This window comes from Ammospiza caudacuta, chromosome 5 (genome assembly GCF_027887145.1).
Source record: "Ammospiza caudacuta isolate bAmmCau1 chromosome 5, bAmmCau1.pri, whole genome shotgun sequence".
NCBI lineage: Eukaryota > Metazoa > Chordata > Aves > Passeriformes > Passerellidae > Ammospiza > Ammospiza caudacuta.
The window spans coordinates 56,893,493-57,037,671 of NC_080597.1; the positions used below are offsets into that span (position 1 = coordinate 56,893,493).

General features: G+C 37.0%; 1 protein-coding gene across 3 annotated transcripts; it reads right to left on the bottom strand.

Moving 5' to 3' along the window:
* Positions 1–14,275: 14,275 nt before the first annotated feature.
* POT1 (protection of telomeres 1) lies at positions 14,276–75,296 on the bottom strand. Of its 3 annotated transcripts, none has more exons than XM_058805158.1 (21): positions 74,895–75,296; positions 74,190–74,275; positions 70,658–70,791; positions 65,668–65,740; positions 64,212–64,303; positions 60,326–60,436; positions 58,434–58,481; positions 57,162–57,276; positions 50,151–50,281; positions 41,121–41,411; positions 36,943–37,098; positions 30,769–30,929; positions 28,363–28,448; positions 27,174–27,218; positions 26,575–26,731; positions 25,343–25,548; positions 23,954–24,089; positions 20,918–21,012; positions 19,343–19,434; positions 17,104–17,209; positions 14,276–16,107 (listed from the first exon to the last, which is right to left on the bottom strand). In XM_058805158.1, the coding sequence occupies exons 3-21, from the start codon at positions 70,778–70,780 to the stop codon at positions 15,995–15,997; spliced, it is 2,337 nt and encodes a 778-aa protein (XP_058661141.1). In that variant the 5' UTR covers positions 70,781–70,791; positions 74,190–74,275; positions 74,895–75,296; the 3' UTR covers positions 14,276–15,994. The 3 variants fall into 3 exon arrangements, with proteins under 3 accessions (XP_058661141.1, XP_058661142.1, XP_058661143.1); XM_058805159.1 differs by having other exon boundaries at positions 75,111–75,293; XM_058805160.1 differs by lacking the exons at positions 57,162–57,276; positions 58,434–58,481; positions 60,326–60,436; ... (3 more) ...; positions 74,190–74,275; positions 74,895–75,296 and adding an exon at positions 48,134–48,221 and having other exon boundaries at positions 14,279–16,107; positions 50,151–50,263.
* Positions 75,297–144,179: the final 68,883 nt, after the last annotated feature.

Below are 144,179 nucleotides of genomic sequence, written 5' to 3' on the forward strand. Positions count from 1 at the left end.
ACAGCACCCGGGGGGCTCTGGGAGCGAAATTCCCTCCATCCCAGCCAGAGCCATCCCATCACAGGTTACATGTCCACTCTCACTTCCATGAGAACTACCAGGCAGGGTACAGGGTACAGAGCACTTCAGATCTCCACCTGTCACTGCTGGCATCTACCATTCTCAGTCTTTCCTTTGTAAAGATGGAATAGGAATTCAGATCACACTCATTACCAAACTATTCCTGGAATTTGAGAAATAAACCTGGCAGAATTAGCAACATGGGATTCTGGATGCACTGTCCTGTGTTTCCTTTTCCTTTTTTCATCCAGCAAATATTTTAAAACCTGCAATTGCATTCTGGTTGTTGTTGGCACTTTTTAGTTCGGCTTCACTTCATGCTCTGGAGTCTAATTTTTCAGCCACAATAAAAGGAATAACCTTACTGAGACTGATTATGATGCCCTAGCTTCTTTCAAATTACACCCTAGCCCACAGTTGAAATCAGTGTGCAAACATATAAATATACACATAGCTTGCAGTGCTGGTCTTTCAAAAAAAACCCATTAGCAAAGACAAAATATTGAGAATGGTTATTGGTATAAGAAGCCAGACTCATATTATAATACAAAGCAAGACTTTTAAAGTCAGATTGAATAGATGGATATCCATTTCATTTAGATATAGAATTAATACACCATAGTCTGAAGAAAAAAAGAGAGTAAAATCTCATAAAGATTGTTATCTTCTTTTTCATTATAAGACCCAATTTTAAAATCTATTGAAATATGCTGAGACTTACAAGGAGCAGCTGTGGTCACTTAATTGGTTCAGTTTGGAGAAGAGAAGGCTGAGGGTGCCTAATCACAGTCTACAGCTCCCTCAGGGGGGCAGAGCTGTAGATCTCCTCTCTTTGGGGACCAGCAACAAGATGTGAGGGAATAAAGGAAGAAGTTCAGATTTAACGTTAGGAAAATGTCTCTCATCTGACAAAAGCTGAGGAAGAGCATAAGAAACAGCACTGATGAATAATGTCCTTTGATCTGGGTTAGTGGTTTGGGGGTATGCTGTGCCAGAGAGTTCATATTTCTAATTAGTCAGGAATAGCCTGGAAGTAGGAACTGCTAAGCAATTAACTGTGGGTGTAGAACTCATCAGGAATTAAGCACAGGGAACCTTTTGGTGAAATCCCACTCCTGAAACTGAAAGCAAAATGCACCTATGGATTTCAGCAGCATCGGCAATGTAGTGACTGCACCACTGACCAGTCCAGCAGCCAGTTTATCCTTGATCTGTTTGCTTTTCTCATCCCTGATGCATCCAGTGTGGCTATCACCTCCTATTTCATGCTAGAAAGGCTGTGTAACCAGCAGCTTTTTCAATCCACAAGAGCAAACACTGAGAGTCTCAACTGATGCCCTAAAATCATGGCACAATGGATTAGTGACTCCCAGTGGGGTGGCAGGGCTCCAGTGGGCAGCACCAACCTTGTCAGCAAAGCAATCTTCATTGCTTGTGGCCTTTGGGACTGAAAAGAGTTAAAGCCAGAAGGAATGGGGTGAACTTTGGAATGATGTCACTCCTTGTGCATTGCCAAATAAATAATTCCCTGTGCCACTAAGGACCCAGTGTGGGGAGTAAAAGGAATGGTGAGCTTGTGCCATGACTGCATTCAGCTAAAGTTTGGTGTCTTCTGGTTGCTTTGTTGATGGCAGCATCCAGAGAATTCCTAAATGTTTAAAGGAGAAATGAAGTATGTTATGGATTTTTCACAGTCTTTACACAGGGAAGAGTTATGTGCAACATTAAGCTTAAATTGATTTTCAGTGTTTGAGCACTGGCCTGGACAATGGATCTAATTAGTATCTACAGTTATTTAAATAGCAGAATTGAATGCCTGGGTTGCAACAGCTCTCTTCTTGGTTTAGAATTATGTTTTGTTAAGGAAACTCTTCTTGTGGTTCTGAGGTGAATTTAATTGGGAACTGTAAACATCAAATAAAACTTGCCTTTGCTATTTAAGCTGTGATAGTTTTGTCTGAGTACTCAGCTTAGAAATAAACAATGAAAACAGAAGCCAAGCCACAGAAAAACCCAGCTGCTGTAAAGCACATCTCGTGGGAACCATAAATCTCTATTTATAAAGAGCTTAAATTTGCCATGATCCTTTGTCAATACATTTGGTCTTTTGAGGCCTTTTCCACCAGCTTTGTGCAAAGCAGGCACAAAACTGGCCAGAGTGGTACCTGTGGATCATCAGAATATTCAAATCCATTATAGTTTAAATCAGAACTCCTTTCTTTAGCTTGTGATAAATATAAAGCATCTTGTGTATTCTAAAGAAGGTAATTTGGGGCAGCACAACTGCTAAAATGGGTCCTGGGAGGGTTCTGGGTCTCTACTTTCATGTTCACCCAAGAAAACAGTCCCACAGTAGCAGGGACATGTTAAATTTACTCAGAGAAGAAAGATACCTGCCTCACACTGTGTTGCAATCCTGAGCTACTTGTTACATTTAGACAAAAAAAACTGTGTGGCTATTACATTCTCATTTCTTTTCAGAGTGAGAAAACCAGACAGATTTATAACCAAATGTGTATGACAGACTCCTCAGCTAATCCTTCAGCTTTTGAATGCCCTCAGCCTCCATGGAGGTCATGTGCAATACAGGAGCGGCAGCACCTTGCAAGTACATGAAGGAAAGGCTGTTCAGGGGCTGCAAGTTCAACAGAATCAATGACAGCTCTGGTGCAGGGCTCACACCAGGGATATCACACATTTTCCTTACCTTTCCTCACCTCAGATTGCATCCTGGATGAGTCATAGATAGAGTGTGGGGTATTTTTCTCTGCACAAACCATTATGGAATTTTAATAGCAGCCAAGTGTAATGTTAACCCCTGTGATCTGAATGATGTTCCTCTAATTTGCAATCTCTTAATTAAGGTCTGACATGGCTCAGCTATTATTTACACTTATAGTTGTTGGCCATCTGGGCTTCACTAATAAATAAGCACTTTAGTGGCTGAACTACTTAATAACCCTTCAGTGAAAGAAGATGAAAATTAAGGAAATTCTTTCATTATGAAAATATGCTGTGCCATCTAATTGTTCAAAAGCAGATGTCACTCAAATTCAATTAAGCTGTTTAATGACCTGCATGCTTATTACTAACTTGATGGAAGGTTTGACACAGTTAAAGTAAATACAAATGGCTGGTATGACTTTATCTTGTCATGTTTCTGCATTTTGCTACTTTCCCAAAATATCCATGTCAATCTGTTTTTTTTTTTCCTTATAATATAAGATAAGTGTGCATTGTGTGGTCTGAAATAAGAACTTAAGAAAATTGTTAACAGACATTTTTCTTATTCTCACTTATTCTCAGAATGTGTAGTATTTTTCTCACAAAAAATATCTCAAATTATTCAAATGTGAGGCAGTTGTGAATGTTGTTGGTTAGATAGCCAGAAAACATCTTAGTTTAGTGATTTAGCCTCTTTTGGTAATGACAGATTGGAAGAGATATTAAGGCTGCTTTTTCTCTGTAAACAATGTCTTATAATATGCCAAGCTTTACAGCACATTAATGAAATCCATATATAAGTTCATCCTTGTTTATTAAGAAACAGACATGCTATATTCACTGATTATTAAAATATTATTCAGCACTTCATATTTTATAATGTGCTTTTCTCTCTTTCTTGTTTCCCTCATCCTTGTGACTTTTAAAATCAGCTAATTATTGCTTGGTTCTTATTACTTAAAAAATTAAGTATGGATGATCTTTATTGCAAACTTCAATCCTTATTACAGACCTCCTGCCACACAGCTTTCATGGCATTATGAGGTGGCAATTTCAGTATTTCCTGACAGAATCATGGAGTTGTGTGCATGAGGTGTGGCTCATCCTGGCTCTGCAGTGGAGGGATAGACTTGAAGAAGTTCCAGAGGTGCTTCCCACAGCCATGTGTTCATGCCAGCTGCTGCTGTGCTGCAAAGCTTCTCCCCACAGGAGTCACTGCCCAAGTCCTTTCCTTGGCTTTGCCGTGGGCAGCAGGGTCAGCTGCACCTGCCCAAAGCAAACAGGAAATGTTCAGTGCTGCATGGGACTGGGAGAAGGGCCAGAATGGCCTTTTAAACATCTGGTTTTTGGACTAGATCTTGTGCAAGTGTCTATTTATTAAAAGCAAATTGAGTTTTTCAGATATGTTGGTAATTCCGAAACAATGACTTAAACCCAAGAAGGAATCCTGAAGTGAATCTTAATGCAGATGCTCTGGATGGACTGGAGCTTCCTGCAAAGGAGTGGAAGAGAAGCCTGTCCTTCACACACTGATCTCAGATCCAGGATCTGATGTCCAGACTCCATGATGGGAAGCAGATGACCTGGGAGCCCTGGGGGCCCAGAGCCATCCACATGGTCACAGCCCTGGAGCAAAGGAGGCTGAAAAACAAGGCTCTTCAGCATCTGCTCTGCTAGGCAGCTGGCAAGCCTCCAGCTCAATATAGTCTATGTTCCAGCAGAAGGCTTTGGACAGGATGCATTTCTGCAAAATGCTTGCATTTGGACTTTTTTTCATTTTATAAAACAATTTTAAAACTGCTTTTACCACATCCCAGCCTAGATTTTTGCTGTTTTAACAACCTGCAGTAGAACTTATGCCCATTTCTTCTCTTCCTGTAGGAATATGGTGCTGCCTGCAAAGCACTGCTCCACCCTCTAATTCTTAAATGTGTCCCTGTGTTTCAGAAAACAGCCAAAGGTACTATTTGAGTAAGAGTTTTGCCACGTGTATTTTGAGGTCACTGCAACCGTTGTGCATTACCGCGCCTGAGTGGGTCGCAGCTGGTGAGAGAGAGACAGTGAATCTTGTATCTTGATCAGAAGGCATATTTATTAAGATATTATATATAATACATTAAGACTATACTAAATAGAATATAGAGGTTTTGCAGAGCTGCTAGCTAAGCTAAGAATAGATAGAAAAGAATCTACAACAAAGTTGTGTCCAGGGACTCAGTCCCCTGGCTTGCACTGATGATTGGCCCTTAATTATAAACATAGAAAATGAGCCAATCAAGGTGAATCCTATTGCGTTCCACAGCAGCTGATAACAATTGTTTACCTTCCCTTCTGAGGCCTCTGCCTTCCAGAAGACACAGAAATCTGAAAAAAAGGATTTCTGTGGAGAAATGTCTGCGACAGTTGTGTCTTTTTAATTGGCTGTTAACATTTTGGATTGGAACCCACTCCATTTGTGCTTCTCCACATGCAGAAGTCCTTGATCTGTGTTAGGAAGTAGATGTGTTTATTTACCTATCAATGTACTAATAGCAATATTGGAAAGTAAGGACTTTATAGTTCAGACACAGCTAAAACTTGTGACATAGAAAAAGTTTTAAGTTGTTTTGGAAAAAAAGAGTTTTTTTAAATTTTAATTTGGAAACATGAAAACAAATCCAATTTGACAACCAAGTACCAGAGATTTGCTAGAAACTTTTGAATAGTTAAAAAATGCAACACAATAAAGAGCAACAAAACCAGGGATTTCAAAAATATGTGTCATTCTCCTCATTTCTGCGGCTATGGTCATCATCTGCAATTACAAGTTCTGTTGGAAGGTGAATTGCAAGCATGTAAAATGTGCTATCTCTTTTCCTCCAACTCTTGTGCTTTCTCTGTTCTGCATAGTTTAAACTTCTAGGATGTTTAGCCAGTAAAATTTACTGAATTAAGCTAGGACACACATCTTCCTTAAGAAAGTTCCTTTCCTTTCCTTGGTTAAGTTCTCCTCATAGGTACTTGTCTGGGTGAAGTCTCACTTATGGGGACTCATCTGGGCAAAATCTTATCTGTCTCCTTCAGAATTAAATGTATCATGGGCTTTTTCCTAAGGCAGGGCTAGCCACAGCTCATAAAAATGATGATCTCTGCACCAAGTGCTATGATTATTCAGCAGAGGACTGAGTCTTTCACTTGGGGTATTTCATAGGAAAATGTGAACTTGTCCTGCTGGTGCTCAGAGCTGACTGAAATCCAGGTTGGAACGGTTAGCTTAGGACTGTTGGAACAGTCCTAAGCAAGGTCTGATCTTCATTTCCTGTGGCTCAGAGTAAGGGTGGTGTAGAGCTTGTGGCCCTCTGTACAATACTCTCTTTTTTCAGTCTGAAAAGAAGGGCTGATATTATCTAAGGATGTTGTATTAAAAAGGTAGTCTGAAATTACCAGAGACAATTCTGAAACTTGAACAGATCTTCAGATGCCCTCCAATACAACAGCTTAAAAAAAAATTAAGTACAAATACTTTGTGATACACTACCCAAGGACTGCCTTGTCTACTTGGTCCTTTTAGCTGTGGCTACATGTCACTAAATGCTCATCAGCAAATCCAGTTTAAAAAGTCACATTCACCATTTCTGTCACTTATTGCCACTCCTTCTTAGCTCTGATAACCCAACTTTTCATGTGACTCTTCTCACAGCTGCACTTGTGGAATAATTCAGATTAAGTGATCACTTTATAGCATTTCTTTTTAAGGATTTCATTTATTTTAGGCCAGGATATTTAAAATACATATGGAGAGCTGCCATGCTCAAATCCAGAGGAGATGATAAACTTTTGGAGAGGGGGTGTAGGAGAACACAGCTGGGTACAAATGTAAATCTGCAAGTGGATTTGCTGCCAGTACAACAGCAGCTTGTGTGGAGAGAAAGCTGCTTCCCTTCAACTCGCTATAATTTAAAAATTGAAAATTCTCAGTTCAGCTCTTTAAGCATTTTTTGATGGTGAAATTCTCAAAATTCAGAAAGGATTTCCAGAACAGGAGAGTCAGGAACAGCTGCCAGGCCTTCAATGACTCTGGAAGCATGAAACAAGCCAATATATTTTGGTGAGGAATGAACACAGGTTTATTAAAGATAAAACCTCTTTCTCTGAATGTTCTCAGGCCAACCCTGCTTAAATAAGAGTAGGTAAGGGGAAAAAAAGTCAAGTTTTTCCATTCAGATGCCCTCCATTCATCTGTTTCATTTATGAACTGCATCTCACCATGAGCACACTCAGCTTACAACAGAGACTGTCTCCATGGGCCTGTCTGGGAGGGACACAACACATTTGATTCCCAAGTTTGGCAGTGGTTCCTGCCTGGATTGGCTTAAAAATTATGTATTAGTCAGATATTTTGTGTCCATTGAGACAAAAAAGGAAACACTTAGATGTACTTCTAATTGGATAATATGTTTGCTCAGGCTGAGCTTTGGATTTTGCAGAAGTGGACACATGGCTAGCCAAATTAATGAGCCTGTGGCAAACCTCATGCAAAAACATAAATGTCATCATTTTATTGGACAGCAGTCCAGGATTCAGGAAAGACTTACTGTGCTTGATCTATGCTTGTCTCTTCTCTAGAGCAAATTTTGGGTCATCATCCTCAATTTGTGTATATTTAAGTGGATTCCCCTTTAAAAGCATCCTGATGCTGCCAGAACAATAAGAGTAAACATGAAAAGCTTAAACATCCTCCAGATATATGCCAAAGAGATTAGAATTACAAAACAGAGGATGAGTAAAATGCTCAGGCTAGAGGGCCTGTCATGAAGATCTTATTTACAAGGAAAGCACTTATTTTCCAGTATCTGCAGATAATAATAATACCCAGAATAAGAGAAATCTGTGAAGTATCTCTCAGTTCCTTCTTTTACACATTGATAAACAAAACAACATTTCTTTCAATGAGCACATACATCTTTGGCTACAGGATTTCTAGTACAATTAGAAGAGGAGATGTGATATCATTTGCTCAATTTTTTGAAGCCCTTTCCATCTACTTGCATGTACTAGATGAATGAATAGATAATAGTGCCACTGCCTGAAGAACAGCTGGGTAGAAGTTGCAACAGATTGTCTAATTTCTAAGGGGTTGATTTAACCTTAAAAATATGGCTGTGGTTCTGCACTATACAAAACAGATGGGTTGTTTGTACAATTAGGCCTTAAGTGTTAAGTTCTCTCCTTGATTAAAATGCCCAAGACCTCTATTACCAACTATCAGTTAAGATGTGTGCGTCCAGTACAGGGAAGGATTTAACCCTGAGTGTTAAACAGTGTCTTTGTCACACAGCTGGGACAGAAGGGTAGCCAGCACACTGCACATTTCTGCCCCATGTTATTCTTGCTCTTAATTTGGGAAATCAAACCATTTATGGGTCATAACCAAATTTATTTTTATCAAAATCCCACATCTCATCAAGGGCCTGACTCTGCTCCACCAGTGAACATGCCAGAATTTTTGGATTAAAAACTTTCCAAGTGATTTGTTATGTTGGATTAAAAACTTTCCAAGTGATTTGTTATGTTTTCAATTCTCACACTCTTGTCTTTAAGACCAGGACATCTCAGGCAGCAATGGCCAGACATTAATGTCTTAGTGCAAGCATCTGCTCCTGAGCCTGCAAAGCTGGAGGCTGTACTGGGCACAGATGCACAGCTGTCCATACGTGTTTTGAAACTGTTCAGACACAATTATTGTAAACTTTGATTTAATCTGCTGCTTCTATTTTGAACTTGTCAGTGCTTTCTTTTAGATCTAGACCGACTGTTTCATTTTTTAATATCTAACCTTTAAAAATTAATTTCAGGACCAACAGAAGAGTACTGATGTATTTTTTGAAAATTGACGGTGTTTTACACCAAGGAGGTGCCAGTTCTTTTGGGATCCCAGTAAGAAAGGCACTGACACTCAGAGCTGACCAGATGATTTATTAAGTATGGAAACTGTAGAGGGGTGACAGCAATCTGAGTCCCATTTGAAGCTGAGAAGTGCAGCTGTTTCAGAGTCAGAGGAGCCCATCCTTTTGGGTCACAGCCCCACACGGCATTGCTGGGGCTGGGTTTGCCAGCTCAGGTTCACTGGCACTCCCAGGTACAGACTCATCCATCACTGACAGCTGGCAGGGCTGGAACCTAAACTCAGCTTGGAAGAGTCCCAGGGACAGGGCACTCCTGTTTGGGATACAGAATAAATGGGGTCAACTGATAAGGTGATTAAAAGATGCTTTATTACAAAATCAGTCTCATGGAAAGGTGAGACCGTAAGGTTGTTACATCCAAAACCATCACATCAGAAGCTATACATCAGAAGCCATTTTAATTCTATTTACAATGCATTTTATAAATTTCTTATCCAATCAGCTACTTCCACAGAGCTCACTAGCATCTTCATAAACCAATTGTTAATTGCTACATTTTACACGATTCTGCTGCAATGTGTCTCTTTTTATGCAATCATGTAACTCTACAGAAACTTATTGCTCTATCTTCTACTTTTTACCAATTCTATAACAAGTTCTATTGTTACACTTTGTTTTCTACTATCTTGCTTAACATATTTGTTCACTTATGTGAGGCATGTTTCTACTTGCTTGGAACTTATTTCTGCTTAAACTACAAATCTTTACTCTTTGTCCCTGTTTCACTTTTCTGTTCTAAAGCATCAAGCCTCCTCCAAGGCCTTAGGTCAAACACTGTATCCACCTCTATCTCTGAGCTTGTACATTCAAGGCCTTGGGAGCTCTCTGTGCCTGCATTTCCCACACACTCCAATACTCCTAGCTCAATAAAGGTATAGTTCCCAAAGAGGTGCATACAAATAACTATGGTTGAATACATATTGAACACATGAAAATTGGTTACCTGTGAATTTTGTATGTATACTTTAATCAGTTATGCTACAGTATAAAATAGCTGTATGGTATCTATAAAAAAAAAAATCTCTTTTCAATACAGCGCCTCCTCTGGGGCCTCTCGTCTATTTAAGCAATTTGTTATGCTTTTCATGAGCTTAAGTTTTTATTTGGTATTTGGTTTAAGTTTCAGATGAAAATTCTTTACCAAAGCTGAATTACCAAAAGCAGAATATATCACTGTCCCATTTTTCCATGTGTCAGTTCAATTACAATTGATTTCCAGTTCTGATTTGCTGTGTTGCACGTGCTCTTGACAGGAGAATTTGGTACAGCTCTGTGCTTTCCTGACACATATTAGCCAATGACCTCGATATTTGAGATGAGGCTTGAGTACCTTTGCCATAGCCTCTAAGAAAAGAGTTCAGGATTCCCTGCCCCATCACATCACATCAGCTACCTCTTCACCCAGATTGAAAAGTAGGCCAGACATTCACATCTTTCTAGACCTTACAGCAGAGCTAAATGAGCTTTGAAAATTACTGCTATTTTTAAACTGCCTTGAAAAGCTTGCTGTGAAAAGGTACACTTAGAAGGTATCATTGTGGAATACCATCTTTGCCAGAAAGAGTGATCTGAGTAGGTCTGGCACTTGGTGAATGACAAATACTGTAATTTTGCCAATTCTTTTTCCATACAGTTTTTAAAGGATAGAACCAATTTCCAGAAACTGGACCCAGAGGAATAAAACTCATTTAGAAATATAATTGTGAATTAGTCTAGTTAATCACTTCCAACAGACTGGAATAATATTCAAAATGATATTTATTATCAAATCATATAGAGCAGAGCAGTCAACAGATTAGGATTTGCAAGGTACAATATCTGATCTATAGAACTGCCACTTTAGATATTTAAGGTTCACTCCTCATTCCTCATTGTTCCTTCATGTGTAACTTCTGACCTTTCCTAACCTTTCAAACAAAGCTTTTTAAGTTTTCTTTTCTGCTTCTATTTCCTGCAAGAAGGACCCAAGCCACAGCACGTTGCTAAACAAATGCATTGACTGATCTGTAGGGAAAAAGCAATTCTTCACCCTTACTTTTAAAGTAAACCACTTTGGTTTATTCTCAACAAAACAGCAAGTAATGGAAGCAGCTGTTTTCCTTTAAGTCAAATGCAGTTTTCTGGGCAGTGAGACCTTACACATTTGTCATAGTTTAGGAATGGCAGTTCCCAGTTCAGTGCCTCCTCCAAGACTCTCCAAACCATGTCCTGCTCTCTCTCACTCCCTCATTTTCTCCTCTCCGTCCCCTGTAGCAGAATGGGGAAGAGAACTGGAGACACAAAAGGCAAAGGTCACAATTTGAGATAAGAACAATTCACTGGAAACAGCAATTGAACAAGAAAATGAACAGTAACAGCAACAATACTAATGACAGAGGGTACAAGAAAAGAAATTATGCACATGGAAAGAAATCCCTGATAGTAGACCAGAGGGCCTGCACTGCCATGCTTACTCCACTGCAAGGAATCTCTTCTCCTCAGAAGAGAGTCCCTTTCCCCCACCCCTGGCAGTGATGTGAAGTGGTACAGAATAAACTCTGCATCCCAGCCACACCCACTCCTGGCTACAGCAAAAAATTACCCCTGTCTGACCAGAGCCAGGGCACCATGACACTGCAGGTACCAGGGCACCTCTGTGTGACAGGGCAGCACAGGGCAGCATGCCTAGGTGGCCTGTGACAGCTCTGCATCCCTGGCTTATGTCAAACACAATCACTCCCATGTTTCCATTCTTACTAATGGGATTTTACTCCTTTAGCATAGTAAGTATGTCAGGAAAAGCGCATCCTCCAGGATGGAGTAGCAAATGAATGTCAGTGACAGCATTTAAGACAGCTGGGTGGTGAAAGCCCCCTACCCATCCCCTGTTAAAAATAAAGAGCCCCTTTGGCCAATACACACCCTGTCAGTGACTGATCATATTTGTCACTTCAAACACTGCTCAGAGGGGCTTGGAGTTGCTTAAGGCATCATTTGTAGACAGAAGAAGAAAAGAAATAAAATCTGTAATTAAATCTGTTCCAGCAGCAGATTTCAGTTTCAGTTTTGCTGCTCTTTTAACCAAAAAATTCAGGCAGCATTTATAAACTGCCATTACCCAGAGAATTCCTTTCAGTGAAGTAACACCTCCATAATTGAAAACTATCTGATAGCTGGCCTTTGAGATTACAGCTGAATGCGGACTCAATTCTAAAGGTGTAGCTTGTACAAAACCGTATTTTTTTGTGTCAGTTTAGCAGTGTCAGTCCACAGGCTGTGCACACACACAGAGTAGAAGGTACAGAACAAAGTTATGCTTAAAGCTTTGTGCAACAGAACAGTTGATATAAAAACCCAAAACCAAAACCTTTTTCTTTGATGGCAGGTCTTTCCCCATTCAGCATATATCCTTGTAAAAAATTCAAATTAAAACAAGTATCTACAAAATGTAAATTGATTCCCAGACCTTCACTCTGCTCTGCTTTGTAGACAAACAGTCCCAAACAACAGTTTCATGGAGATACCTCTGTAGGCATGTATCAGAGTTGCACCAGAAAACAAGGAAAAACACATTGCAGCACATTGTTCTGGGGTGAAGTCCACCCATAGCTTTACCACAAATATGAATTCATTAATTGTAGTACAATGCTGCTCTACATTTTTAAGCACTTTGGAGCTGGTATTCCATCATCACATGCATGTTTTCCCAAACCACAGTTCTTAACTGGGAATTTCATGTATAGGAAATGCTGTGAACAGGAGCTGCAGCAAACTGTCTCATCAAGATTCTCTATCACTTCTTGGTTTTACTACTATCCTCTGGAAATTTGTCTGTTTCCTCCAAAAAAAAATCAGAATCCTCTGACTTTTTGTTTCTAATTCCTAACATTCACTGCATACTTAAAATAATGTTTGAAGTAAATTCTTATTTGGATTCTTTTTCTCTCCTCCACTGAGTAACATTTTTTGCAGTGGTCCCATTTCACCTCAAGAACCTGAACATAAATTTACTTAGTTTTTTTCACAACGCCATTTAAATATTTGGCCTTGCCCTATACTGACCTAGTACCCCAGTTCCTGCCAGTTTTACATCTTAATGCAATGGCTTGGCCAAAAAGTGACCTAATCTGTATAAATTCTTGTGATCTAACATACTGGTATTGAAAAGCTAAGCACTCATCCCTGTTAAGACAATAAACTCTCTTCCTTCTGTTGCAAACCTCAGCTTGTATCCTCTGGGCTCCACTGCCCTTCTTACAGTCCCACTTCCTGCAGCTCAGCAGGGGAAGGATTAGCATCAAGCTAAGCATTTCAAAGCCTGGTCTGTCAATCTCTGGGTAACTGCAAAAGCTGATGAGAAAGTTCAATCACTGCTGAACAGCAGGTCACCTACCAGAAATCCCTCCTTGCTTCTGCAATATGTTACTTATTTACATTCTGTCTTTACAGCTGGAGTTTCCAGAGTATGACATGTCCAAGAGCTTAACTCAATTTGGAAAGACTTCCAAAGTCCGTAAGTTTTAAATTCCCTTAAAACACAGAATTCAAGGAGCCAAATTACACAGGCACCCCTAAAAACACTATTACAAATCTATTTTGTTTTCTTTTTTTCCCTGACATTTTTTCTTTTTAATTACAATTTTATCACTTTTTTTGCACTCATCCATAATTGGAACAATTAATAGGTTCATGTTCCTTTATTGGTCTAGTTCTATTATTTTCCCTCACAGCTACTCCTTTTACATTCAGATATTCTTCCCCCTTGATGATGTTGGCTGTGTGTGATGTACTTCACATTCCATGCCTATTTTCCCTTTCTAGTAGGAAGGAGATATTTTGATTCAGTTTTCCTATATGCTGGAATGTATGTGGAGGAAGAAAGATGTGAAACAAGCAAGACATGCCTGGAGTTTTCACTGGTTCTCAGTATACCAGTATTAACTCAATCTACTGTTGGTTCAGATTTTGAGTGTATTAAAATATATATTTCAGTAATATAAAAACTATTAGAGTAGACATTTGAAATTTTATTAATATTTTAAAAACTGAAATCACACACCTGGTCAAGAAACTCACCGACGGAAATAAGACTTTTACTAGTAAATAAGAAAATTGTAAATAATGGCTAAAACTCATTGCTGCCCGATATGCTCACCTTCCAGAAATCAGAGCCTGCAGGTGCTGCACGTCCAGGACACAACAATCTCAGGATTTCACCCACCAGTCACACACTCACAGCTCTCAGCACTGACCAGCACAGGTAACTAAGGTCCAAATCTCCAAATCTTTTCAGTGACTTCCATTGCTCCATACAAAGGCCACCAATGAGAGCCATTTTTAAATGTCTGTCCAGTAATTCCTTTCTATACAGTGATCCTTAATGTGAACAAATGTAGTTATTACTTTATTTCTACACATTATATTTAGAAACAGAAACATGTACATTTTAATCCAACAAACCATTCATGTTGGATGAAGGCTACTGATGACAAAGTTTTCATAGTTATGAAATTGAAATAAAAGTCAAATACAAGAAAAACGTCATTATTTGGAAAAATCTTTATTAAACATTTTAATACAATATTCAATAGTAAAAAAATACTGTAATGAATTTGTAGAGTTTTTAGGCAGGGATCTCAGACAAGGCATGTGGTGAAATTGATTTATTTTACACTAAAGTTCAAAACATCTTTTTATTTATTCCTTTATGAAGACATGTTTAGAAAAAATGTACAATATCAATATCTTTCACAGTTGTTAACAAAAATCTAAAAACAGAAATTCATGTTTTCACACCCCATATAAATAAAGGCAAAGAAGATTCCCTTCAATTTAACTCCTAACTTGTGAAAACATTTGGGTATGGCCAGTGTCCAAAGTTTTATAATATTCATTTGTTGTAATTATTTTCTGTTTATGCAATTATGCAAAAATTCAAGAAAACATTCCTAAGTCAGCAGACTGATAAACTGCCGTATCAATTCCAAAATATTTTTATTTTTTAGAAATTTTTAAAGGAAATATGCACTCACCACTTTTAGTATTGGTTTTCCCTATATACAGATCAATAAAGACCAATATACTGGCTTATGACATATAAACCCAGTGTAATTTTTACAGAACAAGAAAATTACCAGAGGATATATGATGGAATTTTAAGACAAATTGCATAATCTATTAAACAGCCCTCAAAAATGAAAAAAATAAAATGTCATCTACTATCAAAATAATGATCTACTTACAAATGTTGCATCTTGCTTCTGAAATTCTTTAAAAACAGCTGCTGTAAATACTAAGTAATTTTGCTCTGATGGAAAGCATTTGATTTGACAGGGATTTCTACATTAATTATCCTTAGAGAATCATGTCCTGAACTTGTCCTAGAGACTTCTGAATGCAAAGTAAAACCACCACATAGTTTTCTATTCCAGCAGAATTTTCAATCCATGATAGCACCAGATCAGTTCTGTATCTCCAAATTTAGGCACACAATCTGATTATGTAAGATGGAAAGGCAGATCAAGCCTTTGAAAACACAGATCCAGCTAACAAACATGCTGACAACTTTGATACCCAACAAGGCCACCCCAGAATCATTACCATCTACCAAATATCAATACTCATTTTGCAATTTTACACTACCTTACCTTCGTGATTGACTTTAATTTTAGTGATAATCACTCCATGGCCATGTTCACAACCCCATCAGAATCTACAGTAACTGGTACATGCAGCAGTTACCTGAGTGTTACTAACAGGAGGAGTTTGTCCAAATGTACACATCAGTACAAAATCAAAGGATTCTCTAAAAACCAACCTCCCTGTCAAACTGAGAACAGTAATACTGGCTTGCACAAAGTAGTCCTGAGTTTACTGAAGAGCTCTGTATCTCTGCCTCTGGTGATGCAATTTAATACAAAAATGAACACACAGCATCATCCTGACTACATTTTTTGGAGTAAAACTCACAAATTTAGAGTAATCTCATCATTGCCTTTTTGAAGGATAGATGGAAAATAGATTGCTTCCATCAACCTCAGCAAGCAGTGTCCAGTGAAAAGCTTAACACCTCCACTTGCCCTTAGATCACAAAGTCGTGTGCCAGGAAAATGGCAAACATATCAAAGTATAATTCCCATTCCCATTCATATATAAACAAAAAATTCACAAAAACAAGTTGAATTCCTAAGAACGGAACAAAGATAATTTTTTTTAATACAGTCTCTGATCCCAGCCCCCCACAGAAACTGAGTCTTACTGGATTATTTCCAATCTGCAACGTATGACTATACAACATCTTCAGCAACTGTGGTGTCAAAAATTTGGTAACAAACTTGATTTTTCATTGCGTCTCTGACATTATAGGATTTGATGAAGCATTCCAGCCACGGCAAGTCACCTACCAACAAAATCCAAATTACTGTTCAATATTCACTTCTTATTTTTATAGAAGGCAAGTATAACTTGAGTGAAATACTAACTAAGATATCCAAATGTATACAATAGTTAATATAAAGAAAAATTGTTAACTTTGAAATTCCAATTGGTATATTTTAAGTTTCCCAAAAGACCTGAAATGGTGTTCAGTGACAGTCTTCCAAGACTTGTCCTCCCTGCACCAGCACTCCACAAAACACTTGGACCCAGTAGTCATGCCACAGTATAGAATACATATATGTAAAGACTTTCCAACAATTAAATTTCACCTCCATGTGTCTCAATGAGAAAATCCCTCACAATCTTTATTACAGAACAACTATTTTAAGTATGGCAAAGACTCCAGGGTGATTGTAGCGGTCACTGACAGCCATGTACTTGGAGCATGCTCTGGAGGATGGAGCTGCATCACACACCCATTTACCTTGGACATGTGTAATTTAGGCAGAGCTACTTTCTGCCACAACACATGCACTGCACAAAAATCTCTGTAAATGGATTTGGATTAAGCATTGCTCAATTTCCATGGATATTTCCCATTGCAAGGGATGCTTTAAGTCAGCATCAAAAGCAGGATATCACCCAAAGAATGTGCTTTGGGAAAATGGAATTTCCATTTTCCCTAACATGCTGCGACATTCAGTACGAGGGTGTTCTGGTTAACTTCCATATGAATACAGATGGCATGTTAGTGGCTGCACAGGCATGGCTGTATTCACACACCACTGCATGCTACATGAGAATTTAATGACCCATTTATTTTCTTTCTCAAAGGTAGAGTTAATATGAAAGACGTGCTTCAGAACAAATTAACATGAACCCTGCTTTCAGGCTCCAGCATTTTCCTGTATTGAGTTTTGCCTGTGCCTAAATTGAATTCTGTGAATTTTCATATGCAATAGCAGATTGAAAGACTGCTTTCCTTCCCACCCCCCTTTTAAAATAACAGCAAACTTACCTAATTTTCTTCCTGGAGGACAGAGCGCATTCATGGTCATCTGCATCTTTTGCTGAAGAAAATTACTAGTTAAGATTTCAGAGGCAGGAATTTGGAAAAACTTCTCCTGAAAGAGAACAGAAGAATATGAGGTATTGAAAGACCTGTAAAAAATCATTAGCTAGAACCTTGATTGCATGTTCTTTAAGGAATTTAAAATCAGGTAACACAACAGAAGAATAGTATTATTTCAAAAATCTGTTTAGATCAGAAAAAACCCAAGCTGTCTGAAAAAAATTAATGTTCTTTTTTTCAGTACCCCTGAGTATTTAGGGACTACAGCCACCCGGAAAGCACATATGTCAGTCTCTATATGTAACTGGCAGATATTCCTCATGATCCTCCACAACCAGACAGTATCAGACAATGTTAGGGCCAGAGAGGATGGCCAGTTCCCCTCAACAGTCCCTCATATCCTGAGTGGAACAAAATCACTTGAAAAAAAGGGGCACTGCAACCTGGCTTTATATTTGTGGAATTCTCTTAGTGTGAGTTTCATTTGCTGGCAGTTTTAGGAACTATGGAAAAAAGGCTTATACTGTGGGGTAAACTTCTAAATGGAGACAGAAAATAATAAATAGAACTTAAAAATGTTAAATAAACATTTTCTGTGTATGTTTAAACTACATACATTAAGCATGACTGAAAAAACTCTAAGTTTATTCTTTTCAAGTTTGTTACCTGATTTGGGATCTCTAAAGGTTCATACTCTCATAACTTCTCATAGTGAGCTAAGGTTTTTAGTAGTAATTTCTCACTATTGTTAAAAGATACAAATACAGAATAATCTGCCTCTGTATAATTTTTGTGTGACATGTTTAATGGCGATGATCAGAAGCTAGTGGATAATCTAGCAGCAAAGATGACACAGATAACTTTATCTTCTCTTCTCTCTCTTCAGTCTTCTTCTGACTATAGAACTTTTTCATTTTTTTCCTTCACTGACTTTTCCTGTAAGGAGGGGAGGAAAGAAAAGCACTGTGTTCCTATGGAAGCACAACTGGAAGCTAATGTAAAGCTGCACTTCAAAGCAGCCCAGCCCCCTCTCAAGTGGTGCTGAAGCACTGGAGTTTAGGCTTGGAAACTCTTGCCTTGTCTTTGAAGTACCACCAGCAGGAATGCGAGCAGCTGGCACTTCAGAAACTGTAGGTATTTTCCTGCAGCTAAACTGTAGTACTGAGCACTATCTGCTAAGAAAGTGAGCCACCCTGAAATAAAAAATTTTGGAATTCTGCATCAAGAGATGGTTTAAATCTTTTCCCCCAACTTCAATTTGCAAGAATTGAAGGAAATAAAAAGGAAAAAGGACAGTAGAAGGAAAAGATGACTGGCTGAAATGGGGACTGTAGTCTTTGATCTCCTTCTGTTAAAACACCATGCATTTTAAAAAAGAACACATTTTTTCCTGATATTATTTTTATTTATAGTATTAAAATTAAGCAAGGGGGAGTATGCTCTTTAAAGTTCCAGTCAAAGTAATTTAATATAATGGTGGAACATGTGCAGATATATACACATTAAACAACACCACTGTGCAGAAAAAAGTCCCACTAAATTCTTTTTCTGTCCTATTTCGTCACCCCCACATTGCCATGACAGGAAAACCATCCAGTCTTCAGTGTCTCAGGTAGCAGGAATGGGCCTAAGTTGCTTCAGAGAAAACTTAAGATAGGTTAATTCTAAGATTAGTAAAATAATTGAATAAACTACTTCTGAAATCCAAGACAAATATCTGTACAGATATAGCTGCCTAGGGGAAGAGAGCATCCTTACCTCATGATCATGTGAAACAAAAAAATCAAGGATTACTTAATGGAGAGATTCTATTGAGAGTTAAAAAAGAGGCAATGAGATTTTAAACTGACGCAGAAGTTAGCTACATAAATCCTGAAACATTCCTACCATTCACACAGCATTCAGGCTGCATAAGTTAACATTGCCAGTAAAAGAGGAATCCAGCCACAGGAATATACAAAAGTTTATGGAAATACAAAATAATCTATCTTCAAGCTTCAGTTTTGTCTTTATGCTTTAACATTCTATACTCTGTACAGTATTAGCTTGTAATATTGTAATTATTCCCACAAAACACTGCAGGTAACATAGAATGAGTATCTGTGCATATACATTTGCCATTTAAAAAAAAAATAAAATCCAAACTCTCATCATCTGTAGTCTACCTTTACCTAGATTTACTTACATCATCAAAAAGGTATGCATTTAGTGATCCTGTTTCATCAACCAGTGTAAACTTCATAATAAAAACATACTGGAGCAGTTCAATACCTAAAACTGAAGAAAAAAAATTGTTATTTCTCTTAGAGGATATGCAAGGCAAACTGTAACAGCTCGAGCTGACAATATCCCTTTTTTAATAGTACCTGACTTTAAATACTGTCATTAGAAGTATAAATTAACAGACCAAAACATAGAGGCTCTGCTGTCTGACAGCAAAATGTCATTTGTCTCTTGGGGCCACACTGTAATTTTCCTAGAAACACTTTAATAGATGAGCCTATAAAAACACAAAGATTTTTAAGTCCTTATTCCCATGCTAGTGAATAAAAAAGCTAATATTTGCTTAGATCTTAGATCCAACCTTAGTAGGATCCTCCTTTCCTGTGTTCTTTTATCCAAGGAAGATTAAAGGAGAGGTGTTCCTAATTTGGTGGTAATAAGAATTTCACCTGAAAATGATCTTCTGAGGAAACCAGTTTATTTGATATGATGTAAAAAAAAAAAGAGCTACCAGGCTTGTTCAAAAAAAACTTTGCTGGCAGTTCTGAAAGTATTCTTGCTCTGCATCAGTTTTTTCTGGGTACACCTACTTGAACTGGTGGTCATTTTATGTTCAACTGATCTGACTGACTTGCAGGTTAATAATTTAGCCTCAAAACACAGCTGATAGAAGAAAAACGTACATAAAATAGTGTAACTGTCAGGAAGCATTAATTAATATTGTTTTCATTTTGAGAATTAAATCTCAAGCTCTGTCTCAGAGATATTACTTAAATATTACTTCACAATTATTTAACAGGATATAATTATGAAAGTTTATTTAAGAAAATCACTGTATTGCTCAAATAGTTTTATTCTTTTAGAAAGTGTTTATCAACTTATATACTGCTAGATATTCCAACTTAATATGTTAGAACATGAATTTATAAATATGCAAATATTTCTTTTTCTTAATGCGTTGTGAAGTTCTAAACTCCATTTCCATCATTTTAACACGCTGACTGCATATAGCAACACAAGGAACACATGAAGCACAGAATACACATAATTGTTGTGGAATAATTCCTTTCATTTGAGTATTATTTCTTGCAGACTCTTTGGAACATGACGTTTACACAGTCTAACTTGCATGAGTCATTAAGTAAGACTGTGTTTAGTTCAGGTCAGAAAAACAGTATCTACAAAAGGAAAAGCAAGATTAACTTCAAAGACTACAAGAAGGTAGAGTTTAAAGGTAACATCTACAATCAAAAATTCCTGACTTCTGCACTAACCTAAGTGTTACTACTGTTACCAATGGCAGAAGAAACTAGTCAACATTAAAATCTTTTAATTCATACTGCAATAGTTCCAAAAGTAACTATGTTATTTCAACTGGTATAAGGGGAATGAATTTTACAGCTCAATATTCAACATGACCATAATTGCATACTTTCTGTACAAAACTGCAACCCAGAACTGCAAATCAAACCATTTGACATCAACACTTCAGAATCAAGGCACAAAAGTATTTCAGGGCAGTATCATGTCAGCTAACCTTGTGCTATTTCAGTTGGCTCCCATGATGGCTGCTGTTCTGATGAAATGGAACTTAGATTCTTCATAGGCTTTGGAGTTGAACACTGCTTGCACCTAGCATTTAAAACAAGATATTGAGACTAACCAAACATTGATGTATTTGTAATAGAAAACACCCAAAACTCTGCACAAAAAAGCCAAAACACTGATTTTCTTACACTGTGGAAGTACAGAAGTATTTCTATTGCTGCTTGAAGTAACTATTTTACCAGACACCTCAGCTTTAGAGCACAACAAAACTCTCAATGCTGTTTTTGAACTATCCATGAGGAGAAATAGATCTGGAAGACTACTTCAGTGATTAGACAGGAATTGAACTGTACATCAAGGCTGAGAGAGCTGGGGTTGTTCAGCCTGGAAAACAGAGGACTCTGGGCAGACCCTACTGCAGCCTCTCCATATATAAAAGGAGTTTATGAGAAAGACAGAGACTTTTAACCTGGGCTGTAGTGAAGAACAAGGAGCAACATTTTTAAACTGAAAGAGGGTAGATGTAGATTGTGCAGAAAGAAGAACCACTTCACAAAGAAGGAGCTGAGGCACTGGAACAGGCTGTCCAGTGTGACGGTGTTCACAGGGGTCTGAGGATGAGGGAAGAGACGAGGATCTGACTTCCATGTTTCAGAAGGCTTGATTTATTATTTTATGATATATATTACATTAAAACTATACTAGAAGAATAGAAGAAAGGATTTCATCAGAAGACTAGCTAAGAATAGAATAGGAAAGAATGATAACAAAAGCTTCTGTCTCAGACATAGAGTCCAAGCCAGCTGACTGTGATTGGCCATTAATCAAAAACAACAACATGGGCCAATCACAGATCCACCTGTTGCATTCCACAGCAGCAGATAATCAATGCTTACGTGTTGTTCCTGAGGTCTCTCAGCTTCTCAGGAGGAAAAATCCTAAGGAAAGGATTTTTTATAAAAAATGTCTGCGACAGTCCAGAAAATCTGTGGATTCCCTATATCTAGAAATGTCCAAGATGAGACTGGATGGAGCTGAGCAACCTGGCGTAGTGCAAGGTGTCCGTGCCCAAGGCAGGGGGTTGGATTGATGAGAGGTTCCTTTCAACCCAAACCATTCTATGATTCTAAGATCACAACACTGCTAAACATATGCTCATGTGCCACTACTTCTCACTTTGTAAAAATAGTAATGAATCTGAACTTTAGCACACTCTAAACCCATTACAGAGTTACAGGAAAAATTTGGCTTTGCCTATGTTGAGAATATTAACTAAGAGTTGCTAAAACAATCTATTTTATTCCTGGTGTATTTACATCAATTATTATAAAATTACACGTGACATAAAAAGCTAATGCTGCAAGTGGGTGGAAATACTGAAGAACTGTTTTCAAAGATGCTCCCATTTACCTCAAGGAATGAAATCACAGAACAAAACTATTTGTCCCAAATTAAGCTTCCGTATTAGTATATTACAGTTAGAGCTTGAAATATACATTTATTGTATTTTAGAACTATATGCAAAGCATGTCATAAAAATCAATAAAACTACTTCTGCTTAAGTGATATAAAGTCAAGTCACTTTTTTCTTTAAAAAATCCACTCAAACTCCAATAAACTAACTTAACTGTGAATTTTGCTTTTTATGTTCAGTGTGTCTGGGCTTATTTTTATATATAAATGAATATACATGCAAATGCACACACATATAATTCATTCCACCATACAAAATCTTTTCTAGACTTTGCTAAGTATATGCCACTGATACAAACATGCATGAAACATAGTTCTGAAATGTCAGCATATTTGTGAGGTACCTTCGTAAATATCTTATAAACCATTTACTTTTATAGTCCAACCATTTGCAAAGAGAACAAGGTCTGAAGGTGAGTTGTGTATAGCTGGGGAATTATATGAATATAGATTATGAAAGTACAAGCAGAAATACTTTGTATTAGTGAGGATCTTGTCCCAGTAGGAGTATCCATATACTGCCTTTATTTAAAAAAAAGCAATATCTGTAAAGGTCAAAACTATATATGACAGAGAGAAACAATTATCTGTATTTATTTTATGGATAGCCCCTTATGGGAAACTTTAAGGTTCACAGGAAACATGGAATATTTCTGCACAGAAATGTTTTTACTGCCTGCAGACCTAGCATAGTGCCCCACTGCCTGAACTGCTGAGAGAGAGGACTCTGTAGTTTACACAGAGGAGACTGGTATTTCTGAGCTCAGTAGCTGCCTGCTGCTGGGCACTGGGGGAACACACTGCTGACAGCTCTCACTGAGCAGGAACATGGCATTGCATGGCAGATCACACAGACCAGACCTAGGTGTGGGTACTGTACTCCACAGCTTTGGAACTGTGGAATTCAGAAACCTGTTCAAGTCATCTCTACAGTAAATGACAGCCACCAACAGGTAAGGCACTTTGCAGTGCTGTGGATCACAGCAAGTTACAAATGGTAAGGAAATGCTGTCCAAAATTCCTTATTGCTTCCAAACCTCAAGCTTTCCCAACACTAAGAGAGAGAATGGGTTGTAGATGGACAGGCTATTTAAATATTATCTGTTATATTGCATATATATATGTATATATATGTATATATACACATATACATAACCCCTCAGCATACAGTTTTAAAAACAACATATCTTTTGACTTCAGTCTAAGAGAGACCAGAAAATGGAAGATCTGGACTAGAAAGGTATTTAGGTACTTTGCACTCCATGTGTGTTTCCATTTCTACAGCACACTGCCCTGCCCACGCACCACAGACAAGACTGAAACTGGAGTGCTGTGCAAGATTTATAGATCAAGAGCTCAACTGCTGTCAGTCCTTTGATACAGGTATCAGATAAGGCATTTCATCCCTGATGTCAGTACTGTGGATCATGCTATGTATTTTACAGAGAATCTTTGGGTGAATTATCTCTTCAAGCACTGCAGTCTGAATTACTGAACAAAATGCTATCTATTACTTGAACTAGTGAAATATCAACAAATACTTTTAACCTACCCATAATATTTTACATTCCCTTTTAGGAGAAAAGGAGCTGAAAGATCTAGTAATTCAAGATCATCTTCTGTAGATCTCACAGGAATAACACATTTGAATCTTTTTGTAAGCTTCCAGATTTCTTTTAGTGTTCCACCTATTAAAAACCAAAAAAAACATGGTTTCTTAAACAGTAGTCAGAAATAAATTGAACAACTTACTCAGCTGATTTCAGGGCCTTCAATAATAATTGATATCCACTACCAAAAACTCAAAAAAAGAGTCCAATACCTTCTCACTTTTACTCAACAGCAGACTCAATTAAGAAACAAAGACATCTATCAAAGCAGATGTCTTAATATCTTCCTCATAGCTAACACTGTAACCAAAAGGTTGTACTTAGTTAATATAACTTTCATATAATTACTCCTATGATTTTACTAGCCATTTCCTCAGAAAAAAATCAAAGCAACCACACTGACCTTTTATATGCACATATCCATACACAGACTTACTTAGTTGCTGACACTTTAATATCTGAAAATAGATTTACGAAGTTGTATTGCTCAGCTGTTCTAGGAAAATAGAGAAGAAATAGATTTTTTTTTCTCAGAAAGAAAAGGTTATATTGAAGTTAGTTGGGAACATGTCAGAAATAAAGCAGCTACCAGAACTAATTTATTAAAGAAAAAAGCAGAAAACAGAAGGGGTTTTGTCATTGACCCTCACACAAAGGACCTGACTTACATTTGCTTATTCACATCACTACTTGAGCACAATTGCAGGCTTTGTTTTGAACTCTGAATGGTGCTATATGCAATTTATTATTTTTATTATATAAAAATTCCTCAATAGCATTCTTGTTAAATTGCTTTGTTTAAAAGTCAGTGGCTATTTCTCTTTCCTGAGGAAATCTGATAAAAACCACACCAAACCAAAAAAAAAACTCTCAGAGAAGCTCGATTAATCTGAAACAACACTGACATCCAGAGGCTGACAAATTTAATTGGAGGCTTGTATTACCAGAAGCCTTTCAAAACTTTCTACATCAATACTAAAAATAGGCTTGTTTAGAAGACTTGGCAAGTTTTTAAATCAGAACTGAAAAACAAGCACAGATAGCCAAAAAAAACCACCCCATATTCAGATGTTAATTTTAGCATAATCAACAATAAACAGTGTTGGCACAGTTTTAAAACAGACAGAAGCAGCTTATAAGACCTTTACCAACTGCAATCTCCTGCTTGCACAACAGTAACTTATAGTTCCAGCTCAGTTTTTCTTTTCTTTGAAGATACCTTTAGGATCATCTTTACTTACACTGAATACAACTTCAACACATCTTTATTTTATACATACACAGAGTAGACACAGCACTGTAAGAATTGGTGTATTTGCAATTTACCTTACCTTCTACCATTATCAAGGTGTCTTCAGGATGTTGAAGCATTTCATCATGCTTCACAAAATGGATGGCTATTTCCCTCTGTTTCTGCTCTTGTGTAGTCCACGTTACAGATTCATACCAGGATGTATTGTGCAATTCTGGGTTTGGGGCAGTACCAGCAGAGCCGTGTAAAATGAAGTCAAAGTCATCTCTATCTGGAACTTCTTGCCTAAAACCATTTCCAAATTGAGTAAGTATGTCCTAACAGCTTCTCCTTAGCCAATCTACTAACAGGGATGACAGTACTCCAAATAAATTTTAAAATATAGTCACGAGAGTCAAAGGACATACAGGAAAAATTTCCTCATTGTTTTACCAGTTTAAACATTAAGAGCTGTATAGTATATTATGACTTTCCATGTTAATAAATATGCTAAGTAATATGCTAACTTACCTAGGAGCAGAGGCAGCCTAGTGGCTACATCCCACACAAATGAAAATCCATGGAAAACCAAATCTATCAGCTTTATGTGATTTCAGTTGGGCCTTAAAAGGGCCACAAACAACATACCACACCATTAGAGTGTAAAGACTATATAAACTTATATAATTTCAAGTTTTATGTTTTAGTCTGTTTGACTTTGCATAAACTAAGGGAGAAAAAAAACAGGACAGGACCAGAATAGCTTCACCTAAGTACTATCAAGGGAAAATCTGCAGCTCTGCACCACACAGTTTCTATTCTGTCCTGCTGGAGTGCACCATTCGTGCATTTCCACCTGTCATACACAGAGAAGCAATAATGCAAGCCATCCAAATTACACAAGTTGTGTGATTTTCCTGATATTTTTGGATCCAGAAAAGATGCCTTGTCTGGAAGACACGCTTTAGTCAAAGGTATTTCATTAATTCATTTGGAAACTATTCTACCTCTTTGCATATCCTATTTTAAAACTGCAATAATGAAACACTTAAGATACTTCTATACAACTGTGGTATGGAAAAAACTGTACTGCTGCATTTGCAAATAAAGAAAAATTGTTGTTTTGAAAGCACTCAAAGGATTCTGTAAATGGAACTCATCTGATGATTTAAAATTTCCTACTTATTATCAGTGAGTTTCAAATCTTTGCACAAAATGATATAAATTTACATTCAGCTTATCTTACACAAAAGTTGAAAACACATTGGAAATCTAGGCATCCCAAAACACATAGAGCAATTCCTAGTTACTAATACTGTGCAAAATACTTACAAAGAGTTGCATTTGGAACAATGAAGTTTAACAGACTGATGGAGCTTTTGGGGTTTGTAAGTTCTCAGCTTTGCTCTAATGCGATACTGCTGAGGAGCTGTGCTGCTTGTTATGGTTTTCAGTTCTGTGTTACTCAAATCCTGATGATCTGTTAATACTGCAAAACAATACACAGAGAGATGAAAAAACACCACACATAGTGTTAATCACCATAATATCTGTAATACTGGAAATGGCAATTGCAGATATGCACTTCTCTTTATTTCCAACTTTTCTTTCCTTCCCAGCTGCAGGCTCAGTTTTATCAACAGAACTTGTTATTACAGTCAGTAGAATAAACCCCATCAGGCTGTGAGAGCATGGTGTACTTCAGGGTACAGAAACACAACAGGTACAAAAACCAAATTTAAGTAGAATATTCAAATATGCTCTATTCCTTTAAAAACAAATAAACCCAGTATAACATACAAGCATTTATGCTCTTGGAATTTTTACTCTTAGAATAGCTCTTCCTATAATAACCTTTAAGATAATGTTTCAAAACTACTTTTGTTCTTCAGCAAAATTAAAATTCACCTTATATTCAAAATGCTACCTACCTGTAACAGATAACTGCTGACATCTTTGTAAGTGCAATTCAAGATCTAAAATAAAGAAGAATTGCCTAATTATTTTCCTTCCTTCTTTCCTTTTTTGTCATACAAAAATGGACATATGGACACATACAAACAGGTAGGTACATAGATAGACAGGTAGATACACACAAAACCAAAAGCTGAACAAATGAAAATCCCAATAATGTATGAAAACAATACAACCACAAACAAACAAAAAAAAGGCAGCAAAAGTAAGCAGGACACATACACTGCATATCAAGAGTTAATGTATTAGAGGGGAAGTTAGCATATACATTAAATAGCAATGCTTATCAAAGTGAACACTTTTCAGAAGTATACTGTGAATGATCTGCTGACATAAATTGTATTAATCCCCTGTGATCCTTCTGGACAAGAACATAAATACATTATTCTAAGACCATTACAGACTGCCTGGTCCCTCCTCTGAACAACCTCTATTACACACAGTGAGTGCAGTAAAAAGGCATACAATTTTTTCTAAATTTTCATTTATGGACTGGACATGAGGCATTTATTTATTAACTTTTGTATCCTTTTAGAAATGTCTTATGTTTTTATGTTAATAATAGCTGAGAAACACAGATTTTTAAAAGCTCAAAGCAAAGATACAGCCTATGTCAAACCAGCTTTAGAGTTCAATTCAATTTTTAGTTATTCTTTTCCTGGGCTAAAATACCATTCAGAAAATAATATGGGGTCTGTAGAACCGTCTATAAGATATCACTGTTCCATGGAAGCACACCTTACACTTCTGCCACTGCCACAACTTTCCATCCAACAGCTTAAGAAGGGCTCCTCAACAGGCAGCTCTTTAGTAGCATTTTCAGTGCCTGTCTCTGCAGAATTTCCCTTTAGAGGGAAGCACTTACATAACTCTACTTTGTGATCTAATATAGTATGATTAAGAACACCATGTTTAAGAATTTATTCACTAACTCCTACAAAAGTATCTTTCCATGTAATATGAAATGCTTGTGCTGGAAGACAAGAAAGAGTAACGTTAATTTCCAGTCTAATAAACTGAAGGAATTCTCTAGGGCTTTGAATGTGAAAGTAGCATTACACACATAGAGAAGCAGCAACTGTGACCTTATCTTGACCATAGATATATATCAGAAGAAAGAGCAAATCAGCTTTCAGTTGCTCTTACCTGTAACATTGCCAAAAGTGCTGTCTATGTCCATTGAACAGCTTTCCATATTCTGACTGTCTGTCAGAGTAACAGATTCTAGGAATCTAACGATAAATGGCAAAACATTTTACAATCTAGAGGAATTTTTATATATCAACGCACACATATATATATGGGATTACATAGACACTTATATGAAACCTATTTATATACACAGGTATAATGCTCAGACATAAATGTTCCAGCAGAGACATAAAACTCAACTGAACCAGAATTTTCAGAAGATGATATTAATGATGCAGACAAAACACTTTCCAAATCACTTCTGGAACACTAAACACAAAATTGTGCCAAAAGAAATATGTACTACTAGAAACAGAATTCCTGGTAATGGAATATGGACTTGGTTACTTAGCCTTTCCTAAGGAAGAAAAAAAGTTTGTAATGTTTAGAAGCTGGGGCAGATCACTCAGTACGACTACAAGGATTTTATGCAGGCAGAAAATTAGAAGTGCCAAAATCTGACTAGAACTTAATATGGCTACTGCTGTATGAGCCAACAAAAATAGCTTCTCCAAATATATCATCAACAAAAGAAGGGCTAAGGAGAATCTCCATCCTATATTGGATGTGGGGGGAAACAGTGACAAAGGAAAAGGCCAATGTACTTCATGCCTTCCTTACCTTCATCTTAATAATAAGACCAATTATTCTCTAAGTATCCAGATTCCTGAGCTGGGAGACAGGGAAGGAGAGCAGAATGAAGTCTCCATAATCTAAGAGGAAATGGTCACTGATCTGCTACACCACTTACACAGGTTTAGGGGGCTGGGATCCACCCATGGATACTGAGGGAGCTGGCTCAAGTGCTCAAAAAGCCACTTTCTATTATTTATCAGCACTCCTGGGTAAGTGAGGAGGTCCCAGTAGAATGCAGATGGTTATCTACAAGAAGGGTAAGAGGGGCTATCCAGGGAACTACAGGCCTGTCAGCCTGAGCTCAGTGCTGGAGGTCAAGGAGCAGATGACCCTGTGTGCCATCATGCAGCACATGAAGGACACCCAGGGGATCAGACACAGCCAGCAAGGGTTTATGAGACACGTCCTGCTTGACCGACTTCATCTCCTTTTATGACAAACTGACCTGCTTAGTGGATGAGGACACAGCTCTGCATGTAGTTTACCTGGACCTTAGTAAAGCCTTTGACACTGTTTCCCACAGTATTCTCCTGCAGAAACTGGCTGTCATGGCTGGGACAGGTGCACATTTGCTGGTTAAAAACTGGCTGGATGGCTAGGCCCAGAGAGTGGTGGAGAATGGAGTTACCTCCAGCTGGTGGCAACTCACAAATGGTGTTCCCCAGGCCTCAGTACCAGTGCAAGCTCTGATTAGTATCTATAGCAATGATGAGGACAAGGTGACTGAGGGCACAGCACTGTCAGTGAGTTTGCAGGTGACCCCAAGTCGAGCAGAAGTAGATCTGTTGGACTGTGGGTAAGCTCTGCAGAGCACTCTGGACAGGCTGGACTGATGGCCAAGGCCAAGTGTATGAGGTTGAACAAAGTGAAATACACTTGGGTCACAACAACCCCAGGCAGAGCTACAGGCTGGGACAGAGTGGCTGCAAAGAGGCTCAGCCAAAAAGGACATGGTGAAGGGGTTGGAGTAAAAGTCCTGTGAGGAGCAGCTGAGGGAGCTGGGATGGTTTAGCTTGGAGGAGAGGAAGCTCAGGGGGGACCTTAACACTGATCTCTACAACAAGGGGACAGGAAGCTGTGTTGAGGTAGGGTCAGCCTCTTATCCCAGGTGACAGAAGGAGAGCAAATGGCTTCAAGTTGTGCCTGGGGAGGCTTACATTAAATATCAAGAAAAATTTCTTCACAGAAAGTGCTGTTAAGCACTGGAAAAAGCAGCTCAGGCAAGAGTCATCATCCCTGAAGGTGTTTTAAAGTCATGCAGATGTGGCATGTAAGAGACATGGTTAAGAGACATGTACAAGTGGGGCACTTGGACAAGGCTTACATTTGGACTTGATGATCTTAAAGATGTTTTTCAGCCTAAATGATTCTGATTCCTTATAAGACAGTTTAGTAAAGAATGTAAACTATCTGCTTCATTGTGAACATCTCTTTAAGTCTCACCATTTTCAAGTAGCACATATGCACAGGTTAAAATGTGCATAATTAGAATTAGACTAATTAAAACTGAAATCTTGATCTTGACTATATTTTAATTTGAAAAAACTGTGTTTATTTTCTATCCCTCCAAATACTTCTCATCTTAATGGTGCTAAAGACATATTCTGAGTTTTGAGTTTCTGATTCTTAGAAACATTTACAATTCTAAACTGTACAGCTGTTACATTAGCCTAGAGTTTTCAAGAATGATCTAGAGAAAACCAAACATCTACACATACTACTTACTCTTTTAGTTCCTTAACATCTGGGTTACTTTCTGGCAAGACCCCTATTCCTCGACCATAACAGGTGCCACCATGAAGATGAAATTCCATACGTGAGACATCTTCATTGTCAGAGCTTGCTTCTTTTGCATGAATACTGTAAATTCTCAGAAAACTTCCAATCTGAAAGGAAAAGAAAAACCCACTTTGATAACACAAAGTTAGTTATTTACATGGAAAATTCTAGTGCTCATGAAGCTTCTTCCTTGTTTTAACTGAACCACAGAAGAGCTGAAGCTGGCAGCGACCTCTGGTGATTACCTTGTTCAACTCTTGTGCACAAAGCAGATCTGTTTGTTTTGCTTTATCAGGAAACATTACTGGCAGCAAAGAGTGATTCAGAACCAGAATAAGCCTTCCTAATAAATCTAATTCTCAAACACACTTCAGAAGACAGACCAAACGAGTGAATACATTTCTTTCCCAAGGGCACAATTTGCCTTCTATATTCCCAACACAGCTTGGCAGAGACTGACATCCTGTGATTTGTGCTGGGAATGATGACATTTAGCAATTGACCTCCTGCTCATCATTGTGCATGGCTTACTATGTTTACATGTACATACAAACATATCTGCTTATCAGATTTCTCCATCATATCTTACATTACAGATAATATAGCACCAGGAAAAAAGACAGTATGTGTTAGAAAATGAAAGATCTTGGAATTTTTCCTATCTCTGTTAGATCTCCTCAGGCTCATGGAGAATATGCTTCTTGTTTTGCTTACAATGATTTTGTGTTTTCTGAAAGAGCTTTGTCAAATTACACAAATGGACTTAGGCTAACTTATACAAGCACCTATTAAAAAGAAAGTTATGGAGTGGTGAACACTGAACACATCTTTATAAGTTTGGTTTTATCTCAAAATACCACTCCCATTATCCCCCAAAGAAAACTCAAACACTCAACTAAACAACCAAAACCAAGCCCAGTATTCTAAAGGCAGATAAAATGGAAACTCAATTACACAGTTACCAAATATTTTTTAATATAATCTGAGATCCAGATAATAGCTGGAAAGCTACACATGCTCAACAACCTGGTTTTATATTAATCCTAAACATCTTTTAAACAGCCTGATAGAAATGACAAATTATTTTAAATTTACTTCAGTTAAAATTAATATTACAGCAGTCAATTTATTAAGTCATATTTCAGCTTGAAAACCAACTTTAACCAGTGGAAACTGAAAAAGTATTCCTATTTGATTGGATTGGTCATGCCATACTACAGCACTTTTAAACACATGTATATATGCATAAAAGCAGATGGAGCAGCAACCTGTGTCTAGAATCCTCCTCTTTATCAAGGAACAAACTATGACTACATAATGCTGGTATCAAACTGCTCTTTTGAACAATAATCACACATGAAAAAGGCAGCATATTTTCCAATTAAGGCAGCAGGGACATAAAAAGTGCACTTCAGCCTGCACCTATTTTCCTTCTGGCATGGAGCTCTTATCAGACTTTTAATTCATCTGCCCTGTTAGTAAGCTGCTCATTTTGTTCATTCAAAGCACCACCAGGACAGTTTGTGCATTTAGATGGCAGTTAAGAGGCTTATCCAAAGACATTCTATTTTTCCTTTGCAGATGCTGATTTCATTTAATTATGAATATCCAAAAAAGCAAAGGACACTCACATCATAAGAATAGCCTAATGACTATGACAAATACTTTTGGAGAAAGTTTCTTAAAAAGTTCTTACCAAAGTTCTGCTTATGTAACCTTATGTAACAGTGACAAACTACTTCCCTACTGCCAAGAAATTTGCTTATAATTTGCATATAAGCAGGAAAAAGTTTATTTTAATTGACAAATTTTTTTTTCAAAGATAGTACATAAAAAATTAGTATTTTCTTTATGTATAAACACAAAAAATTAAATGTGGGAGAGGAGAGTTTAGAAGCCAAGAATATAAAAAGCTGTGTCTGCTTCCTAAACTTGTGTGCTGAAATTCACACAAAAGTCAACTGAACTACAAGTTTTAGTACAACATTCACTTTGCAAGATTTATCACTAAAAAATAATCTTCTAAATATTTATTGGATCATTTTCTGAAAATTTTATATTTTATATAACATGTTAAATTTTATTTCTAATATCACTTTGAACTACAAAAAAAGAGATGCATAATAATCAGCATTGCCAAATACTGAAAAGGTCTGTAAGGTTCTGAATATCAGTGCAGAGACGCCTGGGTGGACAGCATGCTGTTTCCCTGGATTCCTTTGGGAGGCAGCCTTGCTTACTGTTAAAAGCACAGAGCAAATGTGGCTGCTATGGATAAAAATGTTACTGCATTTATGTTTACAGAACGCCTGCAGACTGAGCTCTTTTTACACATACACACCTCTTTGTATTCTGACTCAGAAGAAATTATGATCTACATTAAAGTAAACACCATGATTCACAGAGCCATCACTAAAATCTACAAACCCAGCTCCTTACTTGACTTTGCAGCAGTTCTGTTTATGACCTACCTCGTTTAGAGGAAGTTCATTTAAAAGTGAAATTAAAGTGAACAAAAACATTTCTTGTAGTAATATAAAATACACTAGTACCCTATTTTCAGTCTAATTGAAATATTACTATTTAAAGAATAGTAATAAATAAATAAAGAATATTAAGGTTAGAGAGAATTGAAATGCAGAAGTTATATATGCAGTTCCCTGTAACCAGTTAACTAGAACAACTTCTAGCACAGGAAATTCTCATGATTATTTCAAAACATATAGTGTGTTCACAATCACTCTGGAATTCACTGAATTCATAACAGCACGTGTCATTGCAGGTAAATATTCATGTTTGTACAAAAAGGCACACAAGAGGCTGTCTGTATCTGCAGGAATCACCTAACAAATTCACCTGTACTTTTTTTTGGCCTATATTTGTGGTTGATTATATTCAATGGTATTTCTTTGTCATCCTTTTTATTGCATCAACTGTCTAATTTTACTGAGTAAATAGTGCTCATCTTTCTGCAAATGAGACAAAGCATATACATGGCATTTGGGCACCATCTTGGGCAGTAAGAAATACCATCTTAAATCCATCTAAGAGTTTGAAGGACTCAAGAGTGGGTCTTGGGTTTTTTCTTTTGGTTTTTTTTTTCATTTTCAATGAGTAAAAAGACAGAAGTGGGGAGAATACAACTCACATGTCAGAAATGTTAACTAGGTCTGAAAAATATGAAGCTAGATATTGTGGTCATGCAGTTAACTCATTTGAGTTGTATTTTGAAAATGTGACTCTGGCACTAGGAAAGCAAATTTCTTAGTCCAAACTACCATCATGAAAGACATGGCATGATATGGTGGGAGAAACAGGTGAAAATATACAAATTCTACATCTGAAGACATGTAACACAGAGCAAATACTGTGGAACTATGGACTCGTATGTATGCTCAAGGTGAATTGTTTCAATTGCACTATCCATAAAAGGGATGGCAACACAGAATTGGCGGCATCAAGCCAGAAGAGGATGGATCACTGGATCACATATTCAGTGAAAGACAGAAATAAGGAAATCTCTGACCAACTGTGGGCAGCTGGATCCCTGCTGTGCTGACCACTCACTCACCTTGATGCTTACCACCTGAGCAAAATGCCCCAAATGGAAAAGCTCATGTCACAGACCTACTCCCAAACTGCATGGCAAAGACACTGAGCCCTGAGATGTTCTGGAAAATTGGCATAAGGCTAAGGAATGTGGAGCAACTGTATTCCAGTCAGTTGTAGGCTGGGGCTCCTATAGTTATGAGAAAGCCTCATCTACTCCAGGTACATTGCCAGAGGAAGAGGGAAATTCAAGAAAAAGAGGTGAACACCATTTTCTTTGCTTAGCTGTAGGTCTTGCCATGTCCTTATGCACCAGGCAATAACAATCTGCTTCAGAGATGAGATTTCTGAAAATTCTTTTTGTGCTGCTGAAAAGCCATAGTCTTGCCCAGCAGGAAAGGAAGGCCAGTAAATGTAGAGGGAAGAGTCTACTTACAGTATTAACTGCAGCATACCTTCAACATTCCTTTAACTAAAGTTCTCTCCATTGAACATTTTAAGTATTGTTTATCTTAAAAAATGAGATAAAGTGCTCATATCTTCAGTATTCTCTGGACAGATGATCTAAAGCTTTTAAAAAACTCTTCCAGCAATTTCCTTGACAATGTGCTCCAGGATCTGACAAAAAATCCCTGTAATATATTACCCACTTTCTCTGGTGTGTAGTACTTAATTACTTGTCTGAACATGTGCCTACAGATAAGATTTTAAAATAAGAACATGCATTTCAAGGTTTTATAAATCTGCCCTTCTTGTTATCAAGGTTGCATAAAACAGATTGCTCCTACATAAAAAATAATTTCCAAGCTGTAACTGTCATTGCAAATGGTACACAACAGGCAAGACTGTAACCTAACAATTCTGTAACAACTTACATTAAAAAAGGCCACTCTAAGCTAGTGCAAAGTATAAAAAAGAAGATTGAAAAATAGTGCACTTTTTATTGTCTCTGAAACCACAAACTGGCAAAATATCTAATCACACTTTGGAAGGTGCATGTGAATACACTAATCATCTGCAAGTTCTACACTACTACAAAAATGAATTTAAAAAAAACTTTGCATAACAAGATCCTGAACTCAATAAAATATCATACATGTTTGGATTATACTTTTTCATGATATGACATAACTTCCACTAGTATTTAATAGCCTTTAAAGAAACCCCTCTATTTTAGGGAAAGTTCCTGCCAAGTTTTATAATATATATGTGTGTATATATATGGAGATAAAAATTATTCTCTGAAATACAATTAATTCCACATGTTGCAATCTGAAATTAGTAAATATTTCCAAAATGTATTTGTCAGCATATCAGCCCTTTTTCATTGATAACTCCACTAAGACAAGCAACTAGAAAGTGATGTACAAAAATTACCTCATTTGAAACTTGTACAACTTCTATGACAGAAACTACTGCAACTTTGGATATAGCCAGAGGGAGAAAAACACCCACAAGAGGTCAAGGGGGGTTTCCTAACAATTTCCTTTGAAATTATTAAACCTTCTACTACACAGTGCAGTATCCAGCAAAGATAAAAATGCTCCAGAAATGTGAAAGAGCAAGTGGGTAGGAAGTAAAAAACTGAGAGCGAGTATGAAGACATCCCATGTATCACATACTCAATATATATTGTGATTCAATTCCTGAATGTAAATGGGGGAGAATAATAAAGGGAGTATTATCAGCTAATCAAGAAAATATGTTTTATTAATAATAAAATACTTTTTTCTTCAGATTCAAAACATATCATTTCCCTAGAACATAGTTTTTTTTACACCAGTTAGCAAGAGAAAAATTCTGGAAGAGAATTTGAAAGTAATGAAATACTTCTGTCGATTTTGTTATGAATTCTTACACAAATTCTTACACTTATTTTGCTATCTGTAATTTGCTTACGAATGGGTGTTAATTTATCAAAATGATTTTATGTCTGCTGATAGACCCAGCATAAAAAAGGGTTATCACTTTATTTTCTGGTAAAATGTTTTCTTAAAAATGATCTTGAGTATAGCAGGCAAGGCATGAAATGAAAGATGCATTCTTTGCCAACTTCCAGTATTCAGAAGCAAGATGGCAGTATTGCTGAAGATCTGATGTTTAATTATGTTGTTGTTTTCTCTACCGAAGCATAATCAACATTACTGACCTACTAAATGAAGATTGCACTGCAAACTGCAACTTATAGAACAGAAAATCTTCTATTGATTTAAGAATTACAGGTCCTTAACAGGACTACAGGTTTAACACTGGATTGTGTAATTTAAAAATAATTCTAAAGCACAGAATACATTTTCTGAGAGCATTATTTTCACTGTATTATCTATTATACTGCAGTGTCTGGAAAGTGCTTAATTTGAAGAATTTTTCATGGCAATTTTTGGGTAATGAGCCTGTTTAACACATGTTGAAGAAGTTTTGCATTCAAATAAAAGGTATGGGAAACACAGTGAAAGATAAAGAGGCACATGAAACTAATTACAGCAGAACTGAATTGATGCATTCTCTGAAGTGATTTCTAATCAGAAAACAGGCCACAAAAAGAGTGTGAAATACCAAACTGTGCATTACCTTAAGTGATTCTGCCAGTTGTACATGATTATCATAGACCAGAATGTCCACTGCTAGATTTTTCAGCTGATGAAGAAGAACTTTTTCTCCTTCCAGGTCTTTTGCTTCCACAGGCACCTTCCATGTGGGGTAGGGACATTCAGTGCCGTCCCAAACCTGCAATGCAAATGAACTATTTCAATGTGCTCAGAATACTTTAGATTCAGACTTTAAATAAATTTTTACATTTCTTTAAATTAAAAATTATTAACAGTAAGAGATCTTAGTTGTAGTCTCAATCTAAAAGTCCTTAAAATACTTGAATTAGACCTTACAGGATTTTGTAAATTATTACTCCTTACAGAGCATAAAATAACCTCTACAGAGAGCATAATCAAGGGCTAAGACCTAGAATTTGTTAATATTTAAATTAAAAAGAAAAAGAACAGCTCTAGCAAAAGCTCAGCTGCTTATCCAGCACAGAATGGCACAATATTCTGAGCTGAAAGGGACCCACAAAGATCATCAAGTCTAACTCTTAAGTGAATGGTCCAATGGGGACTGAACCCTGAACCTTGGTGCTCTCAGCACCATGCTGTGACCAGCTGAGACAATCTCAGGGTCAGCTGTCACAACTATCAGAATTCATCATATGCAGAACTGTCTGTACTTAATATTTTAATCCTGCTATAAGGGTTTTTTAACCACTCCAGCTACAGTATGTGAATACTGAGTGCATATACATATACTGCATATGCATATAGAGCACATAGACTTAATTACTGATGATCTCCTATAGCAGTATACACTGCTAGTTACCCAGAACATATTAAAAAAGCATCAATAGTTAACCTATATTTATTAACAAGGACTTTAAAACTTGTTTGCCTAAAGCTAAATCCTTGATACACTCCAAGTACTGAAATATCAATAGTTATTTTTCAGCTATCAAAGTGTTGTGAAAAGGTAAGTTTACAGGCTTAACACCCTGAACTCAAAATCTTACTTCTTAACCCAAACGTTATTCTGTAAACTATGGTCTCCTGAGTTTCTGAAGATACACTCTTCTCAAAGACTCAAAAATAATGGTTTGATTTACTGGCACAGTAAAACAAAAATCTAGAAGCATTTGCAATTCTGAAATGCTGCTTTTTGTAGAATTTCATACATATAGGTTCAGCAGGAGAACCTATTTTCCAATTTCAGTTTGTGATTCCAAGGTGCTTTGTCCCATGAATTAGGCACTGCAGAGGGCAAGAAGAAAAGGACACTAAAGCCTAATTTTTAAAGGATTGCTGCCTCTTATACTTAACTGCTTTGGATCAACAGACCCACAGGAAAAGATCTAAGAATCAGCAGAGCCATGTATAAATGCACCAGGAATAACTGATGGAATATGCATCCAGAATCAAGAGATAAAAGGGAAAACTGTTCACAGCGAAAATGACCCATGACATCAAATTATGTTGCCAAATAAGAGTATGTTCTGAAGGACTCAGATAATGAGGTGGTATATGCTGCCACAGATTAAAAAAAAAGCCTGTTATCTTCTGATCCTGCACCATGAAATACCTAAAACCACCTTTGAAAGAGAGGTTGTCTATTGCTTGAATTATCACATCTTTTCCAGAACTCAGCTTGAAAACAGATTTAGTGAATGTATACTACAAATTTAGTCACTGACAGAGTAAAGAATCTTGAATTTGTCAAATTTGTCATTATTTTTCAACTGGCTTTACTTGGTACACTTTGGTAATTCTACACTGGAGAGAAGATCTGACAAATGGATTAAAATAACCAGCATGCTCCCTGCTCAGATAACAAGGATGGTAACTCAGTTCTAAAATGTCCTTTGCCAGAGGAACTAACTGGGCTGGCACCAGGGCACCTTTTAGAGCAACTTCTAAAGCTAGTGAAACTTCTCAAAAAAAAATATCTTTCAAAAGTAGTTGGGATTGGGTTTTTTCTTGCACAAATACAAAAACAGATAAAGCTCTCTACCTCAGGAGCTTGGAAGATCTACTTTACACTAAACATGAAAACATCCTGGTTTCAAACTTTCCTGCTTTCAAAAACAAATACTGGAATAAAACCCAAAACTGGTTAATTTAATTCTGAGTAAGAAACAACAAATTGTTCTATTACTAGTCATGAATAGATATGAGCTAAAGAAAAGTTAGTGATAACATTTGATCACCACGGCTGGAAAACACTGAAACGGGAGAGACAAAACACCTGTTTCTATCTTCAGCAGAATATGCTCCTTGTATGACTTACCTTAATATACATAATTTAACTGACAGAAAGGATGAAAAGATTAATAATAAAACTCTTATGAAAGGCATAAATGACAGAATAATTTCTAGTGTGTATTCTAGTAATACATCTCCATCAATATGGAGATGAATACATCTCCATCAATAGTCTCCTCCAATATGACTAACAAAATTCTCTGAAAATGGAAAACACTAACAGCTGAGAGATACCATCTTTATGCCATGCCCAACTCTGCTGCTGTGCAAACAGGTATTAATTTATCAAGTGTTATTCAAAAGCTATGCTACAGGTGATGTACAAAATTGCTGAAATTCATTTTAGTTGTCTTTGAAGCAGTCTCCACTAGGTACATGAGATCAATCCTTATAATAATAATAATAATTTTTCATAGTACAATCAATTAATTTAACAGTTATACTTGGAAAAAATAAATGTAAAGCATTATTATAAAATGGATAATCAAAATAATACAATAAAATAATATTTAATGATCACTCAATTTGAGCTGGTACTGAATTGGCTGTTTTGTTTGGGTTTTTTTATTTAGCAAATCAAGAAAAAAATCAGAAATCCGTTGATAAGTTTTTAGAAAGGTTTCTTTTCTATCACAACCAGTATTTAACATCAGAAATGGATTTTGCTATTGTTGAAAAATGGAGGAATTTAGCAACAGAATATTAATGTAGCATTTTTAAGCTTGTCCAATGTATTGTAATACATATTTAAGTATTTAATATTCTATACTAAATAATTAATCAACCATTATTTGACCTCAGACTTTTACCTTCCTAAGTCTACCCTAAAATTTCCCCAAGTCATCACCTTTACTATACAAAAGTGACAAAATCAACTTCAGGTCTTACAATACAGAAAAGTGTGTAAAGAAATAGCAATTTAAGAAAGCAATTGTCTCTGTCCTCGCAAAAGGTCCTCCAATGCTGAATATACACTTATTAATGAACAATTTAATTACAGTCTACAAAGTCATGAAAATTTACTGGGTCTCATTTGCCATCTATTTCACAAGGCATAATTAAATGGAAATGTTTGTAGCAGTTGCAGAATATGTTATAGCATGCACTTAAGGTTTGTTTTTCTGTAGTAATGCATTGTTCTGTATGAGAAAAATCTCTTCAATGAAGGAGTAATACCAAGTGCTAATTCTAAAAATATTGTAACAATGCAGTTTAACACAGTAGAACCAATAAATAATTTTATGAAGTCACAAAATGGAAAATAAAAGCTTGATCATTACTTATGTTTTAACAATCAAGTACAAAAATAAATACAGAAGGGTCTTGGAATAACACCAGACCGATACATCTGAACTAAAACTGGGAATGTCGTGGAGATCTCCTTTTCATTTAGTTAATGTTAAGGATCCCCTTTAGAGAATCTGCTCTCCTGTTCTGTGGCATTTTGCATTCTGTATTTTCAGTAAGCACTGATGCCCAGAGTGCTTATGTGTAACTAAAAGAAGCTACCTGAAATCCATCACGACACCATAATCCATTCATTCTTTTTAGGCAGTGCTACTTACTGCACTAATCATATCCATCAAATCTAGAAAAACAAACAGTAAATACTGCTAATAAAAAACAAGGATACAGTTTAAAACTAACAACATTTTTCAAGGTTAAAAAATCTTGTGATATTTATCTACAAATCTTTGTGAAATTATGATCTGTATAATGCCATCTTAACAAACCCCTGTAAAAAAACAATTCAGGTGATCAACTTCAAAGACAACCAGGCTTTTTATTCTGTTTTCATGAAAACAAAACAGCTAAGGATCACAGATTTGTTTACACTAAAACATTTATCTACACAGTATTATTTAAATTAGTATGTCTGTTTTATTGAAAAATGTATCACAATGTCTTAATAAACCTAAAATAATTATTTTTAAAAAGGAAGTCTACCTTTAGAAGAAAAGAAGATCCATCCACTTTTGCTTTTCCAACCAGCTGGCAAGTGAGATCAAAGAACAGCATTGGCTGAACACCAGACAATTTGGTTGCTGGTCCAGAGATGGAAATGTTACTGGCTGCCCAAATACGTAATTCTTCTACTGTTTTGTGTTCTTCGTCCATGAACGTGTACACTCTGCTAGAAGTTCGAGGAACTACTGGAGCTCCTACAGTTCCATCAAATGTTAAGGATGCAAATCCCCCACTAGTAATTCCCTGCATCTGTCCATTGTATTCTCTGATCTGTAATGAAACATAAATGAGAAAAAAAAAAACAGTTTGTACTGCATGGATAAACAAATATATTTCTGCTTTATCATCTGCATGGAAAATGTACCACGGATCATTACTGTCCCTGGTTCTATTGGGACAACAGAGTCAAATCAAAAAGAAAGCAAAAAGGTAAAATTAATATTAATAAGAAAACAAAATGTATAAGCAGAAATATCATCTTGTACAAAAATGTCTGAAGAGGCAGACTAATAGTTACCTGTAACAGTTCCACTACAGAATCTTTACAGAGTGTTTTATTTGCACACATCAAAATATTTGCGTGGGGAAAGTATCAGGATTGCTCTTCTAAATGGGGAAACTAAAGCACAAGAGAAATTAATTTTTAGGGTTTACACAGCAGAGTAATGGCAAAGTTATGGATTCCTGGTTTTGGCCCCTCCCAACAGCGATTACCCAATATTATTAAACTGAAAAAAATATATCAGTTCAAGGAGATATTTGTTTTCCATAAAGCAAGCAGTGATGAGCTCTCATTCCTTGAATTATGAGTACAGCTATCACAACTATCCAATGTCTATTGCCCTGCTCAGGCAGGTCTCCTGAATCCTGCTGATTTTGCTGTGCATCTGCTGCCATATGAAACACAGTATTTAAAGTCTGAAGGATTCCTTCAAGGGCCTAGTCTAGTCTTACCACACCCTGCAATTATAGATTTATCTATATCAAAGCACTGCATGACTCATTGTCCAGAAATCTGAAACAGTGTGTTTTGCTCCATCCTCTTCTAATTAATGTGGGGTCACCAAGTAAGCAGTAACACGCATGAACATGGCATTTGTGAGACAGTCTAGTATGGGATTCCCAGTGCTCAACTTCCAAATGGTCAAAAATCCCACTGATCTGCAAGTGCAGAACATGCAATGTGTGTCAGAAGTTCTAAACAGCAAAAACACTGCCAATGATTTAGGCCTATATTTTATAAACATGGTGAAATTTAGAAAGCAAACAAATCAGGCATTCATTGACCTTGGAAATTCATATGCAAAGCAGTTCAATTTGGTGACAGGAACTCCTTTAATCCCTACTACTCTGACATAATGCATAAATGCATGAAGGGTCATCTCTAAGATAAACCTTAATTTACTTAAGCATTCTTCAAAACTGAACAATGGAACACATCAATTCAGGATGAAGTTTTTTTTCAGTGAAACACTGAAAAGCTTTGCTCTTTTAACCTCACATTTAAATATCGAAAATACAAGAAAAGCCAAAGGACAAATAAGGAAAATACATGGTTTCATAACCAATTTCCCCAATTATCTACAATCTGGAAAAACATGTTCCCCTGTAAGATGTAATATAAACACACAGATTTACTTTAGTTGCTATCACTGGCATTATATTCCATAGCTTCTCTAAACAGGTAACATCCAGAGGGGATGAAAACTCTCATCACTTTTACCTATTCATCCTGTATCAAAATATACTTCAAGACTATTTTTCGTATCTTGTCTGACATGTCAAATGTTTCTTGAAGTGTTTTAATTTCTAATTTATCTATTCATTTATGTTGTCATAAGTTCTTTAAAATCATCATAAAAATATCTTGATTTTTTTCTTAGTAAAAAATTCTGTCCTAGTCCTCTGTGAAGGCTCTAAGCTTTTCACAAAACCAGAAGGAAAGTACTTTGTCTCCCTGGGCTTCCACCATCACTTATTTTCCTCTTTTCCCAAATCCTTTATGTCATGCTTTGAGAATTCAGGAGGCTGACATACTGTACTTTTGACATCTCCCAGTACCCTCATTTAGTGAATTTGAAATCAGCCTTAATGTTGGAAGAGGCAATTATAAAATAATAACTAAAAATAGAAATAAAATATGTAAGAAGGCAAATCTCAACTGTCATGATGAGAAAATTGGCAATGATCTTTAGCAAAACCAGATGTCCTCAGGCATAGGCAGGTGGAGAAGCCACTGGCTCCTCTCAAATGTAAACAGAATTCAACAATATTATTTAGTGAACAGAAGAAACAGGAGAAGAAAACATAGAATGGGTTACAGAACAAAGTATTTCACAGATGGAAAATTACTTGTGTTGGACCCACAAAAAAGATGATGGCCAACAGAAATTCTCTGGGCTTGTCCTGTAAAAAAAAAAATTGCTAAAGTCAAGAGCGATCACTGGAGGGTAAAATGAACAAAATCTATGGGACAATGTTGTTTCTCTATGGCACTCATGCAGATCTCAGATCAAGTTAAGCACTGATAAAGTAAACATGTTGTATTTTCCAAATGATTTTGAATTTGAATTAAATTTATAAAAGAGCCATTCTGGGACTTTTGCATATGACAATGATTTCCCCTTCAGTAGATTTTGTATAATTTCTAGAGGATGTGGACCTATTTAAAAAAAAATGGTGGGGGAGGGTGAAGCAGGGGGTTAACAGGGAAACAAGGCAGACTGCTATCTCTTTAAAAACTCCCTGAGAATTTTAAATAATTTCAATAAATAATGGTTGCTAAATAAAAATATCCTCTGGGACAAAAAATGGAGCATATAAAATGCATTTAGCTTGTTCTAAGCAAGTAAATTCCAATACATATTGCAGGAATCTTTGGCATAGTTTCTGTAAACTAAAGAACAATAGGTGAAATGTCACCTTAATAAACTACATGGACAATAAACTCTAGTGATTTCTATGGGGTACAACCCTATACTGAATATGGTTATTGAAAAGAAGCTAATCTTGAAATATTTATAAATAGATTTACAGCAAAGTAAAATACATATTTTTTTTTTCTGAATATGGTGTTATTCATTTCACTAAATGGAAAAGTGTGATAGTAAGTAGTGTATAAGCTGGAATAATAGCATCTCCACGGTAGCTTTCCATCAAAACTGCTTGTTAAATTGTAGAAGCAAAGGACTATTATGAAACCACTGCAGGCACAGATCATCTTAGAATATAAAAAAATGCCTAGGGAAACAACATATACCAAACTAATGTATGTTTTTATACTAAGAAAGAAGATCTCATTTTTTTATGATTGTCACTGATGATATTTGTATGAAGGAAAGTATCCTGTCAGAAAAAAACCCACTAGAATGCATCTGGTATATTTCATTATATTTTGTAAATGTTTTCTCATCTTAAGTAAATAGTCTAAACAAATTTGGATAATACAGGGTGCTGATTACATTTTCTTATATTTTAATAATGTAACTCTGGTTCACTTGTACTGCCAGCTGTATGAACAGAGAGCTACTAATGAAACAGAGAAGTCATTTGAAGTATCAATGAAACTATTTTGAATATGTTCAAATATCACAAGAAGAAAACTGAACTATACAAACTACGTGGAGGCACCTCCTAAAAGAAAACTAACCAAGATAGTCACATGGAAGTAAAATGATTTTTTTTTTTTGAAGACATGATAAACACGTTTAGACATTAGGACCATAATTGATAGCTTATTCTCCAGCATTCCTGAATTGCTGCCTGCAAAATAAAATTGTTTGAAACATCTGTAGCAAAAGAAACACAAATTAAAGAAGAAAATGAGTAAAACAATGTACTTTATTTACCAATTCAATTCACCTGAATATGTAAGTATTTTGTGGAAAAATTTGTATGCAAGAAGTTTATACACTTAAGCCAGTTGAAATAATTTCTGGTTTAATAATTTAAAAAGCCAGCAGGCACTGTGATACTGCTTTAGAAATTCTAATAGAGTAAATTACTATTTTGGAGTATTTTCTACATATTAAAAACCTGATCAGTAACTTGACCAAAAATACTGATATGAAAATCATATTTGCAAATTGATAAGACTTGAAATTACATAGATACTCTATCACTGCCTACAGTCATTATTTCCTGGCATTATTTACTATAGGATAAACACTTGTTTTTAATTTAAATTCCATTCAAAATGAGTTGTATGCCTTACAGAATTTTTGAAGGGGAACCGCAAGCAATATTAATACTGACATTTATGGGGGGGGGGCAGGGAAGAGTTGTTTTTTTCTGTCTTAAAAAAAAAACTCCTAACTGCTTACTAAAAAAAATTAATTCCTTCCACTCTTCAGAAAAACAATTTGAAAACTGGGTAGCAGTGCAACAGAAAACACGCTCTTCAACATCTTTTTTAGTAAAGTCTCAAACGCAATTTTGGCCAAGTTTATATATTTGGACCACATTTTGTCAGAATACACTAGGAGTCCGGGAGCTCTATTCTGCCAAAGTTTAATGTTCAGGCAGCATGCTAGATATCCAAGCTCCAGACTTTCCCCCTCATCCTTATCAACCTGACAGCTATAGCTAGAGCGGCCCAGGAATAAGAAGTAAGCAGATATTTCTGCTGTGTCTTTCTCCCAGTACCTTCCATATTGCATCAAGTAGAAAGAAGGAAAGAAATCAACTTTCATTGGACAAACTGGATTAAACTAAAGGAGAGCATAAAGAGACAAGGAAACGGTTAGCTAAAGGCAAAAGTAAGATTGCTCCTGGAAATAACAGCAGATTGTTTAAAGATCAAAGTAAGCAACACAGTGGAACGAATGCTATTTTAAATATTACTAGATTTAGGAGAGTGATGCACAAGAAGAGAGACAGAACAGAACTAGTAAGGATAACAAAAAAGGGAGTGTGATACTTCTTTGTTGTTATGAAGCCATGCTCCATATATTTGACATTCAGATTCCCCCTCCTCTGTGGACAAATACCTTAGAAATTCACTAGCAAAACCTACATCTTACACTGGTCAATCTAGTGATCTATGAAAGGAATAACTGTTGCTATTGTGGCTATTAAATCCTTTTGCTCAAAGAGACGATGTGTTTACATTGTAAATCTAAAGAGTCTGAATCAGATGAATGTGCAACTAGTAGCATTCAAGGAATCTGATTTTCCTGGTGTTTTTATCTATTTTTTTTATTCTAGAGATCTAGGATGCTGCATTGGGCATGGTGGTATTTGGTCAAGGGTTGGATTTGATGATCGTGAAGGTAACTTCCAATCTTAATGATTCTCTGATTCTGTGATCTGACCACAAAATGAAAACAAGAGGATTACAATCCATGGTTATCCCAAGGTTAGTAGATGACAGTTACTGATGTCTGTGCAAACTCAGTTCAGCTCATGATGCATTTATGTTATGATGCCATGTTCCATAACCCCCAGGACTCTATTTTTCTAAAGAATATTTTCTGACACGGTGCATGACTTCAGAAGTGCAGTGGTGATGCAATAATACTGTCTAAGAAAAAGGGTGACCACTTTACAATTCCTATTTCATTTGTTACAGCAACTGGCCCCTATGTACAGAAGTTAAGGTTAATGACAGTAAGAAAAGAGAACAGCATCAGGATTACTATGACAAAAAGATAGAGAATTAAGGCTTTGTAATTGCTACAGAGTTTGCATCATGCCAAGGAAGCCATACAAGTGAAGTTTATAATCAGAGGTCAGTGTCTTGGTCTTCATTGTCCAAGTGTTGCACATGAATCACATAGCTCTGCAATGCAATGCATTGCTCTGCAGTGCTGTGCACGCAGGAAAAAGACCAAAAAGATCCACCAGAACACATCCTGGACATCCTGACTGCATTAAACAATTAGAGTACACTGAACAAGATGAACACCAAAATAAGAATGTGCTTCACTTTTTCCAATCCTCAAACATTAAAATGGAAATCAAATACCAATTCTCTTCACTGGAAGTGAGGAAATAAGTTATTGTTTGTGAATCACTCAGAGGTAATAAAGAATACCAGAGAAAAGCCAATGAGGAAATTAACCATTCTATCACCATGGCAGGGTTTGAGGCATTTTAAGAAAGGCAGAATACCAGCCAAAACTCCTAAGTCAAGGGACTATAAAATATTGCAGGCTTAGCCAGTACCAGCGGATTGCCCCTTCCCACTCTTTAACAGTGTGCAATGAGGCATTATTTCTAAGATATTACGAGCATTCAGAGTGAACAATAAAAAGAAGGTTCAAGAAAAATCCACCTACGAAAACTCTTCATTTGCCACAAAGATAGTAGGAGAAGACCAGACAAATAGATCACAGGCCTGGCTTTCATATTGGGAGATGGGGGGCTCACCTTCCACAATCTCTGCAGAGCACTGATTATAGCTGAAAGCCCAGGTACAGTACAGTAAATCACTAAATTCTGTAATTCATGAGAAATCATCATAAGATGACATGCATAAAGATGCACTTTAAGAAATATTAACAGAAATGTAATAAAACGAGGTAATTTTCCAGTTCTATTACTAAGACACAATTTTCCTTCTCTGCAACAAATATTAAGCAAATCAAATTACTCTCTATCCAAAGTAATTCCAAAAGAGTCCTCTTCATTAAATTCTTATTAGCTCTGACCATCGGATCTTCCCAACACCTCTGTTACTATGAGGAGGATTTATCCATTAGAACCCAAAAGTGTAAGTGGGAGCAGTGATTTCTAAAATGTGTTTGCTATCAATGTCAACTTCCTAGAAGTCCCTTGAAAGCATATCTGGGGCAGACAGAACACGAGGATACACTGTAAGGGCTGTGTATATCTATCTCTCCTCACTGGTAAGCACAGCTTTGACAGACTGTGGCCTCTGCCACCCTGGCTTGCTTTCCATTCAGCAAGCTAAGAAAAGGTGACTAAAGCTTGAAGACAAAAGCAGGAAAGAGTGAAGGAGGAATTGCACAAAGTGTAATTAGAAGTCATACCTACTATGCTGCTTGTGGCTGAAAGAAAAAGAAGTCTTCCCAGTTCATTCCCAGAAGCTGGCACCAGGCTTTTGTGTCAGACTTCTACCTGCTCAGATCAGATATGAAAACTTCTGAGGTACCTGTTACTTAGTCTGGGGTACTCAGAATATTACCATCCAGAAAAAAGACATCTTAGTCACTCTAGATCATTTTCCCTTAGGAAGTAATTAAACAAGCTCTCAGCTCAGGCATCTGAAGAGACAGAGACTGTGAGCAGCTCAAGGTCTGTTACGACTGGAAACCACTTAGAACAGCTCAACTGTGATGAAAAAAAGGGATATATGAGAAGTGAATTGACAGACCCTCTCTTTAAATACTAGAACATCATCTTGGAGAATGATAAAGTACCAACTGACAAGGATTCTAGAAATCTAGATCTCCTCAAAAAAGTGATGCCAAATCAGAACAGTGAGGTCCCTCACCTGTGGTATATCAGTAGGTTTCCTTAGTAAGTTTGTGATAATAATAAATAGTAGAAATTAGACAATACTATGTTTGCATAAAAGAGGGTGCACACATAAATTTCCTGACAATGGTCTTGTTTATTTTCTTAATGTGTACTCAGAAATCCAATACTGACCTACCACAACCATACAACTTTTCACTTTTCAATTCTATTATTTTGACCAGTTCCTTTCTGCTTTCTCCTTCTTCACATATATAAAATATGTACTCCATTTTCAGAAGAATAAACAAGTTATCTCCACTGAATTTCTGAAATTAATGTATCTGTACAACGTCTACCCTGATGGATTCAGAGAAAATATTAAAATTTAGCATAAGACTTTCCTATCTGAAGTCAAATCCATGAATTTCCAAGACTGATAACACACCTCAAGTACTGATCAGCACACAAGCTTCAAAATGTAAACACAATTTAATTCCACTCTTATTACATATATAGATTACCTTAGAGAAACCTTATACTAACCCAGAAGAGGTTAGCTAATTTCTGTTTCTGAATGTTAACAAGTCCTTTCTTAACAATCTCAGTAGTATGAAACTCAAATACGGGATAAATCTTACCACTTTTTACATTTATTGTCATGGGGTTTTCTTCTTTGTTGTCCTGCTACAGGAGATATCAAAATGTACATACTTAGTACTACAGATATTTATCCCTTTTATCATCCTTTTGTAAAATTCTAACTTTCTTAGATCTCTTAAGTTTCCTAGGACACTCTTGAGCGTGTTCAGACATGCAAACTGGGTTTTTTTTGTTGTTGTTTTATTCTTGGTGTTTTGTTGTTTGTTTTTTTTTACTGGTCTCTTTCATTACATTCAATTTCTCCGATAATTATTTCATGTAAAAAATAAATATGTATGGGTATGTTGCAAACTAATAAATCACATCTTTGGTCCTATTATACACCTCTTTAACCATGGTCCAGCATTACAAGATTTCTATTCATTCCCTGAAGGGTGGTTCCTCTTCCCTATACAGTTGCAGCAGGCATAAGAAAAACATCCAAGAAGCAGTATCAAAGCTATAAACAGTTTCCTGCAGCCCTTTGATACAGATAAATAGGGAGTAATGCAGGGTAACACTGGAGCGGCAGCAGGAGCACACTGCACACTAACAAGCCCAGAGAGATTCCCTCTACTGGAGTCATTCTCCAGCTGACCTAAACTGCTCCAGATGCCCTACTGAAACAGAAGACCTAAAGAAACTCCTCAGTCTTAGTCTGAAGAGGAATAAATTGTGCTGATTTATGTCAGTTAAATTCTATCCATCTAGAAGTATCACATGATCTTTTGTCAAGTAGTTTAATAAATATTGTTGTTGTTGTTGTTGAAAAATGTAATAGTTTACTTTCAGTTTTGGTGCATACCATAACCACAGCTGTTTTAACAACCAGCTGCTTTATCCAATGTCTCCAAGAATTAATTTCTGTACATATAGAACTAAACTATTCCTATGGTCCTCTCAGTGCAGAAAAGCAAGCATATAAACCCCCCACATCCTAGTACATACCTTTATTCTATGAAATCGAACAATATCTCCAACTTTGTAAATTTTTGGTAGAAAATCTAGGTTTCCACTAAAAAGACTGCACGTTAACTTCACATTTGATTGGTCCACAAGTGTTACAATTGAGCAAAAATCTGTAAAATATAAAAGTGTCTGGATGAGTAACAGGCATTATGGAATTATTAATACACAGATACTAAATTTGGGAGGAACATCCCTATGGCCATTTTTTTTTTGCTATGATTTGTGCAACTTTTTTTAATTTAATTTTTTACAGTACCATAATAACTGAAATGTGACCCATCTTTTTGATAATTAGCCCAAATAACTGAAAATGAAATGTGTGATTAAGCACAGCGCTGTGTGCAAGAACATACAAACCTTTTTCTTCTGTCTACAACAGGCATGCTATTCTTTCACATTTCAATTACTTCTACAAAATGAGGCACATATCTACAATTTAATAAAATAATTTTCTAAGATTTATTTTACCCAGCTTTCTGAAAAGGTAATAAGTTCTACAAGTTCTACAAGCAAATTAAAGCATAAATTACATATCCTCGATTTCAACAAAATATGCAAGATAGATATATATACCACAAGAACAGAGTCACACAGTGGTAGCCAGAAAGTAGAGTAAAAATATGAAATATGCCTTTCTGAAGTTAAACTTCATAGAATTTCACTTCTAACAATGATCTAAAAAGTAAAATCAAAACAAGATACAAAGACACAAGATACAATGCCGATCAGCCAAGAACAGAGCAGTATCTGTGGATGACATAAATGAATCCTGTATTTTCCATTTCAGCTTACAGAACACGTGTGCTCTGATACCTTATAAACAGAGTAAAAGCACATTTGCTCTTTTGCAACATGGCAGCTGGTAACCTACCTGAGAAACCAAGTAGCAGTAGAAAGAAAGGCCCTGATCTCCTGAACCCCCTACTGTCCTTACAAGAGACACCTGTAACCATAGCCAGAGGAACAGAGACTAGGAAGGAGGAAAGGGGTGCCTGGAGTGAAGCTGAACCTGGGAAAGCTGGAGGAACAGTGTCCCCCTAAGTGTTCAAATATTTGTTTCTCAATACGTGAATAAGTTATTAGATGTTTATGTTAACTGGCAATGAATTCAATTCCCCAAATCAAATCTGTTTTGCCCTGACGGACACTTTCTCATCTCTTAAAAAGAAAAACCCAAACAGAAGAGAAAAAAAAAAATCTTAATTATCAAAAACCCCAACTTCCCTTAGCTGGAATTCTATGAGGTACCTGGTGATAATGACACTACACCAGTATATACAGCTGGGAACTGAACAAAGGTGTTGTAGGTCTAAAACAAAGTCAATGAAGTCCCCATCATGCACATTATAAAGATGCAGACACATAAATTGCTGCTAGACAGCTTTGAAAGAGAATGCTGTCAGGCTAGTAAAACTGACAGATTTGCCTTGTATAAAAAAGCTACAGGAAGGGAGTCATAAAAAGATGATTGTTATATGCAAACTCTCTGAATAGACTCCCTAAACATGAGGGCAGGTATGTAAGATTGGATTAAAATACATGCTTCAAAAGAAATATTCTTCCATTTCCATCACATATACCCTTAAATTTTGCTATCATTTAAACTTAAAAGTTTAAATTCCTTAATGATTTAAAGGAATGCAGTGATGAAAGAAATCCAGTGAAGGCTTACCAAGAAATAAAACTTTTCCTACAGATACAAAAACCTTCTGTATTTCTATAAAACTAGTATTCTTCTTCCTTCCCAAGTTTTTATACAGATTCAATAATGACAAATCATTTTGCATTCAGAAGTTGCTGAGATCACTCTTTTCCACTCCCACCAAAGGCACAAGGTCCCCATACAGTCTATTTTAACATTTTATGCTAGGAATGTCAAGAATAAACTCCAGTCACTGGTTGACAAAACTGCAAGTATTTACTATTGTAATCCAAAGACTGATGCATTTCTTTGGGTATGAATTCTAGAGGTTAACTTAAAAGATCTCTTGCAAATATGAACAAAATGAGCAATTAAGAAGAAAAGCCCATATGGTTCATAGATTTACAATCCTTTGGGGATGCAGAATAACATGCTACAGTGCACTGATATAACCCAACATCACAATCAAGAGGAAGTAGCAAAAACATTCCCCATTGAAATTGTGGTTACTCTTTGATGCTGTGATTATGCAACCTAGTCAGCTTCATACATGTGCAGCTGCCTGTTTAATGGCAGAAGTTAAACACACTACCTCAATTTTCTGTGTAATTAGCATAATCATATAAGACAGATAATCATCCTAGTCAAAGCAGTATAAAATATTACACTTGCTTTTCATAGCCAGGGAACACTTTCTACATAACAGAGGTTCAGTCTTCCATTAAGTCTTCTGTAACTTCAGTCTTCTATGCCTTACTATCACCTCAAAACATCCCTTCTACAAACCTAAGTACAATAGAGGTCTCTGAGAACAAAGTATAAATACTCATTTTTAAAATGAAATCTTCATTCAAAGTCCTTTATGAAGGTTAAAAATAAAAAGCCACTTATCTTTTCTAGTTGAAATGTGGAAATTGTTTCCTGTTTTCCACAGTAGCATTATAGATCATTGAATGAATTCACTTTTCTGAAAAAACAGTGAGTCAAACTCTACACAAAATTGCTGAATTTACATAATGTCCTAGAGTTAAACAAACAAAACAATATAACGTCCCTGTTCACACTTGTGATTTTTCTCAATATACTACCCAAAAAAGCAAAATTCCTTCATTACCAAGCTAATAAATAAATAAATAATGGAAGTTTACATATTGGAGTAAATTTTTCCTTACTAGAGAAATTAACTCAATTTATTAAAAAAATCCACTGATTTTCTTTAAAAGAGAATTTTTACCACTGGTAGATTTTACTTGCAATAACCTGTCTTAAAAATATGACACAAGGGATGCACAGTTCAGCAAATTTATATGCTACAGAAGAAAGCTTTCTACTTTCATAATAGATTGTCTCAGTAAAAGCACTGAATTTCAGTGCTTCATAGTGCTACACAGAACTTCAAAGTGAACCTACCTTTTTTTAATATATTTAATTATTATTACGAGGTATTCGCATTTAAGCTTAACATCATGTGAGGAAGCACCTGCCATGGACAGCTACCTATGCTGGTAACCCCCCAGAATTTGTGTTACAAAAACAAGGAGACATAACTCATGTTTAATTTAAATGAAAATAGAGAGTGATGATCTGCATGCATCTTATACACTTCTTATACTCTTTCAGCTAAATCCTTATTGTTCTTTAAAAATACAACGGCTACAACTTGATAACAAGTTCTTTATTTCATTTCATAAAAAATTCCACAACTATCTGGTAATCAGTAGAAGGTTGCACTCCCTGCATGGAGAATGCTGAATGTCAAGCTATCTAGGTCCTTTAGTTTGAAATAGGAATCTCTTGCAGCTCTGTAAAAGTTACTGAAAATCTAAAATCCACTATGATAGTCCAGGTTCCTTCTTCAGGTTACAACTTCTCCTTCATAATGCCACAACATTTCCACTCTTTTCACAGAAATCTCTGTTATGCTGGCTATGCATGAGCAGAAAGCCAGCATTTCTCCACAATGTGTTCAGATAGATAAAAAAAACCACAAAAACCCCACACCCCACAGCTTCACATACAAACTCATTTCTCAGTCATCCTAAGAAAACAAAAATTGCTAAAAAAGCTTTCCAGATTAGTAGTTATTGATATTGTAGAACCAACAAGTTGCTTAGTATTTACTGATTAAAAATTTATTGTAGTTCTACTGAGGACTTCAGCAGTTCCTGACAAATATCCTTGTATAAATTGTTAAGGTGGAAAGCATCTATCTAATTACACATCCCCCTCTGGGCAATCACATATTTATTCTTCAATAACATTTAGTGGAAAACCCTCTACCCTGAACCAATAACTTCTCCCTTCCAAGAGATAAAAAAGGTTTTGGGCAATGTTGTTAGCAGTCAGGGACTCTAATTAAAGATTGCCTTCTGTTTCTTTTATTTCAATACACACAAAAAAGACAGATTACTGTAGCAAATTATTCTCTCTTCAAAACTAAATGAAACATTTAATACTGTTTTCAAGAATTACTGAGGCCATTCAATACACAAGTGTCTGCACTAACACCCAACAGCTGACCCAGCTAACTTACCATTTATATTTCAACAAGACAGGAAAAAATAATATACATGTGCACACAGTCCTATGTGTGTATATATATGCACATAAAAACATATGCTCCAGAAGGCTAAAATAAAATCTCTGAAGAATCATACTGTTTTACTAGAGCTTGTTATTTCTAACATAATAGTGATACACTTTAGAGATACAATTTGGTAACTACCAGAAGCATCTGTCTAAACAGATGTTTCAATGCCATCATTTGAAATCTCTAGATCAAAGTAATTGTCTTAAGATTTCTATTAACTATTTATTATTATTATTAATACCTTCAGATATTTTTTAATCTTTTATTTATCTTCTATATTTTAAGATAATAAAGAGTGATTATTAAAAAAAAAATGCATATAAACCACAGTGAACAGAAGGGAAAACAGTATTCTAATCCCTAGGGGTCTAGAAATGAAATTGCTGTCTTTACCTCTGCAACAGTTTTTATTCTGTTCTGCAAAACTTATATAAATCCTCAACATTTTGATTCATAAAAGAACCCCAAAATGGAACACAATACTTTGAAGGAAAAACTACTGCAGATATAACTGAGTCTGCTTCCTCACAAAAGGACACCACAACATTCTGTGATGGGTTTGCTTTGCACTGTAAAGTCAGTTTGCTATTACTTGCTAAAAATTGACTGTTGCAATTCAAGTCAACCAAATGGTATCATTGAAATTAGAGCTCATTTTTCAGCTACATAATTTAAACAAACTCTTGGTTGTTTGATGAACTTGGCTCAAGATCAAAAAACAATTGAAAACAAAAATAAAACTCCATGCTTCAAAAATTCTTTAATAATCTGATTTGATTCTCAATCTGCATTTTGGGCATGTAGAACTGTTGACCTGGAAGTGGTCAAGCTTCTTAGAAGTGTCTTTTCCAAAACTGTCATCCTTTATTAATTTTGATTCTAAGAAATATTTCGTAATAATAAAATAGTTACAATCTAAATAAATGTCTAAGTAGGATAAAATGAGATTTTAACTGAACATGTGACATAAAAACACACTGCATGTATCTATGATAGAATGCTAGATGAAGGTTTCCCCAGAAAAATAGGACATTAATTCTATGACATTGTTAACCAGCAGCAAGGATTCTTCATTCTTCCCTGCTTTATGGAAAATACTGACCAGTATCTACACAAAAAAGAAGGGTTGGGGAAGCAGTAGGTGTCACTTTGTAATGTCCTAAAACTTTCATGGTCAAGCATATAATCTCTGTAATTGGACACTGCAGAGGTCTTTTTTCTTCTATTTACTTCTCTTTTAAATCTCAAGGTTAAGTACATGAGATATCCTTAAGATTAAGAGAGGGATAGAAGAGAATATCATCTTTGTTAAAAATTTAAAATATCTTAAACTATTGGGGAAGGAAAGTTAGAATATAGTTCTGAACACTTCCAGCAGATCTTCTATCAGACAAAATCCCATTTTTCTCTTATATGAAGCAAGACCCAAAGCACTTTCTTGGACAATTTTAAAAACTCATGAAGTTCTTATATACTGAGGTGTCAAACTATATGCCCTGAGCAAAAGCGTGCTTAGCTAAAACAACTTTCTGTGTAATAAATTATTTATGAACATACTGAAAACTCATTTAATTGATCAGTGTTTTAACACTCAATCCAATAATGGCAATGAAAATGATGAACTTTAATTATAGATTACATAAATCAACAAGACTAAATTAGGTACCTGTCCAGTGGTATCCACCTTCAGTGGGAACACAGTGGAAAATCTCAGCCCTAGGCCTTCATGTGTGTAAGAAGGAGCAGCATCATATACCTCAGGGCATATTTAGTGAATAAAGACCCATGTGGATAAAGCAGAGTGGCCCCACTTTCCATGCTTCCAGGGGGCATCAGCTTGAAGCTACATGATTCTGTTATTACAGTGTCAGACAGAGAACGTATTGGTGCAGGATTGGCTCAGATCTAAAGCAACTACAGACTTTTCTGACAAGAGCCACTTCATGCTTCATGTTCTGACAATGCAGAACAATCACTGACCATTTTGTACCCTCTCAAGCAAACATACATCACTCTGGATTGTGCAAAAAATTAAAAACCAACATTGAAATATTTGATGCGTTAGTGAATATTTTTACTCAAAAGCCAAGACTAATTAGAACTGCATTAGAGATTTTCATTATAGAGTAGTAAGTGAATTTACAACTATCTTCATAAATAAGAAATATCAGATTATGCCCCTGTTCTCCAGTGATACTGTTGGGTTTATTTTAATAATGTCAACTGAAAATATACAGGGAAGACATATCAGGAAGTTATTTATGACATTTTGGAAAGGACTAGTTGCTAAACAAATATTTATTTTCCCTATTAAATTTCTAATAATGAAATGGAAGTGATTAACTTGACAAGTAACTCAGCTGAAAAAAATCTCTCCTAGCTGCTTCAGAGACACGCTGCTTCGTAAGTTGGTGCAATTAACTTCACATTTTTACATATCTGGAAAGAATGGCTGCCCTAATGATTTCCAGCAATCAGTGCTTGTCTAATAAAGATGTTCCAAGTCCTCAATTCCCTGAAGTCTTGTTAAAGTAGCTGGACAAATAATAAATCCCCTTTAAGAATTTTCTTCATTTGCTATCTCCACCAGTCTGCCTGAACTGGCTGATATCTCTTATCTATTTGTTTTTTTGTATTAGCTGGTCAAAGCTATGGTCAAAGGATCATGTGAATTTGTTTTTCTAGTTGATTTTGAAAAAACATAGTAAGAACAGTTCTGGCTGGAGGACATTTCAAATCTCTTGAATATTGTACATACCAGTTCCTTTGCTAATATATGGAGGCTTGAAAAATTTCACAACTCCATACAAGTTCACTACAGTTCCATCTTTGAGATGATTCAGGGGAGTATACACATATTTTGGAGCAACAGACTGAAAAGGCATGATACAATAAGGGAACAGAAGAAAAAATTAGTCAAACATTCACACAGAATTTTGTCTTTTAACATCATTAATCCTCAGACATATTTATTTAATCTTAAAAAAAGAAATAGAGATTATCTATTTCTTTGTATCTTATTCACTTGAGACTCAGAAAGGACTTCTCTTTCTGTGATTGCACCTCTCTTACAATAAGCCAATCAGTTAATTGAAGTGAGTTTCAACACATGAACCAGGTGAGTAAAAGCCATTACAATAAAGAATAATGAAAGACAATTTTTTACTGCTTCATTTTGACATGTCCATCCAGAGGACTTTTTAAAGCACATTTATAAATAGCTTTGTACTTCTGCTTGGCAGTATCGCTGCACAGAATCCGTGTCTTGGGCTGGTGGTGGGGGGCAGGGGTTACCTCTCACAGCCACTGTGCACATCTCCTGATTAAAATTCCACAGCTGCTGGAGGATTAAAGAAATTAAGGGCTAATTTCTACAGTTTAAGGACTATTCTCTCATCTTAAGGTTGCTGATTAGACTCTTTTAAAGAATAAGAGTTCTCTCAAACTGATTGAAAACTTAGGTTTTCAAGTACTATACTGAAAAAATGAAACTGTAAATAAATTTGAAAACAAACTCTAGCACCACTGGTACTGAATCTTTAACATCATGATAAAGAACACTAAAATTTCATAAACTGGTTCCTCTGCTTTTAAAATACTATTTCTTGTAGAATTTAAGTCAGACACATAAGGGCTTGTTCCAAACAGAAATCAAAATAAATGTTAAAACCAGTATTGGAAGTCTGATTTTAAATCAAAGGAAGTTTTGTATTTCATTTTTTCTTTTTACAACACAAGCATACAATCTTGCTTAGACCAACAATTACCTCTCTAATTCCAATTTCCTAAACCAACATGAAATCCATTTGGAGATTGAGATGGGAACTGTACTACAAGGATAGAAAATGTACTACTTCTTTCACATTTTATTTTGTGTTCCAGGTATACTATTCGTAAAAGTAAAAGCTAAATGACTGCTGGGATAAGCATATGGAAATAAATTAAACTGGAACAAAAATGAATTCCACGCCTTCCTATTAACATGTAGTTAATTTCATGTGATTTAAAACTATCCCAAATACAAACTCACCACAGATGCAGTTTCTGAAGCAGCACTTGTTCCTGGTTTAGTGTAGATCTGTGGAGAAAAAATAACAAACTTCCTGACTACAAAATTGAAGGTACTGAAAATATAACAACATTTGATAACTTTAAAGCAAATACAACACTATACAGAAATACAAACCAGCCCTACGGACATTTTTGCCATATCTGAATCTAGTAAAATTTTAGCTACAGAAGAAAAGAAAGCAGTATTTGCTGCACTCACACTCATACAAAAGGTATGTATGAGTGTGAGTGCAGTAAATACCATGTATTCATTAATTCAAAAAAATACACACATTTTCTAAAGTCACCCAGTTGAATATGTTAGGTCACATTAAGAGAGTAGCATTTGAAAGCTGGAGGCCACAAATTTAGAACTACACTTGCTTAACATAGACCTTAAATGGGTTTAAGGTTTTGCACATAAAGATGTATGTACATGTCAATGCTTGGAGCACATCTATTCTCAGTGACTTGTTACTTCCTCTGGGGGAAAAAGCTCACCAGAATGGGATAAATTTTACTTAAAGATAGTTCCTAAGCTTTTTGAGCCTTATTTATAAGCCAGACTTACCTTCAATGTAATGTCTTTTAAAGAACTAATCGTGGAGATTTGATGAAAAGCGAACACTCCCCACTCTCTGTGAGGAACACAGGGCTCAGCCACCACCCCAGAGCCACAGCCCAGCCTGGCTGCTGGTCACAGAGCCCCTGTCACAGCTGTGTCCTGCCTCAGCACTGCCCACTCCTGCCAGGGATCTGCTTCTGCTCCCCACCTCAGCTGCACTCCTGAAGCTGATTTTACTTTTAAACAGCCAAGTGAAAAGTTATGACTGGGGAAGTGAAGCCCACACAAAGTCTGCTCATTTGTATCAATGTTAAGCATCCAATATGTGTGTCACCAAACCAAGTGCCACAAGCTCCATTCTGTGGTCAGTGATGAGATAAACATTTCAGCACAACCCAGGCATTCACGGAGCTGCAGTGTCTTCGGGACTAGACTGTATGTAATAAGGTCTTGCCAATACTCAATTGAAGGCCTGGAGTAGTTTCTAAAATATAGACACTTTTAGCTTACATGCACCTATTCAGACTCAGGGCAGTTTTGCTATCCATGATCTTCAATGAAAAATATTCTTTCTACCTATATATCATCATCATCAACAGATAATGAATGTCATGAAACAGTCTGCACTAGCATTTTAAACAATCTTGTTTCTCACTGAGCTGTGTGGCAAGTTTTAGTTACCTATAGAGGTCAATTGCAGAACAGAAGTGCCTTTCTGAAATTTAAAAAAAAAATTTTTTTCTTAAATTTAGGATTTAATTAGACGATAACTGTACAGATAAAACTAAACAGAATTGATGTAATAGTACAAAAGAACAAATATTTTACTCAGGACAAAAGAGTACAATTCTCTGTATAAAATTTAGATTATAGCAGTCCATATGTTTGAAAGGCAACAACTAATGATGCGAGTTAAAACAGCACAAACTCACAGACCAGAGAAAACTAAAAATTTTAGACCTGAAATCACTCTTGCACCCTCTACCTTGTCAGCATTATTGAAATGTGTTATGCAAAACAGTAGTTTAAACAGCCCTAGGAATGTATCTAAAGTCAACCATAGTCAAATTCTTCCACTCAACAAGAAGAAATTTATCTGGAAAATAATTTGGTTAGGGCTATTATAAAATTACATGTGCACACACACACACAGAGGAAACATGTCTTGTTTCCTGATGAACATGGTAAATAATCTGTACCATTTAAGTTTCACATAGATTTTATTGGTTTTTTTCCTATTATAAAGCAAAATAAATGCATTTTGGAAATTGAAAAAAAAGAAAAAAAAAAAGTTGGACAACACGTACATAAATGGTTGATCCAGCTTCTTCAGACACTTCCAGGTGACAATCATTTCTATCATCCTCTCTGTCTGTAAGCAATTTTATCACCTTGAATCCTGCAGCTATGAAGGTTTCCTATGGGGACAGAGCAATAACAGAAAATTATAGAGATTCTAACACATGCTCTATTTTAAGACTATATCATGTGAAATTTCACCCTAAAGTCTCAAGACATTGAAGAAACAAAAATCCTGAACAAATTTTAAAATCTTTGAGTTTCCCAATTTAGTTCTTCTCCCCATGGAATTTATATTTACAACAAATGCCAGGAAGCTTTTCATTTTAATTCTGCTGAAATTTTCACACTCATGACGTTACTGTAACACAGTGCTATTTTTGACACAGCCTAGGGAGGAAGGTTCACACTGAATAAAGCAAAAGAATCATTCTTCTTTAAATACAATAAGGACTGACTGCTTTCTGTTTAGCTTAACTAAAGTAAAAAGAAATCACATGTCAGACCAGCAGTGATAAAATATTTTTTCTCAGAGCTTCTTTCCCAATGAATTACAGCTGTACATTTAAGAAACTCTCCTATAGACTCTGTTTTGGCTGGACCAACAGCTTCCTTAAGGGTTAAATAGGTAGGTCAATCAACAGGTAAGTTTCTGGTAGCAAAAGAGATCTTAAAAACATCTCTGGCATCACTCCTGAGATTCTGGCACAGAAAGAAATTATAACTCTATTTTCACTTTGGTACAAAGTTCCTCAGACACCACAAAAAGAACAAGAAAAAGAGGATTTAAAGGGTACATTATTCAAGTCCCAGCAGCAGCTCATGTTTTTAGCAGCAACCTCACCAAATCAAAAAGAAAAAAAAAAGTAACAATTAAAAAGGAGGAGAAGATAGAGAATACATTAAATATCTTTAGGTAACCAGAGGTGATTTAAAAAGCTATCTGATACAATGTAAAGCTCCTTTATAGTCAGCTCCCTTGCTATCAGAACTGCTTAGCAGGGCTGTGCCAATGTGCTCCATTCCAATAAACATGTTAGACTTGGAACTCTTTCTATTCAAGCTTCTACCAAATGCACTTCTATAAACTTTTACTGAATAATTTTTCTTCATGTATTTATTTGATTACAACAAATAAAAGCGTTTTCTGATTGAAGTTGACAGTTTGAGCAAATATTGCACTATGACAGCACTTTTTTTGCTATTTCAGCAATCTGACAATGCTATGCTAAATGATTTAAGATCCAAAACCTTAATGTTTTGTGCAAGAAAAAGAAAGGCCTCTAGATTAAGTGACAGTGATATATGTAGTTATTAAAACATTGGGGAAAAATTTCTGCAGAAAACATAAATTTAATCAGACAGTTTAATTCACAATGAAACTACTTAGATGATTTTCAGGTAGTGTCACAATGCACACTTTGACTAAAAAAGCAATATATAAACCTAGAAGTAAGCCATACTCAAAGCTAAATTAAAACATGTCAAAACAATTAGAACACTCAGTATTCTCTGCACTTCTAACACGCTGTCCTACTAACACATATGAAAGTTGTCTCATTCTTTCCAAATACAGAAATATACAAATATAAACTTCAGCAAACTCCATTACTTTTGCCAAAATCAGGTGTTAATATGTGTCTTTCCTTTCACTGTTTGGTGGTGCTACTCAGAACGTCCCTTCAACAGTAAAATCACCCTTTATGTAAAAAGCTATGTCTTATACATTATTTCCATTTCAGCATTTTATTAGAATGTAGACTGCACAAGATTCTGGGATATGGCTGCTGAGACAGGACTGGAGATCTGTACAGGTAGCTCTTGTCTTGCTCTTGCTGTGTCAGAATGAATTTCAGAATTACAGAGACTCAGCCTTTTAACAAGCTGATAAGAAGTAAAATTTTCTTGAGTAGTATTAGGCAATTAGTGATTACTGTCATGTAATATATATGCCATATCAAGCACCACATTAGAAAAAAACAAAAACAAACCTCCTCTCACACTGTGAAAGGACTGTGCAATTTCCATGAGAAAAAGACAGCACTAACCTCAAAATCTAGTTCTACAGGCAGAAAGAACAGACACCTTCTCAGATTTTTTTACAAATTCACTGTCAACTTTGACAGGTTGTGACTTGCAGTTTCTAAACATGATAAAAAAAAATCCTAATATTTGTATGCTGCTTTGAAATTTAATGCTATATTAGTTTTTGAAATAGATCGTTTCCATTTAATATTTAGCTAAGAAGATCTTGTAATTGCCTTGGGAATCAAAGCTATTTACTTAAATTGGTGGATTTTGATGTCAACAGAAGTATATTGCATAAATAAATTATGAGATTCAAACAACATTTTTAAATGGCAAAAAGAAATTCTATTTCCCTCAAAGTGTGAAATACAGGAAATACAGTATTTTTCCTGATGGTTATTCTGTTACAGATCAAGAAGACTGTCAGGAGACAACATGGTCACTCACATTTTTTAGAAATCGCCAGCTGCTCCCCCTGGCTACTTTAGCTAAAGTTCTTACAGCATTAAACTTTAGGAAGATATTATATGGAAATTAAAAAATACTAAAATCTGAAATGGTATGCAGCAAATAAACACTACCTTATGCACCTTACTGAAGCAATTCTTTAATGGCTAAAAACTGGAGTTTTTTTCCAAACTCTGCTAGCTTCTGAAATCATAGTTTCTTTATATTCATATTCTTCCAAAATTAAAATCTAATTTGAGACACGAGGGAAGCACCATGATGGTTCAGTTCACTGGGGAAGAACAAACTGAAGTTCTAGCACACCTTGGCTGTCTAAGGGTTGTTGCCTGTGGGTTGTAGCTTCTTATTCAGCTGTTTAGTAATGATCTTTTTATCTTATAATTGCTGCTCAGTGCCCTGTTCAACATCTGTATTTTTATCAGGACAAAACTAATTTGTTCATTGAATTTAAAAAGATTCTGCAGCTTACATATTTAGCAAATTAGTTCAGGAACTTTACACCCTGGCTTCCCCATCAAAATTGAAAATTACATGGAATTGAGAAATCTGTATAAAGACTGATTTGCCCAGAGAAGTTGTGGATGCCCCATCACTGGAGGTGTTCAAAGTAAGCTGGGATGGGGCTTTGGAGCAATCTAATCAGGTGAAATATGTCCCTGCCCATATCTCCCTCCCTACGACAGGAGGGTTTTAACTGGCTGATCTTTAAAGGTGCCTTCCAGCCCAAACTATTCTATGATTTAGTGTGAATTCATACCACAAATGAAAAAGCACTAACATGAGCTTGTAATATTTCACATTCTAATTTTAATTTCACATTTGTCGAATACTGAAATGTCAGTAAACTGATAGGCAGTCTTATAAAAAGACGGAGGTAATTTTTTTTATCTTCTTTTCCTTCTTTAGTGGTAAACAAACTCACAGGCTGACCTGTCTAAGTCTTTTACCTGGAGCTAATCAAACTAAACTATTATCTCTGACAAAGCAAGACACCAGCACCAAGTCAATTAAAAAAAACCCTGTATGCACAGTTTTGAATTTATTTTTTAAAATATTTTAGTGTAACTGCCTTTTAAATGAATTTAATTATAAAATATATCTTATCAAATGGAAGAACATTCAAAATATGAATATAAAACAGTGTCTTCTCTATTATCCATATTCATGATCCTTTGCTTGCTAGGTAAACAGCACTGATAAAAATAATTTCTTTTTTTCAATATTAGCGTGAGAAAGAATTTCCATAAGCAAGTATCATAGATTTGAAGGGACTGAACAGACTATTTCTAATTTTTAGGGATAGCTAGACCAAGACAAGACAAGAAGTTGACATACATCTGTGAAAAACAATTCCTAAACCAGGAACTTATATCTATATATGTTTTGGTGTTTTTTTACCCCATGGCGTATAAGTTTTGCACAATCCTCTGCCATTTTTCCATAAATGAAAACATTGATGCTGCTGATCTGGGAACACAAGTTATCCGAATCTGGAGGGAAAAAAAGCAAAAGTGATTCCAATCACTATACCTTCTCCAAAACATAACAGCAGTGGAAAGAGGTTTACAAAACAACTTGATCTACAGTCTAAAATTTTTCAATTAATGTACAAACAGGAAATGTGCTAACTGCAGGTATATTGCTCAGTATATTCTTCATAAGAGGATTAAAATGAGTCTGTTGTACACCAGTGTACAATTAAACAGAAATGAAAAAGATTTCCACTTGGATAATTCAATGTATAGTCTTAGATTAACAACAGACCCTACTGTAGAATCTGTTATAAACTGAAGATATTCTAGGTCATAGAAATATTAATTAATAGCCTTCCAGGAAGACTGCAGCAGAAATAATGTTATTTTTTTTTAGAGTTTTCTACTTTTTACTGTTTCAATGATTTAGATGTGCAAACTTATGTTTCTATGGAGAATGTGCATGAACTCTCCTCTCCTGAACAGTCACCGAAATCAGCAAGACTCGGGGAGGTTAAGCATCCCTTTGAGAAACCTGGAGCCAGCAGGGAGATTGACTGAGGCCCCAACAATTCCATTCACCTCTGCCAACACCAGGCACAGGCAGCAGCACCAGGCAGGGGCTGCACACCCCAGGCTGGCTGCTCAGGAGTCAGGAGGCTCAGAGGGAGCACATGATGATTCCCAGCCACTGTAAGGAATAAGCTGAGAATGAAATGAAAGGGAATGGAAAGTTCCTTGAATCCAACAGACCCCTGACAAATGACCTCCTCCACCCTCCTGACTGGAGGGGATGACAAACTCAAGACTTAAAAGGAACATACTAATTTTTGATATCATTTCATATCATGATGAACAATTCAGGTCTCTCAAAGTGCTAATCTAGTTACTGGTATTTAAATACTTGAGTAGTCAGGTGAAATTTCCTTTTCTTAAATGCTTAAATTAAAATGGAATGAAACACAAATATTTTGCTGCTGTTCAAAATACTGACCTATATTGAAGGTACAAAGTATATGCTATTTATATTATGTGGTAACTATTATGTGTGCAATTTTCTTGGTCCTTTTTATGATAAGCAGTTTGAAAATACACCATTAAAGCTATACATATAGCTAATACATTCCCAGGACAGTCTTTTAAAAAGTTATGCAACAAGAAGTCTACTTCTTGTAGAGAATATAAAGATATATAGATATATAAAGATATATAAAGACTGCATTGGTTCTATTAACATACCTGGCCTAAGTTTATCTTAAACTTTCTTCTTAAGAAAATGAACAGTTTTAGAGATTATTTTAAATCTAACATTCTACTGAACACAAAAGCAGGAACTACTGATGTAGTACCATAAATTTAAAATGTGTACTTAAATGTAGTACCTTGAACAACAATCTTGAAAAAGTCTGTTCCATCTCTGAGTTTTGTTAATGGGTAGGAAAGAGTAACTATTCCCTACAAAGCAAAAAAAAAAAAAATAAGATGTTGTGAACTAAGATCCTATGCCACTAAGTTACTGCAATACTGATAACAGCTGAAACATCTGTAAGATAAAAAAGGCAGAATTTATGGAACAAGCATAAATTGCCATTAACATTCTTACCAAAAAACTAAAAACCAACTGCTATAAACACTGATCAAAAACAACATTCTAGAAATACAACAAAGCAAGTATTACATGTCAATACTATTTAGATGCCACTGACTAGATGATAAACTTAAACAATAAAACAGTAGCTGTGGAACTATACATGTAACTTTTATTAGTTACAAAAACAGCAAAAAGACTAGAGTTTTAGCACAAAAGTGGAAAGGTGTGGGATCTCAGCACCTCAGGATGGAGGTGCAGAGTGGCCGAGACCACCCTTGGGGGGCTCGGGAGTCCTGGAATGTTGCCAGAAGTGTCTGGTGGCAGGGCTTTGATCCTGCACGGGAGACGACACCTGTATGAGGACTGGGAGGAATTCACTGGGTGTATGGTGAAGGGATAAGTAATTAGAGTGTAAAACACAGGATTTAGGATTTTGGTACAGGGGGGTCTAAAGAAGTAAGATGGAGGAATTGGGGCGTGTCCTGTCCTTCTTCTTCTTCTTCTTCTTGGCCTCCATCTTCTGTGGTGATGTTGGCACTTTGGGATTGGTCATTACTAAAAGTGCACCGGTTAATAAGGGTAGAAGGTATTGGGGAAAAATGATAAATATTGTACACGTAACTTAGGGTATAAAGATAAGTGACCACCCCGGGGGCTTGCAGAGTGTGCCCATGGCTGACTTGCTGTGCAGACCTCTGTCGGGCTGAAAGAAAATCTTTTAGATAAACAATTAATAAACACTGAGACCGAGACAAGATCAGAAGTCTCTCCTCGTCCTTTGAAGCGCCGGGCTCTTCAAGGCCATCCCTGGGCCTTTCCAGAACACCTAAACAGCAGAAACAGAAAACTTACAAGCCTAAACAGCCGAGAAACCGAGCAAGTGGCATCCCTGAGCTATCTCTGGTCATAAATCAGCAGGACATAAATCAGCAAAGAGAAACACTGAAAGCGACAGAAAGGCATCTAAAGAGTTAGGGATCAAAATCTTAAGAGATACAGCAATTTCTCCAAAAATATTGGCAAAGGATTACAACATAAATATCAGAACAAAATCTCAGTCAAGATATAATAGACACATATGAAGATAAAAAACCTTCTGTGGAAAAAAATACAGCTGTGTGAAGAGCATTAGAAAGTTTTGAAACTGTCATGTCCTAATTCTTTGGCAATCATACAAATGCTCTAAAAGATCCTATGATTTAACAATTAATTCAAAACACTGTTTTTTATTGTAATGCTGGACTTATAATGAAGCAAAAATCAGCAACTTCAGTGATATTAACACCTCTTTGGGACCTACACATCTAGTTAGAAAGAGGGCATCATCAACAGTACCAAAAATGTCAGTCAAGCGTATTCTTTCACAAAATTGCAGATAAAGCACTGTAACCTTCTCAACGATAAAACCTAAAAAAAAGGAAGTTCAATAAAGAAAAATAAAATTATTGAAAACAGACTCTGCAAAATGCTTTAAAAATGACAAAAACAGCACAAAAATAGACTAAAAGGTTTTTTGTTAAAAGAAAGTATGATAATATGGATATAAATGCAACATTAAAAGGACAGTCAGGTAAATTGCAGTGATTTTACAGTACACATATTTAGTGGGAAACTTGACTTAAATGCTAGCAAATGCTTCTTAAACCAAATCAAGGTAAAATATGCAGCAGGGAATTGTTACTCCAGAGGCCTTCCAGAGTAAAATTTGTCCTACAATGTGCTACCTGAGGAGTAATCCAAATCAAATTCAACAAGATTTTACTATCTGTTTTATAAAGAAATAACATCATTCCACAAAACCTCAACATTATTTACAAATGCTGACTTCCAAAATAATTTGATAATTTCATCTCCTCAACAAAACTCATTAGTCTTCTCTGTGAAAAGCAGGAACCTACCTGTTAAAACCAAAAAGGTTTCTCACTTGTTTTCAAAATTACAGCTTTGTTTAAAATATCACTATATATATACACACATGCATATGTACACACACACACATATATACATAATTGCTCTTGCTGAGATTGTCTTGAATTATATTCACAGGTAAATAAAAGACTACAGAATTTTTCTTGTAATAAAGTCTTTGCAATGAAACAGTCATCTCAGGAACACTCAACATTTACATACGTACCTTTTTCTTAGTAAGAAATTTCCATTGCATCAGCACACTATTTAAAAGTGAAACTTATTAATGTGATAGTGGCTGCTTTTTAACCATCTTTATTTTTTATTTTTCCTTTTACATCCCAGTATCTTCCAAAGAGTTTTCAAATTCTGGGACCACATTCTTTGCTATAATGTTTTGGCCCCTCCACTTCCCTTTGTATCCCTAACACCTGCCCTTTAGTAGGTGTTAGTACAGTTCTGTTCCCCAGCTATGACCCATTTCCTCATACTGCCCCACTTCCTTCTCCCCATGCCTGAAATTCTTGAGCTCCAAACTTCCAAAAAACCCACCTTAGTAAAACTTGCCCAAATTGGCTCTTCTCTCACAAATTCTGCACTGCTTATTGAGCTCAGAGGCATACTTTTTCCAAAAGGGTTTTTCCAAAACCCTTGACATTCCATAAGCCACTAGACAGACTCTCAAACCCACCCCGTACAATTCTTCTGCTGTATGTGTCTCCTTCCTTATAATGCCTCGCTCCCTCAGTTTGGTTCTATAGCTGATTTGGCAGCTGATTTTAAGGTTTGGTTCAGATTTGCCACAGCAAAACACAGAGAATTATGAGCTAACAGGAGAAGGCATCATGTTTAGTTAACAGACTGAGGAGGTACAAACATTGCTTGTGCCGTTTTTCCACAAATTTGAAACTTGCAGTTTACAAAGAGGTATCAGGAAGATAGAAAAGCAGAAGGATTAAAGGACTGAGGCACGCAAGTCAGACAGAAGCATCCTAAATGTTTTTTGTGGCTTTTACCAGAACACAGTTCATAAAAATCCTCTTCTGCCCTTCCCTCCTTGTCAAAGCAGGACCTGATCCCTATTTTGGCAGGTCTGGAGTGACAGTGTGCCACCACTAAGATAACCTAACATCAGTGCATTCTAAGGTTCACTTCAAGCTCAGCCTGCAGAACTGGATTTTCCTTCATATTTAATGGTGCATTAGCACCAGCTTTATCAGCTCTCCAGTTGTGCTGTTTATGCCAAGCTGTTTTAGCCACCTACTAATCCATGTCAGCAGCAGCATGAAGTTCTCTTAACATAAGGCAGAAGTCTGAGAAAGACATTCTACACACTTTCCCTTTCAGAATCAACTACAGCACTGCATATATGCTTTAAATCATAGTCTGGTAGTAATTGCCCTGCTCTCCAAATGGAAACATATATTTTGGCAGAAACATTTTCTAATTTATAATGCATTTTTGTTTCCTTCACCACTTTCTTCCAAACAATAATCCCTGTTCTTCCATGTCAGGGCTGCTTGCAGACACAGTTCTTCAAAGCAGGAAGGTCTATGTATTGTGCAGGTGAACAGGGGCAGGAAACTACCCCCTGAGGAATAAACCCTGTTTGCTAGCAGCAGTGGCTATTGACATTTCCATTTGTTCCTTTACAGGACCTGAGGGAGGCTGAATCATTCTCAATCAAATCACCTCCTACACCACTCAACTGCTGCCTGCTTCCAAACAGGGCAGTTCTGCTCCTTCACTACACCGGAGTGCACCACTCCTGGCATCAATCTGACACCACAATGATCCAGTGCACAGTGACAGCAGCAGAAAATTATCCTCTCTCCAGCAATATGGATGGTCTTCTGCCAGTTTCCTTCTCATAAACGGACTCAATCACAGGGTCACATAAGCACTAGATTTGGAGCTGAGAATATACAGCTGTGGTAGTAAAAATGTTTCTTTCGGATACAGAAAAACAGATCAGTTCAGCTCATATTTTTAAAATGTTTGTGCCATTTTTTGAAGGATTCAAGACAACTTATGTTTTCCACAGAACCAAATTTCCTTAATTTCCCACCCACTTTTTTAATTAATAGATTGAAAGAAAACCTGGGTTAATGCCTGATACATAAACATCAGAGGCATCTAAAATGATTCTCAGAGCCACAGACAAAAAAAAAGTTAAACAGGATAGAAAAAGACCACACTCAAAAATTGATGCTGCATTTTACAGAGAATACTTGCTTTAGGCATGAAAAAAAGTTATTTCTACATTTCATTAGTATAGCAGGATTGTACTTCCAATCTGAAATACATTTGGGATTACTGTCAAATATAAGTGCACACTTGGTAATGATAAAAAAGACTAATTGTGTTTTGATGCTGGTAGTTGCTACAAACAACACTTTTCATAAAACTGGATATTGCATAATTTCATACAAAAGGAGAACTACTTTAGAAAGCTTTTTAGTTACTCTGAAATCTGATCTTTAACAGGATTGGGGTGCTTATTACTATTTCTTTTAAACAAAATACCACTTAACCTCCCCCAATCCCTCCATTTGCAGCAAAAACATTCTGCATATTAATGTATTTTTAAATTGGTCCACAGCTTATAAACTCTGAAAAGAGAAACTCCTACAAAATTTTAGTCTGATAACATAAGAGAAAGGGACAGGACTGTGAATCAATGAAGGTAGTAGCAACATGCAATGAAGTTCCAGAAGGTCATAATTTTTCACTGCTTAAAGATATGCACCAGATGAACACAAGGACACACAGCTGCAGAAAGTCACCAAGTGAGAGGGAATACCAAAGCACCTTGCTAATGTAACAGGAGCTATTTCAAAGCAAGGCAAAGTTTTTTTTACTGGTGAGTTTACCTGAATGTATTTGTTGGTATAATCACACCCTTCTTGCAAATGTTTTAAATTCTCCTTGTGCAAATGGCTTGGTAGTGGAGTCTCAGATTGTCCTTCAATGATCTTCAGCAATTGAACAGGCATAGCTGCTTTATCTAAACAAAAACAATGAAAAGAGTCCTGAAGCTCCTCATTTTGTTCAAATTAAGAGTTACTAGAAGTTGCATCTTATTCAGAAGGGGAACATTTACCTGATTCATAACAAGAGAGTTTAATTATGTAAAACTAAATTTTCAGAGGGATTAGCCTCATTTCTTAGTACCATACACAGCAAGAAGAAAGTAAGATTTCCTTGGCAATAGACAACCATCCAAATTACTCAATTTTTCAAACATTCCAAAACACCATAAATGGCAATAAAATATTATTTTACATACAAAGAAATAGAAATACATATAAATGCAAAGGGTAATGTAAACAGTGTTAATATTTTATGTACAGGTATAATATTTTATGTACAGAAATACAGATAAAAATCATGCAAAGACTTTGAATGACTCCTTCCCCAGCACAAGGTCATGGACAAACAGCCCATATTCAGTTTTTTCCCCCTATAAGAAAGTTTCACTGCAAGAAATTAAAACATTTTTCATTTTAACTTAAAATGAACAACAGATCTGCTTATGTACAGATTAAAAAAAAAATCATCAATGAATCAAGTAAAGAAAAAATAATAAAGATAATAAGAATGGTATCTAAAATGCTAAGCATGGAAGGGACTTGGAACAAGGTAAGAAATGTATGACTGTGTCATCTCTGGTCTGCCCTCACTGTAACAAAAGTCAGTGACATAAATTACTAGTGACAGTGCTATAATGCTGAGAATGGGGAGAGGAAGAGTAGTTTATTGCAATGAAGTTACACATAAGAAAAATAGCAAAAAGTGATCTAGCAATAAGTAGCTATTGCTGTATTTTCTTATTACATTGTCATCTCATTTCTTCTGGGGGTATCTTTGTCTTTTCGGTATAATTTTTATTTCAAGTATCTAAAAAAAGCTGCAACCTTATTAATCCTCTGTTTGCAGTAAGTTTCATTAAACTAAGCAAAAAACAATTTCTGTTGTCTGAAAATCGAGATTGCAGTATTATAGCCACAGCCCTAATTTCCAACAGTTTTAGCAATTTTTATACGACAGTAAAGAACAGGAAAGAGAGTATTTCCTGCAGTTTTGAATGGACACAAAAACTGGGTAATCTAACCAGTAAAAGCTTAAACTACATTTCAATTACAGTTCAAAAGAGCTTTTGCAGTGCTATGCAGACTGAATTCTTACAAAATATTCAGTTATAATTAAATGGAACTGGGAAACCATTGCAAAATTAAAAGACCAGTGTATCATAAGTTACAAACATAAGTCAAGATATACAGGTGCAGAGAGCAAAATTATATACATTCTTTTAAAAAGTACCTTATTCTTCAGAAAAATGAAAAACGCACCTTATTGTTACTCCAGTACCCAAAGATATCAGCCCTCACTAGTAACTTCTGACTATTTCTTTTGTTGTGAGCGACCCTTCTTTCTCCTTCCCCATTTACAGCAAACTCCCCACTGCTGTTATTCTTGTCTAACAGATATAAGCAAGAAGTAAGAGTCACTCATGACATGTCAATAAAATACTTTGGTTTGAGGGTGTCTCAGTTGTAATGGCACATATAGGGTGACTAGCTTTTGTTTTTTCCTAGTTTCCAATTGACATGAGGAGCAAGGAGGCAGAAATGAAGCATTATGAACTGACCACAATCCCTATTCTCTGTCCCCTGCACTGCTCAGGGGTAGAAACAGGTAGAGAAATTGGAGTGGAGCTAAGCTCAGAAAATGGGAGAGGTGGGTAAAGATCTTTAGATTTGTTCTTATTTGTCATTATCCTACTTTGGTTTGATGACTGGTAAGTTAAATTACTTTGTTTGAGTCTCTTTGTTTGAGTGATCTCCCTGTCTCAACCTGCAAATTTTTAGTTGTATTTTTTCCTCCCGGTCCTCCTGAGGGGAATGATAAGAGCAGCTTTGGCAGGTGTCTGGCTTCCAGCCAGGGTCAACCTGTGACAGCACAGAGCTGGGAGGCACAGCACCAGACAGGTTTCAATTTCTGCTTGAGCTGAAGCAGAAGTAAAATCCTGTTACAATGGTGCAGATGCTGTTCCTGCTTTGACTAGTGAGGTATTAGAAGTTAGAACTTCTGTAAGATGTTACTAAATGAAGCTAAAAACAATGCCTTTATCTGTATGTTTTCAAACACACACCACGACAGCATTGTCATTAGCTTACCAGGATTTCAAGTCTCAAGTGAAATGAGCAACTGGAAGATTTACACAGCTTTTCAGTTCAAAGTATCTACTTCCCACTTTATTCTAGCAGACTGAGAAGCTGATCTATTCCACCTACAAAGAGCCAACTTCAAAGTTAATCAGCAATATTGATCTTCACCCAGCAACAGTATAATGAGCCAGGGAGATATACAACATAACAGACTAACCATTTTTTTATCCTGCTTCTCTCTGTTACCACTTGAGCAATTAAAAATAGATTTTTCTGTTGTTTTTTTTTTGCCATGAAGATGTCTTAACAACGCACAGCATTGTAAATAACATTCCAGTAGAAAACAAGTGGAATGTTTTTACAGCTCCTGAACTCCTATATACATAAAACTAAGGTCATGTGTTCTAACTGCTAATCTCTGAAGCTTTCAGATTCTTGTTCCCAGCAATTAAGAAGCAAAGATATGAGTATCCAGTTCTAAGAGTTATGAAAGTAAATCTTCCAAAACAAACTGATAGAGTGTTGGCTTTCAAAATCCACATGAAGATATTGTTAGTGCTGTCCTTGGTGTTCCCCGCTCTTCTGGAGAGCAACTCAGTGCAAGTAAGTCTGTCAAATACCTTTGCTGCTCTCAAAAGCCTGACAGGAATAATTCCAACTTGAGCCTAAAAAGCCTGCAAATGGTGTAAACAGAGCTGTACATAAGAATGGATATTGAAAACATCCCCCAGAAAAACCAACAAAGACTGCAAGAAAGGCAGACAGCAGCATGTGACACTCCTTGAAGAGGAGTGAGACACAGCACATACACAGAGCAGAGAGAAGACTGTGAACTACAAATACCTTTTGCCTTCCAGTAATTAAAGTGACAAAAATTTGGAGAGTGAGCAAGCAAAGACCTTCACAACTTTAACAAAGAATTATATGAAAGGATGTAGACTGTTTAAAGTAGACTATATACTGCATAGAGGATGTAACTCACAATTTAACACCCCAGAGAGAATGCAATATGCACCACTCAAGTGAAATGTAACACTGAGAACAGCTATGGTCTTAACTCTTATGTGCTGCTCTGCCCTATCTTGACATTCTGCTTACTAACTAGAAAGTTTAGTCCTTTCTCTACTACCAAGAAATACTTCAGTCATACATAAAAATTACTTGAATAATGTCATTTTGTGAAACAGAAGAGAATAAAACATATGACTGTGTGGACTTCTGAAGGAAATCTCACCAAAGTCTGATGAAGAATGAAGGAATAGCCAAGAGCATCAGCATCTTATTGATGTGGTCAGTCACAGTGGTAGATACCTGAAGCCCCTGTAAACACAAATACTAGTCAGTGCAATATTCAGGCTAATTGTCCAAAGTTAAAATGATTATGAAGACATGCTTCATTACAAAAGCACACACCTGTGTAGACCAGCCATACATTCCTACTATATTTTACACAACACTTTGTCATAAAAATGAACATTTGTGGCTTGAACAGAATAGGCAGTACAGAACTACCACAAACCCAATGTGCCATCACCAGACAAAGCTTTTGTCATACAGCAGTCTTAATGAAATCACCAAGACCATCAGCGAACAAAGTGTGTAGTCTGTCTACAATTTTTTCAAAACTCTGATTTTATATTAGATCCTTGAGAATTCTCAAGAGGTGAAAACATCATGTCATTAACTAAGAGAAGGAGAAATCAAGTCAGTAGCATGACACATCCTATTTCCTTAGCTGCAAAGCTTCAGCTTGCTCTTACTGAAGTGCACTTATTTTTTATGGGAAGTATGTCCTTGGCTGTTCTTACTCTCAAGAACAAGGTGATACTTAGTTTCCTTAGAATACAACTAGGTTTCTTAAGCAAACAAAAGCTCCTTTATTTCAGATTAAAATTTACTTATCTGACATTGTGCAAAAGAGACTACAATCAAACATTACCTGCGGGAAGTGATTCTTACACAGCCATTATTATCTCAACAGTACTTCAGCTCTAGAAAGCAGCACTGAATCCACTGCAAAGGGAGGAGAGCGCTACTCTGCAGATCCCACACTCCACGCCATATGAAGCAATCGCTTCAGAAAGTCAATGCACCAGCTACAAGCAGAGAGACCTTCAGAACCAAGCCCACCAACACAATTATCAACAGTGTTTACTCAGTGCCTGGAAAGAAACTTCCAAAGCCGCGGAGCACTGTGCGGGGACTGCGTTCCCGGAGCAGAGCCGGTGTGCAGGGCAGCTGCGGGCCGGAGGGAAGCAAAGCCGGGCCCGCAAACCCGCTGGTGTCCGTGTGCCGCCAACCCTGTTTGTCCCAGCCCTTATCGCAGGCCCTGTCCCGGTCCTTGCTCCTGTCCCTGTCCCGGTCCCGGTCCCTATCCCGCCTCGCCGCCTCCTGCGCCACTTCCGCCCTCCCCGCGCTCCGGCCGCGCATCGCGCATGCCCAGGCGGCGCGCGCACGCGCAGCGGTGGCGCCGGGCACACCCGTCCTGAGGGGACGGGGACCGGGGGGACAGGAACAGGGCTGGGAATGGGAACAGGGGCGGGCTTGCACCCACTGATGGTCTTCTGTTTTCTCTTTTAGTTTTGTTTTTTTCATTTCATGTGTGTAAAAGATCTGTTTAGCAATTAAAACACTCCGGTGAAGTGAAATCGTGGAAAGCTTATACATCATAGGTGAATTAAATTAAAATCATTTGGGATCATCAATTTGCACTGCAAATTAATTTAAATGGTTACTTGACCTTCTCCTCTTGACTTCTCTCCTTTTTTTGCTGTTTCTTTTTCCAGTTACTTTTTAATGAAATTTACTATTAGATTCTTTCTATAAAGTAATTTTAAACCTGGAAGAATTGGAAGTTCTTATGACCTGTCCTGTATGTAATCAAAAGAGGAACAAAAAGTGCAGAATTTTGATAAAAGAATACTCCAGTTTTACGTGCCAACAAAACAATTGGGTATCACAGAAATCTAGCCTGAAGCCTGTTTTTCTTTAATTTTTCATACTGTTTTTGAACGGTAGTCCTATCCCTATCCAGAAGGATGGCACGGATGAGGGAACAGCGCTGACGGCAAAGCGCGACTGTCCGGGGCCGGGCTGTCCTTGGCCGGGCTATCCAGGGCCGGGCTGTCCGGAGCCGGGCTGTCCCTCTGTCCCGGTGTCCCCGTGTCCCGGCTGTCCGCAGCCGGGCTATCCTTGGCCTGGCTGTCCGGGGCCGGGCTGTCCCGGTCTCCCTGTGGCCCGGCTGTCCAAGGCCGGGCTATCCGGGGCCGGGCTGTCCGGAGCCGGGCTGTCCCTCTGTCCCGGTGTCCCCGTGTCCCGGCTGTCCGGAGCCGGGCTATCCTTGGCCGGGTTGTCCGGGGCCGGGCTGTCCCCGTGTCCCCGGGCCTCTGTAGCCCCTCTGTCGCTGGCCGAGGGCTGTCTACAGATCACAAACGGGACAGGACTGCTAGGAACTTGCCTTGAGCTGTTCTATTTTCCAGCACCAGTCTCATTACATGGTTATGACAATGGGAAGATGCCATCAGCTCACATCCCAGGCAGTAGACCGAGAACTTAATGTTACAACTTACTTTAACAGTTTTTTGCCCAATCACACAAGGCAAAAGCATATTGACAGTAGTTCTATCCAACCACTATAAGCGCACGTACCTTCAATTAAAACAATGGTTCCTTATTTCAAATACAATACCTGCTTGTAAGCCTTAAAACACAGTGCACAGAGCTCCGTTATTAAGCTTAAAACTTTCTAATATCTCAATATATATGATATATGTATATATATGATAGATATATGATATATGATATATATAGATCATATGATATATGATATATATAAAATATATATCATACATCTATATATATAAAAATATACTTTTCTGCAGCTTAGAGAGTTATTCTAGACAAGCATTAATACACAGACCATTGTTCTATTTGTCCTTACTTTTCTACATTTTACATAATTTTTCTGCTGACCTATCTCATGGCTATGGCTTAGCTCCTATCACAGTTCTGCTGTCTCTGAGGCCTGCCTTTTGCAGCTTTCCCAAAACCCTCTGATTTTAAGGATTCCCACACCCCTCCTGCAGGAGCTGTGCCAGCCCCCCAGCCGCTCCCCATTCTCTGCCTTGGGGAAGTGCCAGTTCCAAGCCCCTGGGAACGGGAGGTTCGGGCTAGCCTGTATAACCTGGATGCCATGGACGTGCTCATGTGAACTTAAAGCTGCCACTTGCAGAATGTTAAAAAAGAAAAAAAAAAAAAAACGGGAGATAAGAACACCCTGCTGGTTGCTGGTGTCTGTTGTTTAAACGGCTTTGGAAAGCAGCATTCATCACTGACAGCGACACGGCTCCCTGAGGTTTGCGGGCATTTGGATGCTGCAAGTTGACACATGCCAAGATCCCAGTGACACATGCCAAGATCCCATTTGCAGTGCTTGCCAATTCAAAGTTACAGCAATCGTGGCTCAGCATTGCAACAGTGACGCTTCTTCCTTTAGAGACTTCAGCTTTCTGTCTCTGGTACCTCAGAGATACCTCTGCTGCCAGTCTATGCTCTCACTCTTTCCCATCTCTGCAGTCCTGAATATCTGGGACAGCTTTCTTTTTCTTGTTTCTCATCACTTAGTGATTTTAAAAAAGTCCCACTGGAAACTATTTTCTCCTTTCTCTACCTTCAAATCATTTCCTTCACAACCCTTCTCCTATTTTTGGAACTCTTTTAGTTATGTCTCTGGAGTGTTTTGTAGTTACACTTAGAATTCAAATCCAATTCAAAAAATGGAACTTGGATCAATCCATGTTCAGGCAGCCTCTGGAGGGACATCTATGCTTTGTACTCATTTTCACCATTGAGAACCTTTTCTAAAACAGGCTTCTTTTCTTTGATCATCCCAGTTCTCAATAAATTTTAATCCTGTACCTTCCATTGGGTATTGATGTACCATGCTTGATTATGAACAAAAATATTATTAAGACCTTGTTATACGGGCATGATAAAAGCAGCCCACAGTGAGAGCTAAGTCAGAGCTGGGAATTTAAGCGCAGCTGGCTGCATGGAGGACTAATGATCTCCTATTTGAAGAGCCAACCACAACAGATAGGCTGAGAAGATTAGTGTGGCTTGCCCACATCCTTTGTTTCCATCAAAAGATTTTGAGAGATCAAACTTATCTTTAGGCTATTAGGTTCTGTCAAGCGAGCATTTCTGGTGGAATATTGTCTGTCTTCTTTTATGACCTCTATTTTTAAATCTACATCTTGAAAACAACAGTTTTCAATATAGAAAACAATAAGAAAAATTCAACAGCCAAAACCAAGTTGATCAAGTGGTAAAGGATGCATTCAGGAATTAAACATTTTTAGAGCCTTGTGTCATTCAGTAAAAAATTGGATAATTTGAAAGAATATGGTGAGGAAATTGTGCTCTAAGACACTGATGAATTTTGCTTTTCTTTTAGATTTCTTTTTCTCATGTCTGTAAAAGATCTTTTTAGCAATTAAAATTATGGTGAAGTGAAATCATGGAAAGCTTATACATTATCGGTGAAATGAATGAAAATCATTTGGAAACATCAAATTACACTCCAGAGTAATTTAAATGGTTACTTGATCTTCTGGTTTTACTTCTCTCCTCTTTTGCTACTTCTATTTCCAGTTACTTTTTCTAAATTTACTATTTAATTAATTCTGTAAGTAATCTTAAACTTCTTTTATGTCCTGTATACAATAAAAAGAGAAAAACTGAGAAAAAGCTGTATATAAGCAAAAAATTTAGTTTGATAAAAGAATACCTTAGTTTTATGAGTCAACAAAACAATTGGGTCTGCCAAAAACTTAGCCAGAAGTCTGATCTTCTTTAATTTTAACCTTGCTTTTTGTGGTACCTTCTTCTTCTTCAGTTAGTAGTTTTAATTCAGGAAATTTTATGAATTACATCAGAAGGTGATTTTTAATGTTCCAGTAAGTGTGTGTATTCTCATACTACTTGCAGTAATCTTGAAATGTTCTGCAATTTATATGTATCATTATAAAAAGTAGTACCTCAGCAGATGAAAAAAACCAAAGCCATGATTCTGATCCTAATGTTGGTTTGCTTTGTGGCTTTTAATAAGCCCCTTACTCTACAAAACCAATGTCCAAAATAAATAAGAGGGTGGCGTTATTTGGAGTGGGATCCACATGGAAGTTACACATGCTCTTAACCAGTTTAGGTATCCTTGGAAATCCCCAAATGCAACTGAAGTTCTGATCTCACTGAAAATAATAAAAGCTTTCCATTCATTTGAGGGAAACCAAGAGGTCCCCTGTGCATCAAAATTGCCTGTAACATAAGACATTAAATCAAAGCTTTCAGGAATAGGAGCCTTATACATTAAATCAATACCTAGTCACAGGTGCTTCTGAAGACTGTTCTCTTAATAAGGCAAGAACTAGATAAGGATTTTGGAAACTAGACTTGAGTTCATGGGTTAAAAAAAAACCAAAAAACCAAACCAAACCAAAACAAAACAAAAAACCCAAAAAAAAACCAAAAAAAACCCCAAAAAACCAAACCACCCAACCCCAAAACCCCTAAAAACCAATAAAAAACCCCCAAAACTGGGCAAGTTTTTCAGTTAAGTCTTTTCAAACACATATTGCAGTGTCAGTCAGGTCCTTAAGCAGTATTGAAAATTCTATCTCTTCAATCTTATTTTCCTCAGATATCTTGTTAAACAGTTGCAAAAGAATTGTTCTATAAGAACACAGGCTATTTTCATTAGCAGCTGCCTGGGTACAATATTTTCCAAGCTCATCATGAGACATTTCACAGCCTAAATGCAGCCCTTTCTAGTCCTTTAACTTTGCTTTGCTTTGATGATAGCGCTTGATTTTTACTTTAACTTTTATGGATACTGGCCAAATTCAGCCAGAGGTCATTTGCAATACATCTGAAATTATGTGTTTCTTGCTAGAACTGATATGCTAAGAGAAGTCAAAAATCCATATTTATTAAAATCACAGAAATTATTATTACAGTATAAATGCTTAAGAATTTGTAGGTGATTTCCAGGAATTCATTTTGATTAATTGCATCTGTATTGAAATAATGTGTAGTCACTCAGTAAGAAATCATATTATTATAGTGTGCTTCTCGTTACAAAGTACTGCACTTAAAGGATTTTCCTTCTGTAAAGAACAGTCGGATTCTTGACTTTTTGTAACTGCTGGGAAATCTGAAATGCAGAGACCAGAATTAGAGTAGTTTGAAGTAAGTATATATGAAGTACTAAAATAATCAATTCTTTGCTATTTGTCTTATATTAGTGTTCTGTGTGATTGAAGCTCGCTTACATGGGTTTATCTTCTGTGGGTGTAAAAATAAATAGAGCATATGTTTATAAGTATTTAATGGGTATATAATATAATTTAAGAAGCAAGAATTGCAGAAGAGGATAAATCTTTTATTAGACCAAATAGTATAGGTTATGATTTGTATAAGTTATATGATAGCACAGAATACTTTCAGAGACTATTACTGATATTTCAGTTTCTCAGTCACTGAGCAGATTCATGGCTGGCTCCCTGATCAGAAGAAGCCAGCTTTAAATAACTCACTATTGGACTATTGGGTGAAGAAACACTCCTTTTGAGCAGGAGACAATTTTCTTCTGTATCTAGGCGATAAGGAAAAATAAATGGGAAAGGATAAATGTAGGCAAGAAAATGAAGAAAGTATCCACTAATGTGATCCTGGAGACATATCTGCTTGCAGCAATTCTGTAGTTCAGCAGCTCTAAAGTGTATCTGAGAATCTCCAAGTTTGCTACTAAAAGAAGGTGATACATGGAGTCTCTTGCAAAGGATTCTTGTGCCAGCTGGAGCCTTCAAAACTTACTGGGGCTTTGAGCATTATTAAGATAAATGCTAAGAGAATATTAATATATTAATTATATATTAATATTCAGTTATTACAGTTAGTGTAAATTTTGGAAGCTGATACAACGTTGTTTGAATTCACTGTTAGTCATTTCATTGGCTCCAAAGGTTTCCTATTTATTGAATCATCACAGATACTGCAGATTAGATTTCTGTTTGCAGGTATTAAGTATGCTTCTTTGTTTAAAATGAGATATTTTTCTTTTCTAAATCTAATACACTCATTAAATATGTTTGCTCGGTGGTTGTGTTCTTAGCTTATTTTCTTAGCAAAGGGATTTTATTTTATAATAATTTACTTTACCCAACAGCCCTCTGTAGAAATCAATGATGGAAATTCATTATCTCTTTGCATAGAAGTTCTTCTGTATTTCAGTTGAAATACTCACTCACTCTAAGAATGGTGAAATACTGTTCTTTATTCTAAAGCCTCAGCTGTCTGACTAGCTATAGAGGTTTCTTTCCTTGATGGTTATAAGCTTGCACTAAGAAGGCTTCTGAAAAAAAAATCTGATTTATATAATTGCCCAAAGAGTTGATGTGTCAGTGTGATGCATATCCCAGGAGTAAGATAACAAAAAGAAACCCCTACACTTCAGAAGCACTGGATCTTTTATTTTGTTGGAAACACAGAAATAAAACCAGGGAGGAATTCAGATATTTTGCGAGAAAAGCAGAACATTTATAACTACAAGGTAATTAAAAAAAAAGTGGCATCACTGGAGTGTTTAATCTTTTAATGTTGGAGCATTTGTTTGTATATCCATTTATTGCATGTGAATTTTTGTTACATGTGCATCAGTTGCAGACAACAGTGGACAGGAATTCAGGAATACATTTTCATAAAACTCATTGAAAGAGCTTATTAAAGGGTACAATTGTGTGAGGGCAGATAAATAGAACAATTTGTATAGAAGCTATTTATGTATTATTTGTAAAATATTAAAGTGTTTCTTCTTCTGTTATTTTCAATAACTGATGCAATTTATTTTCTATGACATGTACTAAAACCTGAGGGTTTTTTTTCTTTAGAAAATATGCTTTAAATAGAATTCTTTATGAACCAATTTACCTGGAAAATTCAAGTTCTTCCATTTCAAGAATGAAAGTCTAACTATGGTTATTATCACAGGCATCACTTTCTTCACTGTGAAAATCCATAGATGCCATCATGAACTGAAATAATTGTGTTTAACAATGTAGTGGGGAACAAAAGAGCCTGTCTTCACCTCACCAGGTTTGTAGTCAAAATACACTGAGAAAATGAGAATTTGAGTTAATTTAATATGTAGTGAACTACTTACTTTGAAACTTAGAATTGGAGTTAATTTAATATGTAGTGAGCTACTTGAAATAAAAAAATATGTCAAGAAGCTGAAAGAGACTTGGAAAGAAATGTAAGCTGGAAGCTTATTCCTATTAAGTTATGTAGCTTTCATGTGTGTGATGGTGCCAGTTCCAGACATCATTGAGTTCTCCAGCCTGGAGAAAACTTCTATACATAAAATGAATTATAATTTATTAAAATACGGACCTTTTGGGATATATAAAATACCCCAAAAGCACAAATCCCATTTATTCACTTATTGAAAGTCCTTTAGCTATTTAGGGCTCAATTCTGATAATTCTGTCTTCATTGACTGTGGTGGATTTTTCCAAATATTTTTCCCCCTGTTTTTTGTCCAGTTCACATTTAATTCTGAATTCATTTTTGCATCAAAGTAGCTTTTTAATTATGCACTTCTTTTGGCTTTCAGTAAAATAAAGTTAAAATGAAAATGAAATTGAAATTAAAATTAAAATAAAGATGAAAAAAGCCTGTGGCTTGAACAGAATTACTTTATCTAGTCACTCTAGTTCACCTAGTCACATGTTCACCTCCTATCCTGAGATATTCTGAATATTTTCTAAGAGATCCTTAATTCAGGTTTTAACTCAAAAGACCCTAAGTGCTTTTCAGTGCCCTGAAGCTAAAGCATTGGGTGTCCAATCCTCTTTACCTTTTCAGCTTAAAGGTTCTATGAACAGAAGTTGCTCCACCAGGAATAACAGACCATCTTATTTAAAAACGTTTATAACTTGGAAGATGCTTGTCTTCAGTCTTCCAGACATTTTTGTCTGTGTATTTTCCTGGGCTAGATGATTACTTTTTAAAGCTTCTTTGTCAGGGAAAAACAGAAAAAGCATTTTCCAAAACATGGTAAACATAAACGTGTTTTTACACCTGGAAGCAGCCAAACTATTCAAAGTCAGGCAAAATATGCCATTTGTTTTTTCATTTCATGACAGAAAGTCTCCCTCAGCAGCTGAATAAGAGGGAAGCACAAGAAGGACTGACCTCTGTGTTAGTATCTAACAGTTGAGTGATGAGTTTGCACTCATCTTTACTTTTAGAATTTGTTTATGTCATGGCTTAGTAATGGTGCTCCCCAGGTCAGTGCCCCCAGCAAGACTCTCAAACCGTGCTCCACTCTCTCTCACTCCCCATTTTCCCTTTTTCCTGTTCTGCAGGGGGATGGAGAAGAGAATTGGAGACACAAAAGGCAAAGGTCACAAGTTGTGATAAGAACAATTTACTGGAAACAGCAATTGAACAAGAAAATGAACAGTAACAGCAATGATACTAATGAAAGAAAGTACAACAAAAGGAACCATTCACATGGCAAAAAGCCCCATGACAGAAAATGCCACGTTATTTTGACTAGCAGTAACTAGAAGAGTGTCCCTTTCCCTTGTCCCAGCAATGACATGAGGTGGTGCAGCATATACACCACCATATGTCCCAGCCATGCTCCCTCTCAGCTACTGCAAAAAATTAACCAAGTCCTGGCCAGAACCAGAACAGCATAACTCAAAAGTGCTTGTGATTTCATTCACTACTCAACACATTTTTTAAAGTGCAGCTGTGTTGTACTTGATGTTTCGTATTCTTCTGGACTTCAATGGCACTTAGAGCCACATGGAATCTTGTAGAAATCAGGATTGTTCAGCTATGTCAAGACCTTATGTAACAGACTGCTGAGCTCTTGAGAGGTACTACATGAGCTCAATTTCCACAGAAATCTCAGGGCAGATGTTCAGGCCCTGCAGAGTTATGAGAATATGCTGGTATATTCTTACAACCCTGGCAATGGTCTTGTTGCCATGCTCTGTAAAATACATACACCAAGGAAGTATGGTAAATTGAAGATTCTTAATAATAGCAGATACTGATAATGTTGACTCATCATTGTCCTACAAAAGTATTTTGTTGACTTAAAGGAAATGATTAGAAAATAAGATGCAGTCAAAAGAGACAAGCAAAAGATACTAAAACAAAATTATCACAGTGTAAATACACAAGGATAAGCAATGGGCTAGGTGGCAGATCTTTAGAGAAGAAAGGAATGAATCACATGTGAGTCAAACGTCATTCTGTTCTAAAAAAAAGAAAAATTAACAAATTGCACAAATAACCTGTAAGGTGCATAAAATAACCTTCCTGTTCAGGAGTTCTGATAAGCTGAAGTAATGCATCATGTTTCTGTCATAAAGCTTGAAGAAAATAAAACCATCAATCCATTGGAGGCATTCTGAAGGACATCAGTGTGAATGAGGAAAGGCTTAGGAAATATGACCACCAGAGATGGATGGAAAGAGTTGGGGTTATTGAGCCAAAAATTTTTCTAACATGGAGTCATGTATGTGTAAAAAGAGACATATTTTTTTGAAAAAAGAGTATTTGTGTGTGTGTGTGTCCATGGTACAGAGGAGAAGTAATAACCTTAAATTCTGTAGTGAATTATTTTTATTTGACTATAGGACAGACCTTCTGACCAAAAAAAAATTAATGCTGAGGCATGGAATAATTTTTCGGAGATCTGCATTACTGAATGGATTTTTTTGGGCCAGGTTGATAAAATATTTAGTTTAGCTAGATGATTTGTCTCAGAGTAGATGGATAGACAGGTAAGAAACTTTCTGAAGGTCATTTTAACTCTATTCTTCTAGGATTTTTTCAGATTTGGTTTGAAACCTTTGCTTATTTTAAATTTATTCATTTCTTAAAGCTGTATTATTCTCAGCTCTTTATGTGAACTCAAAGTAATCACTAGACAAGGATGGAAATTTGTTCGTATGCAGACTGTGAAATATTTATAATTTGTTGCTTTTTTGTGACTTAGCATATATTCATTGTGTTTGATTGGATGTGATTAATATGAGCTTAAGAGCTGCCATTTAGTTTTATTTTAAACAATTGTGCTTGATTGTTCATTGCCCCACTTTCATGCTACATTTGTTCTTTGTTCTTTTTTGTATATTGACAATGTCATTCAGTTTTGTGGTTTGTGTGTTTTAATGTTGTTTGTTTAATTGTTTTTAGATAACATAAAAATCTACAAAGTGGTAAGAAGTTTGAAAAATAGATTTTAACATTTCATTTGATTAGTAGCAAAGAGTTATAAGCATTGTAAACAGCATTTTCTGATATATCATAGTCATTGTATTCAACTGAATTGACTCTGACTAGGTGCTCAACCAAGCATCTAATTATTTTGAAAAATTGCAGTTGGATGTTGCATTGTGACATTGAATAGAGACAAAGCTTCCTGATACTGACTTCTGCATCTTTAAGAAAGATTCAAGCATGAAGGAACACAATAGTACACCAAATTTGGATCTTGCAGCTTCTGCTAATAGAAGTAATGTTTTCTTAAATTAGGTGGCCAAATGATTTGCATATATTAATTAATGTTATTGTTTATAACTGATGTACAAGATAGAAAAACAGGACAATCTTCCAGGGAGAGATTAGGAAGAGTCAGGTAGATCACGTTTGTCTCAACCTTGGTGAATATGAGTATTTCTTTGCTATTTTCATGCAAATCTTTTGTGTTATTCAGTTTGCAGAACATTGCAATTGATCAAACACTGCACATCTGAATATATTATCTTGAATGTGAAGCTGTCTCTGAAGCATCTACAGCAGTGAGGGTGGCAGTTTTAGCTTCTCTGTGACTTAGATGGATTACTGTAAACAAGGTTCATTTCTGTGTAAGAAGGGGGACTACTGAGGAGGTCAGCAATATGATGAAAAAGATAATTACCAAAAAAGGTCTGTGGTGGACTGGTCCTGGCTGGTAGGCAAGCACACAGCTCCTTCTCACTCTTCTCACTTTCAGCATGGCTGAAGAGCAGAACAGAACAGAAGATAGCTTGTGTTTCAGGATAAAGACAAGGAGCTCACAATTGCTGTGACAGGCAGAGTAGACTCGAACTGGGCAAATTATTTATTGCAAATTAATATAAATACTTAATTATTCTTTCAGGTATTGAGAAACAAAAGCAAAACAAGAAATAACCATTAAAACATTTAAGAAAATGCACCACGTCTTTTTCCAAGCTTTGCATCAGGCCCCTCTCACGTTCCAGTTTGTTACAGTCCCAGGTTGTACTTTCAATGAGGCAAGGGATCCAGTGGTGGCACTGTTTGCAAGTCAGGGCTCCTTTTGGTGCTCCTTCTTTGCTTTTTAGCTCTGCTTTGGCATGGGCCTTCCACAGGCTCTGTGCCTTTGGGAATTGTGGAACAACTCCTGCCTCTCTGACCTCGGTATTCTCTTGGAGGTTCCCTCCACAAATCTCTGTTCCCTCATTGTCTCCCTGTTCTCTCTCCTCTTTCAAGAGTTTCCATTCTTTCATAAAAAGATTTTTGCGGAGGCAACATCAAATTCAGTGATGGGATCATCTTTGGCTTGTGATGGGTGGGGAGCTATCTGGAAATGACTGTGTCCAGTGCAGGACAATCTCTGACCTTCTTCCACAAAGGCCACCCCTGCAACTACTCATCCCCAAAACTTTGCCCCACCAACACAAAAGGTTTTATCCACATTGCACTTTCAAATAGAAAATCCATATCCCCTTGTCACTCTTTAAGAACTGAATAAATTCATCAGAATTCTGAAGTTCTACTTGCTCTCATCAGCTTTAATAACTCCTTTCTTCTCAGCCTGCCTCACAGATTTTAATTTAAACAAATAATATATAAAGATGTATTTTTTAGCTATTAGTCTGACTTTTGGAGTATTCAATAGATATTGCTATGCGTTGACAATGCCAACTTCATTTGAATTGACGTCCAATTCAAAATTTCTTTCAGGACAGGCAAATTTTATTCTTATTTATTAGTTTTGTTACTCTAGCAAGTAGGAGATCTATCAGGAACTTACGTGGCATTGTCCTGAGGAGAACACCAGCCACTGACAGTAAGTGCTTTCAACTGGCACAAGAGAAGGCCAGCAATGTAATAAGGTCAGTTGGATGAGAAGTAGTTTTAAGACAGCAGCAAATTAAGCTTTGCCCCAGCTGCAGTCCAATTTCTTAGTGAGTCATCTGTCCATTTTCTTGTTGGCCTGACAGAAGCCAGTGTCCACTTGTGAGAAGTCAAGAGGGAGAAAAAGTCCAAAGGCATGAGTTGTCATGAACAAGGTGTAAAAAAAGGATTATAATAAAGAGTGTACAATATTACCTTCATTGGAAAAATAGCCAGCTGCAATTTCAGATGATTCAAATATCTCCCAACTAGTGTATTTTATTAAATGATGTTAGAAATCACAAACAGAAATAAAAAAGGCAAAAATTATTGCAGTACTGATTGAGGATGATTACTTTGTATATCTCTTAAACTCTTGAAAATGCCATCACTACTAAATTCTGCCTTTTTTATCATCCATCATTCTTCATAGCAGTTTCATGAAATTCTTGGGATCAGAAGAAGAAAAGATCAGCCAGGGTCTCTGGCTTCTATGAAAGGACTATCTACAGAATTTTCTTAGGGCAGTGAAGTTTGGCACATCTCACAGATAAAAAGATTCAGAGATGGCAATCATGAAGTTCTCAGGCAAGATAATAGCAAGACATTGATTGATAGGTAGTCTATTTGTTACCATAATCTTACTCTAAACTTAGTAACCACTGAAATATAGAGTGATTTCCCACATGATGTGCTTGCAAAATAAAGCAATACACTACTCAGAATATTAAAAATATTCTTTTCTTATATTCATTTCAGGAATCAGATTGTTCTGGAAATGTTTGTTGGGTGGTACAGATAAAATGGAAGTTGTACCAGTACCACCTCAAATGATAATGCATAACAGAGCACATCTCCCTCTGGTATCAACAGATGTTCCATGTAGTGATCTGAGAATTGATGGATATTTATGGAAACTCAGGAACAATCCTTATATGAATTATTTAACTGTCATAGGCATTTCTACATCAGAGAAAGTTGTTGTACAGAACTGAAATGGAAAAAAAGGTAACAAAGAAACAGGACAAGAAAAAAGGCTATAAAACCAATAAAAGATGCAATTAACATTTTACTATCTGACCAGACATCTATAACTTGTTGTAAAGCTATACAATCTCACCTAGGGACCAAGCTAAGATGATTAGGAGCTCTGAAACAAGATAGAGGCAAACAATTAACCATTTAAGTTTATTGATAACTAAAGAGGAATATTCCTACAGTAGATTTTAAAATTTTATAAGGCTCTTATGAAAAACAAAGGATGTCAGTAGGTTTTGTGAAACATCAGAGCTTATCAGGTGGGGCCATGAATCTCACACAATGCTCTTCCTTCAAACCAGTGCAGTATTAATTGCACTTTTTAAAAGTACTACTGAAAATTGTTCACAATTTTTCACAGAGAAGAGAAACATCCTCAGAACATAAGAATAAGTAACCGCCATTGTCTTTTTTAACTAGAAGAACAGGAAAACAGTCCAGAAAACCAAAAATTGGTCTGAGAGAATAGAAAACACATTCATCTGTTGGCTGCTCCAACTGTGGTCATCAGGGCAAAGTCCTGCAGGAGGACACTTGTTAGTGGAATGAACCATCAGCTGATATATTTTTGCCCAAAACATTTTTGTAAATGGCCTGGACCAGGGGATAGAGTGCACCCTCAGCAAGTCTGAATATGATGGAGGAGGGACAGCTCCCTGGGAGGAACAGCTGATGGCTGTGCTGCCTACTCTTGAGGAAGACCTCAGCTGGGTAGAGAAGTGGACTGAGAAGAAGCCCAGAGATGAGCCATTTTAGAGGGAACTCCTGGAAGGAACCTCACTGTGATCTCTGAAGGAGTCTCTGGAAAAGCTTGTCTCTCTCCCCACTGCTGAGAAAAGGGGACCTGCCTAGTTTAGGCTTTTGTGCCTGAAGTTACACTCAGGGAATGTGCACCTTTTAAAGCAGCCAGTTTGTAGAGCCCTAGTATATAAAATAAATCTGACAGAAAGGATATTTTCTATCATATGACAGCCAGTTCTCAAGAAGTGGAATACAGAGCTGAAATGACATGTTTCCTCTCTGTGGTTGCTGTTCCAGTCCTGAGTAATGCTACCTGGTGCTTGTCCAACCAATGTCCTGACAGCTTGTCAAGAGGCTCCTTGGAAATAGTTTTCACATGATTTACTGCATCAAACAAGCTGTCTTTACATTCCAATTCAGGCTTGACAAATTTGTCAGTTTCTCCAATCCATTCACAGTTCATAAAGTCAAAATTTCTGTGATGCAACCTGAGAGACTGGCAAGGAAACCCCTGGAGATTGCTTCAAGTGTGACTAATTTAGAAATAGTGCAATATACTTTTAAATCTCAACAAGAGAATGAGGCTTGGAAGGTAGCAGGAGGTCTTCATTAAAAGCTAATTAACAACATCTGAGAGTTTCCTGTGCAGCAAAGATTTATGTTTGAAATTCTCACTGGTCTGGAGAAACTCAAGGCTCCCCTTGAGAAGGTATTTGGTGCAGATTCATAAGCTATTAGAGTGTGAGTTATAAAAACGATGAAGTAGAACCTTTAGGCACTTGGTTGAGAAAAAAACTCCCACTTCTTTTGCTGTCTGGGTAAACAACTTGAGTACTGCATTCCTGAAATATTGTCATGCTTTAAAGTTGTGTTAGTAAGGAAGTTTTCCACTTAAGTTTTTTTCTATTTTCTCTGTACTGCAGAGAAGAGCAGGGCTGTTACAATATGTATGTCAGTTAAAGGAAAAGATGGATATTTACAGTTTTCTCTCATTCCCTTTCACACATGATTCTTACCATGCTTTGATTTTTACCATATTTTACTAGATGACACAAGTTCAAAGAAGCAAAACTGTGTCAACTACTAGAATGTCCTGGTTTCAGCTAGGGTAAATTTCTCCTCAGTAGTTGATACAGTGCTGTAGTTCAAACTTGGAATGAGAATGCTGTGGATAATACTGGCTGAAGAGATACTCCATACCATAGAATGTCATGTTCAATATATAAACTGGGGGAGTTACCTGGAAGTGGGGTTGATCTAGGTTCAGGAATGGGGTCTTGCATCAGTCAGTGGGTGGAGCAATTGTATTGTGCAAAATATTTTTTTTGTTATTTTCTTTCCCTTTTTATTGTCATCATTATCATTATTATTGTATTTTACTCCTAAAATGAAAAGAGATAATTGGATTTTGGGACATGTTCCCACCCTGATCCTTGAGTCCTCATGATGTGGCTGAATTGTGCCCTTGGATGCTCTAAGGGTATGAGCAGATCTTTGGGGTGCTCTAGGCCACACAACCTTAGCAAAACTGGAAATAGCCACTGAACTGACAACGGCCCCCAAAGCTAAGCCTCATCCCTTGACAAAGCTGCTGCTGAGCAGCAAGTCAGGCTGTGGCACAGGGAGGGCAAAGCTCAGCTGAGGCCATGCCCAGCACAGGCATCGCTGCATCCCCAGCTGGGATTGAAACCATGACATAAGGAAAAAGAAGGTGAATAAGAATACAAATATATAAACCAATTGGGATTGTGTGGAATTCTAAACTGGAATTAGGTTTTGTTCACATCACTGTACTTTATGAAATGATATAGCCTGTTTACTGTAGCACATCATGACGTGACGTAGAAATATTGTGGGATGGGATTATTTGACTGTTTTCTGTACTGATTGAATCTCTGCATGCAGTGTGGAGGGATCAGTTCAGCTTTTTGAAAACTGCATTAGGTTTTTCTGAAAAATGATAGCAGGCTCTGAATGAAGACAAAGCAGATTTGTTGCTTAGCAGAACAACATATATATGGCAATGCTTCAGAGGACGAGAAATAATCTTTTAGTGCTGGCCAAAGCAGTGACAGGAGTATGAGCTTGAGATTACTTGAGTGTGTGGGCAGAGATGTGTAATTGATATTCACACAATCATAAAAGTCTTTGGACAATTTATGGCACAAGCAAGGCAAGAAATTCCTTACAATCTTTTATGCAATTGCTTCTGACTCACATTCTTAGCAGTAACCTGCACGCTTGGCCACGCTTGGCCCTGCTGTGCAGTTATATGTCAGAGAGCCCAGGGTAACAACAAAATTCTTTTGTTCTTGAGACATGCAGGCAAACATTACTTGAGAAACTTTGATTTGTGCTAGTACACCTGACATTTTCTCTGTCAGCATAGAGAAATACCAAATTTGACAAATCAAACTGCTCTTGCTCAAAACACTTTTCTGGAAATCAATTTGTCTGTTTCAGCTGGCAGTTTATAAATTCCTCAGACATGATGTTCTGTCCTCAAGATGAAAAATGCTTCAAAATATGAGGATGGTTTTTCAGTCTTTGAGGTTCATGACATTTATCCCAGCCTATAACTTGTGCAATACTTTGTTCACAAAGTCTTCAACAATCCCTTGTTCCTTGAGAAAGTGTTCAGTCTGTTAATCAGCTGGAAGAAGCTACAGGAGATGATCATGGTGGGTTTGGCCAACAAGAGCCATAGTGTTCTTTCTATTTTCTATTACCAAGAAGTGTTTGGTAGTTTCCTGCAATAAGTTTCCTCTGCATTAAGTCATGATCTCTGCACTCAAAATACCTTGCAAAGGTAGACATAATAGAACAGATGAGCTGCAAGTAGCCAGACAGTTTGGATTTTTGTGGAGCTGCATGGAAACAGTTTTATTTGTCTAGTTCAGCTGGGCTCCATGCATGCAAGTATTTGCTGACATGACACCAACAGAGTTTATCTAGACAGGAGAGGTTCCCCTTTGTTTTGTGTTATTCCAGATTCAACTTGAAACCTGATAATAGCTACTGGTCTTCAGCTCCACATTCTCCAGTTTTGTCCAGGTAAGGTGCTGTTCTGCTGAATGATGAACTAGCTTGAGAGTACTCTGTGATCTAATATGGTTAGAGGATTTTCTTGAAGAATGGCCATAAACACCATCAGAGCATATGTGAAAAAGGAATGTGTGAATGTTGTTGTGCTTTGCCTCTGTTTTGTGTGTGCTCTGTAGGTTTGCTCCAGTGAAAATGCTGCAGGTTCCCTTGCCAGGGGGCTCCTCAGCTGTAACTTGGAGCAGAAGAGTGGTGTGAGATCAATAGCAAATATGTAAACAGCATTAGATCAACCCAATATAAGGTGGTTATGTAAAATTGAATCAGAATTAATAAACATAGTGTTTGAGACTGCAATGTGCATAGGAAGTCACAGGAGTTGTTGCCACATTATATGGCTGTTACAGCATTTATTTTATATGTTTAGTTTATGTACATCTAAAATTTTATATGTTCATATTTCATGCAATCTTAATACTTGACAAAAATTTCTAGCTCTTTATGCAGTAGGTAATGATGCTTCTGAGTGTTGGAACACAACTGGTAATGCTAGTATGCTTTTATCTTTTCAGCTAATGTGTTTAGCAGGATTTTTTTAATGTGCCATGAGTAACTCACTCAAAGAATTCCTGGGCATGATGCTGGAATTGAAAGGTTCCAATGAGGACTGCCAATAGATTGCATGCAACCCTCTAATTTCCCAGGATAACAGTGGTTGCTAGTTTAGAAACAAGATTGTCTGTACAACCTGGTTTCAAGACCAAGGAATACTCTCAGTAAATTTAATTTACTAGCATAATTGTCAGGTGTCTCAGTTTGTTTTTCTCTTAATTTTAACTTGATCTCAATAAAATTCTGTCTAATCTCTTGCAATCTAGAATTTCTGAGCCTGCATTCAATACTGAGACTGCATTCCGAAAAATAAGTTGGGTCTTTCCTAGTTAGGAAACTGGTTGAAGGGTTAATTCAGGAAATAAATTGAAGTTGTTTTTATTGCTTCAAGTTACCATAAGTGTTGTATCTCAGAGGCTCCAACTTTTCTCTGTAACCACCTAGGTCTAGTAATTTAGTCGTTTTGCCCCTCATGAATCAGCCAAATCCATACACTGAAGCTTTGAAAAAATATTGTCAATAGACTTTGCTGTAAATTAAATATGCAACAAAATATCATAAAATGCAAGAAGCGCATAAAGTTAACTGCAAAAGTGCTTAAAAGCATACAGTAATCAATGTATCACATCCTTTTAAATTCTCTATAGTTACAGATGCAGTCATTTAATATTACTGACATAACTAATCCTTGTGAAATCAGTAGGAAATCTCACAATAGCTGATATAAAGGACAAGCATTGGAAATTGCAGCAGCACCACATATAGGGAAAGGAAGATTATTTTTTTCCAAATTTTATAGTAAGATGGGGCAGACTTAGTAAAAAAAATCAGAAATTTTCATGACCACAAAATAAAAACAAAACCCAATGAGTCAGATCTCTTAAATGAAGATACTGATTTTGGCATCTCTCTTTTAGTGAAAGTTCATATAAGAAAAGAAAAACTATCTCCTCAGAATTTCACCTCAGGTTTTTAAAATGTAATTTACAGCTTCTCATGATGTAAAATTGTGATTTCACTCAGAGGAAACAACAGGAATTTATTGAGGACCAGAGCTAAGTTATTACAAACTCTTCTGAGTAACCTAGTGATTTCTTCTTGGGTTTTCTTACTATATGAGATTTCCTGACAGAAAAGTAATTGCAGGTGTTCGGAGAGATATGGATCCAGTTCACAACATCCAAAGTTAAAGCTGTCAGTTGAAGTACATGAATCTATCCTTTCTCTGTGGGATTTTTACTTTTCAAAAACGCAGTGTAGTTGTATTAACTAATACTTGGACAATAAAAGACCAATAAGCAACTAACTAAACAGCTTCCCTTGAGTTCTGGTGAACAATGGTCCAAGATTTCTGTTTCTATAATACTGGCAAGCCAAGAGCTAGTTTTTCATCTTTCTTATGAATAAGAGTAGCTTGAGGTTATCCAAATTTACACAGCAATTCCATCACTAGGGCACTCACATACTGAGAGTACTCCTGGGTCTTACAACCAGCTGTCACAGAAGAGCCCTAGTGCCAGTACTAAGCTGTCCTAGTGACCTTCTTTCACTGTTGGGAGTACTGTTGTAGCCAAAATAACATAAAGATAAATGAAATATAAAATAAGTAGAGAGTGGCAATGGCCCAGTTACTTGAAAAATGCAGAGCTGGAGGAAACAGGATCCTTTCAAATATTTTTCCATTATTGGACAAGTATTAGCATATCTCTGCCACAGACTGGATAAAAGTTGGGCAAAGGAATGGAGAATGATGCAAAGCTTATAGGCAGAAAACTCACTATTCTTGAATTTCTGTCAGGTGGAGATTCCCTCTACCATATTTACTTACAGCACTTCAATGCTATGTGGATGTCAAGGGAAGGTGTTAATTTTGATCAGACCATTATTTCACCTTGCTTAATAAACACTTTTGAAAGAAGCTTAGTGCTGCTTCTGAGGACATGGTGATGATCATCCATCCCTTCCTGACAGGATGGGACCTTGTTATCACTTGTTTAATGGTCTTTCCTTGTTGCAGATTCAAATATTGATCACATTTTGTTTATAAAATAAATAACATTATATTACCAGTCATAAAATTAGCCATTTACTTAAAAAATATATCAGGAACATTTCATTGTAGGAGTTAATAGTATTGACAGTTTCACATCCTGACTACAGGCTATGCAAAAAAAATACCTTGGAATAGCCTTTGAAAAAACAGTGATAGCAAAACCACCAATTACTTCAAACACTAAACTAAGCAATTTATTAATTACATTATGGAACAGAAACCAAGGGATCTAGAATCAGAGAGCAGAATGGTCTCTTTTAATCTTTATTTCCAGGGTTTTAATAGTTTTAAATTTAGCTAACACTAATAGTGAGTAAAATAGGCAAGATGGGCAATGCTGTTGCATCGGGAAGGAAATGTGAAATTTATGGTTTGTGTACTGTCTACTTTCCCAGGAACCAGTTGGCATCATAATCCAAGCACTATTTTTTACAGCAGCAGGATCAATACTGAAAATGGGAGAGGTAATAAGCAGCTTTAATTCTTCCCGTAAAGTCAGAGCACCATCTACCAAATGATAAATAGCCTCAACCATTGCTCTGTTTTCTGAAAAGCTCCTCATCCACAAGGACCTATTTAATTATTTCTTTGTTTTTATGGGTCTGTCTACAGTCATTTACTTTTCCTTCACAGTCGGTTACCCAAGGTAATTCTAACTCTAATGACACTGGGATGTTTTGCTACAGACGTTGGAGGACAGCTTAGAGACCCTGCTGAAAGCATTTTCCTCTTGCTAATAGTAAAACCCCCTTCCTCTGGGCCTCCTGAGTCCCATTATGAGATATTTCTAGTGCCCTGTCAAGCCTAGCATAGGACCCCTACTCTTCTACACTCATGCCATGGCCAGAAGTCCCATTCCAGCTCAAGCCTGGGCCACGTATCTCATCTCATCTGCCTGTCTCCAGCCCTGTCCCCATCATTCCCCACCTGTTGATCAGATTTCCTGGACTGATATTAGGCTGAGTCATGACCTCAGCTTTCTCTGGATGGTGGGTGGAACCCATTGGTGTGGGCATCCCTGCTGTGCTCACCCTGCTCAGATACTGTGGGTCTGGGTCTGCTGGTGGGGATGCAGCGATGCTGTGCTGGGCATGGCCTCAGCTGAGCTTTGCCTCCCTGTGCAACAGCCTGACTTGCTGCTCAGCAGCAGCTTTGTCAGGGGATAGGGCTTAGCTTTGGAGACCTTTGTCAGTTCAGTGGCTATTTCCAGTTTTGCTAAGCTAAATTCAACACGTTGTGTGGCCTAGAGCACCCCAAAAATCTGCTCATACCCTTAGAACATCTGGACTCCCAGAGAACTGTTCAGCTGAGTGATCAGGATAACATGTCCCAAATGCCAATTCTCTCATTTCATTTCATTTCATTTCATTATTAAAAAATTATTTACATGTGGTTGTTTTGACTGGGGTAGAGTTAATTTTCTTCACAGCAGCTGGTATGGGGCTGTGGATTGTATTTGTGCTAAAAACAGTGTTGACAATACAGAGATGTTTTTGTTCTTGCTGAGCAGTGCTTGCACAGTGTCAGGGGGCTTTCTGCTACGTGTACCACCCCACCAGCGAGGAGCCTGGGGGTGCACAAAATGATGGGAGGAGATACAGCCAGGATTTCTGACCCAAACCCACCCAAGGAGCATTCCAGATCGTGTGCCAAAGTGCTCAGCATGTAAAAAGAGGGGAAGGAAGGGTGCGAATTTTGGAGTGGTGACATCTGTCTTCCCCAGTTGTGTGATGGAACCCTGCTTTCCTGGACATGGCTGAACATTCCTTGTTTTGCTTTGCTTGTGCCTGTGACTTTTGTGTTCCCTGTTAAAATGTTATTTCAACCCATGAGTTCTCATTTTTCCAGTTCTCTTCCCTATCCTACTGGAAGAACCTCAGTTTGTATGAGTACAAGGGGGAATGTGAATGTGTATTCTTTAACCAGACTATTTGCAATCAGTTCTGTAGCATGACAAATGAAAAAATTTCCTCAGAATAAAATCTAAGCATAGAATCAATAGACTGTTGTGTTCGTGAGGTCCCCAGGACAAGCTGAGAGATGAGGAATCTGACTCTGTGTTCTCAGAAGGCTGATTTATTATTTTATGATACTATATTATATTAAAAGAATGCGATACTAAAACTATATTAAAGAAAGAGAAGGATACAGACAGAAGGTTTAACAAGAATGAATAATAAAATCTTGTGACTGCTTCCACAGTCCCAACACAGCTGGACGGTGATTGGTCATTAAGTCAAAGCAATTCACATGTTGGAAAAACGATCTCCAAATCACATTTCAAAGCAGCAAAACACGAGAAGCTGAGGCATCTCAGCTTCCCAGGAGGAAATCCTGGGCAAGGGGATTTTTCCAGAAAATATGACAGTGACAATAGACCAGTTTTTAAAAGATAAAACCAAACAGGCCAATCTCAAGGAAAGAGCAAGCAGCCTTAAGACCAGTGTTATATAACATTTTTATTTGTTGGAAGATGAGAACAAACAGGTAAATTCTGCACACTCTCCTTTTTCCTTTGATTGTATTGTTTTGTTTTGTTCTAGTTTAAATTCTTCTACATCATTTCCATCTCAGCATCATTCCTATTTGCTTTTGGCTTAAATGTCTTACTTTGAGAGATTAACTGATAAGTTCTAAAGTGAATCAATGATCCTAGCTATGCTCTATGGGAAAAAGATTATAAATGAATAATAATAAATAATAATTATATTTTGGAAGAAGTAGCTCTCCTCAGACCAGGGCCTGGAAACGTTGCATAGTACTAATGTTGTTCAATTTATTGCTCTGTTTCTTAATTACCTCTGAAAAAAATAGACAAATCTTTCTTGCTGTCAGGATGCTCTCATCATAAGCATATCATACATAGGTCCTCACTTCCCACAAAGCATGAGAATATGAAATTAGCATTTTAAACTCTGTTCTTTAACTTTTTTATTATAATCTCTGCCTATTATACTGTAAAATATTGCAGCTCCTGTGAAGAAATGCAGTAGTAACATGTAGGAAGAAAATATGTTAAGGCTTGCATCATCTGGCTTACAAGGTCTAGCTAAAGCATTAAATGATATTTAAAGATATATTTTTATGAATTAATTTCATTTTTTGCTATATATAGAGCATTACAATAATGCTATTAGTCTTTTTTTATGTAAGCAAATCACACAGGTTTGGGGTTTTTTCCTTTATTTTGTTCTTGATTGTTTCCCCTGAGTTTCAGCAATCAGCCTGAAATTCTAAGTCCAAACTTTCCAAGGAATCGTGTTAAAAGAAAGCTTTGTTAAATTATTGGATTTTTTTTTCTTCTGAAATAAAAACTCTGACTCTGAAACCTGCAGTGTTGGCTGACAGTATCTAAAATGATCAAATCACTGCAGTCAATTCCTTTTTTCTTGGCTGTTGGAAAGGATAAGCAAAACAGATGTAAAAGAATTTCACAGTCTGAGGCAGCAGAAAAGGTGTTTGAACAGGAAGGTTTCACCTTTACCCTAATTCAATTAACAAGTTTCAGTTTTTTGAAACTGCTGCTTCAGTTGCCAGATTAAATTGTTTCTCAAATATCACGAGCTATGTCATCTCAGATGAAGATGGCTGGCTAGAAAGATGAAATATTTTTTAACTCTTGTATGTCAGCAGAGTTTTTCCTTTAGTAATGTCAGAAGGTTTTTTTCTTAATTAAAGGAATTACTCTGAAGATGAAAATTACTCAGAAGGTGAAAATTTTGAAGGTGACCATAAATAAAATTATGGTCATCCCTTGACAAGTCTTTTGTTATTAACCTGTTACAGTTGTCCAGTTTGGGTACTTCAGTAGAAGAGAAATATCAGGAAACTGGAAAGAATATAGAGGAGGGCCATTAAGGTGTTGGAGGCCTGAGGAATATAGAGTGGGAAGAGGGGCTGTGAAGCTGAATTTGCTTAGGCTTAAGGAGGTCTTTATCCCCTGAGATGGAGTTAGAGACAATGGAGCTAGACTCTCTTTGGAGGTGATGAAATGTCTTCACAGTGAGAGCAGCTCAGCTCAGGAGCTGGTAGCACAGACAGGCTGCAGAATCCGAGCCCCACAAGCCCTTGAGCAGCCTGCTCCAGCCTTGGAAGTCAGCACTGTGCCAGGGACTGGCATGGAGGGGCTGCTCTGCACAGGTTGTCTGATCACGCAGGGATGGGGTTAGGAAAGCCAAGGCTGACCTGGAACTGAATCTGGCAAAGGGATAAGAGGGATAAAAAGAAAGGATAATGTGAGTACATAAACAGCAAAGGGAAGGATACTAAGGAAAAGCTGGCCCCAGTGCTGCATAGGGAAAAGGAGCTGCAGACAAAGGGCGTGGAACAAAACAAGGTACTTAGTGTCTTCTTTTCTTCACTCTTAACTGGCAAGACTAGCCTTTGGGAATCACAGAGAAAAGTCTGGAACAAGGAAGAATAACCCTTGACAGAGGAGGACTATTTAAGGAGAACTCAGATGAACATACAGAAATCCATGCAGCCTGAGTGGTTGCAGCCACAAATGCTGAGTCACGTAGAAGCACAAGACAGTAAAGCATAAGAAGATGATCAGCAATAGTCAGCATGTTTATGAAAGGGAAATCCTGCTTAGCAAACCAGATAGCCTTGTACAGTGAGATGAGCAGGTTGGTAGGTGGAGGGAGAAAAATGGGTGCTTACTTTGACTTTAGTAGGGTTTTTGATGGAGTCTTCCATGACATTGTTACAGATTAGATGACAAAATCTGGGTTACATAAACAGAGTGAGAAAGGATTAAAAGCTCACTGAACAGCCAGGACCAGAGGGTTGTGATCAGTGGCATAAAGCCCATTCAGATAAAAGTCACTAGTGGTGTACCCTCAGTGGCTCCCCAATCCACCACTCCCCTTGAAAAGGGGATAATACTGAGAGACTATAAATTAAAAGGAACAGTTTACTAAAGTCACACATTATAATGACAACACACATAGCAAAAGTACACAAAAAAGGTGCCCTACCCACAGTGAGGCATTTACCAGTGGGACAAAGCTAAGACAGCTGCTGTTCCCACACCACACAGCCCCAAGGAGACTGAGAGTATGGTGGAGGGCAGGGATGCTCCTGGATTAGCCTACACGGATCAAGAGAACAAAGAAGACAGTGTGGTAAATTAATTTCTGTGAGACAATGTACTCCGCCCACCGGACAAATGATGGGGAGACAGAGACAAAGCAAAAAGAACCCTGGGAAAATGGCACCCTCTGGAACAGGAGCCTGCACTGCTGTTGTGCTGGCCCGGTGAGGTCTGCAGGGAGCAGGGTCTCTCCTGGTGGCTCCTGGGCTGGGACAGTGACTGCACTGGCTCCTGGGGCTACCCCCATGGCAATGTCCCACACAGCAGCTGCCTTTTCCAGGCCTGGGCTCCACCCAGCTGGAAAAATGATGACCAGCAAACCTGCAGTGATGACAGGACAGTGCTGCACAAAGGCTACCTGTCCCTGAGCTCCAGGCAAGTGAAGAGCAGCCACACTTCTGCTTCCTCCTGTGCTTGGGGAGATAGCCCATCAAAGGTGACATAGATGATGTGGAATAGTGCTAAACTCCTACCTCTATAACTGGGACAATTACTTATTTCATTTTTTTTTTATTAGACAGAAAGATATATTTCAAAATTACGGAGAGTTTTCTGTTCAGATTTCTGTCCCTGTTGTTGCAACTCCAGCATGAAGAAGTTTTGATTGATAGGGTGCATCCTCTCACCCTTGGCAGAGTGCTGCTGGTTTGCCAGCTTGTTGCCTCTCTCAGTAGGTTTCCTACCAAGTCTCTTACCTGACTGTAAACAGCACGTCAGATGGGGTCATTTTCTATCCCACATTTTGCAATAACTAGTACAACTGAAAGGCATAGAAATGGAACTAAAACATATGGGCTGTCAATAAAATACTGTCACCTTAGTGTCATTACATACTCCTTGAAATAGCCCAAGTCTCCAAAAAAATCACTGTTTGGAGGCTTCCTTTCCCAACATAATTTCTATCTTTTTAATTTAGTCCTCTTCAGAAACTACTATATTTCATCATTTAACTCAGAAATTGGATGCCTTAGGGCTTGACTTTATTTAGTGCTAATAAAATGAAGAGAAACAGACCTTTAAAAATAATTGTGAAAATACAGTCTGTCAGCAAGGATTAGATTCAGCTGTGGCACTGGCTTGAAAAAGTTATTTTGCTCTAAAATACATTAAATATTTATTAGCTTCACCTGAGGTAAACATGTAGTTGTTTACATATCTTCAAATTTGTATATACACACTTGTAAATGAATTTAGAAAGGAGCACCACATTCATGAATATATACCATTCTTAGCTCTATTTTAAAAAATAAATTGTCAAGGTGTTCCATTAGCAATCGGCCAGGAGTAGGATATTTGAGGAGCAGGACCCATTTCCTTAACCTGTCTAATAAGATGTGCTGTTAATAATTTGATTTGTTTTGTCTTCTGTCCCTCTCTAACTCTTCCGCTGCACAAGCTATGTTAATTCAGTCAGGGCAGAAGTCATACACAGAAGTGTAATGTATTCTGGCTTTCCTCATACTTACCAGTAAGAGAAGATGGTCTGAACCCATGAGAAACATAAAAGCCCATATGAAATATCTCTGTTGTGATCAAGAGATTTGTGAAACTGAAAGTCTCACAAACTTTTCAAAATCTTGCTGAGTCCAGATAACATTCAGAGAGTTTTCTCTGGCATCTAGGATAAATTTTTGGTAAAATGAGGACATGTTGCTGGACCATGCAACACAGCAATTAAAAAACCTTATGCCCCAAAACTTGTCACTTATGGCATCAACATTTTGAACTTCAGAGTTCCTCAGAACTTCTGTGACTGAACTTCTATGACACCTTCTTATGCACAGAAGCAGTTCAGTGTCTGAGAAAACTGTGCCTATTCCACAACCAGAGTGCCTGGACTAACCAATGGTCAGAGATCTTCAGAGCACACCACACGCACAAAAAAGTGAACAAGAAAGTATTGAATGCTGTAGTGCACTACAGGAAATCTGTGTTCCACCCTGTGTTCTCAGGACTATTTTAATCTTCTGCATAATGTAAATGAATTGTCATAGGAATTGAGACAGCAGCAGTATTTAAAGTTAATTTTAGACCTTGGATCAAATTTTTTTTATGTGCTTTTCCAATGCTTGTCATAGTTTCATCTGCTCAATCCCTTTTCTCTGCAACATTATTTACTTAATGTATTTCAGCACTTTTATTTCTACCTCTTTAATAATAGATATCTTTCAGAAGCTATGATTTATTATTCTTATCTGTCTGCCGCTTGTAAAGTATTTTGATATGTTCTATGGCAGTAATTCAGATTCTTCTGTTTTGTTCCTTGCAAGAGTGCACAAGTTTTCTTAGCTTTTTACTGACTTCACCAAATTTTTCAAGTATATTGGATTTCAGTCTATCAAAGATTGTATTCCTAGCACCTTTTAGCCTATAAATCTTACAATGTTTCTCCTCTTGCAGCCCATCTATTGCCTGTGTCTTTGATTGCCTGATTTTCTTTTCCTTTTGTAGTGAAATAATGCATGGACACCACATGACTTTTTTACAATTTTCTTCAGCAATTTAGTAATTGAAATTTGAATTTGTCTTTTCTGAGTATTTTCTCAGCTACTTACATAGATTTCGACAGTTGAGAGAATTAATCCTTAACTAAATTCTCCCAGTGGTAAGATGTCTCCAGCTTTTCCCATGATTGAAGCACGTTTTCATTTGCATTATCCTGTCCTTACTCCTCTAGAAAAAGCTTTGGCCTTCACTCCTGCAAGCATTTTGTGCAGGTCTGTGTGAACTTCCATGCACCCTGTCTGGGGGATACTGGCAGTCCCTACTGTGGGGTAAAGGACAGTCAGGACACCTCTGGCAGTTTCCTTTCTCTTCAGCCCTTCCAGCTACAATGCATATTCCCAATCATGGTGAGCAATAGGTAACTTTAGAAATATTACAACGATATACTGAAAAAATATTGCTAGCTATGAAGTTTCACTCACATAGATATGCTTCTGCCAAATGTCAGCATTCTTGCTGATCTCTTCAGATTTCTTTCCATCTACAGATCTCAGATACTAAATCCTTTTAGTTCTTGTACCTATTGAGTGATTTTTTTTTAAACCTTTTTTTTTTTTTTTCTCTAGATTATTGTAACACTCATTTAGGATTTTTGTATTGACCATCAGCTGTGGTGAAATGCAAGAAGCTTCTTACATGTTCTCAGCTTTCAAGTCATGGTCTCTACCTGCAATCCATAATCTTCAAACTGAAACAAGTCATTGATACTGTCAGCTGTGACCAAAAAATCACCTGGAAATGGAGAAGATTTTATTTATGGCCCCAGGAAAGAAAGACCAGGTTCTTTTTCTTGCTGTCAGTCATTTGATTTAAGATTTCATATCTTTAAGGAATGTCCAAATTAACATGAATAATGAAATAATTAGAAATATTAGTAATATTTTACATCCACATCTGCCTTTGTATCTTTTAAAATATTATAGGATATTCTTCAAATAAAGAAAAAAATCTGAAGGGTAGATGAAGCTTACTGGAATATATTAAATTCTAATAGAAAAGCTATTTTTTCATATATTTCTATGCTTTAACATTAAGGCACTCAATGAAAATGTTCCTGTTTCCAAAGATCATAGCTTTACCTTTCCCTGAGGCTCTGATAGAATGATCAGTTTCTCTATTTGGTGCAAAAGACTGGAGTGCACATTTCAAATGTTCTTGATCTGACACAGTGACAAAACTCTTTCACATTCAGATGCTTCTCATGTCTATGAACTAAAACTCACACAGCATGTAAACACCAACGTAGTAATTAAATTCTAATCTGAATTAAACTCAGTGATGCCTGCATCACATGGCTACAAATAAACAATGAATTTTGTGGAAAACACTAGTGACACAACATTATACTTGGTATAGTCTCCTCTGCTTAAGCACTTAAAAAATGGTGGCATTGTTCTAACTGCAAGGTTCTTTAGCCATTAAAAACACTTTGCAAGTGTGCTCAGCCTCCTCTGGCCACTGAGGGATTTCTACTGAGGTGTCTTTCTGTTCATATTTGATAACACAAAGGTATGCCTTATCCCTTGAGATCATATTATTGCTCAGCAGGTGTAAGTGATATTGCTTTACTCATGCCAGTTGTGTGCCTTTTAAAACTTGTGAATATGACCTATGATAGGATTTTGAGTCAGACTCTGTAGGATTTTAGTTTGTTAAAGTGATTTACCCTACTCACTATATAATTTGAGCAAAATTAATATTTTTGGAAACATACTTTGAGGAAAACCTATTAATACAAGCATTCACACTGTGTTCATCTGTGTGGTATGTCTGCTTCTTACATAATGAGCAGGAAAAAAAGGAAAAAGGAAAGAATTGATTGAATCAGTTTCTTCAAGCTTCAGCAGCGTGCATCCACACTGTTGTCTCTTTTTATGCCATCTAGTTTGCTCTCACTATCCTGAGTCGACAGAAAACATTTACTGTGTGCCTCTTTTCTATGAAAGGGCAAGAATATATGAAATACAGTGCATGCCCATTCTGCACTGTAGAGTATTATACCCCTTTGTCTCACCTCAGACAAAGTAAATGGAAATTGCATTTTTGTAGCTCAGGGCACATAATTTTAGAAGATAGGATGCACCTCTTGACAGAAGAAGGCTTGAAATATGCATGAGCATTCTTCTGAGAGTTTTCAGTCTTCTGGAATTAACATAGTAAGTATTTTAGCAGATACATCAGGTTAAAAGAGTAAGGGAAGATATTCAGCCCTTGGTGTAGTCTCTCACTGCAGTAAGTCTTTTACACATAGTGTGCAAGTAGGCACAGAAGGGAACAATAACAATCTAATCATGTTTGGGGCTTTTTTTTTGCAGTTTTAAACATTAAAAAGCACTCTTTCTCTGCCATACTTAATTTCAGGAATCTCAAAGCCTCAGTTTTTGGTCCTCTCCTTCTCTTTATTGCCATATCCATGGCTCTCTCATGCATTAAAAATCAAACTGGGTATTTCCAGCCATGTGAACACAAATCATTACAATTTGATCCTAAATGTCTGCTGCAGCAGCTCTAAATACCATTTAGATCAGACACAGGAACCATTGCCTCTCATACATTACCTGGGGGTAACACAAAAACATAACAGAAAAAGGAACTGTTCATATCTTGGGTTATTATCTCTGCAGAGCTGTGGTGACTGGTGCATTCATGCCAATAACATGACAAACATTTCACATTTTTTAGCAAAAATAGCAGGTTTTTGGTGTGGCTGTCACACACAAAATAGGACTGCTGCCTTCCTTTTCAGCACAAAATCTTACAGTGACTGTGTAAATGATTTGACAGAGGACCTGGCGTAAAAATAGAATCATGATCTCTCTGGGATGGCTTTGGAAAACACTGTCTGAGATAATTTAAAAAAAATCTTTTGACTTACAAATCACATTTTTAATCTTCTGGTAAAAATGTAAATATATCTCAGATAGTGTTAGTCCCATTTAAGAGGATATTCTATATAGGACTAGATTAGAGGAAATGAAAGAAGCTTGTTTTGTGTTTGGCAATAAGAAAAAAGTACCTTGAACTACCATCATACACGGCTTGCATACAGAAGTGCATAACACTTGAAAAATATAGCTCTGGATTTTCTTAACAGCTAGAAATTACTCCATGTTATTTAGAGGATTTAGTGGCAGAATACGTTTTTAAAAAATAAACAGCCAATAGATTTGTATTCTACTTTGTACTTCTACAGATGCTGAAATGAACTAAAGGGGAAATTAAGAGTTTAATTTTGCCTGGCTTATATTTCTAGAAGCAAGAATTATAGACTTTGTCCATAACAACTATACAAAAGGAAGTACAGGAAGGTAATTAAGGTCCACCTTTAACAAAAAAAATTATGTTACCTGCCATTCTTCAAGAGTCCAGATCTTGTTTATTGTGATTCCTCAGTGTATAGGTTACATTTTAAGAATCCAGAGCAGTAATCTTTATAAATTTACTCTAGTCACAGAACAATGGGTATTGTTGGTGGAGGGCTACACACATCCAAAGTGGAGGAGAGCCTGAAAATAGGTGGCTTGATACTTCCTTGACAGCTAGTGAAACCTTTAATTAAAAACAAGTTATTTGTTGATAACACAGAAATCTACATATGAATTTTGTGGATAGCCATTTTGTTTTAGCCCAGAAAATGGTATGAACATAACTTCATTGCCACTTTAATAGGCTATGTCTCAGCTAACTTTAGTTGTGTGCAAATTACATGTTCAGCCTAAGGTGATTATATAGAGAGCTCTTTAGGCAGTGAAGATATTTTCGGTGTGGGCCATTATAGCCAGAAATAGATTTCTAATACAGAATGGGATTAATTCCCTCTGGGTGTGCTCATTTCTCTCCACAGGTTAAAGCACAATGACAAGTCCAAACTAGGCACACAGTTAAGTGACATAAATCCTACTTCTAGGTGAACAAAACACACATAAAGGAGAGGATGAAATTTTAATTTTTTTAACTCTGCTTCCGGAATTAGTTTGAATATATTGTCCTGAGATGTTTGTTCACCAGAAATTTATTCACCACAACCTCTAATTTAATTTATTTCATGAATATGTGTGTATTGACCACTGAAAATGAAATTTTGTCCTGTGTTAAACAGAAAGTAGGGTCTGCAGCTGCCGTAAACTGAAACTGCTGAATGATGAAGAGATGCAGAGCTTGTGCACTATAACATGCTGGGTAGCATGTTCCCATTTCTCTGGTCAGGTGAAGAAACCCATGAACTTCAAAGCAGGCAATAGGTTTGTTTTAGCCACAAAACCCATTTGATTATCCAGATTTGCCACCATAGGAAAAAAACCCTTTTAAAATATACCCTAAATGATGCCAAATTATACTCAGTCCTTTCCCAGTGGGCAGCAGAAGCTGGAAGAGTGGCAGTACTTTGCAACAGAAGATGAAAACTGAGAAGAAATCTTGGCTTAATACACATTATTTTGTATCAGGTCTTTTGGTCCGTTCTCCCCATTGTACCCAGATGGAGATAAAAAAGGAAGGCTAAAAGATTCCATGTTCTCTCCCTGCTCTGTAGCAGACTTTGCATAGCATACTTTAACCTTGGACCTGAAATGATCTGGACTAGCTGATAACAGACCTTAAAAGTTTCTTAACCAGTAAGAATTTGCATCCGCATTGCAGCCTTCCAACAGCTGTCCACAGAAAGAAGGTAACTTACAGAAAGGTTAAGTAAGAAATGGATGTATAGCCATATTTCTGCCTGATGCAGATAAAATGGATGGAATAGAACAGACAATATGGTCCTTTATATTCACATCTCTTTCAATTTCCCATAAACTAAAACACTTTAAAGTGCATTAGTACAGACTTGCTTTTGTACAGGTTCTTTTCTTCAGAATATCAACACAGAGTAGGAATGGCTGATGACACTCGTGATATACCATACTACATTAGGAATTGTTACCTCATTCAGATAATAAGGGATATTTTTTTTAACCTATAACAGATTTTATATTTAGTAATGCAGTTTCCTTTTCCCTTAAAAATTTGACCTTGTCAGGTGAAATGAAGAGTAAACCAAAGAAAGAGTAATACAACACTTACTCCCTGTTACCAGCTCAGGTGCAAAGGAAAAGTTCTCAGTGGCCCCTGGCTGTATTTCTGTTCTCCCACAAGAAACACCACAAGCAATTTTCAGCTTGTCACCCAAGCATGTATTTCGATTTGATGATGAAAATTAACTCAGTATTTAAACAACTCTTTCTGAAAAAAATTACTAAGCCTAGGTTTGGCAGCCAGGGTTTACTGATTACACTACAGGTCATGAAGATGAGCCACTTGGAGGAACCAATCCCTCTGCATATGGACAATAAGCTCTACAGGATTGCTCTGATTATGATTGAGTTTTCTTCTGTTTTGAGTGAGGTTTTGTGTGTGGATTATTTTGTTTTACTTTTTTCCCCCCTATCTCAGTAGATCATACTTAAGAGACTCTTCTGTCTCTGCTTGAACTGTCAAAATCCAGACACTATGTGCTAATTGCTGTGGTTATGACATTAAGAATAAAATTTCTGACTCTTCTGTGGTGGTGGGGCCAGCTCAGCATTCTCTAGTGTAGGAAGGATGCATTAAAGGTTTGAATATAGTGACATATTTATTCCATGAGTGTCACAGCCTTCTCTCATAATTAAATCTGTTGGGTATTCCTTTTTAAATAAAGAGCTTTACTAACAGTTAATTTTTATGCATTTTTGGAAACAAAAAGTAACATTGGTTGATTTCCTTTGACTGGCAGAGGAGTATCTTTAAAAGTAAAATGTGGTGCTAATACCTTCCATTTCCTCCCCTTCCAATATTTTTAAGTGGAATTTCCTGATCCTCATTACAACAGTGCCCCACAGGGATGTTGATGTTTGCACATAATAATGATTGGAAGCAGCACTGTAGATAAATCTTGGCATGGAAAGAAAACAAGCTATAAATGAAAAAGAAAAAACTCTACTAGAAATGCAAGATAATGTAGTGGGCTGGTTTTGCTGCTGTTTGAAACAAATGTATTTAAACAGAGAGTGTTAGGCTGAATAAATAAGAATTATAGAAGAGAAAATGTAGAGAAACAAACATGTACATGGTTACGCCATAAATGAGATTTTTACTAGAGAGAGAACTTTCACATTTATTTCCTTATGTTTGAAATGGTGCCAAAAATGAGTGAACAGAAGAACTTCAAGACAGATCAGACCTAAGAGCAGTGTTGCTTTTTCTTTCAATTCAACTATACAATAATTTTGTTCCTATTTCAGCTTTCATAGTAAAACTGGGAATGGAAAATCAGACTGACATCTGTGAAACAAGGAAAGAAACATTTGAAAGCCTTCTACATAAGGACATAACTGATGCCAGGGAGAGTTCAGGCTGGCTTCTTTTAGAACTCTAGTGGGTTTAGCAGTCACTTTAACTGGCCTAACATGGTTGAAAATGAGAGTGTTTTCTAAAATACTCTCAGAAAACATTAATTTGATATCCACTGAAGGGAGATGCTCTGCTCAGTGATTACATTGTGTCCTGATGCACACAGGGATTTTGTGGCAAGACACATACTCTGTTGTTTCAAAGTCACCAGACTTACTTGGAAGGTTCCTCCTGGGTAGCAGAGCAGAATTTGACCCCAAGCCATCATTCCTCCTCTGGCTGTCAGCTCTCCCAGCAGCACGCCACACAGGCTGCAAATGGAATCTGGCTAATAACAGTCCTAGTGAGTTTATCAGTGGATGGCAGTGTGGAAATGTGTTTCCTCTGTCTCATTTCATATTCAAAAAAAAAAAAAAAAAAAGAAAGGAAAAATAAAAAAAGACACATACAGTTTGTATTTCTGAAATGACAGGCATGGAATGGAATTGTGTAAGTGGCTATGATTCTGTTCTCCTAGTTATTAGAACTGAAATATTTATCTGTCTGTGTGTATATATACACACACACACACATATATTACACATGGAGGAGAGTCAGAAAGGACTTAGAGAAAGGTCACTGTAATTCAATTCCAATAAGTTAAATTTAAGAAAAAAATACATCAGTGAGCAAACATATACATACCCACACACTGCTGAATGTCACCCTCCTCTGCGTAGCACTATGAGGTTGTTCTATGTGACCTCCACATTTCTCCTTCCCCCAGAAAATCCATCTTTGATAGGGCACACACAGAGAAATATATGGAAAGGTGATCAGCTTAATCTTTTATTCTGTTTGCACAAATCCACATGATTTCATTGTTAGCTGTGTTAACCCCTTACCAACTGAATATACAAAAAGAAAAAGAAAGCAATAATGAAAGGTGATGAGAAGGTGGGAAAAATTCTGTGAATATGCCACTGGAACTATATGGATAGATATAGACATAGATTTAGATATAGATATATAGATATAGATGTAGCCACTGATATATAGGCACTAGGCTCTTCATCATGGGATTGAGGCCACTTATCTAAACCTTTTTTGGGAAGAGACCATACTTGGTGTCTAATGAGCTAGATGGATTTACTAAAGTTATTTTGTCAAATGATAGCATTCCCTTGTGCTCAAAATGAGCTGACTTATCTTGTAAAATTATTTCAGCAAGGGCCTTCTGTCCATCAGTTGTAAAATAGCATATTATATGATGTATACCAGCCAGACCAAAATGCTTTGATGTCTATGGAAAATCAAAGAACTTAACAGGGTTAGGAAGGGAAATAGGATTACTGAAGTAAAAGGGATTGAACTTTTGCAGAATAAAGTGTAACTTGAATCACAATTATGTTTGCAAATAGCATCTATTGTGGTACAAAGATAGCACAATGCTCAGAAACATGCCCAGTTCTTGCTTACTGCCACTGTTCATTTGCCATTTCTGGCTTGCTTCTTTGTATGGATTTTTTTTCTTCAAATTAGTTTAGATGACTATACAATGCTGTAGTCCTAACAATGATGACATCAGAGATACCTAGTCAACCATAAATGTTAAGGGTTTATTTTATAGTTTTCCAAACACTTGCTGCATCCTTTTTTCTACCAGTTTGGTACTCCTCAGCAGAAAAAAAAAAAAAATTCTCAGTGAAGCTCTTTTGTCTTGGTAGAAGATAATTTAATAGAGCTGGAGCTTTTGTAAAAAGTGATGGTTTTGGTATACCTGTATGATGATATGCATGATTTTGATCTATCACCCCACTTTAAAATTCATATTAACATTTTTTAAAACACTTATTTTGATTTCCGAGACTGAAGTTTCCAGCTCAGCACAATTCAGTACTTCATTTCTGAGTCTTGTGTCCTCCAGTCTCCTCCAGTACCCTGTCTTGTTTGCAGCAAAAGAGAAGGTTTATCTGAAAATCAGTACCAACTGGTAAGAAAAACACTGAGACACAAAAACCAATTGCAAGACAAGCTTAATACCAAAAAACCAACAAGTTCTATGGAACAAGATGCAAAAGGTAGAAGCAAGGTGATTTTAGGGCAATGAAGTAATAACCACACACTGTTTCAGGGCACCTGGAGCTGGGGCTGAGGCTGCTGCACCCCTGGTGTGCCCTTTTGCTGGCTGGCAAACAAGGCAGGACGCCCCGGGCAGAGCCTGCCCTGCTGCCAAATGGACCTTGGCTGCCAGGTCCTGTTCTTGCCACCCTGGGGACAGCAAGGGAGGATACAGCCAAACATTATAAACTTCTGTAGATTCAATATTGAATCTATTGAATTCAATATTCAGTAAGGTTTCTTTTTTTTTTTTTTTTTTTTTTACCAAAATGAAAAGCTCATGTACCTTTCTGATGCACCAGGACAGTGTGGAGGAACTTGGTGCATCACTGGGCATGATTCTTGACAAACTGCAGGCATGAGCAGGGGGAGTCAGAAAATGCAATGAGATCCAGCAAGAATAATCCAGTGCAATGATAAAGATAGGGGAAATAACATTTTATAGTTTAGAAAGGAGAAGGCTCAAGAGAAACATGATCACAAGTTAATAAACACCATCAAAGTTACAATAAAAGTGAATTAAAGGAATTATATTGTCTGATAAGATGGCATGACAAGGAATGATGGTCTAAAGGTAGGAAAGGTAGCTCTTAAGTCAGAAATTAAGGAAAAGTCTTTAACAGCTAGAACAAATGGCCAGTGTGGGAAATCTCCAGGGATGGCAGTCAAGTCTCTGACATCATGGGGTTTATTCAAGAAAAAAGGTTTCTTTCAATGTGTCTGATGAAGAAGTGCAACAGAAAGTAGAGTGACAGCCCAGAAAATGAACTGACTTTTTTGTAACTGAATTTATGAGGCTGTGATTTTTTATAGATATGATTGTATATTTAGAAGAAACAGACATGGAAATTGATTTTGAAAAAGAAATATTTTCTTTTATTTGATGTTCATTCAAATCAACATTCAATTAAGACAAAAAAATCTCATTTTATTTTTCCAAAATACTTTTTGGGGAAAATATCTTTATATTATAATTTCTGCCTCTAAATTTTTGGTGACAAATAGCCAGTTTTTTTAATGAGATTTGGACTATATTCCTAAATAGGAACAAATTATATATGTGCTAATAAATTTCTTCTTTCTGTTTCTACTGATGTAAGACATTAAAATACAGATCATAATAATCTAGAGTAAATCACAGGACAGCAAGTTATGGCAAAAAACTGATTTTTTTAATAAAGAAAAGCAACTGTTTGTGATTCTGGAGATAAAAAAAAATAAGCCTCCTGTTGATGCATTTGGAAAGACATAAAGTGAAACTGCATATGTTTCTAAGAAGTAGAGTCATTAATTCATCTGAGAACATGATGAATTAATGAAAAAAAAGAAAAGGACTGGAAATGTCTCTTCCAGAGCAGCTCAAGGTTTCTCCAATGTGGTGGTGTCTAGTTTATTTTCATGAACAGAATTCTTGGGATACACACAAGTATTTTCTATTGCTGATAAGGCTCCTTGTTCTGGTAGAGCCCAGAAAAGTATGGGTTTTTTTCTTTTTCCTTCCACTCTTTCCCCAGCAGCCCAGCAGAAATCTCAGAAATTAATTCTTAGCACTTCCAGCAGCCTGTGAGATCTGGCATCAGAGTACGGGTAAAACTTCAGAGCCAAAATCTAGTTTTGGATTTCTTTGTATTCCACTTGAGGTACTTTAGGATTTTCTTTTTGGAGCCCAGCTGCAGAGATGTTTCAGCATGCAAAATAGAAAATAAAAAATACAAATGCCTATCTCCAGTTTGTCAAGAGCCAGATTACAGTGACTTCAAGTGCTTCTGTGGTTCATATATAGACTTCCTACAGAATACATTTTTTCTCTCAGAGACCTATTTTGGTATCAGACTGGTACCAGGAGGAACTGAATTAATGTCTGATATATTTTACAGTGATGGCTGAATTGGCTGATCTACATGCTTAAAAAGTCCCCAAAAAACAAACAAAAAAAAAGCAGGCATAATGATAATGTCTTTCTTGTTCAGCTCTACTAAGAGGAAATGTATGGCTTTCAAATTTAAAATGTTATTAGGAGCACTGCATTATGATTCTTAGGAGGGCTGAAGTGTTTCTTGGTTGTTTTTTTTTTAAACAGTGATGTAGGAAAGCTTTTAAAGCAGTAATTAGGTTTCACAAATCCATGGAGATATAGGTAAACAGGACTTACCTGCCTCAGAAATACAGCCAAATTCAGACTGGCATGCTGCAGCAAAGAACAGACAGCAGAGTGACATGCAATTTTGCTCTGAATTAATATCAAGTAGCAGTCACCAGAGAGACTAGACATTGTATAAACTGAAATCAAACTGCTCTGAAATGAGTAGTGACGTCTGTGTTTGAAACATTTAGGTAGAGAGACTATCAGACCAGCAGATTTCAGCTACCTGCAAACCAGCAAAACCTTTCTTATTCTGATTGAAATACATGGTCCTTTCCTCATCCAGTTCCCTTTTTTATCTCATGGCATTGGTTTTTAATGTAGGGAACAAATAACCTGCATTGAATGCAAGCAATATTTCTCCAATATTCAGTCCTTTTGAATTCTCTCACTCAGTGTTGACCCTGATTAACTTGTGGCATTTTAAAGAATCACTGTATAATCTGGTGGATTTGCAATATCAAACAATAAAACTAGCAGAAGGGTTCAGGGTAGAGGATGCTTAAAAACTACTCCTGAAACCAATAAACATAATTTGTGGCCTGAAAGGGAATTTTAAATTAATGAAAAACATCAGTGAAAGGTTTGGTGCACTGATGACTGGAAGCATCTTACATGAAGAGAAGTTTGGCAGTGACTGAAAGAAAATGTTAAATGTGGGTAGGCTGGGATACTGATAAATCTTGGAAAGAAGAGAGAACACCAGAGGCACTCAGAAAGGAAAGCTGTATGCTGTCTATCAGCGAACCTGAAGCTGAGAAGTCTATTTATTGAAAATATTTTAGGGGCAGAATTTACTTCTACTTTTTTTTTACATATTGCAATCACAGAATATGGTAAGATTCAGACATGGGGCAGATTGGTGACAGCAGAAGCCTGCCCATGGGTCCCAGAATGGAAGGACACTGCCTGTACTAACAGGAAAAACCTGGCCTGAGCCTTGTGAGGATGTTTCATACTGCTTGGGATGCCAGCCTAGGCAAGGATCAAGATGACCTTGTTTAATACATCTACCTCTCCAGCAGAATTTGTTTCTTAGGGCTAGATCTGGCCAGAATTGTTGCACAAAGGGCACTGGAGCTTCCTTCTCCCAAAATGTGAACCCTGTATTTGTAGTTTGCATGGTGGGTAGGTTTTTGCAGTGTCTTCACTGGGGCAAACTGCCTCATCTTGTTCTTATAGAGACACAATTTGATCTCTCTCTTTGTGTCTCAAGACTTGCTTGATGCTTGTAGACTCTGGAGAGCAGGCTCTGCATTTAGAAGGATTTGAAATAAAGATACTAATATTTGCAAAAACTCCAGTGTAAATACAGTTTGCGTGATTATTTCCAAGAGCATAATTTTATTCAATATAAAAATTAATCCACAGATAGTAAAAGGGTCTTGGAGGAAGATAAGGTCATCAAACTTACTAGATATTGCTTTCAATTAAGTAAATGGCAATTGCTTTTGTTACCTCTGCTCCTTTTGCTTTATCATCTTTGTACTGAAAGGGTTTTATCTGAGTAAGAGTTGCTTGGTTTGGGTTCATTTATTAGGGGGATGTTAGAGTAAAATAGTCTTCTCAAAAGTGCAGTCATAATCTAATGAAGATAAAAGAAAGAAGTGAACCAAGGTTAAATCCAGGAAGTTGGCAGATCTAAGCCTCAAAAATTTAATATGAATTTTAAATAAAGTTAGAATAGGCTAACATAGAGAAGACAATAGTGGGCTTTTCTTCAATTAGTAATACTCACAATGCATTTTTGTTGTTTTTGTCTCATCAGACACTGCACAAGCCTGTGCCACTTTTAATGGATTATTATAGTTGAAAGTTTGGTGGGGAAGAAAAAAGAAATCTTGCACAGTTAAGGATGATGCAACATGAAAGTATAACAGAATTTTGTCCTCAATTCTACAATGAAATATGTAAGCTTCAATATTTTCACTGCAGGAGTCGCAACAACAGTTATGAGATTTTTTTTCTTTAATGAAATCTTTTCCCAATAAATTCAGTCACTAACCTGTCTTAGCTCAAATATTTGCCATGTAGCATGTTATACTGACTATAAATTTGCTTTTCCTTCTATCTGAGGGAGATGCAAAATGTGTTAGAAATTTAGATAAGTTCATTTTAATTTCACCTGCAGAGAAATCATCTGGGTATTCTCTGCTGACACAGACTAGTGATAATTTGGCTTCTGATGTCTCCTGTAGGCCTGCTGTCCTGCTCAGCTGTGTTCAGCATATATTAAAGTGCACAGAAGCTTGTGCAGTCTGATAGCAGCCAGTAGACTCCTGCAGTTTGATATGGCTTTCTCTGTTTTCTGCTGTGGACATCACAGTCATGAAGCAGAAATAATGGATGTCCAGGGAAAAATAGACTAATACACCATACATGTAATTTTTCCTTTTCTGACCTGCATTTTGATGGAATTTCTGGTGAAAATATAAGCCATGAATGAAATCCTTGCCAGAGGTTTTGCAAACACAGCAACAATATATAAGATAAAATGGTACCATGGAGATCAGTCTAGTCTCCTTATCTAGGAGATAGGAAACATTGTTGTTCCTTACTAATGAAAATAGAGAGTGGATTTCTGCACAGAGTGAGCAGGTGGAAGTCAGTCCTCTACACTGCATGGCTTTGTTAGTACAACAGCAGCAAAAGTCAACCCTACACTGCAAGTTAGCCCAGCATGTTTGTCTAAATTAACTCATATTCTAGTAATGTATGTTACTCATCACACTTAAGGGGACTACTCTTTACTGGTCTTTCAGTAGAATGATCTGTAAAAAAAGTATCTGGATTCTTCCTTTTGGTGGTTACAGTGCATGGCAGCAAAGTCAACCCTAACTTCCTCAACTGGTAGAGAAAACAAAATTCAGCATCTCACAGTGTTCCTGAGTCTAGTACTACATGGGAGCATAGAAAGTACTAAAGGGCTCCACATCACATTTTATTTCCCTTGGAAAGCCACATAATGCTTCCATATATCTGGGGCTCAGTAGTTCATTGTGGGTGATTGTAAATATTTTCCTCTTCTGATCTTTCTTTTTTAAATCTTTTTACTGTCTTCACTTTTGAGTGTTAAGTAGGGATATGCACAGCCAAAACTGGTCTTAGCTCCTTAAAGGAAGAGATGAATAGCTATCTATGAGTAAAAACAGATTAGATTACCAAAAATGAGAAAATGCCTGTGTGGTTTCAGAGGTAACCCTGTTGCTACTAGTTAGAAGGAAGGTAAATTGAAGACAGAAGATAAGCTTGGGATCCCTATAGCTATGTTTTACTTTCCCTGCAGAATTCTGGTGCCAGCACCGAGAGCTGCTGGTGTACTTGCTCCTTGGCCGTGAGTCCCCAGCTCTGAGAGGAGGGTGGCAGTGCAGGGTCCTGCTGGGCAGTGTCTGAGCTTTGAAAGCAGCCCCTTCCATTCCAAAGGCTTTGGAGCCTTACAGCTGAGCAGAAACCAGCAGGCACCACCCTGTCCTGTGCCTCCTGTGTGCAGACATCAATAGGAAGCTGTGCTGTTATAAATAAGTAATATCTTTTCTCCTTGAAATTGGTGTTCAAAGCGCTGTAAAGATCTGTCAAGGCTGTGTAAGACAGCAGCACATCTGTCTTCTGCTGAGCACTAAAATGTACTTTTAACAAAATGCCAGGGCTTGGTCTTCTGACAGTAACTTTAGCATTTGTTTGTTCGGTTTTTTTTTCATTTGTTTATTGCATTCTGATTTCTTTGAGGGTTGTGCCATTGCCAGGAGTAGAACAAATCAGTGGGCTGGCCTTGAATTCCTGCTGGCCAGAAAGTTATACCTGGCTAGCTTGCTGATGGGGTGCAATTTATCTTTTTCAGTTTAGCTTCTTTATTTTCTGGCTTGAAATTCCTCTGTGTGGGTGTTTCCTTTGTCTGCTTGCCAAATCTGTGGCTAGTTACAATTACATATTTACTGACAAATTAATATTGTCTCTTGGTGTTAACCTTACACACATTTTCTCCATATATGCAAGACTTTATTTGCAGTACCTGTGTATTTCTAATCTGTTTATCTTTGGTATACAGCCCCTCTCTCACAGAGATATGTAGAGAATGGAAAGCTAAAATAAATTAAATTATATTATACAAGTACATTTTAATATGCATAACGAACAGTAGAGTTAATCCTTCAAAAGTCTTTTCTATTTAATAAAAATGACAACCCTTTCTCTCTCATCCCCCCCTTTCTGCCTGATCTTGATTATTCTTTTTTCAAAGAGTTCAAATCTCTTACAAATGCAAAGAAAAGAACATTAGAGCAAGGTAGTCTTGGATAGTTCTTTATAATTATTTTTCTTCCTAATTTTCTTATTTTTATTATTTTCTGACTTCCAGCAGTTTCTTTTGCAGGCCCTGGGTGGGAAGTTACATTAAGGGTACTATTTTTTCATCTTCTTCAATATAAAATTGCTTGATATACTGTGAAATAAGTCCCTGAAGCTTCTACATTTAACTTGTTTTTATTATGCTGCTTCAGTAATAAAAATTAAATAAATAATATGGAAAAGAGACCCTGGATTTCAGTAGGTGGATCTGTCATATTATTCCTGAAGTTTCCTGAAGGAGAGTCCAGAGATGCACAGAGGTGTTGCTCTTTAATGACTATTCAGGACAGCTGTTTGCTTGGTTTTTTTGGCTGGGGTGATATTATTGTCCTCTTCCATCTTTGCTTCTGAATGTTGAGAGCCCTAAACATTCACTTCACAGCACCTTGGAAAGGAAGGTGGGATATGGTGATACAAAACTTCACAGTAATGTAACACGTGACCACATCAGTGTCTCTCTAGGATTTCCTGCTGACTTAATCAAAGATGTAGGAATTACAAGTTGTCTATTACTGAAGAAAGCCTTAGTATGGGAGTTCTATAAAAATGGTACTCAAAATTCCATGTTTTATTCTTTCATGCAATATTTTTTTCTGTCCAGAGAGGACACTCACATATCTGCTTTTAAGACTCTAAGTAGCCAGAGTGACACCTAAGTGCCACAGAAGAATCTGGGAAAGCCTGTTATGTGTGAAACCTTAAAAGCCAATCCTGTTTGATTATTTAGCCTGTTTACTCTGTAGGGGAAGTCATTCTGCATTGTCTGCAGCAGGCTTGTGTAAGTACCTGTAAAGTTAAAGAGGGATTGTTTGCCACTCCCTGTATATTGTTTGAATTTACAATCGCTTGTTGATTTTACTGGAGGGAAACATAAATCTGTGATGGGCTGATGCTTCCCTGGTTCTGGATGGAGCACAGCATGGGGACAGAGCTTCTCCTTCAGAAGTCAGCCTTGGAAGAGGTCTGCTCTGCCCAGGCCCAGCACTGGCTCTCCCCTGCACCTTAACAGCTCCAGAAAGCGGAATCAGTATCAGTAGTGGATTAAACAACTGTGTTATGGAAAAGTGAGGGGAATTGACATTACCACAGTCATTTCCAAATTTAGAAGAAGTGATTTAGAACAGGCATGAGATATTAAGACAAAGCACAATATTTTATGAAGATAATTTGCATGAAAAAAAATGATGTATTTACTAAGCTTGCCGTTCTCTCTACCTCTGAAAATATTTTTATAAATAGCGGAGGGCACATCTAATGAAATGAGATTTATGAAAAAAGGTCAGTATCATTAATATTATTTCTTTTTTTTTTATATTGTAGTAACATGATTTTCCCTGAAACTAGGTTTCTCTTGAATTTGGCATTTTTTTAGGTATGCCATGAAATGTCCTCTTTTGTGATTTTTAGCCATTTGACCACCTAAACTCTGGTACTCTTCTGACTATGTTTACCACTAAATGATTGGAATTTCACTGTGATTTATTTATTTTGGTGAATCATTTGAATTACAAGTGATATAAAGCCTATCCCCCCAGACCCAAGCAATAGCCACCATTCAAGGCATATTGCAGGAGGCAATGCCTCAGTCCAGGACAGTGGGAACAGGCTGGGAAGCAGCAGAGAGAAGCTTCAAGTAAGGAATGATGGTCACAGGTCTGCCAGATATTCTAATTACTACATCTGGCTGAGCTCTCTGATGTGTTTTTTTAAGCAGAATTCTCTTTAGAGGGGAAAATGATGTTATCACATTTTTCAAGGGGAAGAAGCTGGAACAGAGAAAATGAAATACATGCCTGTGATTACCCAACAGAGAAAAGACTGGAATCTAGTTTTCCTGACCATGATCTTTCTTACATGCTGCACATACCCTGGGCCTTCGTTTTTATTAGAACAATATGTCTTTTCTTCATTACACCAGTATTTTCTAGATGATTTCATACTTCACTGATATTCAGTTTTCAGACCTTCATAGCCTTCTGAAACTAAAACAAATTTCTTCTGGAAGAGAAAAAGACCAATATCTGACAGAAATGCCCTTACATAATACCCCTTTTCTTAAAAACACACTTGTTTCAACGGAAAGATTTTAAGTACATAAAAGAATGTGTATATTTTTCTCTCCATCTTTGATGTACACAGGAGTAACCAAGTCAGTTTTACTCAGATTCATTTTCATGAAACTTACTGGTGGGTGACAACTGAACAAAAGACTTTACTGCTTGGATTTTTAAAAACCTCCATCTGAATTTGTTTTTCCTTATCGGCAGTTCATCTGCAATAAATTAATAGGTCTAAGTATGATTTTAGAGGTGCCACTGGGAAGGAGCTGATTTTATAAAGTAAATGTATAATAAATACAGCTTCCAAGATGAATTAATAGAAAGGTAAGAAAAATAGAGGGAGGAAAATCTGATTAATTATATACATCATATTTTTCCCCTGTTTTTCTAATATTGTTTCAGAGTGAATATTCAATAATTACTTCACTGAAAAACATTTTTTATGCTATTTAATTAATGTGCCGTTAATTACTAATTAACTAATTAAGAATGAAATGGCTATAAAATAAAAGAGTATTTTTATTTCATTGCTTGTTTTTGCATTTCCTGCAAGAGGAAATATCACAGATATCCCATTGCAAACTTTAAAAGATTTAAAATTACTTCTGGAAGGTATAATGCAGAATCAGTGTTGCAGAGATATCTAAATAACTGATTCCATGGTCAGATCTCTCTCCATTTTCATGTTATTTCTTTTCACACAGAGATGAGTAAAAATGTGGAAGTTGGTTCTTAAGTCAGCATTTCTTAAAGTTATTCTTTATGTAAAGACTTTTTACTACAGAAAACCTCCAACCTGTTAATGCAATTATTCTATTCATAAGCACTCTGCAGAGAGGTAATTAATCTCCTAAATTGAGTTGTCTTCAGATCTCTGGTGCTGTAACATCAAGCAGATGTGTCATTGATGGTAGAATGTGGGAAAAGAGCCTTGGGATTCAGCTTACATTTCCTCCAACACACCCTCTTGGAAAAAAAGCAAAATGAGTGAGAGCAAGCCCCCTAGTAATAAAAATCAATGATGAGACGAGTGTTAAAAATGATGAAGTGAAGGATGGCATCTTCTTCCTTTGGCAGTGACTAACTTTTCTAAATATTGAGCTACTGCTAAGACAGGCAAAATAAAAGTGAAAGAATATGCTTATGTTTATTCAGCTCTTTCTGAAAAGCTGAAATAAATTTTCAGTACTTTTTTTGCTTATACATTTACTTCCCTACTTCAGGATTGTTCTAATATGTCACCCTTTTATTTTAATTTGATAATGAGTAAGTTTCCTGACAAAAAGCTAGAAATCAAGGTTAACAAATTATTATAAAATCAAAATGTCACAATGTCTCTGTGGAATGCAGCTGCAGACATTGGTTATTCAGGATCAATTTTTCATTATATTCTGCAAATGATTTTAAGCCTTTCTTCATCTATGATGAATTGCTCTTTATCAGCTGCCAGAAGATGGAGCTCTTTTAATAAACCATGATGCTGCTATTTGGAAAAAATGGGAAACAAATTGCATAGAAAAGCTTTAGAAAAACATTAAGGATTATTTCCATTTTTTACTAACTACGGCTTATTTAAATATATTTTAAAGCAGGTAAAATTGTATTCTGCTGCAAATCTGAAAAGCAGCTTGACATATTAATTATATTTTCAGATTTTCTTAATTTTTAACCTTACACTTTAAACTCTCTTTTTCTTCCATCTTCTGAATTTTCCAAACATTTCCAAATAGATCAGAAATTGCTCTTTAGTTAAGACATATGGACTTGCAAGGGTGTAAAGTAAGTGAAAAATTGACTCCAAACTCTTTTCCTGTGCTCCTGGTTTCGGTGGTGTGAGGCTGGATGGACAGGCTGTGTTGCTGGGCTCTGCAGAGCTTCATGGCTGTCAGGCCAAACATCTTTCACTGGCACCTCTGACAGCTGCTGAGCAGGTGGGCTTCACCTGTGCTGACAATGAGCCACCTCACACAGGTGACAGAGGAAAGCCATGTAAAGGTGCCTGTGAAGGTATCTGAGCATCTCTCCTGCTGCATTGACCGTGGAGGGAAGGCAGACAATGAGGTTAGACTAGGCTGCTAACTTTGGGACAGGTAATGTCAGCCAGAATGAATCCAGAAATCTTATTAACAGAATTTGTGAAGGAAAGATCGAATCTCTATTCACAGCATTGATTGAGACTTGTTTAATATAAGCTGTGATTCACACTTCTTTCATATAAGATGCAACTACAACAGAGTACAAACATAAAGTTCAAATTGAAGGGAGGCAGCTATGCAGCTTGGAAAGAATAGTGAAAAAAAATTGTTGTTATTTTATAGCCAATGCCACATCTTAGCTTTCCACTTAAAACTGAAATAACTTTTTCATAAGTGTCAAGCCTGGATGAAGGAACCATAAAACACAATTTTTGTTACTTTAGATAATTCTTCCTACTGTTTTTGAGAGTTAATAAATAATATAAAGAAGAATTTTCACATTGACACAGCACTTGAAATGTAGACCTCCAAATGTTGCTTGGTATGACAGGATGGCCTTTTTCATCCATTTTAGGAACACTTCTTTTGCTTATACAAAAATTAATCCGTTTGTGTGATCTGTCTGTCAGTAGCTCTCACTGACTTTGTCAGTCAGCCTGGATTACACTGAAAGTCACTTTAGGTCTGAATTGCAAAGATGATAACTGTGTGTTTGTATGAGTGTATTTATTTTCACCACTCTTCTGATGCAGTGAAATATTTGCTTCCAATGGAGATTAATGCTATAATAAATGCTTTTACATTCTAGCCTGGTGTCAGTTAAAATGCAGCAAGTCTGCTCTGTGGGTTATTCACTTTGCACGGCCTTTACAGTAGCACACAATAGCAGTTTTGTCCTACAACGTCTTCACTTTGTATTACACTTCTTTGGATGCTCCTAACACCTTGCACAGCTGTGCTGTACATTGGAGGTAAAGGCTGGAGATTCACTTGACACCTTTGCTTTCTCTCAAGCCATTGAACAGAGAAAAATATCTGCTAACATTAAGAACTGGGAACATTCAGAGAAGAAGTTACAGCATTGAATGCAGAGCCTAACTACTGTCACTTCATATTGACTTTTAGGAGTTTATGCTCTGCAATTCAAGCCAAAAGTTCTGATAACCCTCCTGAAATCCACTTTTCAAGTGCATTCCCTCTCATACACCCTGAGCCTGTAGGGTGGGTATGAGTTTCATCTTTACTGTTTTCTGGGATTGTGAAAGTCAACACTTGCATTCCAAGTTTGGAAATTAATTTAGAAAAATGTCCAAAGGGACATAATTTTTATTTTTGGTGGTTTTTTTTTTTTTTTTGGTTTTTTTTTTTTTTTTTTTTTTTGTTTTTTTTTTTTTTTTTTTTTTTTTTTTTTTTTTTTTGTTTTTTGTTTTTTGTTTTTTGTTTTTTTTTTTTAGGAATTTTTTTTATAATCAGCTTCCAAGATGTCCATTATCTTTGGATCTTTCTGTAGGTTTCTCTGATGAGCAATGGAGGCATCACCAGTACCACAAAGGAGAATGCTTACTTGCCAGTAAATGGCCCTAATGGACACATGCCAGAGGAGTCAGCAAGAATGCATGGTGACATCCATAAATGATGGTGCATAATGATGACAGAGAGAGTGCATATATTATTATTTGAGGCTTTTATTACTTACGGCTTTCATATTTGTGCTGACATGTCCTCTTGAGGTATCTGAAACAATGTTATATCAAACTCACACAGTGTAGTACCTTACTTCCTTTTGCCCAAACTAGAAATGTCTTGCTGAATGATTAACAGGTGGAGGATTTTTGGCAGGGTTTGCAGTATTGAGCTTTGCTGTAGAACTCTTCTCACACATCTCTCCCATTTCATGAACATTGTAATTACCTCTCATAAAAATAAAATCCACCCTTGCATTCAATGTAAGTACTAGATTTCACTATTCTTTTCCTTAATTTCCTTTACTCATTTGAAGAAGTGATAATGCAATTGAAGGCTACTCAAATCCCGAGGGAAATTAAAAGCAGCTTTTGGTACTGAACTTATAAATCGTACTTTTGGATTGAAACTGGTGCTTTCCCATCAATTAAATCTGATTTTAGAACTAGCTCTAAAATCTTTCTTAGTGATTATGTAAAAGACCATATGTAAGATAGATAAGCAAATTAAGAAGCAAGGTCAGGAGGAGAACAGAGAAACAATACAGTGCATTTCTAAGGTCTTTATATATGCCACTTGTGACCATAGTTGTAAAAGTGTGTCATCAGTCAAATGCGCACTGAACTCTGAAAAAGAGTAATTCTTTTACAGGAATACTTTTCTTCTGATATAGATGTTTGCAAAGCACAAATTGTGTCCCTTTTCATCATGTAATTATTTCCATTCTCAAGCAAAGTTCTATGCTCAACTAAAGTAGTAAAAACAGTAGCAAATCTGCAGGTTAATCAGGACTAGTGGTTTTCTTACAATGTTGTCCAATGTGACCTAAAATTTTCAGTGAAATTTTTCAGGAGGAAAGTGTTTCAGTTGATGGTAATCTATAAGGCTTTGTTGAAACTACAACCAAAATCAAAGTGGATATATTTTTTCAGAGTATGGGGGAATCCATGACAGAGGTAGTAACAGAAAAAATATTTATTCTTGTATTAAGCAAGGATATTGGTTAGAATGTGGAATATTCATTTCTCTCAAATATTTAAATCTGACACTCTGGAAGACAATTCTGTTTTGGTAGACCTCTTTTTACCCTTTTGGAGGAAGGCTTTGAACTAAGGAAACTGGTGGAAAAATTATCTCCTCAAAACCTAGGGGCAAAGCAAGTCCCTAAGTTGATAGGTATATAAGTGATATACTAATATTTCTGTTCATAAGATAACTAATATTTCTGTTTAGTACATCTTGGAAAATAATAGAATGAATGTGGGAGGATAGCAACCCTTTGGAGAAGATATTGTGCATCAAGTCATTATTGTAGATCCTTTTACTATAGTTCAAGACATTTATAATGTATATATTTTCATGTGACTTGTAGAAGAGATATCCTCTGTGCTGCTTTATAATTTGTTGTAGGCTATAAAAGGCAAGAACTGGGCTGCCATAAGCCTAGAAAAGTAACTTTAAAAAGACTCTAAAGGTCTGGGAGTTAGCTTGCATTTTTATTACAAGATGGTAACATCATTACAGGTTCACTCCAGGCTGTTTCACATTTCATTTAATTATACTCACAATTTGATATCCTCTAATTTTGTACCTTAAACGTGCAATAAATTTATTTAATAACAAAAAAATAAAAATCCCCAAAGATATGAGGAGTGAGAAGCAGATTGATTTTTGAGGCTTATTTGTCACTATGAGCAGAGATTAGAGCTCAAAAAGAGTGACTCATGATGTCTGTGCTCTTTGCAGCATGACTGACAGTTTGCAAGAAAGATGCCTATTTGTCTGGGAAGCTAGCAGGAAAAGGCCATTTTATTTAGCCAGACCAGGGCTGTATTTGGGAAAATGTTGCATCCATTTTGCAGTCTTGGTGGGCACTAATACAGTCTGTACACCCAAACCAGCACTTTCCCAATATGAGCACTTTGCATTTATGTCTGTCCTGACTGCGCCCTTTTCCTTAACTTTGGCCTTGGTATAGAGCCTATTTGGAGCAGTGTAAAACCTTCAACTTTGGTGGAATTTGGATCTGATAGAAAGGTGCATTGCTAGGGTTTTTTGCAACAAAATGGCTTTTTGACTCCTTAGTAGCAGATCTACAGATGGATATTGACACTTCTTGTTCAATCTTCTATTTTCAAAGAACTTCTCTCTGAGTTGCCCAATTTCCAGTAAAAAACCTCTAAAAGACTTCAGATTCCTCCTCTATTGTGAAGCGCCGTTAGATTTACTTGCTTAGCTTTGAAGTGGAAGACTGCAGCACTCTAGAATAGAATTGGTAAAAAATATTGTGGTTGGTTTCAGTTCTAGTCCATTATCTTGTGCAGAAGACAGGAATATATTTCCTTTATCTTGTTTTTCACTCTGTTGCTACATGATTATAGACAAACAGTATTTATTTGATTGTGTTACATTGTGAACTACTACAGAAAGAACAGATAAAATAGGAAAAAAGAACAAAGGAAGACAACACTTTTCTATTTCTAAGATTACAGGTCTGCTACATTTAGTCAAAGTTAAACTGTTTAATGTGGACTTTAGCTGGTTAACTTGAGGTCTTATTTAGACAAACATAATATGCCTCTTCCTTTCCAGTTCAGCACACTTCCATTGTTTGCTTTTCCTTTTTCCAGATTTTATATTATTGAGTCCTCTGCTAATGATGATACTTATATTTTCCAAAGAGAAGCTGGATATTCCAGCAGATTTAAACATTTCAGGAGATAGCCCTAATTTTATAGTGTAATGTACCTTGATTAATTGGTTTGATTTTTCTAAATTTGATTCTGAACCATGGACAATCTTTGTGTTGTGGAAGACATGCTGGGGGCTAGTACTGCAGAATTGGAACAAGTCTACTTTGTTCCAACACGCTGAGTGGAGGATAGTCCTTCTTTTTGGAGGATACGTAATAAAAAGGTGAGGCATTCAGGGAGGCAGGATAACCTGAAAACTCAGGAAAACCTGAATTTCATACAGCTGTAAGCTACAGAAGAAAATGGTTCTTGACTACTGTGCCTGATGCAGAGTTTTTAGAACACAAGGGCATGTATAATTTAGCAGTGACAGCAGTAACGGCAGGAGAAAGAAATTTACTTCAAAGGAAGAAGGAACAGAGGGAGGGAGATGTTTTAACAAACCTGGGAGCTCTCTCTGGGAACAGCGCCTTACAGGACTCAAATGCAGAAGGCCAGACTCTTCTATTGATTGCTGACTGATCTGTATTTTTTCTTCTGTCAAAGTTAGTGTATACTCAGCTTTTAGATTTAAGATCTGCTTTTAACTTTAAAGGAATAAAGTCTTGGATGAATTTTCTCTAACAATTGCTTTTCAAGGAAAAAAAAGAAAAGTAACACACGCAGAGAGCAAAACCTTAATGCAATAATATTTTTTTGTGTGTGTCTCTGGTGGTGTAGAACAGAAAATTTAACTACCTAGAATCTCCTTTTATCCACATGGCAGTCATCTCCCTATAAACATTGGACTCCTACATTGACAGAGGTCTGAACATGCTCTAGGAGAGCTTTTCCTTAGCTGCTTTGATCTGCAAGTCAGGTGGTGCAGAAGATTATCTGGAGCAAAGAATCAACACCGTGGGAGTTTTAATGATCAGGCAGCAGTCATGATTTAACAAGTCTGTATGATGAACAAAAGCAGAAAGCATCACTGTTCTGTCTTTCTACGATGAGGTTTGTCTCCTTGTGTCCCAAGGGAATCACAGCATTTGCCAGGAATCCCAGTCTCATCTTTGCTTACTTGGTTAAAACTCCACTGGTCCTTTGGTGTCACACATCACCTGGGAGCTCCTACAGGAGAGAAGTTGTGTGTAATTTTATTATATTCCATAGATTATTAATGAGGGAAGGAAGGAAGTGGCGGAAGGAAGGAAGTGGCGGAAGGAAGTGGCGGAAGGAAGTGGCGGAAGGAAGTGGCGGAAGGAAGGAAGGAAGTGGCGGAAGGAAGGAAGGAAGGAAGGAAGTGGCGGAAGGAAGGAAGGAAGGAAGTGGCGGAAGGAAGGAAGTGGCGGAAGGAAGTGGCGGAAGGAAGGAAGGAAGGAAGGAAGGAAGGAAGGAAGGAAGGAAGGAAGGAAGGAAGGAAGGAAGGAAGTGGCGGAAGGAAGTGGCGGAAGGAAGGAAGTGGCGGAAGGAAGTGGCGGAAGGAAGTGGCGGAAGGAAGTAAGGAAGTGGCGGAAGGAAGTGGCGGAAGGAAGTGGCGGAAGGAAGGAAGTGGCGGAAGGAAGGAAGGAAGTGGCGGAAGGAAGGAAGTGGCGGAAGGAAGTGGCGGAAGGAAGTGGCGGAAGGAAGGAAGTGGCGGAAGGAAGGAAGGAAGTGGCGGAAGGAAGGAAGGAAGTGGCGGAAGGAAGGAAGGAAGGAAGGAAGTGGCGGAAGGAAGGAAGTGGTGGAAGGAAGGAAGTGGCGGAAGGAAGGAAGTGGCGGAAGGAAGGAAGTGGCGGAAGGAAGTGGCGGAAGGAAGTGGCGGAAGGAAGTGGCGGAAGGAAGTGGCGGAAGGAAGGAAGGAAGGAAGGAAGGAAGGAAGGAAGTGGCGGAAGGAAGGAAGTGGCGGAAGGAAGTGGCGGAAGGAAGGAAGTGGCGGAAGGAAGTGGCGGAAGGAAGTGGCGGAAGGAAGTGGCGGAAGGAAGGAAGGAAGGAAGGAAGGAAGGAAGGAAGGAAGGAAGTGGCGGAAGGAAGTGGCGGAAGGAAGGAAGTGGCGGAAGGAAGTGGCGGAAGGAAGTGGCGGAAGGAAGTAAGGAAGTGGCGGAAGGAAGTGGCGGAAGGAAGTGGCGGAAGGAAGGAAGGAAGTGGCGGAAGGAAGGAAGTGGCGGAAGGAAGTGGCGGAAGGAAGTGGCGGAAGGAAGGAAGTGGCGGAAGGAAGGAAGTGGCGGAAGGAAGGAAGGAAGTGGCGGAAGGAAGGAAGGAAGTGGCGGAAGGAAGGAAGGAAGGAAGTGGCGGAAGGAAGGAAGTGGTGGAAGGAAGGAAGTGGCGGAAGGAAGGAAGGAAGTGGCGGAAGGAAGGAAGTGGCGGAAGGAAGTGGCGGAAGGAAGTGGCGGAAGGAAGTGGCGGAAGGAAGGAAGGAAGGAAGGAAGGAAGGAAGGAAGGAAGGAAGGAAGGAAGTGGCGGAAGGAAGGAAGTGGCGGAAGGAAGTGGCGGAAGGAAGGAAGTGGCGGAAGGAAGGAAGTGGCAGAAGGAAGGAAGGAAGTGGCGGAAGGAAGGAAGGAAGTGGCGGAAGGAAGGAAGGAAGGAAGGAAGGAAGGAAGGAAGGAAGGAAGGAAGGAAGGAAGGAAGGAAGGAAGTGGCGGAAGGAAGGAAGGAAGTGGCGGAAGGAAGGAAGGAAGTGGCGGAAGGAAGGAAGTGGCGGAAGGAAGGAAGTGGCGGAAGGAAGGAAGGAAGTGGCGGAAGGAAGGAAGGAAGTGGCGGAAGGAAGGAAGTGGCGGAAGGAAGGAAGGAAGGAAGGAAGGAAGGAAGGAAGGAAGGAAGGAAGGAAGGAAGGAAGGAAGGAAGGAAGTGGCGGAAGGAAGTGGCGGAAGGAAGTGGCGGAAGGAAGGAAGTGGCGGAAGGAAGTGGCGGAAGGAAGTGGCGGAAGGAAGGAAGGAAGTGGCGGAAGGAAGGAAGGAAGGAAGGAAGGAAGGAAGGAAGGAAGGAAGGAAGGAAGTGGCGGAAGGAAGGAAGTGGCGGAAGGAAGTGGCGGAAGGAAGGAAGTGGCGGAAGGAAGGAAGTGGCGGAAGGAAGTGGCGGAAGGAAGTGGCGGAAGGAAGTGGCGGAAGGAAGGAAGGAAGGAAGTGGCGGAAGGAAGTGGCGGAAGGAAGTGGCGGAAGGAAGTGGCGGAAGGAAGGAAGGAAGGAAGGAAGGAAGGAAGGAAGGAAGGAAGGAAGGAAGGAAGGAAGGAAGGAAGGAAGGAAGGAAGGAAGGAAGGAAGGAAGGAAGGAAGGAAGGAAGGAAGGAAGGAAGGAAGGAAGGGGAAAAAAGTTGTTCTCATTTTCTTGTTGGATTTAATTGCTATCTTTGCTGAAATGAGAATAATATTATCAAAAACATTTAAATCACTTTAGGATATGCTGAATATGTTGCATGTTCATCTTGAACTCATCCATGAGGTAGCAATAAAAGCTGAGATTCTAGCCTGTGTTCTCTTCCAGTCTTTCTTCATAAGGATCAGTTTGCTGGATGAGAATTAGCAGGTATCTAGATTATTCACTGCATATACTTTGAACAGTCCTATTCATTGGAGGATTGTGATTCCAGAAATAATGACACTCTAAATGTGATTTCCCAAACAATGTTTATCCTCAATGGAATTTCCCATCCATTCTATTGCATCCCTGTTACGTGACACTAGGAATCCTGACAATGATGCACTGCCTAACTAAAATACTAACTTTTATGCTTTTATGAAAGGTATCAAAATGAGGGGAGGTAATATTGGGAAACAACATTTCAGCAAAGTGTCCAAATTTATATTTGTTTCCAGCTATTAATTAAATGAAAGCACTTTGCTTGAAAGACCCCTGCCAGCCTTACTGAATGTAGTAATAATGAAGGTTTTCTTGTCTTGAGAAGGCTGTTGTTTTCAACAGCTGTGTATTCTTGTTAGCACTGGTGATCTCTGTTATGAAATAAAATCACATGCAGCTGTATTTCTGACACTCTTTGTGGTTAAGATACACTATTTTGTGGTAGGCACTTATGATGTAAAACATTGTTATTATGTAGTAACTATTAAAAGTCAGTTGGTACTGGGCTGTTAGTTATAAAGTATGAGAAAATAATTATATTGTATTTCTAATTGCAAGGAATTATTGCAATATCTCGGATGTCTACTAATAAAACTGATACTATAAAACTTATATAATAATTGTGGAAATACAAGCTTTGAAAATTAATATTGGTGATGGAAAGGATAGTTCCAGAAAAAATATCTTTAGCTCTTTTGGGTTATTCTATGCAATTTTGAAGTGGTTATACTAGCCATGTGAGTTGACACAGGCAGGCACCCACTACTACCACAAAACTGTGGCTGAAATGCAAAGAGTAAATTTATTTCATTATGTCACTAGTTGGAGGATCCCCAAGCCATACTCAGGTGGAGACACACAGGTGGAAATGATGGCACCATCATGCTGAACCCACCCTAGCAGTGGCACAGACGCTGTTTGCACCCATTTATTAAGGGCCCGTCCAGCCCATGCTGTGATGTCCCCTGTGCTCTTTTATGATCTCTGAGCTTTGATATTCTCTCTCCCAACACTTGGAACCCAAGCAGGTCAGTGAGAGTGCCTCCAAGCCTCTGTAAACACCTGTGTTACCCCTACACAGAGATCCTACTCCTCAAAACAGTCAGAGGATCCACAGCAGAAGGCACAATATACAATATACACATACTGTACAATGTACGTGGTTTTCCACATTTATCTCCAGGCCTTGGTGTTCCCAGCTGCAAGGTCACCTGAGCCACTTAACCATCCTCCTCACCATTTTTCTGCTTCTAACCCTTTCCTCCCAACACAATTTACTGCAAACAAACTTATCATAGAATGCTGAGGGGTTAGGATCTGTGTCTCTCCAATTTGGAGAGAAGGAAGTCATGAGGGATGGTGTCAATTGCTTTGCACAAGTCCAAGTAGACAATGTCAGTTCCTCTACCAGATCCACCAGTGCTGAGCCCCATCATAGAGTGCCACCAAATTTGTCAGGCATGATTTGCCCTTTGAAATGCCATGTTGGCTGTTATCAATCTGTTTGGTCATTGAAATACGATCTTCTATAAAAAAGCATCATCAAAATTTAAAATTTTCTAAATTTTAAAAGACATTTTCTGTAACATTTAGAGCAGGAAGTAACCGAGGTAAACATAACTTGTATTCAGTTTGGGATTGGTTGTTTGTCTTTTTTTCTGTTTTGCCTATAAGACTATATTCAGCCTACAAGTTAGAATAAGTGACTTTTTTTAAAAAAGGATGCTGTAAAAATGCATGCACAAGGCAATTTTTCTCATAGAAGTCCTCAGATTTTGATCAGTGCTAGTGCAGAAAAATAATCTAGAAACTGGTAATTACTCCTTGTTCTAACCTTTAATCCTTAAGGTTACTGAATGCTTTGTCATGGGAGCAGTTGGCCAATGAAGAGCTCTAAACTCGTAGCCTCATGTAGCAGTATTGGCCAGGGGACCTCCATCACCCTGAAAATGGGCTTGGTTATCTGACTTCTGATTTGCTGACCATATTTCCTTATCCTTTGGTGCTTAGACATAACTCCTTTGTTTAACCCCAAAAAACTGTGGGATTGCAAAGAAAGACCCATCAAAATTGATTCTAGTTTACAGCATTTAGTTTTGATGCAGCTAAGAAATGAGCAAAAGGGAAACTTTCACAGCATGCATGAAGGACACAGTGGGATTTCTCAGGACATTTATTCCTTAAGAAGCCAGTTCTAGAAAAGGGATGCTTAAATGTTGAGATATTCAATTTATGCAGTTTATTGCATAAATTCTGTTTCTTTTTAGGTGTTAAATAGAAAGTTCATGAAAGAGACTATTTACTTTCAAAGTCATCACAGAAGTTGTGGGGTTGATGAAAATGATATCCTGTTATCAGAAGACCTTATTTTAAATTTGCAATTTTCATTACAATATATTCGTAAAATAGCAAGCTAAAATTCATTTTAGGATGAAAGTAACAGAGTGATAAAAAACAGGTAAGATACCCAACCCCCCTAAATTTTTCATAGGGAATAATTCATTAGCTTTGTTTGTATAAAAGTTCAATGATCTGTATAAAAGCAGAAACTACAACAACACAACTCTTCCTAGAACCTGAGAACTAAAAAGATCTGAGGGATTCTTTATCTATGTATAATTTTTTTTCTTGTTTTATAGTGATACTATTTGACCCAGTATCAAATGAGGGCAGTGGCTGTGAAATAATGTAAAGCATATATTTCCAGAGGACAGAAATTATTGACAAACTTCCTGGGTTTCCTCCTTATGTGGCATGTGTTGCTCCACTGGATACAGCTGCACAGTAAAAGAAATTCTAGCTCTTTATTTCTTGCTCTGTCATTATTCTTTCACTCCTTCTGTCTCTCCTCTCATAGTCTCAAAAGAATAGACTTTTCTTTTGTTCTGTTAAGCATGAAGTCACAGAAGCAACTCTTCAGTAGGGAGAGACTTATACTGATAGGAAGAAAATTTCAAAAGGTCTGAGAACTTGTCTTTTTGTCACCAAAATCCATAAGAGTTTTATCATTAACTTCAAGAGGAGTGGATTCAGAAATGAATGCCTTCAAAAATCCTTCAGCAAAAAGTAGCTTTTTCTTCCTCTTTTGCCTCCTATATTTCTCTCCATCCTTTCTTCCAGCTCCTTCAATAGATTTCTTTTGAGTGTTATTCAGCACATACATATCTTTAACTGGAATTTTCAAAATACAAGAAGTATGTGCTGACTTAGAGTATATATTTATATACAAAGTAGTCAGTTTGGATATAGTATACCAAAAGTATATTTTAATAGTGCCTCTCAGAACCTAAGTGAGCATGACATGATTTAAGAGACTTTAGATGCTCATCTCTATTTTTGCATTACATCCACTAAATGCATACAGCAATACAGAAAAATTTTTAGTATTTATATTTAGGTGGCCACTTTTAAAATGGGAGTTTTTTTTTTTTTTTTTTTAATCAAATTGTTTATATATATTTTTTTCTGAAATACCATGTTGATTTAAAATTATCACAGTGATGTTACACTTATTCTGTTAGACTGTATTGTAAAGAAACCCCAAAACTATTTCACTTTTGTATTTCTTTTCATATATTGAACATAGAGGAATAATTCTTTGAAATTAAATGTTTGCTGAAATGTTTACTGAATGTATCAAGTCAGAGGTGATTGATGTATTCATTGGAAGTGATATGAAGATTTCATTAGATTAATTAATTAATTTTTTATTTAAACATGTGTCTGTTTTCTCTTCATTAGCATTTATTCTCAGTGTCACAGGTTTCATGGAAGGAAGTTTCTTTTGGACACTTTCCCATCTGTTCAGGAAAGTGCAGTAGAGGTTTTGCATTACATCCTTCCTATGTCATGATCATAACATCTAATGCTGTTAAAGTCTACATCTGCTATATCATATTTGCCAATTCTGATTAGCTTCTCTAGACATCAATGTTTAGACAGGAGAATCCTACCCAGTTAGTCCACAATGTTCTGTAATGTTTTGAAGGGGATAGAGAGGGCAAGGGTACAGATGCACAACAGGATGTAATAACTCCAGGAGTTTCTTATGGTCATTTTGTAGAAAAAATTACTCAAAGCACTGTTTTCCAGAGTATTTAATTCCTTATTTCTTTTTCTACAAAACTAGTTGGATGAACTTTTCAAGGTGACTTTGCAATCTAAGTTAATTCACAACCTGTCAGAAATTGTGGCTTAAAATGAATGACCCTGGAGTTTTTCTATTCTATTCTATTCTAGAAGTAAGTAAATAAGAAAATGCATAATCTAAAAAAATAGCTCTAGTTGCATTTTTAAGCTCACAGTTCAGAAGAATTTTGCCAATTAAAAAGTATAGGTGTAGATTTACTATGGCCTATTTCTTTTGATATTCTGTATGCAAATAGTGTTACAATTATTATGAATTAAAATATGGTAATAAAAATAACTAATTTAGGCTCCTGATTATTTAAAGTATTTGAGCTTTGATGCTCAAAGCACCAGTGGACTTATATTCCATGCCTCCAGTGTACCCAGAAGGCTCATCAAGAAATCTCATTCTATTGTTTATATTTTAAAATTTACTTCCATGCAGTGCCAGCTCCCAAGACATTATCCAAACATCTCAGAGGTTATTGTATCACCCTTGTTGATTGCTATTCCACGTACAGTCTTATTGCTTTTTCAAGGTGACAGTCTTTATTCTTCCTTTCCAGCCACACAATTACTTGCTGGCTCTGTGCTACTCCAGCCCAAACAGTTATAGAAATCTGGCATGGTAAGAGAAGGCAGCTGGAGAGCAGTGCTTTTCAAAACTAGCTGTTCTACTGCTGCAGGATAGAGATGTTCTGGCCCTTGATGTTCCTGGGTAGTGAACAGGTGTGTCAGGCTTCCTGGGTGATGGATAGCTCCTTTCAGCTCAGCTGGGTAAAAGGGCATTATTTGTTAAGGAGCTCTGTTTTTATTTGTGCACTGAACTTTCTGAGGACTGCTGTGACCTAAGCTTTCCTGTTCACCTGGAAGTACGGGAAGCTGCAGCTTTGGTTAGAACTTGATTCGAGTCCTCAAACTGAAATCTGTCAGAAAGTAAATTATTTTAAGCAAAATTCAAATTCTGCAGTTTGGTTTTGCTATAACGATGAGTAGCATGGATTCTTTTTATTTCAGATGAAAGCAGACCCATCACTACATTGAAGTTTCCTGTGCATTTTGAAATTAAGCCAAATAAATACATCTTTAGAAGAAAATCCTGCTTGAAGTAATGCATCAGTTCCATTGCTTTGCTATACTTCCACCCTGCAAAGCCACCAGTAAATTTGCAGGAAATTGCATATTCCATGTGGTAGGGTCAGCAGAGTTGGAGAAGTCAGGTGGTGTTATTAGAAAAGAGGTTTCAGAAATCACTCTGAAAATCCTGCTACAATTTTTTTCCTGTGGACTGTAGATACTCTTGTTATTGTAGTCTCTGCTTAGAGAATCCTTTAGAAAATGATAGAAAGCTGCTTTAGGGAAAAACACTTTTCATATTCCCTCCCTTTCACATCTTCTTATGAGACAATTGGTCAGGCAATGAACCAATAAATTGGATCTTTAAAACTTTGGGAAGCATTGAGTGTTCAGTGCTGAGTTTACAAAGTATTTCTTGGTGGGTTTTTTATCATATTTTAGGAAATATTCTCAAAATCCAGGGTGGAATCTGTGGGAATAGGGAGTAGGTAATCAGAAAAAACGCTAGTTCAGAGACACAACATGTCATAAGGGAGACCCTTTTCTATCTTCTTGCTTTAGGATCTAGTATTTGAACGCGTTTCCAATATGCAAATCTCTAATATCCTAGCTCGAATATGCTAAGCTCTGTCATCCTGGTCATTGTAACCATCCAAAAGTCCAGTCCCCCAGCTTTTGTACAGCTATTCACTGGGCAATAGACTGGCTCTACAGCAGTAGAGGTCGGATACAGCTTGAAAATGGAAGATTTTTTTAAAGAATTCACATGTTCATACATGAACAGAAAATAATCATACTAATTACCTTTTTCCCAAGTCAGAGGAGGAACTGGATTATGAAACAGGCAAGGGAGGCAGTATCTAAGGAAAGCACTGAAATAGGCAAGTAGGAAAACGTCCAGTAGCAGGCTTCCATCAAAAAATCTTGTCTCTATTGATTCAGAGACAACCATAATACAGGAAAAAAAAAAAGAGTTTGAAAAGAAGATGATGGATTATCAGATAAATGTATATATCTCTGGGAGCTGTCACCTTCCCTGAGGTGTCAAGCCCCTCTCCCTGTGGCATGTGTATCTGGAGTGCACAGATTAGGATTTCTTATGTGTCAAGATTTCTCATGTGCCAAATCCCATTGGGAACCAGAAGGGCTTTAAGTGCTAAATACTTATACTATGAAAAATTAACTGGAATTACAGAGAAGAAACCACAGATTGTTTAATCTTTTTAATGTTATAATCTATCTTAAATTTGCAAGGATCAAGAATGTAGCTTGCAGAAACTCTTCTAGTCTGCTGTATTGCAAAGTGTTTTCCTTCACTAAGTATGTGAATGAGAACTGCATATGCATAAAAATTCATAAAGGAGCTCAGAAATTTCCATCCCATTTAATTTAGTTTGCATGAAGACAAACTGTAACTCGATATGTATGCATTTATATACACATAGGGAAATATATACACATTCATGTATTTGTGTGTATATACGTATATACACATATTCATATCTCTGAGCATATATTTGTTGCATCCTGTATGAGTACCTGGAGTATACACTTTCCTAAACAGAAAACCCAAAAGAATCCTGCTTCTGCTGTGTACTGTCTTGGAAGGTTTTGTCTCTGAGGAATCTTCATGTAAACTCCCAAGAGAATGTGACAAGACATCTTTTCTATGTCACCCTATAGAAGATTATTTTCACATTGTAGCCTGCTATATTAGAAAGCCTGGATGCCTGGAAAAACAAGAGAAATGGCAGTCATCAGTGGTCAATAGATCTGTTTCCTTTATTAGAGGACTAGAGAGAAAATGGACAGCTTCTGCATAGATGTAGCAATTAGAATTTCTACTTCAGTCTATTAGTAAGCCACTAAAAGTTGTCTTTAAGTGAAAATTATTCTTTATTTTGTTATGAAAATCTTCTCAAAAGTTGGAAGACATGATTTTGTCATTTAATAAATTGCTATGCAACTAATCAAACCAGCCTCCCAACCCACAAACCAATAAAAGCAAACTGCTCTTGCAGTACTTTCTGCACAGCAGAAGTCTGACAGTACCATTTCTTGTGCAAACAAAAATAGAGGGTGTTGAGCTTAGCTATGAGAAGGAGCTTTCTGATGGAAAGTAAGTGTGAGTAATGACATTTTTCCATCCAGCCACTGCATTTATGAAATTAGACTGTGAGAAGTATCTTTGTGGGATTCCTCTTCCTCTCTGCAGAAGGGCTATACTCATAAAATCCTTCACTTGCATTTTTGTGCAAGTTTCCTTCAGGGAGCATGAAATTTTCTTTGTTTTGCCCTTGGAGTATATTTGTTGCTGTTCTTTACAAACAATTCTTGATGCGCAATTTTAAAATATTTTCAAATATTTAATATGGTGGAATGAGAATGACAAAATTTATATCCCTAACTGTAAACCTGCATTGTATCATTGCTCTTTGCTCTCCCTAGCTAAATTAATTTGCTCAATGCTTTGATTCTAAATATTTTCTGGTTATTCTGGATTTATTTTGAGCACAATAAATATTTGTCTATGAGTCTTAATGCTCCAGTAATATAAAGACTTTTAATATTATTTCTTTTTTTTTCCTGATAATATTTTTTTTTTTTTTTTTGGAGCAGCAGCTATGATAGCTGAGCATGTATTGAGAGCAAAGTCCTTTTGAAGCAAAGCTTTTGCTGAAACAGGAACCAAAGTCTATATTACTGCTGGTATGAAGGAGGAAAATAACCTGTTAGGTCATTTTATTAGATAATTACTCTTTATTTGGAAGGATTCACATACTCAAATCCTTGAATGTGGAGCTGAAATGTGTTAGATGAATGGGAAGAATTGACTAATATTACAAAAACTGCATGTGATAAGGGAATCAAATCCTAGTGTTAGGAATGTGGCCCAACCTATTTCTCCATAAATGAGTGAGCTGGGCATCCTGTCATAATAAGCTCCAGTTCCCTGATTTTAAGAACTGTAAATTGGGTAGCACTGTATATGGCTCTTCTCCACTTATCCACTTCAGGCAGTAAATACATTAATCATCAGATCAGAATCTGGAGTAGAGCTCACAGGCAATGCTCCATTAGCTGCAGTCATATGCCATTCAGCTCTCTACCATCTGTTTCAATGATCTGTTAAATGGGCAAAATCAAGCCCATTCTCCACTGATCCACCCAGACTCTAAAGGCTAATCCAGCACAGGTTTTTTTATCATCAGCAGAACCTCATCCACAAAGTTCTTCAGAAGACAATAATGCCTTCTAACCTTTAGTGTGAAGAATCCAAGGCAAAGCAACAGGCAGCTGTTTTCTCTTTCAGAAGAATCTTTTGGCCTTGTGTTCTCCTTTTGCCAAATTTACTACCATTCTAATATCACAAGTGACTATCTAGATAACCAGGATAACCATGCTAATCTTTCTTTATTTTTTGAATACTTTATAAACTTAATGATAGACAAATTACAAGTGAAGGAACACACATGTTGCACAATATTAATGAACATTAAAGTTCATGCAAAGAATGCCTCTATGGTAGGAACAGGAGGCTCCAGAAATAAAGTTTCTGAATTCTGATTATTTTGTTTTTATTATTGCCAGATGGTTTCCTTCCCTCACCGATTGCTTATTTTTAGTTGTCTTTTAAACTCACTTGTAGTGAGTGATTAATTCAAATACTTCTGGAAAGGAAACACAAAAGTGTGTTTTGACACAAGTTGATTTTTTATGAGAGGTTGTATTTTTAAAATTCCACAAGTTGCTTAGCAAGTTCCAGTGAAGGGATATTTTGAAATATAATGTTTCCATCGATACACCAAATGTAGAATGACAGTCCTGACCACTGAAGTCATTCAGCAGATTCCGGAAACCTTTTTGGCAGAGATGTGCCACTCACATATTGTAAAGCAGGCAGAAGTGTGATTTAGCTGGGCACCTGATGATGCTCTACGAGAGTAAGGAAGCCCATGGGGATGGCACAGCTGCAATCGCTATTCCGAATGTAGCGTTCAGAATATGTTAAAGGAAAAGATAAAATGCCTGGGTTGCTCAGCCAGTTCCTGTTACCATGACAATTCTGGAGAGCAGTAATTTAGATCAGCCTTAGGGTTACTCTTTCAGCTCTAGCAGAGGAAGGGACATAAGTCCGCTTACAGGTGGTGGAGAAGGCAGTGCTAATGATATAACTACCTATGTATGTGTGAATCCATTGTGTCAGCTAAATCAAATATCGAGGTTGCTGTTATATTCCTTTAGACAGGTGGCAGCAATTGTCAGTGTATCAGTGGAAAAGAAGAGTCTGGATCTATAAGAAAGGAGCAGGCTCAGGTTATTTCATTGAGCCAGACGTAGCAAACACTGTGTGTGCACTCTGTCCAGTCCAGCGCCTCCCTGCTCCTCCTTCCAGGCCTTGCCAGGTGCTGCTGTGCACCTTGCTGACTTTCCTCATAAGTGCTAGCAGCAGCAACAGCAGGCTGCTAGAACTGAACCTGCTCCTTCTCACGCCATTCCCTTGGCTGCTCCTGTGAGGCATCCATCAGGTGTTCCCTTGCCCCAGCTTTGCTCTCTATAGTAATGCTTAGGGAATGCTTCAGGCTTTCCAAACAAACTCCTACAGCTCAAAACTTGTACAAACTCATAAGCTTGTAGAAGCCACAATTTCCTTTTGCAATGCTGCTCAAGTGCTCCCCTTTTGATGTGGAGAAGCGCGTCCTGCAGAATCATGTATTTTTTTGTCTCATTCACCATCTGTCTCCATGTCACTTCTGTTTCTTGGCCTCTTCATATATGCCATGTGAAACCTGCAACAAGGTATAGCTGCTTTCCATTAAATGAACCGAGACACTTTTGCTCCAGTCGTGGTATAAATCACAGGTAATGATGACTCATACTCTGAACTAACATATTCTTTTCCATGACATGTAATATACAAGAAATAAGACTATAATTTCACAGGCTTGACTCACTTGTGTTCATAAATGAACCTTTAACACCTCAGTGAAGAAAATGCAATTGACTGAGCCGTGTAAACATGAAACATACCTAGAGTGTTAATGCAGTCCCATCTGTTCTTCTCCTTTAGAAAGAAAAGACTTTGGGGACCTGAATACACAACATTTGTCTCGTTATGTCTAGCATGCTGCTGCTTTGCTTTTTCACAATGGCAAGGTAACCTGCTGACACAGCTTGCCAGACTCCTGCCTCTCTCAGTGGATGTTTAAGCTGGGCTGATGCAAATGGGCTCTTGAATTGCATTCATTTGGCAGTCCTCCCACTCAAAAGATGAAGAACAGCAACTTTGATTTACAGGGCCTCTTCTCATTTACTTCTTTTGTTAGGCAATATTTTTTGTTTAAGAAACAGATACACTGAGCTAAGAATTTAAGCTCTGGTTAATGATTCTGCAGTGAAAAACCTTTTGCCTGTGTTAAAGCTAACATTCCTCTGGCAAAACAAGACACTCCTGAATTCAGCAGGTCTGCCTAAATATGTAACAAAACTGGGTGGTTGAGTATTTCCAAGTGTGTGGCTGAAACCTACAGAACAAAATTTTAATTTGGTAAAACCTGAGGGATGTTCTTAAAATGTACATATTGTCATTGAGTATTAATTTCAATATATTCAAATTGTTAATATAAATATTCACAAAAATATTGGATTTCATTAGGAGTCTTTGATGTATTTTATTTTCCTTTTCAATTTATTCTTTAGATCTGTTAAGGTTGGTCAATTAGAGAAAAATGCCAACAATATATTTTTAAAAATTCCTACCATTAATTTCTAAATGGAGCGCAACATTTAATTTGAATAATTTTGAACTTTTTTAATTTAAATAAACCAACTCCTGGTTAAACATTGCATTCATAATTTATCACATTTTCCAAGTATTAGTGGCAAGAAAAGAGATATGTAAAATTCAAAACTTTGGACTGTTTTGGATTTTCAGACATCAAATTTGCTTGGAAAGAGGAGTGTGAAAAGTCTAGAGAATGTGACTATATTTGATGGGAAAGGATTGTATGCGAGTTGTTTTCTTTTTTTCATCTCATGGTTTAATCCTTCTCATGTAAAGCTATAAAATTGGTGTAATGTATTTCCACATAATATAAAATGAAAGATAATAATAGTTTTGTTATATAATAATAGGTTTTGCATCCCTGTGGCACCTGATTCGTGTCCAAATCATGCCCAGCAACAGTAGTACCTGAGATCAGGTTGAGATGACTACAAGAGCAAAGGCACACAGGCATATTTCAAGAAATCTAAGCACAGACCTAGCTGTAAAGTTTAGGCACTTTCAATGAGCTCTATAATGTATCTGAAGTATTTTTAGATTATGTTTGCTGTATTTAATTCCCCCATCCAAACAGGTGCTGCTCCTCACTAGGGTAATTGCTTCTCCTAATCTTCGCTGATCAGTTTTTCTGCCTGCAATGCTGGAATTAGAGTAACATCATCTTAGTCCTGATTCTAAATGCAGCCTTACTAGAGATGATAGCCTTAACATTTTCCTTACCAATCTCAAACAGGAGTCAAGGAAGTGTCTATACCAAAGAGCCAAGAGCTTTAGCTGTGTTATCTTCTTTGTATTTCTGCAGACTATCAAATACTTCAGAGAAACTTTTCCTTACCCAAAATGCTCCCAGTTCACTTAAAGCGTAAATACTAGTAAGCACTAGCCAACTTTCCTAGGAAACTTATCCTTCTGCCTTTCTGTCCCAGTCTGCCTTCCTCTCCTTCCTTTCCAGTCTAATTAGACAGTTTAGACACTAAGCTCAAGACAGCAGCTGGAATCCCAGCCTCTCACAGGCACCACATCTACAGGCTGATTTCTAATGATAGAAGGAGAGAAGAACTCCCATTCCTCCCCTTCTCTGACACTGATTTTTGTTGGTGTACTTATCCTCACTAAGTCATCCCAGCCACCATTTTTCTCCCTTGCACCATGTCAGGGCTGTGCATTTTTAGCCATTTGATTGTCTATGCAATTCACACAGTTTGGCACAACCCAATTAGGCTCAATGCCACCCCCAGTCCTTCAGCTGACTGGCATGTGTCATCCCCTGACTCACCAGTGCAGACACCTGATCTTCTGAGCCAAAAGGCTGATATTTTTAATAGCACTCAGAAGCATAAAATGTCAAATTAGTTCCATATTACCCAGTAACTACTGGCCATGTACTTATAAGATATCAGGGCAAACGGAACTTTAAAACACTTACACAATGCTCAGAGATTGTTGAATGTCCACTGCATGCCTTTGGAGACTGCTTTTTACATTGCTGCATGTAGAACCAATAACTTATAGTTCTTTGGAATTGAAAAAATCTAAGAATTGATGTAGCTGCTGTTCCTGACCTAAAAATGTTATCTACTGGGAGATGCTCAAAGTAGAGGTTGCTTTGCCTAATATGGATTTTATCCTAAAGATCCAGAATCATACTTGGCAGATTTGGACAGGCTGATTTTCCTGTAAGGGTATATTGGAAAGTCTCATGCAATAATAATTAAGTGCTGATTTTATGATGTGCATAATTTGAGCTGCACAGAGATAAGATTTCCAAACCTGGTCACTCGACTGTGCTGCTATTACATAATTATATTTTCAGATATATATATATTACGTATATATATTTTCATCCTCTCCCATGCGGTCAGGATGAATGGGCCGATGGCAGAGAGGGGGTGACAGGTCAGATGAGCAGGTAGGGCCATAGCTCTCTACCATCCAGATAGGATCCAGTGACAGCTGGAATGACTCCTTCCCCTGCTGAGTGTGAGGAGCAGCTAAGTGCTGCACTGACCAGCTGGTTCCTGCACACTTGGTCACAGAGCAGGCTGTGTCACACTGTAGCACTGCACTGCCCAGGAGCTGCTTGGGCAACTCTCCCTGGGCGACCTGACAGACCTGGATTCTGCTGCTGTCCCTCTGCAGCTCCAAGTGAAGCCACTGCTTGCTAATTTATTTATACCAGGTTGTTTGGAAGAGAAGTCAGCTGGACCATAAGTGTCAGCTATGTTAGAAGACAACAGCAGTGGAAGAGTTTTGCTGGCAGCTTTGGGACACATGAGAGAGCACTTTGAGGCTAAGAAACTGCAGATATTTCAGATAACTCAATTCTCTTCTTACAGTAAATATATACATGAATTCTATGTAGCAAATTAAAAAAAATATTAAGAACTGATTATAAGGTTACCACTATTAGTAGATAAGCAAGACATCTTTCAATATTTCATCTGCCCTAAGACACTATGTTTATTCTGTTCTTCTTTTTTAAAGAAATTATTATGCTTCATCCCTTCCTCCTCCTCCCCCTACTCTTTCCAGAGTTAATGTTGGAATCAAGATTCTTCTGGAGCTGTCCTATGATATTCCCTCCAGATACTGAAAACTTATGCTGATAGGTTCTTCAAAAGAAAAGCAATATTTTCAGATTACTGGTATCCCACCACTGGCCCAAATGTTTGTTTTTTAGTTTTATTCTATTAATTGAAGTTATGATAAGTAAAGAGACTTGTCTGAACAATTTTGAGCAGTAAAGAGTACAAATTCATCATCAGACAGGAAAAGCTTAAACAGATTTTTTTTCTGTGCTGTGTGTGAGGAATCAGTTACATTCATGGGGTTGTGATAAATTTACATCCTGTATTTTTTCAAACATGATAATGATGAACATTATGGTCTGATGACTAAATATAGGTTTCCAGAAGGAGAGCACATGTGACAGTCTGCAATGCATGTGTCTGAAGAATTAGTACCCAGCATGTTAAATATGAGTAGAAGAATATGAATGGGGTAATAAAGCTACATTTAACCGTAAAAAAAAATCAGAAATAACTTTAAACTTGCTTGTTAAATCAGGGTAGCTCTTGTGTTAATGAAAACTTGATATGACAGGTGGAATGTATTTTGATTATCTGTAATTAAACGTGCTAGACACCAAACTTTTAGCTACAAGTCACTGGCAGACAAAAGGCTTAAACAGAAACTTCTAACTTGCTTCCTAATTCACATACATGGAGCAAGGTCTGTTATCAATGACAGAGAGAAAGTTCCTTTACTATGAAGTGTTAAAATTAACAAAATTCATGGTTTTTTAATTATGAAAAATATGTAGCCTTAGTGACAAAAATTTTCAATTTTTCTAATGTTTAGAGAACAGAACTCTGCACACCTGCCTTGGAGGGTCTGAGTGAAGGCCTGGCACCTCTTCAAAAGCAAAGCAATACTTGAGAACTCTAAAACTCTTAAGTGTTTGAAACTGATGTCTAGATTTTAGATGAGTACCTTTGAGTCTTTAATGCTCAAAGTACTGTAAGTCAATGTAAAATTTTACACAAAATTTAATTTAACCCTGACCCACATGAATCACATTTAGGAATGACTTTTGCCATTCAGGTCTTCACATCTTTTCTACTCAATGAAAGGGGCAGTGGAGAAGGACAATGATGGTGATTCTACATAAGGTACAGAGAGGTCATAAAATATCTGCTCTTTCTTTCCTAGACAGAAAAGTTCTGGGTTTGAACAGTCTGATTAGATCTGAATATCTATGTTATTACTAGCCCTCTTAGATAAAAGTTAAATTTTTTTTCTTTCTATAAAAACAACCCAATCACTGAGCGTTGGAAGGAATTAAATTCCCATGAATAACTCTATTCTCAATCAAATTTTTATTTAAGATCTTGGAAATTCTGCCTATATAACCTACAATAGAAGATGGCTTTCAAATTATTTGCCATTTTTCAGATGGTCTTTGAACTACATGGTTGATAGAAAATAGTATCTCTTTTATGTAGAAAGATTGAATATGAAATCAGATGGGAAAACACAGAAT

Excerpts from the sequence above, each read along its gene's own strand:
- POT1 (XM_058805158.1), bottom strand. The coding sequence starts at position 70,780 with ATGCCTGTTCAATTGCTGAAGATCATTGAAGGACAATCTGAGACTCCA. Across the intron at positions 41,412-50,150 it reads TTCGATTTCATAGAATAAAG|ATCAGAGAATACAATGGACA; the intron begins GTATGTACTAGG and ends GTTTCATTACAG. Across the intron at positions 24,090-25,342 it reads CACCTTGATAATGGTAGAAG|GTGGAACACTAAAAGAAATC; the intron begins GTAAGGTAAATT and ends GGTTTTTAATAG.